At 44.2% G+C, this 121,896-nt stretch overlaps 1 protein-coding gene across 2 annotated transcripts; it reads left to right on the forward strand.

The window, feature by feature from the left end:
- The first annotated feature begins 40,736 nt into the window (after window positions 1–40,736).
- On the forward strand, window positions 40,737–118,556 carry HPGDS (hematopoietic prostaglandin D synthase). 2 transcript variants are annotated; one of them, XM_066574033.1, is made up of 6 exons: window positions 40,737–40,842; window positions 72,154–72,295; window positions 88,328–88,420; window positions 89,547–89,647; window positions 102,795–102,887; window positions 118,210–118,556. In XM_066574033.1, the coding sequence occupies exons 2-6, from the start codon at window positions 72,163–72,165 to the stop codon at window positions 118,372–118,374; spliced, it is 585 nt and encodes a 194-aa protein (XP_066430130.1). In that variant the 5' UTR covers window positions 40,737–40,842; window positions 72,154–72,162; the 3' UTR covers window positions 118,375–118,556. The 2 variants fall into 2 exon arrangements, with proteins under 2 accessions (XP_066430130.1, XP_066430131.1); XM_066574034.1 differs by lacking the exon at window positions 40,737–40,842 and adding an exon at window positions 60,872–60,991.
- The last annotated feature ends 3,340 nt before the right edge of the window (window positions 118,557–121,896 follow it).

Here is a 121,896-nt window from a genome sequence, read left to right on the forward strand (position 1 = left end):
ATTTAAACACTCCATCATATCCCCTCTGCTTAATAAAAATAAAAAAATAACCCTGGACCCGACTGCTGCTGCCAACTACCGACTCGTCTCAAACCTCCCCTTAATCTCCAAATTACTAAAACGCCTGGTCTACTCCCGCCTCACACGCTTTCTGTCAACTCGCTTCTCGATCCCCTCCAGTCTGGTTTCCGCTCTCTACACTCGACCAAAACTGCCCTCACAAAAGTATTAAAATGACCTGATGACGGCAAAGTCGAGAGGTGACTACTCCCTACTAATCCTCCTTGACCTGTCTGCTGCATTTGACACTGTCGACCATGACCTCCTTCTCACTATGCTCTACTGGTCTAAGGCACACTGCTCTCTCCTGGTTCTCCTCCTACCTCTGACAGCTCTTTCAGTGTCTCCTTTGCTGGTTCTATCTCCTCTCCCTCTCGCTGTTGGGGTACCCCAGGGCTAGGTCCTTGGTCCCCTTCTCTTCTCTATCTATACTGCCCCAATTGGGTAAACCATCCACAAATTCATCCTCCAATACCATTTCTACACTTAGGACATCCAACTTATACACCTCCTCTCATGAGATCTCTTAACCATTCATCCAAAATATCACTGACTGTCTGTCCGCTATCTAACACTGTCCTCCCTTTTTCTCAAACTTAACTTCTCTAAAACTGACCTCGTCTTTCCGCCTTCCAACCGACCTCCCCTCAACATCTCCATTCCAGTGTCTAGCACCATCATAACCCCGAAACAGCATGCCCGCTGCCTTGGGGGACACACTGGACTCTGACCTCTCCTTTACCCCCCCATATCCAATCTCTGACCCAAACATGCCACATGCACCTCAGAAATATTGCTAAAATACAGCCGTTCCTCACCACGGACACGCCAAAGACACTCGTGGTCATCCTTATCCACTCCCGCCTTCAGTACTGCAACTCGCTACTCATCGGCCTCCCCTGCACCAGACTTGCTCCACTCTAATCCATACTAAATTCGGCAGCTTGGTTCATTTTTCTATCCAGCCACTACTCAGACGCCTTTGCAATATGCCAGTCACTGCATTTGCTGCCCATCCACTGCAGAACTAAATTTAAACTCCTCACCCTCACCCACAAAACTCTGCATGGCACCGTGCCACCATACATCGCCTCCCTCCTCTCAGTACACCACCCAGCTCACTCACTCCGATCCGCTAACACGCAGACTAAACACCCCTGTAATACGAACTTCACATCCTCTCCTCCAGGACTTCACCAGAGCAGCACCCATCCTCTACAACGCTCTACCCAAAGGCATCCGGACAATTCCCGATGCACGAAATTTCAGACGTGCCTTAAAAACGCACCTCTTCAGGGAAGTATACCAAATACCCTGACCTAGTCCTCTGCCCCTCCCTATGGCTCCCCACACCTTCCACCCTGCCTATTACATATGACCTTTACCCCTGAAGCCTTACCGCCCCACCCTGTTTGCCTACTAATAACTGATCTCCACATGAAATCCCATATTGCCTGTGTTCCCATGCCTCGCTCCTCCCTACCCCCCCCCCCTTGCACCTCCTGTACCACCCCCCACCCCATTTGTTTCAAACTGAATGTACCTCACATTGTAATTGTATTGTTTTGCATTTATCCCATGCCTGAAAGTGCTGCGGAATAACTTGGTGCTATACAAAGATTATTATATCACATCCCCTAATGTAACTCTTCCCCATTTATCCCATTTCTCTGTCTAAACCTGATCACAGTATGCCCTCACCCCATACATCCTAATGCACTTATGTACATAGCTAGATACTGGCTGGTGACCGGCTCACTAAATCTTGTGAGCAGGGCCCGCACATCTATTCTTCAGTTCAGTTATTAGTTTTATACTGTACTTGCTTACCCGTTGCGCGTTGCTGCAAAGACAGACAGACATACATACATTCGTTTTTATATATCTAGATAACAACCAAGCACAGCTTTCATGTTACCTCAGTGGTATAATATATAACAACCAATCGCAGCGCACCTTACATGTTACCTCAGCTTTATAATATATAACACCCAATCACAGCGCAGCTTTCATGTTACCTCAGCAGTATAATATATAACAACCAATCACAGCGCAGCTTTCATGTTACCTGAGCAGTAAGAGAAATAACAACCAATCACAGCACAACTTTTATTCTGCCTCAGCAATCTAAAATATATAACACCCAATCACAGCGCAGCATTCATTTTACCTCAGCGTTATAATATATAGCAACCAATCACAGTACAGCTTTCACGTAACCTCAGCAGTATAATATATAGCAACCAATCACAGCACAGCTTTCATGTTGCCTCAGCAGTATAAGAAATAGCAACCAATCACAGCACAGCTTTCATTTACCTCCGCATTCTCAATATCCAGCAATTGTCTTGCAAAACGTTGGGCGGATGCATCATTTTATAGTTGAACACGCTTGCTCGTAATGCCTTTTTGCTTTTGTGCTTGAGATGGAAATCAAGCGATCTTTGTCTGGGGGGCATAACTGTCGACGATGCTCGCACGCACGCCACCTATCATAGGATAGATGTACTATGCCAGTAATCTTCCCAGGAGTGTACTCAACAACTTCCCAAAGTTTCATGGCGATTGGATGCATAAAGGACAGACAGACAGACATTCTTTATATATATATATATATATATATATATATATATATATATATATATATATATATATATATATATATATATATATATATATAATGTGTGTGTGTGTGTAGATGACATCAGGAATTGAGAGCATTAGATTCCGTACGTAAAATTTGGACGCTAATTCTTTTGCGCTTAGAATTGAATAATCGAGTTGGGACCCATTAACTTTTCCTATTATGACATAATGCTCGTGCCAAATTTCAAGTTTCTATGACATCAGGAAGTGAGAGAATTAGATTCTGTACGTAAAATTTGGACGCTAATTCTTTTGTGCTTAGAATTGAATAATCGAGCTGGGAACCTTTAACTTTTCCTATTTATGACATAATGCTCGTGCTAAATTACATCGGGAATGAAAGAATTAGATTCCGTACGTAAAAGTTGGACGCTAATTCTTTTGTGCTTAGAATTGAATAATCGAGTTGGGACCCATTAGCTTTTCGTATTTATGACATAATCAATGCTCGTGCCAAATTTCAAGTTTCTATGACACTGGAAAGTGAGATTAGATTCCGTACGTAAAATTTGGATGCCAATTCTTTTGCGCTTAGAATTAAATCGAGTTGGGACCCATTAGCTTTTCCTATTTATGACCTAATCAATGCTCGTGCCAAATTTCAAGTTTCTATGATATTGGGAAGTGAGAGAATTAGTGGCAGTGATGGAAATCGAACGATCTACGTGGGGGGGGGGGGGGCATAACTGACGACGACGCTCGCACGCGCGCCATTTATTATAGCATAAATGTACTATACCAGTAATCCTCCCAGGAGTGTACTCAATTTCCCAAAGTTTCATGGCGATCGGATGAATGGTGTAGTAGCGCATAAAGGACAGACAGACACACACACACACACACACACATACAGACACACACACACACACATACGTTCAATTTTATATCTATAGATGTATTCTACAATTTAGGGTTTCCTCGCACAGATGTATGTGTTTTCGCAACCGCCACATATTTGTGGTATAAACAAGGCTTTTTGGTGCTTGTGTCGTGTTTTACTGTACTTTTTGCGCTCACAAGGGATGTTTTTTTTTGCAAACAGATCGCAACCCCCTCCCCCCCCGGTTGGCTATTTAGCCTAATAAGTTCCAGATGTGCTCTTTTTTTCAATCGGAATTGCGCATCCTGTTGAGTTTTGCATCGCATTTGTACCCGTGTGTGTCTCCCCCCCCCCCCCGACTGCTAAGGGGATTTTTTGTGCACAAATGCCCACAAAGTAGAGTATGCTACGTTTTTTTTCTGCACATGCAAAAAAAGGAGTTTGAGCAGGCCTACTGAAATCGATGGGTTCTATTCTCTGTGTATTTCATGTGCAGATTTTGCGCACATAAATGCGCCTGTGTGAATCCACCCTTGGTTCCTACATGTACCCTCTGGTTGTAAAGCGCTGTGGGACACATCAGTGCCATATAAAGATTTGGGCTTTACGAGATGAATCGCAGTCACCTTCTCTACGGGATTATTTTGGACAGGGAGTTTCGGAGTCTTCCAGCACGTTTTACACTGAAGCTCATGCCTTCAGGATTTTGGCTGGCCGTACAGTGCACACGACTTTTTAGGGCATGATTACACGCAGCGGAAATGCTGTGGATTTTCCAAGGCAAAGTCCATAACCAGATTGACTGAAAACTCTGCTTTTGGATCCACAGCCTGTGAAGCTCTCCTTTCATATTCCCATAGCACATACTGCTGTACCTAGAACGCAGTGCACACCTGTAGCTGTGTGTCGTCAGAAGTGGTATCACACGGGGCATCGCGTGAATGCTGGCTGTGGCGCTCAGTAACCGTTGCACATTGCACTCTGGGTCCAGCAGTGCGCAGTATTAGGAGATGAAAGAGCGCTGAACAGGCTACAATCAGCTGCCCGTCCGCTGTAAAATTCAAGTCAAAATCTGTACTAGGGTTTGTGGAAAATCAACTATGTGTGAACATAATCTTAAAGGGATTTTCCAGCTCTTCAAAAGTAATGACCTATCCACAGGTCAGGTCATCAATGGCATCTGTAGCGTGGGAGCCCGGCAGATCAGCTATTCGCCAGGCCACAGTCACCCTGTATTGTAACTGTATAGAATTATGCAGTTAGAAAGAATGGTCGTTGCCAGTATATTGTTGCTGTTTTTTTTTAACTCAGTATATGCAAGATTAATGGTATGTTTACAAGGGGTGGAAATGCGACAGAATGTCCGCTGCGGAAATTAAACATTTCCGGATCCAAAACAGTCAAAATCCCTACCGTTGGTGCGAATTTTGACTGGAAATCAGCTGCGCACCCGCAATTGATTTAAGAAGCTAGAGCGCTCACCTCCCATGTCTTCAGCTCTCAGCGCCTCCTTCACCCGATATCACAGGAACGCAGGCAATCTAGAGCCAAAATATGGACCAAAGGTGGGGTTTTTGACAGTTTTAAATGCTGCAAAATTTGTACGTCAGAAATGCCACAGCATTTGCACCCAGTGTAAAAACCCTAAAACAAGCTTACACCAATTTTCAGGACATATAAGAAATTGGAAAAAAGCTAAAATCGCTGGTGAAGGTTTAACGTTCCACAAATATTACCGATTTGGAGGAGAACATCCTCCTGATCTCACTGGTACTGCTGCTGAACATGTGCGGCATTACAAAATTCAGGAGGGACATCAGTTCCAGCAGGTTATTTTGGACAGGAGTTCCAGTTAGCAGCAAACGATTCTTGGCCTGTTTAGACAATATGACAACTTATGTTGAGAACTATATGTGGCATCCCAATATAAGAAAAACATACAAAACTGTTGTTCTTATATAGTCTACAGTATATAGCAGTAGTATTCATTATTTCACACTGCTGTCTAGCATGCAGAAAGCTACATTAGACCATTTAACAGGATTTTTTATCCCGAATACCATCTCCTCTTAGAAGCGTTAACAAATCTATTCATCGAAAGCCTGAGATTGTGCATTATTACCCAAATGCAGAAACAAGTGTCAACCTGCTCTGTTCTAACTCTGACTTTTTCTAGTCCCCTCTCCCCCTCTGTCTCTCCAAGGACACTCCTACATGCCGCTAACACTCAGCAATTTATAGGGTATATGCACACAGTGGAATCCATGGTGATTCTGTATCCCATTCATTCTAAACGCATGACCGTCTATACTGCGGAGATTTGCCATTTATGTGTGGAGTAAAAAAAAACAAAACGATGCGCCACTTCATGTTGCGGATTTTGTGTAGTTTCCGTGTTGAGAATTCTTACGCAGATTTGCCCATTGAAGAGATCTAAATCCACATGCAGATCTGCGGCCACCCACACCTACATAGCCAGGGCAGGAATCCACAGCTCAGTTACAGATTTCTTTTGCAGTTTTTAGAGGTGGAATCCATATGGGAAAGATCCACCTTGCATTCTGCTGTGAACACATACCCATAGACTTCTTACAGGGATTGCCGTCTCTTGTTTCTTCCTTCCAGTCTCAATAAGGCTGCCAAACGTTACAACAAAACTCTCAAAAGTGCTGTGGACAAAGTGGCACGCACTCCGACCCTCCCGATGCAGACGACAGCAACCTCAGCACGTGCCTCAAACATGTTTCCTTCAGGATTGCCTAGGGCCGGCTTCACAAGGACAAGATTCCAGGACCAACTTATTGATGACTGATCCTCACGATCAGACTGGTGGGGATTCCCTGCTTGGGACCCGAAATGCATATATCTGTACACTCCATAATGGTCATGACTTGACTTTGGATGCACTGTGCAAATTGTCCTGTCACTAGATATGTATATTGCACAGCTGCAGCATGGAAAAGGGTAATATGTCTGGGATATGTCTGGAAATGTAACCGTTTTCATGTATCCAATGTTGTCACTGAGTGTCTAGGATTTATATGATTGCAAGGTGCAAATGTTAGTCTTGTCCTTCACTCGTCTGGTAGAGTGGCATTTGGTGTGTGAGTGAGTGTGAGTGAGTATGATGAAGAATGGAAGCTGAAGAGAGGCACCCTGGAATTCCAGGCCCAGGACCCCTACCCTAAAGAGAGTGGAGAGAAGTAGAGAGAGTCCGCCGTGCGGTGTTCAAAGTCTTCAGTTACGAGTCAGTGTTCAGTGGAGTGTCCTTGTCCTACTCCGGAGTGTGTGAGTGTGTTCTCCCCCCCCCCCCCGAGCGGAGTCATACAGATAACTTGGACTGTAGGCCCGGTTTCATCCTGTGTTTTCCTCTCTGACCTTCTCAATTGTTTTCCTGTACTGGCGTGTGAATTTATCTGTAGACCATAATCCCGTGTCAAGGTGTCTTCTATCAGTAAAGTTCCAGTTGCTGACCTTACCGGCAATGGAGTGTTTTCAAGTTATCCCGTGGATGTAGACTATTATTTCATGTCAGATGCACCCGTGACAAAGTCCTCATTAACATCCTGTATTGTGTTTTTACACTGATATATGCCTCTCTATATATGCCAGCCCTTCCACGCTATCCCGCGCTAATCACCTCGGTAGCTATATATATCCACTCCTTGGTAGGGCCTGGTTAATAACGATAATTGCATTATATGACACAGTAGTATGAATTAATATTTTTGTATACATTGACAGTTTTGTGGTTAGGCTTTGGGTTCAGTTCTTCAATTACTGAACCAGTACGAGAATGTCTAAAAATTTATAAAACTAAACTTATGGTGTTATAATTGCTCTTTCAGCAGCTCCAACAGGAATACTTAGAAAGAAGTGCCAAGAAAGATAAATAAGCAGTCGATGACACACTGAAACGGCAGCATGAGCACGCCAGGCCACTGGAGACTTCATGAGCCTCGTGTGGCACAGAGTGTAAGCTCTCGCCTACGACCTGAAGGGTTGCAAGTTCGATCCCCACATGCGTCAGGTAGCTGGCTCAAGGTTGACTCAGCCTTCCATCCTTCCGAGGTCGGTAAAATGAGAACCCAGCTTGGTGGGGGGTAATTAAGTAATAATTACCTGAAAGCGCTGCGTAATAAGTTGGCGCTATACAAATACCAAGATTTATTTATTTATTTATATATCATTGTCTGTTCTAAAAACCATTAGCAGCCAGCACTAAATTCCAGTGTAAATACAAAACTGTACAAGTGCTAATATTTACAGATTAATCTATAGAAAACAGTGTGCAAGTGGTTCAAGTTGAGGCAGGTTCTTTTTTTTGGCGTTGATGTATTGCAGAACAGAATCTGAATCGGCTAAGTGAAAACGGCGCTTGTGGAAGCGCATATCTTTTGCCACATGTGCACTCTAATAAATAAATAATAAATTTGCCATCGCAATCTAGTCTACGGTTGTTGTTTAACTTATTCTCCTCCGATTCTAATTTGATATATTCTCAATTATGTTGTATGTGTTGGCAAACATCTACATTTAATTTTATTACATATGCCTACTTTGATAAAAGGAAGGGTATTTTTATTATTGTTCTTCAGCTCAGATCTTGAGGGGGCTATAAGATTCTGTATGGTTTTATTTTTCCTAAATAGTAATCTGACCTTTTTCCATAAGTTCACGCAGTATAGACCAAGGTTTTTGTAATATTTTATGGCTATCCTGAACTTGATTATTATATTTTGTAATGAAAGCTGTCCCACTTTTATAGTTTCCTTTTTTTCTTTTTTTTTTTGCTTTTATTGATCTTTTCCTTTTTATTTTCCCCTTTGATGTCCTTAAATTCTAGTTCTTCTTCCTCTCTCTTTTAATATTTTATTGTATGCTGCATCAATTAGCTTTTCAGGGTAATTTTTATCCAGAAATCGTTATGGTTCAAACAGTTTTTATAAGGCCTGCCAGAGGTAAACATTAGTTACAGCATTGCGGAGAATGACATGGATAAACATAGTTGTAATTAACATATACTCAGCCTGTCCTGTCTTAGTTTTTCATCCATGTTCTCTGCATGTAAGGCAGTTTCTTTTTTTTTTTTTGTTTTCTAAATAGACAATCTGTTATAACAAATATAAGCCCCATCGGGCTATAAACTAATTAACAAATTATGAACAACAATAAGAGAAGAAAGAAAAAAGCAGGGGGGTCCTTAGGTGAGTAAAGAGGAAGTGGGTAGAGGGTAGGGAGGGGTAGGGGATAGGCAACCCTGGTTTTCAGGTGGATAGCAGTAGAGTTGCGGATTATGGAGTGTTGGGGCTCGTTGTGGTGGTGACTGTGGGGGTGGGCAGGCCTCCGTTGTCAAGCCTTGTGTTTAGGTCTGTGGAGAGTCTAAATTGGTTCCAGGTCAACCACGTTGAGATATATTTGTTGTGTCTCATCTCATCTTTTGCACAAAGTTCTTCCATGTATCTTATGTGGTCCATAGCTTCTAGCCACATCAGTCTTGAGGGGGGTGTCCCTGATTTCCAGTTCCTGGCGATTATATGGCGCGTAGCCATGATAAAGAATCTAAGTAGGGAGCCTTGAGAGTGGGCTATTGATCCAGGGAACATGGAGATCAAGGCCATTTCTGTCGTGAACGTAATTTCGCATCTGCTCACATGAGTACAAGGTGTTGACCTCCTGCCAGAGGGGGTGAATCTGGGGGCAAGACCACCATATGTGAACTAGTGTACCTGTTCCTGTTTGGCATCTCCAACAGGTATCTGGGTACTGGGGGAATATCCTGGCCATTCTCACCGGGGTTTAGTACCATCTTGTCATGCTTTTATAATTTAACTCTTGCAGTTTGCTAGATACGTTTATTTTATGGGTTAGAATGTACGACTTCCTCCACGTCTCCTCTGGGGGTTGTGATTCCCAGGTCCCTCTCCCATTCTTTCTCTAGATCCCTGTTGCTGTTGCAAGTATCTTCTACTAGCATCTTGTATAGTGTCGATATTTTTTGTTGAGTCATCGAGGCTGAGAGGCATGTCTTCTCAAAGGTGGTCAAGGGGCGTCTTATCTGGCGTGTGTTCCCCAGGGTCCCCGCGTAGTGGCGTAGTTGTAAGTATTGAAACCACGCTCCGGGCGGGGGCCTTTGTCCCTCCAGTAGTTCGTGTAACGTTTTGAAATCGTCTCCTAGGGTGATGTCTCTGACCCTAAGGATCGTGTCTGTGATGATATTCGTCACGGGGGTACCCTTTAAGAAGTTAGGGATATCTATATTACCGACCAGAGGGGTAAGTGGGCCTGGTCTTGAGATCATGCCCGTTTTGGACGCTGGTCTCAGCCAGGTCGAGACTAGATCTTCTGTGAACGGGGACCAGCCCAAACCTCTGTGCTTCCCTTTGCCTGGGATACAGATGAGGCCTCCGCCATCAAAGGGGACCGAGTCCTGCTCCATTTCCACCCACAATTTCTGGGCTCTACCATGGAGCAGGTGCAAGATCTGTTTGGTCAATGCCGCTCTATGGTATAAGGCCATATTTGGGATACCCATGCCTCCTCGGTCCTTAGGACCGGTGAGAGCTCTCCAGTTTACACCTAGGTCTGCCGCTTCCCCAGATGAAAGCCATGATGGATTTCCTAATCTGTAATAGGAATGGCCCAGGCAAGTGAATCGGTACTGTTTGCAACAGGTAGAGGAATCGTGGTAGCACATTCATTTTTATTGCGCTTATCCTGCCGAACCAGGATATGGGGACCTGCTGCCATCTTCTGAGGTCTGCTTCTAGCGTGGCAAGAAGGGGTTTGAAATTTTTGAGGAAGAGCTTATCTGGGTCCTTTGTGATTATCACGCCTAGATATTTGAGGTCGTCGTGTTTCCATTTGAACGGGAGGGTGGGCTTCAGGGTTTCCACCTCTTCATCTGCTAAAGTGACGTTGAGGATTATTGATTTACTAAGATTTACTTTAAAATTAGAAAGTTTCCCAAACCGTTTAAATTCTGCCAGAACGTTAGGGAGGGCGATTCTGGGATTTGTGATGTATATCAGCAGGTCGTCCGCATATAGGGCTATTTTGTTTTCTCTGCTACCTATTCTGACACCGTTAATATTAGTGTTTGCTCGGAGAGCATTCGCTAGTGTCTCCATCACCAGGATGTACAGGAAGGGAGACGGGACAGCCTTGTCTCGTGCCATTTCGTATTTGTATGGGTCAGAAATCTCTTTAAAAGGTTGGATTGTTAAATGTAATCCTGAGTTTTTGTACAATTTCGTCCCATCCTTTTGAACTGTCAGTATGGAATGTTAGCTTTCCAGTGTCGTGCATGACAACTGAAAAAATCTATATAACTATTACTATCAACTGTCTTGAAAAGTGTGGTGGTGATTTTTTTTTGTCTTCATGGCTTAGTTCTAAGTCTAAAAAACTATTTTATCTGGGTGTATACGGTCAGTGAATCTAAGATTTTGATTAAGGCTCTGAATGAATTGAACTAGATCATGTTTCTCCCCTTCCCATATAATAACATCTATGAATCTTTCAAAAAATTTTATACGTTTGTCATTAAACCTATTCTCCTCAAAATTACCTACATACAAGTTTGCATAAGTAGGTGCAAATTTAGAGCCCATTGCTGTCCCCAGTCTCTGTAGTATTTTTTATCATATATGAAGTAATTATTATCCAAAATGAAGGTGATGGACTCTATAATAAACTGAACCTGTTGATCAGGCATAAGCGGGTCTCTAGATAAATGGTCTTGAATAGCTAGAATACCTTTGTTATGTGGAATGCTCGTGTATAAAGCTTCCACATCCAGTGAACACCATAGATATGTATCTCTCTGTTCTATATCTTTAATCAATTCTAAAAGGTGGCCTGAATCTTTGAGGTAAGAGGGCAGGCTCTGCATGTATTTTTGTAATTGTCGATTGATGTACTCCGACAACCTGCTAGTGATAGAATCTATACCTGCGATGATAGGTCTACCAGGGGGTTTATTGCTGTTCTTGTGTATCTTATGCAAATGATGAAAATATGGTGTCTCCGATTCATAATGTATTTAGTGATACCTTCTGTTTTAGTGATACCATTTTTTTCTATTCTTTTTTCTATTAGTGTTAAGGATTTTTGTATGTTTTTAATGGGATCCTCTTTTAATGATATATATTGATCTTCATCATTAAGTAATCTAAGGCTTTCTGTATTATATCTATCCCTATCCATAAGCAGTATTCCCCCTCCCTTATCAGCTCTTTTAATAACTAAATTTTCATTATTTTCTAGTTCTGTGAGTTATCCATTCTTTTTTTGTTAGATTAACTGTTTTATTTCTTATCTTTATTTGAAAATGTATCTAATTTAGTTAAATCATTAAGTACATTTGTATAAAATAGTTCAACATAAGTTTCTTTAGCCTCTGTGGAATAGAATTTACTAACTGGTTTTAGATCAGTCTGTATAGGATCTTTTAAAATAAAATCTATATAACATTCCTCTGTTTTATTGTCTTTAATAGTAGCTGATATACCCGGCTTCGCCCTAGTTAATTTGGTACTGGTGTTCACATGGAAAATCTTATTATAAGATTATGGTTACTTTAGAGTACAAATAAATTTAGATAAGATAGATTTAATAGTTTAATGGGACATAAATTAAATTTTTTTTCAAGATTTTTTTTGTAAATTATCACGGTTAGACAATGAATTTCTAAAAAAAGGCTGCCTATTACCTGAAGTTAAAGGCCTAATAGAGGTAGCCAAAAAGAAATTTCCTAGGCTTTATATATTCTTGAAAAAAAACTCTCAGAAATCGTATTTCTTGCCGATTTTCAGTGCATAGGCAGATAGAAGAGATATTTTATCATTATACACAGGCCAGTTAGATTCTTTCAGTGTAGAGGCAGATAGAAGAGAGATTTTTCTCAGACTGTATGTAAAAATTTCCCTCCACAAAATGTCCACCTCTCACATGCTGCTCACTACACACGTCAGTTAGAGTTTTCTCAGTATATAAGCAGATAGAGAGATTTTGTCAGACTGTATGTAAAAATGTCCACCCCTCACACGCTGTTTATTACACACAGGTAAGTTAGATTTTTCTCAGCGTATAGGCAGATAGAAGCGAGATTTTTCTCAGACTGTGTGTAAAAATTTCCCTCCACAAAATGTCCACCTCTCACACGCTGCTCATTACACATAGATCAGATAGATTCCTCTAGTGTATAGGCAGAAAAAGAGATTTTCCTCAGACTGTATGTGAAAATGTCACCCCACAGAATGTGCCACCTCACACACACTGTTCATAACACACAGATCAAATAGATTCCTCTCAGTGTATAGGCAGATGGGAGAGGAATTTATCTCAGACTGGATGTGAAAATGCCACCCCACAGAATGTGCCACCTCATACACGCTGCTCATAACACACAGATCAGATAGATTCCTCTCAGTGTATAGGCAGATAGGAGAGAGATTTATTTTGGCCATCTAACTTTAAAATTACCACCTAACACAAGATCTAAACATCACTGATGCCAAGAGCGGGAAAAAATATTTCAGAACAGTTTCCTTTCTAATGACAACAGAAGGCTATCCAATAGTTTGGGGTCCTTATCTCAACAGAACAGTCCAAAAGGGTTTCCCTTGAATTATCTGACCATTATGGAACACACATTAAAAGACCTTTCCTCATTCACCACTAGGGACTGGTCATGGGTTAGGCGGATAAATACCATTAAAATGGATGTACTACGAGGGTGTGGTGTAACCTGGGAGGTGAGCGGTCTCACTGAGCGCTCTGCATACAAAGAAAAGTTCCCTTAGCCATCCAGCTCCCCTGAGCCTCGAAAACTGCTCTCAACCAGCATCTGTGTTTTCGCCGTTCCAGAGGAAACAAGGGCCCTGCAGCCTTTTAAACAACGCTAAGTTGTGGCCTAGCAACTGAGGACCTTCTCTCTTCCCCACTTGGCTCTAAAATAGAGGCACAGGGTGACTTGCAGGCCCAGGGGCCTACTAGCAATTTCAAGCAGGGGTGATTGAGTGGGCCCTCGGCCGCTGCTGGCCCCCTCCTTTGAGGACACAACACACCAATCCTTCTGCATCCGTCCTGCTCTCTGCCACCTGCGGTTGGGAGAGGGGGCTCACCCCCTTCAGTCCTGCAGCGCCCAACACTGGGAGTAATTTATGTACCCAGCAAGGATGATGGCCCTCAAGTTAACACAACTGAATGTTAAAAAATAAACACTCTGCAAGTGCCCCCCCCCCCCAGTTCAAAGTGTTCACACAGTTTTTGTGATGACGACTGGCGTCCCATGAGCTGCACTCTGACCCAGTCCTGTCCTAACTATTTCACTAAAATTTTCATCTATCATCCCCCAAACCAAGCTCTCTAGGTTTCAGACCTAAAATAACAAGGAAAAGAGTCAGACTAAAGTACAACAAACTACTCAAGAGCACCTTCCCAGAGCTCTAATCAGGCACTCAATCCATCGCCTCCATACAAATGGCCTCTTCACCCAAAAGTGCCAATTCTGTTGATTTGGGAAATCACCTTAACAGTGGGCAACCTTTCGAACCAACGATGCCTACTCTAACTACTAACCTTTCTTCCTTAGATGTAATACTCTTAAGTCACATAAAATAAAAAATATTTTGAGATGAGCTACAAATGGCAGTTCACGACCTCTCTAAACAAATCATTGATTTAGGCTGCCTGCAGACGGCCGGGTCGGATCGCAGCGGGACCCGACCTGAACCGAACCCCTGCAGGGACCAGCACGGCACTCACCTACTCCCGCGGCTCCGGCTCTATGATGTGCCAGCTGCCCCCCAACCGGCATATGTGCAGAGTAGAGCCAGCGGCCGGGGAGTGACATTTCGAGCCCCGCACAGAAATAGAGCATGCCGCGATTTGTTTTCTGCATGAAATTTCGCACGGACAAAACGCGGCCGTCTGCATAGGATTGCGTTTTCTAACGCAATCCTATGGCAGCTTTCACGGGCGGAAATCCCGCCGTGAAATTTCCGCCCGTGTGCAGGGCGCCTTAGACCAGCACATAAATGACCTTGAACAAAAAACTGATGAGATAATTGATGAACTGGATCAAACGCGAGCCAAATGGGAAGATTACTCTGAGTGTCAAAGCACATGAGCTTATGTGTTAGGACCTCGAGAAGAGGAGCAGGAGGGTGAGCATATGGATCTGAGGCCTACTTGAGACCATCACCAGCCTAAAAGAAGCAGCAACTAACCTATTTATGTCACTCCTACTACAAGTTGCCCAAGAGTCTCTCCGCATTGACAGAGTCTTCCGAGCTATCAATTTACCTATTATCCCTGACCTCCAGAGACACATTCTTAAACATCATTACTCTGAAATGAAAGACCAACTTCTGTTTGCAGCTCGAGTTTTATCCTCGCTTCTGGGAGTTCGACCTGCCATCCAGATTTATGCCAACATTGCTCCCTTCACTCTAGCAAAAAGAAGGAATTAGAAACCCATCACCTTAGCACTACAACAAGCAAATATCAAATACAGATGGAGCTTCCCATTTGCACTGCTAGCATCAACCAACGATCCTTTTCCATTAGATCTGTAGAGGGCGCGAAATGTATGCTAGAAAAAGAGAGGATACCTTATGACTTTGGGGGCAATTCACCTCCTAGACCCCAATGACCAGCCCAAACCTGGACACCAGCCAGAAGCTCGCGTCACCTTCTGTTAAACGCAATGTAAGCTACAGATATGTATCACTTCGCTTTTTGACTAAGATGTTTGGTTAATATGATCATTGCCCTTCTAATATTTGATACAATTCAGGCTAGATAACACCACCATAATTCTACATTTCAACATCATGAAGACACAACACGCTAGACCTGGACCTCTGTTTTACACTTCTAAAGAGAAACTACCTTCATTTAGGGGATTAGATACATCTACCCCCTACCTCCTTAGAAATGTTTTTCATCTCTTTAAAACAAGATGTGAATCTGTGCCTTGACTAGCTACTTCAGTAATTTGGGTTGTCAAGGTTACAGCCTATATCCTTCGCCCCATTTAAAAATAATTTTATTTAACCCCCCTTTTGTCCCACCCCAAACTTTTATAAGCACTCTTGTTTTTTCTTTTTCTAGTTTTATGGGTGAAAAGAGGATCTAACCATTTTTCTTTTTAAGCCATAACCTAAGATACTGACCCTACAGTTATCCAGGTGTCTTAGACACCATTAACGTGAAAACTGGAGTTGGAAACACTGCTCTAAACTTACTGACACAACCCATACACAAAATCAAGTACACAAATCAGCAAGTAGCTGCAGCTCAGAGACATGTATTCAAAGGGGTGAGAGATGGCAGAGGGAGAGAAACTAACACTGTTGCAGCCTTTAGTAAAGGCCCATTTAGACACAAAGATTATCGCTCCTGCCAGGGGAGGATGCAGAAGACAAGCAGTGTGTCTCCGCATGTCTTCTGCATCCAGCTGTTCTCTGCTCCGAGTGCCTGACTGTTATGCAGCCGAGCGCTCGGAGCAGAGGATGCAGAAGACAAGTGGGGTGTCCCCACTTGTATTCTGCATCCAGATGTTTTCTGCACGGAGCGCCCCGCTGTTATACAGCCGAGCGCTCCGGGACGGGTATGGAGAACAGAGCTGGACGGCTCTATTCTTCATACTCAGCCTTTGATCAGGGAGCATGATACAGCTGAAACAATAACATCAGCTGTATCCCACTGTGAATCCCTGATAAGGCTCATCGTCCTCTTTCAGCACGCTGAAAGACGACGATGAGCGATGGGTTAACAAAAACTGCACAATGTCAGTACAGTTAAACACGACTATTATCGCTCAAAAGATGGCATTTGAGCGATAATCGTTGTGTGTAAATGGCCTTAAGTGTTTTATCTCTCCCAAGTGCTGGATTTACAGCTACACTACTTAGTACTTAGGCCAAAAGCTGCTAAAATAATGAAAAGGGGGTGTACTTACCTGTTAGACCTGGTGATTCAGCACCACAGAGCTCCCGAACTTTTTTCTGTAAAGGACACTACATGACGGCTATAGAAACAGCTCAGAGCTCCCGGGATCAAGGCCGGACAAGGCATTTTGGTGAATTAGGCAGATATGGCAAACGGCACCCCCTTACCATGTGTGCTTGTAAAACCATTTGGCCTCTGTTGGGCTGGTATACATCTACATACTTTAACAGGTACATACATACCTGTGTAGTAGCCTAAGTCCGTCTTCAATTTCAGGAATATGCACATCTGATAAAGGCTCAGATCTGATCAGAACCTAAAACAGCCTTTTACAAGCCCGATCATCAGGCAAGAAAGCTCGCCTAAACTTTTGTTTGCATGATTATTGGGCAGTGTATAAAGGACAAACTATTCACTAACGAATGAGCAAAGGTTTGTCAGCTAAATCATGTATCTTTTATGCAAGCCAAAAAGTGCTTGGTGGTGGTCTGCACATCCTCCCATGCCAACGGTGAAATGAATGATCATGCTAATGATAGCTTACGTCCATAAACCAAGTCATCTGCCCGTGGGAAACGCGTTATCGCTTTTAGTACAAGAAACAAAATCTCAAATATGTTTGCTTTAAAGGCCGACAAGAAAAGAAATCATGGTAACAGCACAAGCTTTCGAGCTTTAGGTCTCTCATCAGGCATGACTTAACAAGATTCCTGAACATAGATGCACACAACAGCAGAGATGAGCCGCGATAAATTGGCATTGCACGCGAAAAAAGGGTTGTTTGTATTGCTAATTTATCTGCTCGTGTGTGCTATATATGTTTCTCCAGATATTTCAATAAATAATGTCCGATGAGATCTACTGTAAGGCTGGCTGCCCACAAACGTGTCAGTCTGCAGCAGAATCCGGCTATGACCCCGTCTGGTGACTCTGTGTACCTGCTTTTTCTGTACTGCAGATGTCAGCGGGCACTCGCTGTCAATTATAAGCAGTACAGATATTTTTTTTTTTTTTTTTAAATATCCGTTTTTGCCGTGCCTTTGCTCGGTAATGACATGGATACCCGCAGCCCATCTGCAATGTCGATTGCTGATGGGCTGTTGGTCGGATAGCTACCATTGAGTTCAATGAAGGACATCAGCAGCAAAATAGAGCATGCTGCGATTTTTCCTCGGCTCACAAAATATGCAATTAGTTTCTGTGAGTGTGAAAGAAAAAAAGATTTTACATACTTTACAACGGATGCTATCTGCTGCGGATCCTCCATACAATCTGGTCGGTTGAAGTTTAAAAGCGCTAACTATGCTATATAAATGACACTACAACTTTTTTCTGTAAGTCGGTATTACAATACCAAGAGAATAAGGAAAAAAAATTTATATATGTTTTTCCACTTGTTTATTTACTTCTACACAATAATTATGCAAATGTTTGTGGGGTAGGGTGAGAGCCAAAAAGAGCCCAAACACCTTCAAATTTTACCTTTATATGGAGTTAAGCGTCTCCACGCAGGTGTGCATGGATGTCCATAGACTTTTATTAACTACATTCATCCTATATTAATCGCTGGATATACTCCTCCTCCCGAGTCCCAGCTGGCCGCCTGGAGGAGAGTTTGTGTAAGCTGCAGGGCAACATACATAAGGCAAGTGCCGCCATCACACTTTATCAAGTAGTGTTGGGTCAGCGGTAATATGGGCAGGTCACCAATTACTGCACTTTTATGTTAGATGCTAGGCAATGCCGTACTCAAGCGATGCACAGACAGGGTCTGTCAGAAGCAGCCACGCAATAGTGGGAAAAGAGAAAACAGGTTAAACCATGGCCACAGCCTCCGAACAGTTGGCAGGGTGCCCAAAAACATTTGAAGGGTTGATCGGCTATTTATCTGGCAACGACTAGGGAGTTAGTGTTACACTCACACACTTCCTACCCCACTACGCCAGTCCAGTAGGACTTGCAGTATCCAACACAACATCCCACAGAGAGCAGAGTGCTCACCATCTCCTACTAGACCCGAGAAGCAGAAAGCATGCAGACACTTTGCCTCACCTACATCTAAAGGGGACATCTCACTGCAAGACATACCAGCTATTAGACGCCTACTGAAAGCAGCCATGTTGGCATTGCATATCCCCATACAGAAAGACACATCAACGGCACTAGCAAGCATTAACGCCTAAGTAGAGGCGCTGAGAGAATCGCACTGACCACTTTGAACCCAAGATAGAGGAGTTTACCATGGCTGACAATTCACTTCTGGATTCCCACAATGATCTAGAGCGAGAGGTTGTTCTGCTTCCGAACTAGCAGACCTGGAAGACAGAAATTGCAGGAACATAAATTTAGGGGCATCCCTGCAAATGTTTCTGCATCTGAACCTACTTCCTGCATCCAGAAGCTAGTGCGCATTATTTTACCACAGTGCCCCTCGACCTAATCGTTGACCGTGCGTACAGGTTGCCAAGAGCCGCCAGCATCCAAGTCTCCACTCCCAGGGACGCCATCGCCAGATTCCATTTCTTCCACATTAACAACTATGCAAGCCTCCAGGTAGGCGCATTCCCTGCTCACTGTATATAGATTTATTGCAATCTACAATACTAGCAAGTAATAAGTGTGTCCGTTCACCTTGGTGCTTCGATCACGCCATACCTTCCAAGTGGGGCTACCTAACCAAGGAATAGTATCCAGAAATGGATGTACAAACGTCTTCTCTACACTGGACAAGGGCACAGAACTGCTGGAGTCTTGGGGAATCCCCCCCCCCCCCCCCCTTACCCTGACCTCAAACAAGGAACGAGGCTGTGGTAGACCCCCGTTCCTAAATTAAATTGGGAGTGGGAAAGAGTGGGCAATACTTAAACAGCAAGATCTCAGGCTTAGTAACGAAATCTTTGCAAACTCTTTCCAAGTTTCCCAGTCTCAAACACTGCAATGTTAAAGTACATGTTTTCTCATTATTTGTCAGTTTCTCCCTTAATGTCCTTTCACGGTTACTTTCTATCCTGACTTGTTGATCTGGAACCCAATTTTTCCTGCAGGTTCCAGGGTATTTTGCAGCTTCCGAATTGCAAAACTCTGCTATACAAATGTAAGAACTCAGACTGAAACACGTGTCCAGTTTTAAGCTTACAAAGAGTTCTGGTGATGAAAACAACCCCCAAACTTCTTTTATTGAAACACATAATATCTGCTCTTTATGGGCGTATAACATATTACATACGTGGTCCATGAGCATAATTATTGGGTCTCCAGCTAACTGAGTCCCCCCCCCCCAACCTCCTCCTAGCATCCACCTCTGTAAGACCGTAAGGTCCTTTGTTCTAGGAGTTGAGGTGGGGGAGGGCTGGAGAGAAAAATAACATTACCATCAGCTCTGCTACATTCCTATGTAATTTAACCCTTCAATGGCTGCATTCGAACTTTACATTAGGCTAATGTTATAGCACACATCTTTCACCAAGTCATTGTCCAGCAATTACCATAATGAAATTATGTGGCCATTAGCCTCTACAGAGTTAAATCACTACAGCTGTGTAATACATCTAGTTTATACAAATCAATAGACATTTTATGCTAACCAATCATCATGTCTACTACATTTCCCCCTTGAAATATCTATTCTCTAATTTTCCCTGTTAATTTTCACAGTCCTCTTTGGGTGACCCTATGACTGGAGCGCCTTGACGGTTGGATTTAGGGTCTTCAAGGGAGTGTAGGACTTGTCCACTCCTTCTGGGGATGCATCCAGCAAACTCATTGTGGGAGTGGGTTTTTTTTAACAGCAGTTTAACTGGTCTTCCGGACACAGGGTATTAATACAGCAGACAAGAACTGAAAAGATAATCGGTGCACATACAACAGCGACGCCAATCTAGGCCGGATCCTTTGCCACCCGCTCATCCATGAAAAGTACTGGCCCCGGGGATCAGTTATCCCTAAATTTCTTTTTATTTCTTCCGTTTGTGCGGTCAGTTTCTTAATGGTAACTGTGTCTTTACCTGTGGGTCCCGTGTTGTCTGGGATGTAGGTAAAACAAGTTTCCCCTATCATCTTACAGACACCCCCCTTTTTAAACTAAAATCATATCTAAGGCCATTCTATTTTGAGAAGTCACAGTCGAGGTAGGTCCCAATTGGTCGGCTAGTCCCTATAAGGCATCTCTAGTATAATTTATAAACCGCTGCTGATTATAATAAATCTAATTATTTGAGTCAACATTTTTTATTTACCGTAATGATTGGAAAAAGGTGGACTCAAACACAGCTTTAACTTGGTCTCTAGTTTTAAAACTTGTCAGGTACCCCCATTGACTGTCCTATGATGTCAATTTACATGTGTAGATCAAAACTACCACCAGGAGCATCTCTTCTCGCTCTAGGGTAATGTTACAATATTAGTAGAGTGCACAGGTACGCACGGCACGGGACTCCCTGACCTTTGCCCACACCAATATCCCTTCCTGGAGATAGCCCCAAAGGTGGACAGGCCCAAGCCGCCAACACTGACCCTACGCTGCCAATTGGCAAGACAAGAAGGAACCACCGTACGTATGCAGAAGACAAGGATAGACCAACATGACAGGAAAACCAAAGAACACAGGCAGAGTTGGATCGAGATAAGGTAACTATTGAAGGTAACCTTATCATCCTCAATGCTGTCTGACAGGATGTGGAGGAGCATAAGGGCTTTGCTAAGGCACACTCCCCTGTCCAATTACCTTCCAGGCGGGTCCTCCACCTCATGTTCCCACAAAGCCAGTAAACGTCTTCTAAGAAATGGACCTGGTTCTGCGTCCATTCCCCTCCTAGTGTACTGTAGGAGGAGCAATGCCCGTTGTTGAGTTTCCCAAAAATCTCTTTTCACCCTGCCTGTTTGCATAGCATGTGTAGTTTCCAGGGTAGTCAGTAAATCTTTCTCAGGGGCAAGGCACTTAAGTGGTTATAGAGTATTCCTTTTTCCACTTCTCGCAAGCAGTGTAATTAGTGGAAGTATTAGTGAAGAGACTAAGGAAACACTCTTCAGCATGTTCAAGGAGATTTAGGGGGACCGTCCCCAAGTGTGGTCAGGCACTAACGCACACGAAACAGTTAGACTTGTCGCTCTCATCCACTCCAATCAGAGATTCTGGTCAGAGTAGCCAGTCTCTACTATCAAGGTGTCCTCAAAGGTAGGGTCGGCTATGATCATCATGTTTTACAAGGTTTTTTTATTTTAGGGCGTAGGGGGTTAATTACAGGGGCGGGCTAGGTGAAGGCTTCCATTCGGGAGCGTCTGCCATATCCCTTATAGCGGCAGTCTTCTCCCCCGACGGTATCCGTGACGCAAGCATATTGTATTCCCGGGTATATAAGTCATATAACCAGCTCAACTGAGCTGAATTTAGCCCGCATTGGGATTTTGCTCCTAGACACGGGACCACAGTACAATAGTCGAAGGAATATGCGGCTTCTTGAGTGTTGGACGAGTTATACTAGAAGGTAACTGTACCTTCATATTCCTCCGAACAAGGATTCCACTTGCCACCCTCCTCTCTCACTAGCCCCAACCAGAGTAATGTCCAAAGCATGACTAAGCCTGGTCTCCCGGATCTGAGGCTTTCTTGCAGTGTAAAGTGTGGATCCAAGTAGGTCTTTCAGCTAGTTTCACTGCTGTGGCAGTAGTCGGAAGCACCTGGTAGGGACCATCAAATCAAGGTTTGAGAGGGTGCTTCCTGAGGAACTTCTTGACATACACTCAACCCCCAGGCTGCAAGATATGTGTCTCGGTGTGTCTGGAAGAGAACACCTGTGCATAGGCTTTGGTTTGTGCTTTAACAAGAGAAATCACATAGTCAACACATCAGAATGTAATTGTAACTACTGGGGATAGTAGCAACCTAGCCTTGGGGCTGACCCAAACAATCTAGTAGGGAGATAATGCATGATCCCCCCTGGGTGTATATCTAACACTGAATAGGGCTATTGGGTGACAATCTGTCCAGGGTAGCCCTATTTCCGGCGTCATTTCTTTTAAGCATCTTGCTTTTCAGCGTGCCATTAAGTTTCTCCATGTTTCCACTACTCTATGAGCGGTAGGGTGTGTAAAAGGCCTGGAGTACACCCAGAGCAGACATGATGCGTTGCATTATTTCACCTGCGAAGTTTGTACCTCTGCCTGACTCAATCACTTCTGATACCTCATATTTGCAGATTACCTCATTCATGAGCTTCTTTGCGGTTACCTACTCGTTTGCCTTGGTAACAGGGTAGGCCTCCAACCTGAAAAGACATCAACAACAACAAGCACATATTCATACTTCCCAACAGGTGGGAGCTGAATGTAGTCAATTTGCAATCCCTGAAATGGGTAGAGTGGTCTAGGCAAGTGTCTTTGGGGCACCTTTTCCCTTTTGTCCGGACTCTCCTATGGCATAGATCATGCAAACTGGAGAAATGATGCAGCAGCTACAGAGAACCCAGGAGTCACCCGTCCTCGTTCAAGCATCGACATCATTGCTGCTTTACTAGGTGGGTCTTTCCGTGCATCAGCTGGGCCATCATGGGATACAGGAACCGTGGTAGGCAAATACTGTTGACTGTTCACCATACGCTGTCCTGTTTCTGCTGCTCCCATTTTTAGTCCATTTATGCTTTCCTTTCTTGCTGGCTTGTAACTGTAAAGTCCTTAGCATAACAATGTCCAAATTTTGTCAATGTCCAAGTTTTTGCCTCTGACTCGTGCTGTCAGTACCTTTCTTCCACGGCTTGAGGGCCACTGCCTTTGCTGTGCTGTCGGCGAGGGTGTTGCCTCTTGCTTCTCCAGTGCACAATTTGGTGTTAGCTCTCCAGTTTGTCAGGTAGAAGTAAGGCCTCCATGAGATTCTGCACCGCTGTGCCATTCTTATTTGTTTGTTCTGCTGAGGTAAAACTGTCTGGCCATCCATATTGGGCCGTAATCATGAGCTATGCCAAATGCATACCGGGAATCAGTGTAAATAGTTGCCGTCTTACCTTTCGCCACTCTAACGCCTCAGTGAGGACCATCAGTTCCGCTTCTTGTGCTGAGACATGCGGAGGCAAAGCTTCTGCTTCTAGGACATCTTGTTGTGTGACCATTGCATATCTGATGTGGAGTCGTCAATCTTCACCCTGGTACCATCTGCAAAAAGCTCAAAATATGCATTGTCAACAGGGGGTTTCAGTAACTGTTTGCATACCTGCAGTTTCTTTCTGCATCAGTACTAAATAATCATGTTGATGTTCTATTTCACATAGATCAGAATCTTGTAGCAAAATATTATTTATTTAAAAAACAAAACACATAATAGCTGATCTACAACACCCAGATCACTTATGCCTTCCCCCCTTTTGAACCGGGATACTCAATTGAAAAAGGAGTAGCTGAGTTCAAGATAGTACAACGTTGGAAAAAGATGCCAGGAGGCATAGGAACAAGCACATTGTAGGTCAAGGTGACATTGTATGCAGCAAAATCTGAGCGAAAATATCCTTTAGTTTTTTTTGGCCGCAGTTAGCATTTAAACACAAGGGGGCACAACACAAGCAACAGAGTGGGGGGAAAAAAGCCTATTAGCAGCCACCCTGTTGAAATGCCATTCAGGGAATTACATTGTTTGACTTTGACTATCCTGTCTAAATAAAATTATAGCTTCAGTGAAGATCTAAAGAATGCGGATGAATTGACATCCTACTCTGAGCAATTAAGTCCCTCTTTCTCACATAAAAACCAAGATTACTTTTGGCAAATTGCATGAAAAAGTTTGCTGGGTGACTGTAGGGAAATTATTCCATCTGTAGGAGCCTTCCTTAACATAATCTGTCTGAACATCCACTGGAGAAGCAGGCAGCAGAAAACAGAGCCCCTGGGAACACACCATGAGAGGGCGTCCCCTGGCCTCTGTCCTCCATGCATCAACTCCAATCTTCCATACACTATAAACCAGCTTAGTCATCTACTATGTCCTAAGCTGTATCTTTTTTTTTTAAATTTGTTTTTATTGATCAAATCAGGATAAACATTCGGTTTTACAGTAGTTTTGCAGGTTATCTTTTTCATGTATGAATGAGTTATCCCAATCTGCAATTTTTATGTTAATTATGTAGGACAAAACATAACAAAACATTTAAACAAACAAACAAATTATATATATTAAACCAAACTCTTGACCCATTATGACTACGGAGATATTTGGTCTACTGACCTGAATATTGGAGATCTTCGGAGGTTATGGAGGCCCCACACGGCTACGGCACGATCTGTAGGTCACCCTAAATAGGTGTATTCCCTGTTGCTATCTGTTCCAGGAACCAGCAGGTGTGGTAGAAGCAGTTTTTTAATTTGCTTTTACCCTCTGCGGTAATAAGTGAACGAAACTTCCCCAGGTTTCAAAAAAGACTTGTACCATCCTTTCCTTAAAAAGTGATGTCTCTGCCCAGTCCATTTGAAACAGAAATGCTAGCTTGTCCAAGAACAGTCTGAATGGTGGCCCTGTGGGCTGTATCCATGTCTGTAATATGGCTTTTAATCCCGCTGCGGCTATAAAGTGTAATAGCTTCCTGACACCTTGAACAGTGGTATGTTTCAGGGTCTAAATACCCAAATATTGCCCATGCTGGTTCTTGTGGGCAGAAATTTGTCAGGTGTGATTTTGTATACTCGCTTATTCGCTTCCAGAAAGCCCGTATTGAAGGGCATGTCCACAAGCAATGGTACAGGTTGGCATGTGGCGTTTGACATTTGAAGCATTTTGAGGTTGCATAGATTCCTATGTGGAATCCTTTACTTGGGGTTAGATATGACCTGTGGGCAATTTGTAACCTCATCTCTAAGAACCTAGCCGATAGCAGGTGTCTGTGAGCCGAGGTCAAGGATTTCATTATCATAGTAGGTGTGAGGTCGGGATTGTCTATAGCCCATTTTCCAACCCCCAGATCTGTGTCATCCTGCTCTCTCATATGTCTTATTGCTCTGTACAACTTGGAGATCATGCCCCATGATCCTGTTTTTCTAGTGATCCATGTGTCTCCTGTCTGCACCCAGTCGGGTTCTCGGAGTCGTGATATGATTTCTGTTATATAGTGCCTGACCTGTAGGTATGAGAATAACGGGATTTGGAGCTCGGGGTATTTTTGTTTCATTTCGTCGTGTGTTAGGATTTGTCTTCTCTTTGTATGTAGTAGTTTATCTATTGAGTCTATTCCTTGGGCCTCCCATTCCGCAAAGATACTGTGGGGGTTACCGTCTTGGAAGTTGGGGTTGTTCATTAATGATAGATATGTTGATGCATGTGGTGATGTTTGGCTGTCTTTTCGTAGTTTGTTCCATGTATTCCAGGCCGCTAATATCAGGGGGTTGCTTTTAATTTTTTTCTGGCAATTTTGTGTATGAATAATGGAGAATACTTTGGAGACGTATTGGGCCCGCCATTTTCTGTTCAAGTAGTTTGTTTGTGAAGTATGATTTGGAATGGATCCAATCATGGATAATTTGTGCATGTGCTGCTAAGTTATAGTCTCGGATGTTAGGTAGATTGATTCCTCCGTTCTCTCTGTGTTTATGTAATGTTTTAAGCACAATGCGCGGTCGTTCCCCCCCCCCCCCCCCCATATAAAATTCCTATATAAGTAGTTTATTTTCTTTATATCTTTTAGTTTTAGGAATATGGGTAGTGAATGTAAGATATATAATAGACGCGAGAATTCTATCATTTTTAGTAGGCTCGCCCTCCCCAGAAAGGAGATCGTAAAAATTTTTCCACGTGTTCAGGGTCATTTCTAGTTTTTTAATTTGAGGTTCTATGTTTGTGTTGTATAATTTGCTGGGCTTTTTGTGATTTGTACTCCTAAATATTGTATGGCGTGTTTTTCCCATTTGAATGGATATTGTGTTGCCCATTGGGGTTTGGCTGGGCCTCTAAGGAGTAGAGCTTCTGTTTTATCTAACATAGTAACATAGTAACATAGTATGTAAGGCCGAATGAAGACATTGTCCATCTAGTCCAGCCTGTCTATCCTACTGTGTTGATCCAGAGGAAGGCAAAAAACCCCAAGGCCAGAAGTCAATTAGCCCTTTTGGGGAAAAAATTCCTTCCCGACTCCCTAATGGCAATCAGACTGTTCCCTGGATCAACCCCTAATAGTTCCTACCTGCCTATATTCCAGGATTGCACTTAACCTAATATTTATATCCTGTAATATCCTTCTTCTCCAGAAAGACATCAAGTCCCCTTTTAAACTCCTCTATGGATTTTGCCATCACCACTTCCTCCGGTAGAGAGTTCCACAGTCTAACTGCTCTTACAGTAAAGAACCCCTTTCTGTGTTGGTGATGAAACCTACTTTCCTCTAATCGTAGCGGATGTCCTCTTGTTACCGTCGAGGTCCTGGGTGTAAACAGATCGCGGGAGAGATCCATGTGTTGTCCCCTCATGTACTTATACATGGTTATTTGGTCGCCTCTTAACCTTCTTTTTTCTAGAGTAAATAGTCCCAATTTGGATAGCCTCTCTGGGTATTCCAGTCCCGTCATTCCATGTATTAGTTTAGTCGCTCTTCTTTGAACCCCCTCAAGCACTGTGACATCTTTCCTGAGCACCGGTGTCCAGAATTGTACGCAGTATTCCATGTGAGGTCTGACAAGTGCCTTATATAGTGGGAGGATGATGTTCTCGTCCTTCGCCCCTATTCCTCTTTTGATGCACCCCAAGACTTTATTTGCCTTTGCAGCGGCTGACTGGCATTGGTTACTCCAGTTTAGTCTATTATCCACTAATACCCCCAGATCCTTTTCCATATCACTTTTCCCTAGTGGTACCCCATTAAGTGAATATTCGTGACATCCGTTCCTCTTGCCCATGTGCATAGTCTTACATTTTTCAACATTGAACTTCATTTGCCATTTTTCTGCCCAAGCCCCCAGCTTATCCAGGTCCGTTTGTAGCCACATATTGTCCTCCGTTGCATTAATTACATTGTATAATTTTGTGTCATCTGCAAATATTGATATTTTGCTGTGCAGCCCCTCTATCAAGTCATTAATAAATATGTTGAACAGAGTGGGGCCTAATACTGAACCCTGTGGCACCCCGCTAGCGACTGTGGTCCAATCAGAGTACGAACCATTTATTACCACCCTCTGCTTTCTATCGTTGAGCCAATTTTTTACCCACTTACACACGTTTTCGCCCAGTCCGAGCTGCCTCATTTTGTATATTAGCCTATTATGTGGCACGGTGTCAAAGGCTTTAGAGAAGTCCAGATATACAAGATCAATAGATTCTCCCTGGTCCAGCTTAGAGCTTACTTCATCGTAGAAACTGATCAGATTTGTCTGACATGAGCGACCCTTCATGAATCCATGCTGGTGAGGAGTTATTCCCTTAATCTCCTTGAGGTACTCATTGATGGCGTCTCTCAGAATCCCCTCGAAAATTTTTCCCGTTACTGAAGTGAGACTTACTGGCCTGTAGTTACCAGGCTCACTTTTACTCCCTTTTTTGTAGATTGGTACCACGTTGGCAATGCGCCAGTCCAATGGTACTACTCCAGTCTTGATAGTGTCTAGAAATATAAGGTATAGCGGCCTAGCTATCTCGTCACTTAGTTCCTTTAGTATCCTTGGGTGTAATCCATCTGGGCCCGGTGATTTATCAATTTTAGTTTTCTTTAGACGCTTCCGCACCTCCTCCTGCGTTAGGTATGTGATATTTTGTGAGGGGTTTGTTTTATTCCTCTGCTCCTCGTGTGGCATTTCCTTTTCTTTGGTGAACACACTTGAGAAGAAACTGTTTATTAGATTTGCTTTCCCTTCGTCATCATCAATGATTTCTCCTGCATTGTTTTTTAAAGGGCCAGTGCTCTCCCTGCAAATCCTTTTGCTGTTTATGTAGTTGAAAAATAGCTTCGGGTTGTTTCTGCTCTCTTTTGCGATCCGTCTTTCCGCTTCCTCTTTGGCAGTTTTAATCGTATCTTTGCATATTTTGTTTTTTTCCCTGTATGATTTTAGCGCTTCTTCGCTGCCTTGTCGCTTTAGTAGTTTGAACGCTTTCTTCTTTTCGTTTATTGCCCCTCGTACCGTCTTGTCGAGCCACATTGGTTTCCTTTTAGCTGAGTTACTTTTATTTTCTAGGTTAAGAGTATAGCCCGAGAGTTTGCCGATTCTTTCAACATCCTGCAGTAGAAGTGTTAGTGTCTCCCTGGGGTTGTCTACCACCAATAAGAGGTCATCCGCAAATGCCTCTACCTTTATTTTTGCGTCACCGTAGGTCGCCCCTGTGAAGAGTGTTGTTTGTGTTAGGTGTCTGAGTAATGGGTCTATTGATAGATTAAATAGCAGCAATGAGAGGGGGCAGCCCTGTCTGGCCCCTCTGAATAGGTCTATGTTGGGGGTATTAAGGCCATTAATTGTGAGGATCATGGTGACGTTCATGTGTGTTGTGTCTATATATTTCACAAATGTTTGTCCAAAAACCCCGTCCTTCCAGTAGTATGTTTAAGAATGGCCAGGCCATTTTGTCGAAAGCTTTTTCTGCGTCTAGACTGAACAACATGGTTGTCTGGTTCTTGAGGTTTTGTGCTGCGACCGTTGCTGCTATGGCGGCTCTGATGTTTTTCAAGGCACTTCGCCCGTGTGTAAAGCCTTTCTGTGCTGGATCTAGTATGGACGGGAGAATTAGCTGGAGCCTGTCGGCTAATATCTTGGACAGGAACTTGTAATCACAATTCAACAACGCTATTGGTCTATATGATCTTGGGCTTGTTGGGGCCTTATTCGGTTTAGGGAGCAGAATCGTTCTGGAGGTTCCGAAGTCTTCTGCTTGTGTGCCATTTATGTATATTGTGTTGTAGAGTTTGGTTAACACTGATACGATGTCCGTTGTTAGTATTTTATAGTATTCTGTCAAAAATCTGGTGGGGCCCGGTGACTTTCCCCCTGCTGCCGTCGCAATAGCCCCTCGTACCTCCTCTTCCCGTATGTCAGCGTCTAGTAAATTTCTTTGTTCTTCTGTTAGTCTTGGTAGGTTCAATGATTCTAAGAAGTTGTTTATGTCTTGTGTGTTAGTTGGTTCTGCCCTATATAGATTTTCGAAGTATTTATACAGTATTTGAGCCATTTCTTCCTGTTTTGTTGTGAGATTGTCCCCGTTTGTGCGTCTTAGGGTCAATATTGGTTTGTGTGGTTGTCTTTGTTTGGTCAGGTTGGCTAACAGGCGTGCTGTCTTGTTACCCCACCTGTAGAATTTGTTTTTTGTTAATTGGATTTGCCAGTGTGCGTGGGTGTGTACAAATGTGTTTAATAGGTGTTTTGCTGTGAGGAAAATTTGGTATGAGTTGTCGTTGTGGGCGTCCATGTGTTCTTTTTGTGCTATCAGGAGGGAGTGATGTAAAGTCTCGAATTGTGTTTGAAATTTTTTCCTTCTATGTGATAGGTAGCTTATGATATGGCCCCTCATCACTGCCTTTGAGGCTTGCCAGAATAGGTTTATGTTGTCAGTGTGTGTCCTGTTGTCGTCTGCGTAGTTGTTCCAGTGGATTTTCAGGTATGCTCTGAAATCCTCCGATTCCCATAAGAATGAGGGGAAGCGCTTTAATTTGGATAACCTCCGCAGAGCAATTAGTTGTAATTTCATTGCTATCGGCGCGTGGTCGCTAAGGGATATCGGGTGGATTACAGATTGGTGGTGGTGGTCAAAGATGTTGTTTGATATTAGGAAGAAGTCAATACGTGAAAATGTGTGATAAGTATTGGAGCAGCATGTATATTCTTTGCTGGTAGGGTTCAAGAGTCGTCACGGGTCACATACGTGCAGTTGTTCTTTTAGTGTTAATAGTGCATGTGTGGTTGAGGTTGTTTGGGTGGTTGGTCCTGTTCTGTCCAGTTGTTCTTCTTGTATGCTATTAAAGTCTCCCCCCAGAATTATTCTGTCATTTAAGTGTGGTTGTTCCATTAGCGTGGTATAGAATGTTGATTGATTTGTATTGGGGCATAGATATTCACCAGGGCGTATGTTTGTTCATCCATGCAGATTCTCACTATTAGGTATCTCCCCAGCGGGTCGGCTATGGTTTGTAGTATTGTGTGTGGTAGATTTTTTCTAATTAAAATGGCTACCCCTCGTGATGCCGATGTATGTGAGGCCATGTAGCATGTGTCTATCCATGGAGCCTTCAGTTCACCTCTCCCCTCTTTTTTCCAGTGTGTTTCTTGTAGGAACATTATGTCTGGTTTGTGTCGTTTCAGGTGTGTGAGCACTTTTTTTCGTTTGATGGGCGTGTTTAGTCCGTCTACATTCCATGATAGTATTTGTATCGTGGTGGGTGTTTGATAGTTTGTTGCTTCTGGGTCTATAGACATATTAATGTGTGTGTGTTGGTCATAATTGCTGTTGCTTTAGCCTTTTTGTTGTCGTCGCACCCTTTGGTCCCAGCGAGCTGCGGATGCAACTGGATGATGATCGTGCCGTGTCTGTGGGGCCCTCCGGCCTCCCCGTTGGTCTGTTTTCTAGGGGTCAAATGGGTCAAGTTAAAAAACATGAGAAACATGAAAAACATAGTGATAAACATATAAATATTTAGCATCAATTTCTCCTTTTCTTTGGCATGGCGAATGCCACATCCACAGTACTTGGAGGAGGGTTATAGTAAAGAGCAGCGGTACATTTCCTTCTTCTCTGCATTTTCAGCCCTGTTCTCCCAACCTTTCCATTTGTAGGTGTCTTCTTGCTTCCTCCGAAGTGTTGAACACCAAGGATCTGTTGCCTTCTTGGATGCGAAGTTTTGCTGGGTATAGTAGTTGGAAACAGGTGTTTCATTCGTGCAGGGCTTGACAAATCGGGGTGAATAGCTTACGTTTTTGTGACACTACCACCGAAAAGTCCTGAAACATAAGAAACTTTGTCCCCTGTATTGTTAGTTCCCCTTGTTGTCTATAGGCTTGCAGAATTATTTCTTTCGTTGCCCAGTGCATGTATTTTGCTATCACTGGGCGAGGTCTGTTTCTGTTGTTGCGTCCATCCCCCAGTGGGCCAATTCTGTGGGCTCTTTCTTTTGTTAGGGGATCGTTGGGTATGTCGAGTTGAAGTGCCTGCGGTAGGTCTTTGGTTAAGTAGGCTATAAGCTGGTTGTTGGTTACTGTCTCTGGTATTCTCACGAAACGTAGAATACAGAAATCTAGGCCACGGCCTTGGATGTTGCTTAGGCCACAGTGCTCTGGGGTTTCCTGGTGCGTCTCGGGCAGAGATCGGCGGTTCGGCAGCGCTTACCGAGGCTCTCCAGGAAAGGTAAGGTCCCGGCGGGTGGTGGGCAGTGCGTTTCCCCTCCTCCTGTGCCTGCGCTCCGGTTCTTCACTCCCGCGGGCCACGTCGGGAGGTTTATGGTGGGTTCCCCCGGTATTCTTTCTGTAGTGTGGGGGGCTTCCGCTGAGCAAGCAGGGGAGATGTTCATCCCTTGCAGCTGCCTTTTTCTTCAGACACTAGAGGGTCCCGGTGTCTTTGGGAGATGGTGTCTTCAGGAGCTCTGTTGGGCACGTCCTGCTCTCTCTGTGTCCTGGGCGGAAGTCTAAGCTGTATCTTTGCAAAGAACAAAGGTTTGTTTCCCTGAACATATCACATATCCAAGGTGGCCACATTTTGGAGCATAATAAAGTCTGGTCAAACAAGACCTTACTTCAGACAATCAGGATGTTAGCACTGGATACAGTGGCATTTGGGAATTAGGCCTCCCGAGTGTAGCAAGATGGCCACCAGAGGCAAAAGGGGCAGGGCTACAGATCTTCCAGGTGAGGCAAGATGGCTGTTGGAGGAAGAAGGGTCGGGGCTACAGATCTTCCAGGTGAGGCAAGATAGCTGCTGGAGGAGGAAGGGCGGGGCTTAGTCCTGTCCCGAATTGGAGGGGCCGGAAATGACGTCACACACCCTGAAAGTGAGCACATGGGAGGAAGTAATTTCAGGATGAGAGCAGGGCTCCCCACACTTGCTGCAGAGTCACACTATGTGGGGTTTTAAACATTGCAAGCGTGGCCTCCATCATAGGGATTGGCTGTAGTCAACACAAAGGCATTACATTGTTTATGATACAGGCAATGCACATTCCCCACTACCCTCTCACCTCCTCCCCCACCCAATTCTGCTGGTGAATCTCTTTTGCTACTTTATACCAACGTTTAGCAATCTAAAGCACCTTTCTGTCTGCCAGGGCCCCCTGCTTATCTTCTGAAAACTTTTCTGCGTTCACTGTCTACAACACAACCCCCTCCCTCCATTATTCTCATTTCCCAACATACTCTTTTCCTTTCTTTCAGCAACTAAGTCACATGCTCTATGCCCCTTATCTTTGCTTGCTTTGTTCCCCATTCTCTGGAATTCCTGGACAACCTGGATCTATGCCGTATTCTACTCTGCCTGCTCATTCTATCCTATCCGAAATTCCTGGACACAGTAAACTCCTTTACTAGATTCTACCATTCTCAAATTCTCCCAGTAGAATCTCTCCTTTCCTCGCTAATCACAATGCACATTAACTCTATAACACAAAACAAAAGGAACAGATGGGTTTACTGGGGAATACTCTCAGTGGCTTAAAGTATACATCTCACCTATCTGTGCCAAAGCCCGCTCTACATCAGTAATCCCCATTACTAAACCCTGCACGCCCTTTAGACAAGACATTTGGCTATACACAAAGACTGATGATTATATTCAGTGACGAAGACCTCAACAGTATTTGGAGTATCCAGCCGTCACACACCACGGGTATGGTATAACCCTTGCGTATCCTTTTCCACATATGAGAAAATGACGCGTTCGATCATACAAGTAAATACGCCTATTTTAATCCCTGCGTAGCCTTCCTTACGTATGAGAGCATATACCGTGCTCAATCATACAAGTGAATACGCTTATTTAAATTTTTCCTGGCGCTACTCTCCAAGTATCATTGACATTACATAGGAGAGTACGCCCTGGGCGCGCTTCCTCAAAGCTTATACAGTCCAAGTCCGCCCTACTACAAATTAACCCTCACAAAATCTGTCTCTTGGTCTTGTATACACAATCTTTAACCGTCTCAAACACAACATTCACAGCCTACACAATACCCCTAGACATGTTACACGGGGGAAATCTCGAGTAGACAGAACTAAAGCTATTGCCTGTCTTTCAGTGATTTGTTAGCAGTCTGGCATAGGGACAGGCAGATGAACAGTTAGAAGTCAGTTCACACAGGTAGATTAACATAAAGCAATCTTACTGTGTTCTGTAGATTTTCGGGCCCCTGAGTTCTGCATGTTATCTGCCAATCTCTGTATTTTCCAGACTGTGACTAAATCACAGTCTACTCTCCAACACAGGAACGCCACTGATCTGGAACCCAATTTTCTGGGGTATTCTGCAGCTTCCTAATTGCAAAACTCTGCTATACAGATGTAAGAACTCAGACTGAAACATGTGTCGAGTTTTAAGCTTACAAAGAGTTCTGGTGATGAAAGCAACCCCTGAACTTACTTTATTGAAATACATAATACCTGCCCTTTATGAGTGTATAACATATTACATGCGTGGTCCATGAGCATAATTATTGGGTCTCCAGCTAACTGAGTCCCCCCCCCAACCTCCTCCTAGCATCCATCTCTGTAAGACTGTAAGTTCCTTTGTTCTAGGAGTTGAGGTGGGGGAGGGCTGGAGAGAAAAATAACATTAAAATCAGCTCCGCTACATTCCTATGTAATTTAACCCTTCAATGGCTGCATTCGAACTTTACATTAGGCTAATGTTATAGCACACATCTTTCACCATGTCATCGTCCAGCAATTACCATAATGAAATTATGCGGCCATTAGCCTCTACAGAGTTAAATCACTATAGCTGTAAAATACATCTAGTTTATACAAATCAATAGACATTTTACACTAACTAATCATCATGTCTACTACACTGTGGTTCCATGAAGCATCTCACCACACTAGCTGTGTCATATAGTCGCTTGCGCTCCAGATCTTGGGAGGCACACCAAGCATAAAGTATTCTTCAAGTATGGATTTGAAGATCTTGTCCTTTAACTTTAGAGGCCTTATATAGCCCCCTACAAGCGTTGTCTTCTCTGGAAAGAAGTCAAGAAATCTGACGTTGATGTGGTGTATATTCAGTCAATCCCACTTCAGGAAGACCTATCTTCCTAGATTTTTTAGTAAGCACTACCTATATATTTACTACTCTAATTCTATGGGGGAAAAAAGCAGGAGTTCTAACAGCTATTAAACACTCCATAAATTTTTAGTTAATGGCTGACAGAGGGTGATTTGTTGCCCTGGTCTTTAGTTTCAAAGGTACTTTATTTACCCTAGTTAATATATATGCATACAACATAGCACAGATCTTTCCTTAACTACATTACAAAAAAAAAAAAAAAGCACAGTCAGATATTGACGCCATGGCTAAAAGCAAAAGGCCTCCCTCCCACGTCGCTGACTGGCTGATGCGTGAAGATCGGGATCAGCGCTGCTAGCAGTGCAGCTGAATGAATGCCGGCAGGGGAGCCGTGGCACCTGCCGGTATTCACAAGTGGTGAGCGGCCAGTGGCAGCGTGTGCCAGTAGGGAGGGCTCTGAGTGCCGCCTCTGGCACGCGTGCCATAGGTTCGTTACCACTGCCCTAGCATATTTTGCATGCCCAATGACGTCTATGGGGCCTTTTGGTGTGCAAATGTGCAGGAAAATAGGGCAGATTACATTTTTTTTTCACGACCTATATACACAGGAAAAAATCTGCGCATATGAATAAACCCATTGAAATCAATGGGTTTTAGTCACTGCATATTGCGCATGCAAATACGGCCTCGTGGATCTGGCCTTATAGTCCAAAAATACACTATTTATGTAAGGTAACGATTGTGACCCTGTTGTACGGTTTACTGCGTTGGGAGGGAGATCTGCGGCACATTTATCAGTGTAATGTAGCTGAGTACAGAGTGGGCAGTCAGCAGTCCCAGCTACCTGTCCTTACAAGCATTCAGGTCTGCACTTTGTACTTGGCTACTGTGAATAAAATCAAGATTACACAGATAATGTCCCCAGATCTCCCCACTCTCTGTAGAATGTACATGACCTTTCTCCTCAGATTAAACATCCCCTCCCTTATGCTATTAGCTGCAGAACCTGTTGGTCAGCATGACAAAGGGATTTTGCTGAACTTTCAGCCCTAGTTTACAATGAAAGGATATATGGTTGAAACATATTAATTACATCCAATTGCAAAAATGCTTAAAATGCAAAAATACGTTTATTTTAAAAATGCAGTCAAGGTGTCCATGCCATAATGTTTTTGATAATGTGCACTATTCACTCTTCCTCCATCATGTTATTCCACGTGTAGTGTCCCAAAACACCATTCTGGACCCCTCCATAATTGTCATACATGTCTGTCTTATGTGAATGCACTGTGCAAAGCTGTCATGTCTATTTTCTGTATGTGTGTTGCACAGCTGCAGCGTCTGAAGGGTTAACGCCCTTAAAATCATTGCTTGTCAGCTCTGCTGCATGCTGAAAGGCAACTTGAAGTTGCAGCATCACAGAAGAATTTGGGAATATTTATGGCCATTTTTGATACCCTCAGGAATGGAATGAACCTTGGAGCGGGGTTCTTGCATCATTGGAGAAAATGAAAAGAGGTCAAGAGGGGTGTCCATAAGGAGACCACCCAGGGGGCATGTGGAGACACCTGGAGGGTGAGTGGGTCGGGGATGGCATCATCCCTCTCCAAGGAGAGCACCTAGAAGGGGTGCTATTCCCAATCATTGTTTTATAGAATTGGTGAAAACTCATACATTGATTTAAAGGAATGCTGCTATCCAATAGGTGGTGCTGCAGAGGTATTGTGCCATCTTCCTTGTTTGCAGGTCTAAAGGAGAGAGTTCACATTCCTTATCACTGGACTAATTATTTACTGTTATAGTCCTCCCCCTCTGGTACTTATCTAAATGCTATTAATGCCAACATGTCTGTGTCCTCTTACCCTCTGTCTCTGGTATTTATCTAGTGCAAATTAAGTTGGCCGTGTTCGTGCTCTCCAATGTGATGATGTGTTATAGTAAATACTACTTTAGATTTCTTCCATTATGCCTGAGGAAGGAGCCTGAGAGGTCCGAAAGCTCGCTATAACATCATGTATTTTTGTTAGCCATTAAAAGGTATTATATCTACAAGATTACTTGGTTTCTCTTACTGAGAACAATCACATTTTGCTCTGCTGGCTAAGACGGTACCAAACCTTTTTTTCTGTTTAAAGAAAACCAAGTGACGCAGAAATAACTTGTTTGCCTGTAGAAAAAGACAGCAGTGACATACAGTTCAACTGACGAATTCAATCTCGAGACAAATAATGAAGATGATCACATGAGTGTGGCGAATGAAGTCTCAGAAAAGCAAAGTGCTGAAAATATTGATGACCATTTGGAAGGTAACAGCACTGCACTGCTGGCTGCTGAAAATTTCTGCTATGTAGGGAAAGACAGCTTTCTGTGGAGCAGAAATCCACCAGCACCATACAAAGTGGGAAGTCACAAACAAATGTGGTAAAGCTGCCATCTTTGAATGTATTGGAGAGTCCAGTGGATGCTTTTGATTTGTTCACCACGAGTGAGATTATTGAAAAAATTGTCAAGTGCACCAATTTGTAAGCAGGGGGAATTTATAAAGAGAAAAATTCATTGTACATGTGGAGAAAATGCGATTATGTAGAAATTCCAGTCTTTATTGGACTCCTGATTATTGCAATTACACAAACGTCTCTGTTCTGTGGAGAAAGAAATATGGTCCAGTAATTTTCCGTGCCACGATGAGTAAGGGAAGATTTGAAGACCTAATGAACTTTTAAGGTTTAATGACAAGTCGTCAAGAAGTGTTCAAATGGTTACTGACAAATTTGCACCTTTTCATGAAATACAGGACCACATAAATCAAAATCTACCTTCCAGGAGTAAATCTGACTACTGATGAGCAATTAATCCTATTCCAAGGACACTGATGTTTTTGCCAGTACATGACTTCAAAGCCAGTAAAATATTCTGGATATGTGACTGCAGGTACTTTCACCAACTGAAAGGCTTGCACTACTTGGGTAAAGAAGGCAACGTGAGAGGAACAAATATTGCATTCAAGGTGGTGAATGATTTGGTGATTTTTCCATAGCATGTTATGGGCAGTATTTGCTGTGGAATCTGGAGGTGGACGCCCGCTCTGGATTCTGCAATGCAAATACGCCCATATGCATTCGGTCTTAGACTGACTAAACTAACTCCTACCTAACTAACTTCTACCAACCCATGCGTAGCTTCCTTCTACCTATCACAGGCCGTCTTTTTCCTAACCGGCTGAATTATGCCCATAAGCTAGGCTGTACCTTGGGGGGAGGATAAAGTGTGGTTGGCCAACATCAAATTAGCATATTACAGTGACCTCTACAAGATGACATCACCTAGGAGTCCACAGCCTTTTATGGAGTGTACAATCCTGTACACTACAGTTAGACTAGTTTCAACATCTTGTGTAAGAAAAGAGATTAATAGAGTTTCAAGGATATCTTATAATGTGTGTTAGTGATATTCTCAAACACTTTGAGAATACGTTGGCCGCTGCATGGGCTCCTATGAGAGCCAATGACAGTGGCTGGAGAAGGGAGGTGGGAGGGAGTTTAGCAGCGTGACTGCTAAACTCCTTCCCTCTTTTCTCCTCCTCTCTGGCTGATTCCAATGGGAGGGGCGGAGCTAAGCACCGCCTGTCCTGCCTCCTCCCATTGCTGGCTGCGGACAAGGGCTGGGATGGGGGAGGAGCTAAGCTTTTGCCCCTTGTCCACAGCCAGTAACGAGGACGTGGGACAGGGCAGTGCTTAGCTCCACCCCGTCCCACCCCCTCCCATTGGAATCAGCCGGAGGGGAGGAGAGAGGAGGTGAGTCGGTGAGGGAAGGGGAAGGCTCAACGGCATGGCAGCCTCGGTGTGTATGCGCTGGGGCCCATGCCGTGTGAACGGGCGCACAAATGTTAGATTTTTACACCCGTTCACAAACTTTTATGCCCCAGATGGTAGCAAATATCGTTCGGGCGTGAAAACGGCGGCCAATATTCGCTCATGGGAAAGAGCTCTCAGTTTTTCATTATCGAAAATCAGTAACTAATCTGTTAAGCAATTACATAGATCGTTTCATGTTTAGTGCCCACTAACAATTGTGCCTCAGATTTGGTGTTAAAATTGATTACACAGTTATATCTGCCCTGTGTTGGCAAGGTATGAACCACGTCTTTGCTTTATTGTTTGCAGAGTTTGTGTGAGGTTGCAGTAAGGGTCATCTAACATTGCCATTCCTTACTGCTGGCTAGTTTGTGCCCAGATGCATTTTGCTTTTACCTTGGTGGTCACTTGTTCCATGCTGGCATTTCCCCTCTACCAGTACTATATCGTCTATCTGATGATATAAGTGTTCTTTTCTAGCTATGAACAGTTTAGTCTCAGAGGAGAAGGAAGCAAAACACAACTGTAGACTGTTATTTAGAGACAATGTAACGCTCACGGAGCTCTCAGTATTATGATAGATTTCCTAGCATTTTTATTTTACACATATTTGCTTGCTAACCCTGTCATTTCTGGCTGTATGGAGATTTACTTGAGAGAAGTGTTAATATTTTTTTTCTAAACTATAGTCTATTGCGATAATTTAGGGCTTATTCACACGGGCATATATTGGCCAGGTTTTCATGCCTGGCAGATGTACGCTGCCCCTCTGATGCATTGGCTTACAACTATAGATGAGCGAGTATACTCGCTAAAGGCAATTGCTCGAGCGAGCATTGCCTTTAGCGAGTATCTCCCCCGCTCGAGACTGCAGGTTCGGACATGGAGCTGCGGGGGAGAGTGGGGCGGAACGGAGGGGAGATCCCTCTCTCCCTCTCTACCCCCCTGCTCCCTCCTGCTGACAGCCGCTACTCACCGCTCCCCCGCGCCGGCACCCGAACCTGCAGTCTCGAGCGGGGGAGATACTCGCTAAAGGCAATGCTCGCTCGAGCAATTGCCTTTAGTGAGTATACTCGCTCATCTCTGCTTACAACATATCAGTACACTGGGGTGTAAAAGCGCTTTCACGCTGGCGGTGGCAGCTGCATAGATTCCTATGGGAACCTATACTAGCTGTCGGAGAATGGAGGTGGGAGGGGGTTTAGCAGCGTGACTACTAAACTCCCTCCACTTTTCTTCTCCTCTCTGCCCCTTGCCAATGTTTGCAATGGGAGGGGGCGTGGGGGCAGAGCTAAGCTCCACCCACTCTGCCCCTCCCATTGATGGCTGCAGACAAGGGGCGGGAGCTTAGCTCTGCCCCTGCCCCGCCCCTACCCAATGCAAATGGACGGAGGGGAGGAGAGAGGAGGTGAGCTGGCGAGGGGGAGAGAACAGGGGAATGTTTCCTCAGACCCCACAGCATTGAGGGCTCGGCATATATGGGCCGGGCCCTTTGCCATTCAGCGTTCTTACAGCGCTGGTGGGCGCACAAAAAATGCTTACGGCCATGTTAATAGGTCCTTATATTGATGGGATTTATAACAGCATGAAGCAACAAATTATCCAAATTTTCCAGTCCCTTTGTTTATTTAACCAGTGCAGATTCCCTGTTTAAAGAATCTGTTTTGTCATTTTTGGCCTTCTTTTTTACCTTGTGATCTTACAGGGCCAATAAAGAATAGGTCATTTGAAACTAAAAAAGAAACTGTTTAAACTTGGTATTAACTGAATAGGCTGATCCAGAGAATAATGTTACCAAATAATTTGTTTTGAACACTGAAAGCTGTAAAAATTAAATACAATAAACAAATGTCAGACTTTCCCCCCCCAAAAACAACTAAAAACAAAATAAAACTTAAACAAAGCATTATATGTACCCCAAAATGATGCCATTAAAATATACAACTTGTCCCGCAAAGAACAAGCCCTCATATGGCTATGTTGACAGAAACATTTAAAAGTTGTGGCTCTGGGAATGCAACAGTGAAAAAAACCTGAAAAACTACTTGGCCACTAAGGCTCAAACAGGCGTGGTCACTAAGGGGTTAACGATCCTTCATGGCCTGGCAAATACAAGGACAGGATCTGATGTAAAGCAATTCCCATTGTGTTTATAGAAAGACCTTGTTTGAACTCAAATGTTAAATAAAATGTTCTTTGTGTATTCCATCCTCTAGAGGGCAATATTGAGTAATAAAGCTGGATCCTTACTAGTGTGGGTGGATACAATTAATGCAGGGAACAGTTCAAAATTACTTCTGTCTGTGAGGCCAGGCTTAGTACAGCTCTGCTTCCTCCTGAAGACTCTGGACTGCGAGGTAAAAGAAAAATCTCCCCTGCTGTTTTCTACTGTGTGTGTGTGTGTGTGTGTGTGTGTGTGTGTGTGTGTGTGTGTGTGTGTGTGTGTGTGTGTGTGTATATATATATATATATATATATATATATATATATATATATATATGTGTGTATATACACTGATTTCACAGCAGAGGTCGGCTACAGCTGATAATCATCTTCACACATATGCTGTCTGTTCATGTAATTGGCAGTGCACACACTGTATCAGGATTTAAAGAGATAGATAGACCAATCTGGAAAGTTTGGCTTATAAAGTTTCTAATCCGTTTGTTTGGCAGCAGTCGGTAGCACTAAAACCACCTATAAAGTTATCAGCCCACTATCTATCATATTTCGGATAACCTTGTACTGATTACATTTTGGATTCCTAATGCTCATTAGTAACATTTTTGCTACATTGTTTCCTGTGTTCTACTTTTCAATGGTAGCCAAATGTTGCAGAGCAGTGATTGCTTTTTACTTAAGGTCGAACTCACACATTTTTCCATTCACAAAGTGTCATTGATAACTGTGTTGTTTTTGTGATTTCTCTATGGATGTGAGGAGTTTTCATGTCAAAACAGCCTCGCATCACTTCAGGGAAGAGGCAATCCTTCAGCGTGGCTGTCTGCCGTGACGGAGGATTGCAGAGTTTCTCCCATTGTTTTCAATGGGAGACCTCACATCGCGTGCAGCTAGTGTGATGCTGCCACCAACACAATTGAAAATAATGGGCTCGGCGATGCGAGAGTATGCAGCAAGATAGAACATGTCGCTATTTGTTTCCCACATCGCATCGCGGTGACAAGCAGGAAAACAACGCTCATGTGTATTACCCCATTCAAAAGAATGGGGTTTATATTTGTGCGTCTCGCAAAGCAGAAATCATGCGGAATTTTGACGCCCGTGTAAAGGCAGCCATAGACGTAAATGAAAAATAGCCAGAGACCCTATCACAAAGTTGTTGGAGGCACAGCATGACTGTTACGGGTGAATGTGAATACAAGTTTAGATGTTTGACATTTCACAAATTTATTTCGACAAATAGATGTTTGTCATTTCATTCCCTTTAACCTGGAGGACATTGAAGCCTGGAAGGTTCCTGTTTAGATCTGTTGTTCCTTCACCTGTAATAAAAGAATACTTATCTGTCCCCTGTGGGACTCCAGTCCTCCTCTGGTGCATGCGCTGCTAGCCGACTGATTCCAGTTATACTGCATTCCGTGGGGCTCTAGTGTTGAAGCTGGGAATGCAGAGGTGAAAGACCAAAGATGTCTGGGCGGCAAACTCTGCCGATTTTGGCGAAGTCGCGACTTTGGGCCCTGCTTTTAATTCTATCCAGGATTACAACCAGCGTAAAACCATTCCTGATACATAGCCACTACATTTATAGCTCCCAAGTGTCCTTTGTCAGGATTTGTGGCCCCACTTTTTAAATTTTGCCCAGCGTCATACTTTGCCTAAATCTAGCTGGATGCATAAAAATTAGTTTTATAGCTTCCAAGTATCCTTTGTCAGGACTTTCTCTACTTAATAGTTAATTGTCAGTGAACCACCACATGGGATCCCCGGCGACCACCTCTTCACCCAGTTGTCAATGCAGCCGGCCGGATGTGTGTCATAGTAGATAGAAACATAGGTAGCCTCATTGGCTTCACTTCAATTGAAATCAAGAAGTGCTGGAAGCATAATAGCTGCTTTAGTTACTATTAATTTTAAAGCGTGTGAAGACAGCTAGGCCATTTCCGATTCTGTCTCCTATGATGCACATCTGGCGTGCTGCACTGACCGTTCAGCTGGGTGATCGCCAAAAATCCCATGCTATAGGTCCTTGATGATTAAATATTGATGACCTATCCTGAGGATGTATCTGACAGCAGATCACTTGTGTGGAACAACCAGTTTTTGGCCCCCTGCACACGGGTGGAAATTTCATGGCAGGATTTCCCGCAGAATTTCTGCCCGTGCCTGCTGCCATAGGATTGTATTACATAATGCAATCCTATTCAGACAGTCGTGATTTGACCGCTTGAAAACAAATCGTGGCATGTCCTAATTCTGTGCGAGCCTCGCAGAGGCCTGCACAGGAACGTCACTAGTGACGAGCCAGCTTGGCTCTGTGCATGTGACGGCTGGGTGGCAGCCGACGCATAGCAAAGCGAGGAGATGCTGGGAGCAGGTGAGCTGCAGTGGTCACTGCAGGGGCACGGCTCGCATCCCGCTGCGAGGATTCTCACAGCGCGATCCGACCCGGCCGTCTGCAGGAGGGTATAGCAGACTTATACTTGCTGCAGTGAAATCATTTTATTGTATTAATTGGATCTAACAGGTTCTAATGAATTAACAGATATTCTGGATTATAGGACAATCACATAAAAACTACTTAAAACTAACTTGTGCAGGTACAAGAACCTTGATGAAGAAAGCCCAAAATAAAATGTCTCTGCTTCATCTGTTTTCTGTTTCTTTGACATTGCGGTTCCGTACTGAAAAACTTTGCCAGATTATCAGAGTTTCTGGATTATTAGATGTCTGATTAAAGCGATCCCCTTGTTTTGAGACAAGACTCTGATCTGGTATCTGAGTGGGGTCTACTACCTGCAGATCCTCTACTCTGCTGTCCTTCCAATTCACCAGTTCCTGGTCGTGCTTTCGGCTGTCAAAGATGGCTGACACAATCTTCTGGCTGCTTAATCCCCATAGTACATTGTGCTCATTTGATCACCACTGGCCAATCAGAGCAGTGCACAGTGTGCATTAGGTAGCTAGAAAATAGCTGCAGCCATCTTGGTGCACACACGGCCCAAAACTGTCAGATTAGAAGGACCACAGAAAAGAACAATTGCAGGTAATATCCCCCCTGCCCCTTCTGTGTCCGGAAACAAGAGGGTCGCTTTAGAGGAAATTCACTCTATACAGTCACTCTTTCTGAACCCCAATCCCATGTTATAGCTGTTAAAATATGGAGATTTTGGCATGAATCTTTGGCCCACAGATGGTAATGGGGTCTTCAAACATGATAAAAGTGTACGTAACTCCTGTGCCACTTGGTGAGCATGTAGGTTAAATCATCCAAAGTAAATTAATTTAGAGAGAAGGCCATAGGGACCAATGGGCACAAATAAGAAATCCCCAGAAGGTATCTGGGGGGCTTCTGAAAGATTTATTCCAAAAGCAGTTCAATAGATGCAGAAAGCATGGATTGTGTTCTGCAACGCGTTTCAGAGGATGTCGATTACATTACCAGGCTGTGTAACTATTTACCTAAACCAAGAAATGGATGTGGGAGTATTGGTGTGTGCTAATTAGCACATGATTGACTGAGTAAAGGCAGCATCAGAGTCTTCACTGGCCATCTAGATGGGTAGCCACATCAGCAGGGTGTGGGGAAGAAGTTGCCATATACCAGTAACATGGCAACAAACTAGAAAATAATGGTTGACACCAGTGATCGTCACATGTTTTGGTCAAAAAGACATGCTGTCATCAAGGGTCATGTGACATCTGTCCAGAGAAAAATGGCCACCACCATCCATTCTTGTGATCAGTGGATCAAGAGCCCGGCCAATTCCTATGACATTCTCCCTGTACTCCTGGAACTATACAGGGATGTGGTTCTTGTAGCAACAAATAGATTGTAGGCACACTTAGATCAGCGGTGTAGTGGCTTGTCATTCAGACTGGTTCTTCAGTCCAGGTGAGTCCACTTTTTATTGTGGATGAAGTATAATAGGTGAAGATACAATCCATCTTTGTAACGCGGTCATATCTATTTACGGTAATGGAGTTTTATATTTGCATGGGGCCGGGATCCAGTGTTTTAGATGCATTGCTACACAGAGAATGAACTGTGTATAGGGAAATGGCTGGAGTGTGCCGTGACGCATAACATAGGGAAATCAAGTGCTGCAATTTGCATGTACAATGCCAGTGAGCCAACAACACAGGAACCGCATAAAGGTACAAGGTGCTTCTGCTCCAAAATACACGTCAAAAGAGCATGTCCCTGTCTTGACTTGTCTTTTTCCCCAACGCACGTTTTTTTCGTTTCTCTGTTTTTTTGTCATAGAAATGAAAGGGATTTCAAAATATGCATCAAATGCAAAAAGTGTTGTGTGCAGATTTTTTCAGTCCTGTCAAGTGCACCGCGTAAATACACCCTTAGGCTAATTTCACAATGTGATATCAGGCCGTGAAACTCTGCTCTCAGGAACGCGACATTTCCCACAGATGCGAAGTTATTTATGTCAAAAACGCTTTGCATCACTTCAAGGAAGTAGCAATCCACACCGGATGATTGGCCAGTATTTCTCATTGTTTTCAAAGAGAAACCTCGCATTACATCGCTCTCGTGGTTGTTGGGTAGTAGGCTTTTCATTGCTGCTGTGTTTTTTTTTGGGGGGGGGGGGGGTTAGCCCTTAAATTCCATATGAAAAAGCTATTCTGACAGTCTGAAAAGTTATTCTTGGAAAAATGATCCTAATTATTCCAAGTGGACTGAATAGAAAACAAAACAAAAGATTGGGGAGGGGGGGGGGACTTTATTTTCATTTTTTCCTTTTCCAAAGCCAGTTGGTCCTTTGAAAAGTTAGTGTTCATCACCCAACAATTCTCTAACAACTTATGCCTAAAAGGCTGCCAGTGTGAGAACTACCAAAACTACTATTTACTTTATGTACCTAAACTGGTGTTTCGTTGCTAAAAAATCATTCTAAAACCGGTTTCACACGGCTGAGATTTTCACGCAAAATGCACAAACCTCTTTGGAATAAGGTCATGCACATGAGCATTTATTTATACATTTTTTTATTTTTTTTTTACCCGCATCAAAAAATCCCAGCATGTCCTAACTTTGGGCGTACCCTCACGTCGCATCAACCGATTTTTTTTAATGAGCCAGCAGCAGCATCGCACGAAATACTAGCTGCATGCATTACGATGCGATGCGAGGTCTCCACATTGATAACAATGGAAGACACTCCGAGGATTGCTACTTCCCCAAAGTGATGCAAGGTGGCTTTGATGAAAAAATGCCTCCCACCCATGGGAAAATTTTACGTTGGCGAGCGCCTGTGCGACTGCACGTGGTGTGACACAAGGTGTGTTGCTGATAGCCATGGCGGAGGATCACGGAGTGTCTACCACTGTTTTAAATGGGAAAGCTTTGCATCCCACTGTGTGTACCGAGCTCGCGGCGCGATGCTGCTGCCGGCCCATTGAAAACAAAAAAGGGGTTCATATTCGTGCCTCTCGCAACACACAAATCTCCTCTCGCCTGAGGCTAATTTCACATAGGTGAGTGCAATATTGGGCTATGAATCACGGCTCGATATCACGCTCACCAACGTGCGATTTCATGCGACTCTGAGGTGTTTTTATCTCAAAACCGCTTCACAACACTTCAGGGAAATGGTGATCCTCCGCCATGGCTGTCAGCCATAATAAGACGTGCTGCAATTTGGTTTCCGAATTGCGATGCAGAAAAACAAATTGCTCAGGTGTATGACCTCGTTCAAAAGAATGGGCTTCATATTTGTGGGTCATGCAACGCACAAATCCTGCGGGATTTTCTCGGCCATGTGAAAATGGCCTTCGGCTGCCTTCACCCACAGCGTGATCCCTGCGGACATCCCACAGTAGTTGTGCTGTAAATTCCAGTGGCCAAATCTGCAGCTCTGCTGTGGGATTGAACCCGTATATTTGAAGGGTCGAGTTCTGCAGCCTAAATAGGCATGCGGATTTGGAGTCCACTGCATTTTCCAGCAATGCTGCAGACTTATTGCAGGAAATTTCCACAGCATGCAAAGCAGATTGTTTTTATAAATCCCCTCCAGATGGCTTGTACTGTACTGCAGAGATTCCGCCAGTGGAAACCACAGCAGTTCTGACCCATGTGAAGGCGGCCTACAAATACTACTCCCCTTCTTCCTAGTTTTCTGCCCACTGCCTGCCTTCATTTGAATGACGGGACACATGGAGACATTAGATCCGGGGAGGTTGATGAGTCTACGTGCTCATTGGAATGTACAGTAAACTACATGCAGCAAAAACTCCGATGAACCAGTGGCCACAGATTCTGCCCATGGCACTGCTCTTTCTTTGTGCAAAATCTCCCAGTGATTGGCCGCTGTGAGTGGTCAGTATTTCGGCTGCATATGGTTACCACATTTTCTTAGGGTAGATTGGGAACACTAGTGGCACTCGTGTAATACCGCCCTAAGGTGACAGCTCTTGTCTTACATGGATAGTTATGCTTACACTAGTAATAGTTTGTGGTTTACCACTAAATGCTGGTAAAACATGAGCATTAGCCGCAGCTGAGCAATTGTACCCTAAGGGCCAAGTCGCACGGCTGTGCTTTTGGGCCATGCGCTGTCTGTGTAATCCATGGACGGCTCACAGCCTTTAAAACTGTACAGATGAGCCGTTTTTCACCGGGACTGCTGGTCCATGTAAACAAAACTGCTGCATGCTCTCTTCTGTCTTCATGGATGAGATTAGGACATGTGATGTGCGGCGGCCATGCAGACCAGACGGCACATTGACTGATATCTGTTGTACCCAAGTTTCTCCACTGCAACCTGCCATACAGCTGTGTGAATCCAGTGCTGGATAACTTTTTTTCCTTCAATAAATGGGCCAACCGTTTTGGGGTGCTTTCACACACTGGCTTTTGTGGCATTTTTTGTGAGCCAAAGCCAAAAGTAGATTCAAAGGGAATGGAAAATTTGAAGGAAGGACATTTATTTCCTGATGGATCTGGTTTTGGCTCAAAAATTGCCACCCCTGCTGTTCTCTTAAAACTCGCAATCTTGGGCATAGCTATCGCGGTGGCAGAGGTGGCACAGTCACCCGGGCCCTAATACCAGAGGGAACTCCACAGTCTGCCTGATAGATAAGACAACACCAGTATGATAAATGGTCCATGTCCAGGTAAGCGGTCCTGTCACAGACTTTATATTTAGGTCCAGGAGCTTCAAGTTGTGTCTCTCCCTGCTTTGAAATATTGACAATAAGGCCAGTTCCCACATAGGCATTTTTTTAAGCGTTTAGCGGATGTTTGAAATGTCCGCTAAAAATGCTGTAGTGAGCCTCCATCTATTTCAATTGGGCTTTTCAGATGAGCGTTTTAGCGCGGCGTCTCTAACAGGCGCTAAATCAAACGCTGTTCTATCTTAGGTGTTGCAGCGCTTTTTATCGCACCACACCACCCATTGCGATGATGGGGCGCATTAAAAACACTGTCAAACATGTTTTAAAATGCTGTTCTATTCCTTTTCTGGTAGAAACTTCAGCCCTTTCCCAGTTGCGTGATATTGTGAGGCGATTAGCCTGCCAACTATTTTCTTTTCTTTTGTAAGAAAACGCATTTTATGTTTAAAATATTTATGTCTCAGTACAGAAATTGTATTCTAATGCAACAAATATGGCAACTTTCTGTTTTTCTTGTTTATTATAAAACCCAATAAAAATTATTGAAAAGGAGAAAAAAAAAACACTGTTCTAAAACCGCCTGTGGGAGACTGGCCTAAGATAGTGGGGTTTTCAGTTTTACCAGACCTCAGTAATGTGATATTGTGGGGGGTCTGGAACGCAGACCGAAATGCGAATGTTGCCTGTATCCAAATTAAGAGGAAATATTATATAGAGTACTCATAGTTGAGAACCATAATGACCCACTATACACAGACTTAGTAAATCAGAATGAATTCTGTTTATTGTTGTACATTGCTAGTTTATATGCAAGTTGGAAAGAAGGCGTTTCCAATACCTAGTTTCATTCTACTTTTGCTGACCAAACCCTCATTCCAACAGATTACAATAGGGCTGTAAATCAAAAGCCTTTTAAACAAAAGGTATCAACAAAGCTGTTTGAACTATACATAAAACAATTACATGTGATAATAAAGGTTGTCTCCTGGCTGCCTGAGTACCTACTTAATCGGAATGTAATCTTAAAGATCCATCAACAATTTGCACATCAAAAGAGGGGACATTGTTTCTACTTTTCACATAGACAAAACTGGTTCGGCCACCTACTCGGGAGTCAGCACAGAGTTGGTATTCAGTAAGATAACTGAATAAAATCTAATTAATCATACATTTAGTATTTTAAAATCAATATTCAAATAAACGCTTGAATATACCTTTTTACATATGATTCTATATCCAAATTCTACTAGCAACTTCCGGAATGTTTTACATATAATACATAACATTATATAACCAAATAACTAATGTCACATTCATTACACTGTTTCCTTATCTTTCTTATGTTAGGTTATTGATTAATAATGATTGACCCCTATCATTCCCCCATTTGGACATCAGAGCCACCATTATCTCCTGGTTCTGTCACCCATAGGTGTCGGGTTCCCAGGTAGGAATGGTGCACTCTATGTCCATCAAGATATGAAGACATAATATCAAATATTGCAAGTCAATCAAGTTTACAATACAGTAATCTTAGATTTATCAACATCAATATCGTCATTGTCATATTAGACACTTAAAGGGGTGTATTTTTGGGTATGTCTCGAAGAGTCTCTACAGGAGTGGGGACAGATAATAGACAAGTCCGCAAAATGTCCTCTCCACTCCTGAGGTTGGGCATACACGTGTGGGAAATATTTGCCCATCCAGTCCATCGCTTGTCCATGTGGATCGTTCGTAGTGGTGTTTCCCAATAAGAAGACAGTCCAATAAGACAAATGCAGAAGTGAAAATCAAAATGTCCATTACCTCCCCCACCCAAACAACGCCGGGATCCCACCCATCACTTTTCCTCTGGCTCGGGAGCTTTCTTGCAGTGGGAGGCATGTATCCACTTTTACAGAAGTAGGTGTTGACAACAGAACTTGGTATTGTCCGTCAAACCTTGGGTCCAAGGCCTTTATTACGTGTCTTTTTGCGACCACCCAATCTCCAGGTGGCAAGAAATTAGTCCCCTCTAGGTTGTCAGGGTCTGGAATTGGGGAAAACACTAGATCGGGTGTTATTTTCAGTTTACGACATAATTCTTGTACATATTCAATAACCTTATCACACCCCTGCTGCAGGGCCTGTGGATGGTACAGGCCTAATCTTGGCATAGAGCCAAACACTTCTTTTAACTTAAGCATATCATTTTAGTTCTTTCAACTCTGTTAAACTCTGCGGGTGGTATGGAGTGTAAAACGCTTGTTCCACCCCAAGGGCTGACATCACCTTTCGCATCACTTAACCTGTAAATTGTGTACCTCTGTCACTCTCAATTGTCTCTAGTACCCCAAATCTACATACAAGTTCTGACACAAGTTTAGCCACTGTACATTGTGCGGTGGCTTTGAACAGGTCCACGCACACAAGGACGTACTCATACCTGCCTGATTTGGGAAGCTGGATGTAATCGATTTGTAATCTCTGAATAGGATACAGTGGTCACTTCACATGCCTTCACATATGCCTTCGCCAACCTGTCCAACCCTGGAGCATACCATACCTTGTCCATAACAGAAACCATGGCATTCCGAGAGGCATGCACTTTCCCGTGAGCTAGGACGGCGAGGTGGGTGTAGGCAGCCGCTGGTACATCATCTACGTCCCGTAGGACGCCAAATCCCAAATCAACAAGAGCGGTGGGACCAAGATCCAACTTACAGCACAAGGGGTCTTGCGTCCTGTCCTAGGAGAGCTGCAGCCTTGGCTGCCCTATCCCCTTGTTCTCTGGTGACTGCCCCTGCGTGTGTGCTTTAACCTTTATTATGGCCACCTGTCCTGGCAACATGATAGCTTAATGGGCTTGCCTTGTGCCGTGAGAAAGCTCCTGGACCGCCAGATGGGTCCATAATCGTGTGCAGTACCAAAGGCGTACCTGGAATCAGTGTAGATATTAGTAGTGGTATATTTTTCAATCGTACAGGCCTCAGTTCCTGCGCTGACATGTGTGGCGGCAGTGGCTTTTGTACAAGTATCTCATTCAGTGTGACTACTTCAAAACCTGTTACAAGCCTTCCTTTGTCATTCAGGTATCTAGATCCATCCACAAACATTTCAAGGTGGGGGTTTAGGAGGGGTTTGTCAGTGACATGTGCGAACCCAGCTGTCACAATCATGCTGGTGTTCTGCATCAAAAGGCCTCCTCTTCATCAGTCAGAGAATTTGCAAAAAGCTGGTCCTCTGTACTTACTCCCCCATTTGAATCAGTGTCACCTAATGGCAATAAGGTGGCCGGATTCAAAGTGGTGCAACGTTGAAATGAGACATTGGATGAAGAGTGTAAATGCAAGTTCCATTTTGATCCGTCTAGCAAGAGACAGATGTCTACGGCTTACCTGTGTCAGGATACCATGTATGTCATGTGGGGTGTAGATCACCATGGTGTGATCTAAGAAGTTTCTCTTTGCTGGCTTTGCAGCCATTCTACTCTGATGGAGGAAACACAAAAGGCTTAGTGATGCATTGAGGTAACTATTTGTGTCAGCAGTACATAAAAGAAAATAAAAACAAATCATCAACATATTACAAGAGGGCGGTGCCCTCGCGAATTGGCCAGGCGTCTAATACCAGTTTCATGAATCTGGTGAACTGGTATTGGGCTATACTGTGCCCCTTGTGGCAGCACTATCCAACAGTACTGCTTTCCTCTGGAATTAAATACAAACAAATACAGACAGTCTGTCGAGGTCCGTCTGACTGGTAGCCCAAAGGCTCAAAGTAACGACACTAAGAACTTGTTTCTCTGCGTGCGTAAGAGTGAAGACAGGGAGAGGTGTCGCTAGGTCTGCTGCCATCCGACCGAAGGTCGGGTGACTTTCAGACCTGGGGTGTATACGAGCCTCACCGGACGGGTGAAATTCGATACAAGATCCCAAGGGTCCCATCATTTCGGTTCCCAATATGCTTTCAGGACTTTCCAGCACAAGGAAGCGCATGAGGCATCGTGACCCTTTAAACATTACCTCTAGTGGTTCAGTTTCTGCCAGCTGAATCGGCACTCCTGAAACCCCTTGCACCAATTACTGCTAGACAATCAGGCTGGTATTCTATTTAAAATAGATCAGAACCTTGTAGCAAATAAAAGAATTAAAAATTAAAAATTTAGAAATTGCTGACCTGCAATACCTGGATCACCTATGTCAGATGTCCAGTTCCTTGGGCTAAGCAATGACTCAGGAATTGGAGTTTGTCTTGGAGGTGGCTTACTATTTGTCAGGACCTGCGGAAAGCTGAGTTTCTGCAGTAGCTATCAAGACAAATGCATGAGCCGGATCTACCAAGAGAGCAGTTAGTTTACAAACCTCCTCTGAACTGTCACTTGAGGTCTCAACCCGTACCGATCCATCCGGTGAAAATTTGATGGATGCAGATAAGGCTTGTAAGATATTAGTACAAATAACAGACATGAATTACAACAAGGCAGAATAATCCACAAACATGTATTCATATTGGAATATGATATTCTTTAAGCAAATTCATTATTAATCTGATCCTGCCTGCAATGTCTCATCAAATTTGAGAAGGGAAAAAAAAAACTTCCTAACTGCCCAAGCTCCTCACCCCCTCCTTTGTAGACAAAAGAAGGATGAAACATTACCTACTTTTACATTATCTAGCTCCACCCCTTCGATGCTGGTCATCTGCATGTCTCTCCTACAGAACATTCTCTCAGAGACAGTGCAGTACTAACAGCATTTAGCAGTGATATAGACGTCCAACCAATTACAGAACTGACATTTACACAAAAAGCAAAAAAAAAAAACTAAAATATATCTTAAAAATCCCTATATGTTCTCTATTTTTAAGACCGTGTAATTCACACAATTCATTACAAGTTTCTTATTTCATCAGCGTCTGTCTTCCTTTCTATGACACTGAATTTTATCTCTATGAAACAGAACAATAGCTAAGATATTAATAAGCAACTAAAACATTCAGACTTTAAAGAGCATTAATTATTAGTAATTACAAGACGTATACTTCTCAGCTAGGCTGGTCTGTGTTGAGGGTGGAGGAAGACCTCTTCCTATTGTTCTTCCCTCCCATCTCCTTACATCACCTAGCTCCACCCCCTGTGATCTGGCTCAGCATTTGGTCTTTCTTGCCTCATTTAGTTTCTAGCCACCGGACAGTATACACCATATAACACAATCTAACTCTCATACGGGCCCTTCATTAATACACACACATAAAGACAAAAACATTTGCATGTCAGTTACTACTTTTTAAGTGTCAGTACTTCCTCACTTGTCTAAAAGTGTCGGTACTTCCCAACCCTGCTTATTTCCCTCGTCTCTACTACTTCTCTTATGTTTATTTTTATCCCAATCTGTGCCACAATAGTCTTTCACATAATTTTAGATTATAGTTCCCACTGCCTTCCCTGTTTTACATCTGCTTCTATATCACCCTCCGCTCCCTGCATCTCTTTCTTGTCCTCATGCTTCCACTCACTAGCCTAGGATCTAGTGAGCATAGGCATAACCGGTTTGCACCGAGGAGCTCCGCAAGCAGGGCAGCTCTCTCTCCAATCCGGGTTCTGTTGTCCACAATGCCAGCAGGTCCATCCCTCCAGTCCAATGTTTGACCTTGGAGTGGATGACTTGGCATAGGGTGGGGGGGAGGAGACGGTTGGAATTGAGATGAAGGAGGGGGTGAAGGTTGAAGAGGGAACTGACCCCACAATGAGAGAACATTATATACCTGTGCTTTGAATTCTTTTCTCATTTCATTTTTAGCTATTGAACAGTATATATATAATACAACATACTTCCTGTGTAGCCAAATATAACCAATTCTTAATTCACATTTCTTTGCAAAGACAAGTAGGTCTTCTAAAGCCCAGTACTCCCCACCCTTTGAAATGTATCTTATCTTCTATAGAACACAGAAACTTCTCCAGACAAATAGCTGTATAACTGGTTCCACTGCCTGTATCTTCTAAACTGCAAATTCACACTCACTAAGGGGTTTTTTTTTTTTTTTTTTTTTTTTTGTTTTTTTTTCCCATTCCTATACGGACTGATAATATGTGAAGTAGAAATTGGGATTGTATTTACTGTACACCAGACTTCCAATAATGAGCGAATTATGTATAGATAAGAAAAACTCTTAGTACCGCGGTTTTTACACGATTCGCTCAGAATAGGCTACCCAATGACAAACACAATACAACTTATGCCCATTTCTACCCACATACTTATATTCACCACTCCAGATAGCAACTATTATTACCGTGCATTGTTAAACCTTCTACCTTTCCTTAACTCATTGACTTGCTTTTTTTTTCTTTTTTTCTATAACCTTCAGCTAAAATTGCTTACATCAACTTTACACTCAGGAAAAAAAAACAAAAAAAAAAACCACCCAGTATATATATACTTCATTGTTCTTTTGAACCCCCACAGATGTGAGTGGGGTATAACTTTCTTACACTTAGAAATTAGACATTACAAGAACACTAAGACGTACAACAAAGATTAGTTTACATAACAACAAGACTTACAAGACAAACAATAGTGGTTATTTGTCACATAATTGTCCACAGATTTTGCATGAACTTACTTTATGTCCCAGAGGGACACAAACTATAAGAGGATTCCCTTTCTCTGATAACCCCTTACTGCCGTATCTATACTTGCCTTAATCCATCTGTTTAGCATATTTTTATACAACCTTTTGACTATCTCTGAATCTTTTCCCCAAACTTGCTGGTCTAAGACTCCCAAAATTCTAAACACCTTACTACATCCTTCTTCCCACAGCTAACGTGCCTTCTTTGTCTTTTACTATTTCTCTAGCTGATTTCCATATAGGCATACTACTTGCCCTGTACGTTTCCCATATTGTCTGTTCCTTTATCTAAACCGGCGTTTCTGATATCTTTCATGCTTTTTCCCGTACTGTTACCAGAACTCATAGTTAAAGGTTCCCGTTTTTCTAAGTCCTATCTTTCTATATTTTATACACTTGTCTGCAATCGTCTCCCCCTTCCCTTTCTCACACAGCTTATGGCACACAGAACCTTATTTGTCACACAGGTTTCTATTTGTCACACAGGTTTCTATTTGTCACACAGGTTTCTATAGGTCACACAGGCTTCTATAGGTCACACAGGCTTCTATAGGTCACACAGGCTTCTATAGGTCACACAGGCTTCTATAGGTCACACAGGCTTCTATTTCACACAGTACACTAAGGACCCCTGGTCCTGGAATAATTTTACGGACTCCTTAAGGGGGGGGGTTTAGGGGAGACCAGACCTCTCTTCTAAGGGAACTTCTGGTGATATTATAACAGACTCAGTAAAAGCAAATTATGGCTAACACGACACAGACTATCAACGTACAGATTTCAACAATTACTACAGGCAACATGGCAATATACACACAAGGGTTCTTCCGTCTAGCACGGTCACTAAGAACACCGTAAATAACAGGCAGAAGCGTCCTATATAACATACAGCAACTCACCCCCTGTCGACACGAGGACTGAATGAAGTCAGGAGAGCCCAGAGCTTGAGTGGCAAGTCAAGAGCTTACCGTATACCGGTGTTTTGTAGATCTGGGGTCCCGTGGCCTCTCGTCCGGCTGGTCGGCAGGTAGTGTAGTCAGGTATCGGCTGCAGGTAAGGAGTTAGCTTCTGCCCCACTTGTCGGGCGCCAAATAAACTGTGGGGGGTCTGGAACGCAGACCGAAATGCGAATGTTGCCTGTATCCAAATTAAGAGGAAATATTATATAGAGTACTCATAGTTGAGAACCATAATGACCCACTATACACAGACTTAGTAAATCAGAATGAATTCTGTTTATTGTTGTACATTGCTAGTTTATATGCAAGTTGGAAAGAAGGCGTTTCCAATACCTAGTTTCATTCTACTTTTGCTGACCAAACCCTCATTCCAACAGATTACAATAGGGCTGTAAATCAAAAGCCTTTTAAACAAAAGGTATCAACAAAGCTGTTTGAACTATACATAAAACAATTACATGTGATAATAAAGGTTGTCTCCTGGCTGCCTGAGTACCTACTTAATCGGAATGTAATCTTAAAGATCCATCAACAATTTGCACATCAAAAGAGGGGACATTGTTTCTACTTTTCACATAGACAAAACTGGTTCGGCCACCTACTCGGGAGTCAGCACAGAGTTGGTATTCAGTAAGATAACTGAATAAAATCTAATTAATCATACATTTAGTATTTTAAAATCAATATTCAAATAAACGCTTGAATATACCTTTTTACATATGATTCTATATCCAAATTCTACTAGCAACTTCCGGAATGTTTTACATATAATACATAACATTATATAACCAAATAACTAATGTCACATTCATTACACTGTTTCCTTATCTTTCTTATGTTAGGTTATTGATTAATAATGATTGACCCCTATCAATATTATCATTCACTGGTAGAAACTCGCTGTAGACGCTTGCTATTGCTTAATATGGAACTGGTTTCTGGAATGTTTACTAAGTGTTACAAATTGATAGTGTTACTTTGTATTGTGATTCTTGGCATGGAGTGCAGCATGGAAGATCTGAGTTTGTCATACAGTATCTGCCCTGTCAGTGTGTTTCAGATATACAGGTCTGGTTCCTAAGTGCTTCCTAGATCTGACCTTACAATACTTTCCTTGTGAGGAGTCTCAGATTGAGCGACTACCACGCCTGTTTTTGCTGGCATAGTCTACTCCAAAAATAAGACGCAGCGATCTTTTATTGTGTTTTTTCTCTTCAGGCCATACAGATCATTTTATGGCCTGGCTGCATCACAATCGCGCTGAAAAAATACTTCCTAGCTGTAAAACAAGATCAGATATACAACAATGAGATTTTAATGGCCAAATGTTGAGCAAAGGAGCATGAGACATATTTATTAGAACTTGTACGCAATCATTTGTAACTTTTGCCCTTTTACGCTGGTCTCCATCCACATGCTGGTTGATAGACTAGACAGGATAAACCTGTAGCAGATTTAAGTTAATGCCATGTGATTGGCTATCATAATAACATAAGTTTGTAGAATAAACCGCTACCATTTAGGCTAGTATCACACAGGTGGGGGTAATATCAGGCTGTAATTCGCAGTCTGATATTGCATTTTTTTCTTTCAACATGTAAAAGCCCCTTTATTGCAAGGTGTTTTCATGTGAAAACAGCCTTAAATCACTACGGGGAATCCCTTCATCCCATTGCTTCCAGTGGGGCGGCAGCAGCGCTAGCTGCATGGAGGAACTGTGACGGTAGCAGTTGGGGATTCCTTCATCACCATGGGGAGTCCCTTTACCCCCACTGCATCTGAAGGAATCCCCTGATGCTGCTGTCACCGAGGATCACAGTTTCTGCCATTGCTTTCAATGACAACAATGGGTGATATTGCAAGAAGATCGCACCTCTGTGCCATGCGGGAAAACATCCCTTATATGTATCAACCCATTCGAATGAATAGGGTTCATATTTGTGCATCTCGCAATGCACAAATCTCATGCGACTATAATCGTCTGTGTGTAACCGGCCTATGACACAGCATTTTTTTTTTTTTTTTTTCACTGTTTGCTTTCAGAATGCAAAGATGAAAAATAAACTCTTTTTCTTAGTTTTCCATCAATTTATGCGAGTTTACCTGTGAAATTAGTTGTATGTTTAAAGGCACCATTTTAGGGCTTACTTTATATTAATAAATTTAACTTTTTAATGACAATAATTTTGAATAAGTTGTAATGTAGCTTTTGTATGTTTCACAAATTTTTGCACAGAACAAGCTTTTTTTTTTTTTTTTTAATTTAAACTCTCTGCATTGACACATTCCAACACCCATAACTTTTATATTTTTCCAGTTTTCTTGCAGGATGACTTGTAGTCTTCATTTATATAATTTTGGGATACGTATTTTGTTAAAGGGAATCTGTCAGCTCCAACATGCTGACAAACTGCAGGCATGATGTTATAGAACAGGAGGAGCTGAGCAGATTGATATATAGTTTCATGGGAAAAGATTCAGTAGAACTTGTAGTTTATCCATATAAATCTTTGCTAACTCTGAGCTGGATAGTCCAATGGGCGGAGTTATCAGTGATTGACAGCTGTGTATGACATATTGAAGGCGCTGTCAATCACTAATAGCTCCGCCCATTGGGCTGCTCAGCTCAGAATAGGCAGAGATCTAAATGAATAAAACATATAGTGTATTTGAACAGCGTGTTCCAGCTGACAGATTCACTTTAATACTGGTAGACAAATTAAGACACAACACATGAAATTGTGCTGATTTTCGGTTTGGGGTATATAGTGTATGTATAGTGTTTGGGGTATACAGCCATCTCTAGTTTATTTGAACAGGTATACGGTAATTCATAAACTGAAGGTCTTATCTGTGGTAACAGCTTGAAATAGGTAGTAATAACGAGAGCGAAAACTCAGAAGTAAAGACTTTTAAAAATGAGTGGAGCTATTTCTAAGTCCCGTATATACTCGAGTATTAGCCGACCCGAGTATAAGCCGAGTCAATAAGTTTTACCACAAAAAAATGGTAAAACCTATTGACTCGAGTATAAGCCTAGCTATTAGAGATGAGCGAGTATACTCGCTAAGGCTAACTACTCAAGTGAGTAGTGCCTTAGCCGAGTATCCTCCCGCTCGTCTCTAAAGATTCAGGGGCCGGGCGTGGCCTGCGGATGACCGGGAAAGACGCTTGAGAGTCGGACTCCCGCTACAGCCTTCCTTCCCTCAGCCATAAACCACCGGTACTCGGCGAAAATCACCCTCCCAGGTCGGGATGGGTAAGAAGACGGCCCCAGACACACAATCAGCGGCACTCACCTCCAAGAAAGGGACAATGGAGCGCTTTATCGGCGCTCCGTGCACAGCCGGGAGAAGACCCAAGATGGCGCCGGCCAGCAGCGGAGCGTATGTGCCGGCTTCCTCTCCCTCTGCAGCAGCAGCGGCTCAACACAGCCCGACCGCACGGAGAACACAGCCGGAAACCCCATTAACAGCAGCAACAACAGCGGGAGCCGGGACAAGGGACTCCCCACAGAACGATCTAGCAGACCAAAGCAGCCCAGGGACTGAAACCCAAGGTGCAGAGTCTGCATCCACCATAACTGTGAGTAAGGGGGAGACCTGCCCCCCGCAAAACACCCGGGACAAAGCCCCTCAGCACACTACACTGCAACAGCACAGCCCTGATGGGAGTAGTGATCCTCACGACTGGGACATATCCCCTGGCAAAAGTGCACTCAGCAGCCCTACACATAGTTCGCCAGAAAGGGCAACATCTATGGCGGATAACGGGGCATGGAAATCACGCATTATGTCAATCCCCACAAAGGACGAATTGAATGCACTATTTACAAGATTTGAAGAGTCTAACAGACAGGCCTTTGACCGGATCCATTCTGACATACACCATATGGGTCACAGGCTCCTCCAGGTTGAGGAGACGCAGGAGGGAATGGCGTCCATTTTGGAATTCCACAGGCAGGTCATTCAACACCAATCAGATCAAATCTCCAACATTATCTCACATTTAGATGACCTCGAGAACAGAAATAGGAGGAATAACCTGCGCATATGGGGCGTAACAGAAGAAGTAGAAGGACACCAGCTAGAGGAATGGGCCCAAACATTTTTTCTACAATTGCTGGGCCGTACACGAGAAAAACCGATCATGATAGATAGAATTCACAGGGCACTGGGCCCGAGAGGCACGGACACTAACCGCCCAAGGGACATAATATGTAGGATCCACTTTTATAAGGAAAAGGACTGCATCTTACAGAAAGCCAGAGAAAAGGGAGACCTCACGCATAATGGCAGACCGCTTATTCTGGTACAAGACCTAGCACGCAACACACTGCGCCTGAGAGGAGCCCTGAAACCACTAACCACAGCGCTAAAAGAAAACGGAATCACATACCGTTGGGGTTTTCCATTCGCCCTAACTGCCAAAAAAGAGGGGAAGACGGCCACTTTCTGTATGTTGGGAGATCTACCCAACTTTCTAGGAACATTTCAGCTCCCCCTGATCAAGATACCTGACTGGCCCACCTCCCCAGTACCGATCGCCTATACAGCCCAGGAACAATGGCAATCGGTGCCCCCTAAACAGCGACGAGAACGCCACAAAGACCCATTACCAGGATCTTAGACTCCGATGTCTCTCCAAGATTGTTACAGAAGGCATACCAAAGGGTCATCACGCCGCTGTCCGAATACGGACTTTACACCCCTTATAGTCCTTATAATTGCCGTCTAATTACGTTAAGTTTATAACTTTGTTTCTTGGTTTGTTTTTTTTTTTCTATTATAAAATTATTATAACCTATTTAGAAACAGGTTTAAAATGCCAATACCGGAACCTATGTACACAAGGATCCCGATAGGGACCTCAGCGTATATACACTCACACTGAGGGTGGGGGTTGTGTGGGACCCGATGTAGCTTTGTCGGAAACCTCACCACTCTCCACCAGGGTGAAAAGTTGCACATTAGTGCAACCTAAATGAGTTTACAACTCTTCACCACACTAGTGTGGCGGCCTAATGCCACACAAAGGTTTTCTAACAAACCTTTTTCTCTTTTCTTTCTTTTCTCTCCACCCCACTCTCTCCCTCTTCCCCCCTCCTCCCAAACCCGGTCGGGAAGATAACCCAAGAATTAAGACAACACAATGACCAATATCACATTTAGTACTTACAATGTAAGGGGGATGAATAAGCCAGCCAAGAGGGGGCAGATCTTGGAACACCTACATAAACACAGAACAATGATTGCGCTACTACAAGAAACACACTTCCAAGCAAACAAGATACCCAACTGTAGGAACCGCAACTACAACACTTGGTATCACAGCCCTCATCCTTCTAAAAAGGCAGGGGGCACTTCAATTGCCATACACAAACACTTCCCCCACAAATTTATATCGTTATCAACAGACTCTGAAGGTCGTTATATTTTTCTAAAAATCCAAGTAGGTAATGAAGTTATAACGGTAGCTAACATTTATTTCCCGAACCAAGGACAGGTCCGATTTGGGATCCGGATACTGGGGGCTCTGAGGACCTTTGCGGACGGCTCCAACATCATACTGGGAGGCGACCTCAACCTCAGCCTAGAACCCAAACTCGACTCCTCTGGGGGTAAGTCTAACATCGCATACACAGCACTCCGCAGATTCCGCAGGGAACTGGCTAATCTCCGCCTGATTGACCTTTGGCGGATATTACACCCGGGAAAAAGAGATTACAGTTTTTATTCCCCATCCCATAAATGCTATCACCTACTAGACTACCTATTCATATCACACGCTCTACTAGATCGTAACCCCTCGAGCTCGATCGGCTCCCTCATCTGGTCCGACCATGCTCCGGTCTGGGGATCATTGAGAGGGTCTCAAAACGATAGAAAAAACATTAGCTGGCGCCTGAATGATAATTTACTGAATGACGCCGCCTGCTTACAGGCGATCCAGGAAGCTATCCAAAACTTCGGCCTGGACCACGCCCTGGACTCAACCCCTGTGCCCATAAAGTGGGAAGCACTTAAGTGTGTACTCAGGGGGATATTTATATCCCACGGGGCACGCTTAAAGAAAGAGAGAACAGGTAAACTGAGCGACCTAATCTCCCAACTGGATCAACTCGAACACGCCAACAAAACATCGTCCTCTAAGTAAGGCAGCAGAAATTTCGTCAACCCAAATCAAAATATTACACATACTAGACCTAAATTCACTTTGCCAGAGGGATAAAACCAAAGGATGGTACTATGAGCATGGGAACAAAAGCGAAAAGGGACTAGCCAGAGCTCTAAATCCAAAAACATCACAAACGTACGTATTCGCCATTCAAACTCAAAAAGGACTGGTCCACGCCAACTCAAAAATAATAAATAATTTCCACCAATATTATCACGACCTATACAATCTTCCAGACAGATATAAAAAGCAGGGGATAAAAATAGCACGAGAGAGAGATTCCTATCTGGCAGACTTTACTCCAACTAGAATCTCGGACTCAGACCAGGCCTTACTAGAAGAGGACTTCACACTACAGGAGGTAAAAGAAGCAATCAAGTCCCTGAAGATAGGGAAGAGCCCAGGTCCAGATGGGTACACACCCCGGTTTTTCAAAATCTTTGAGGAACACTTAGCCCCTTTATTGCTCCACACCTTCAACTCAATCTCTGACTCGTGCCCCTTCCCCACACAAGCATTACAAGCGGTAATAACAGTCATACCGAAACCAGGCAAGGACCCATCAGTCTGTGGTAGCTACAGGCCGATATCCCTCTTGAACATTGACACCAAAATTTTCTCCAAAATTATAGCTACACGTCTACAAGCGCAAATACCATCCTTGATCCACAGAGACCAGGTGGGCTTTGTGCACGGGAGGGAGGCAGGGGACAATACTATAAGGACATTGGCCCTCGTATCCCGGGCGCGTAAATCCGGGGATCCCCTCTGTCTTCTCTCAGTAGACGCGGAAAAAGCCTTTGACAGGGTAAGCTGGGGATTTCTGGAGGCAGTCCTTGAGAGGCTGGGCTTCGGCCCCAAACTCAAGGGCCGGATAATGGCCTTGTATAGGGACCCCTCAGCACGTATCCGGGTCAATGGACAGCTGTCGGATCCAATCTGGATTCGTAACGGCACACGTCAGGGGTGTCCCCTGTCTCCCTCCCTGTACATACTAGTTATGGAAGCTTTAGCGAACGCTCTTCAAGCGAATTCGAACATACGCGGGATCAGGATAGGCAATAACGAACACAAAACGGCTCTATATGCCGACGACCTATTACTATATATCACGAATCCCAGAATAGCCCTCCCTGTTGTTCTAGAGGAATTTAAAAGGTTCGGACGGCTCTCTAACTTTAAAGTGAATCTGAGCAAGTCGGTAATCTTAAACACCACTTTAACAGATGCAGAAGTCACCGCCCTAAAACCATCCCTTCCTTTCATCTGGAGATCAGATGAGATCAAATACCTGGGGGTAACAATTACACCAGACCTAGACCAGCTTTTCCTGAAAAACTATAAATCCCTATTAACCAAACTGGAAGCGGACTTTGACAGATGGAAAACAGTCCCTCTGTCTTGGTTCGGAAGGATCAACACCATCAAAATGAATGCCCTCCCAAGATTTATGTACATGTTCCAAACAGTACCAATAAAACTACCGGGGGCATTTCTATTAAAGGTCAGGAGGTCAATGATGTACTTCATCTGGGGGAACCATAGACCAAGGCGTAATTGGAAGGCCCTGACCGCACCCAGAGCTTCTGGAGGAATGGGAATCCCAAATCTAGCTCTTTACCATAAAGCCTCATTAACCAAACGCATGTTAGATTTACTCCACAATGGAACACAGAGGCTTTGGGCGGAATCGGAACAGGACTCCGTCCCCTTTAAAGGAATGGGCCTCGTATGGATACCGGGCAAAGAGAAACATAAAGACCTAGGACTATCGCCCTTCATAGAGAACATGATAACGACATGGTCAGAATATGTGACTCTAAAGGGAATGATTAGTAAACCCGGCCCCCTTACCCCCCTCACGGGAAACCCAGAGTTCCCCATCTTTCTAAAAGGATCATACCTGACAAATAACATATCAAACAATATCTTAAGGGTCCGGGACGTGGTATCGACGGAAGGGCTTAAACCACTAAGTGATTTACTCGGAGACAGAAGGCCCCCTCCCGGAGCATGGTTCCATTATTTACAACTTAGCCACTACATTAGATCTTTAGGAACCACTCAACAATTGAGCCGCCCCACTACCTCATTTGAGGAAATCTGTATCTCATCTTCCCCGGAAAAATATACAATATCGACACTAGATCAAATACTGATCGAAGAGGACACCCGTAACTATGGGAGGAATATAGAAAGGAACTGGGAAAGGGACCTAAACAACACACCCCCAGAGGAGTCCTGGAAAAAATCATACACTCTATCACACAAAATCTCGATATCCAACAAAATGCAGGAATTAAATTACAAAATACTTATAAGATGGCATCACACTCCAGTGAAACTAGCGAGGATTTTCCCCCAGTATCCAGATACCTGTTGGAGATGCCTAAAGGAAAAAGGGTCATTTATCCATCTCTGGTGGTCCTGTTCTCTGATCCGTCCACTATGGCGAGAGGTCAACACCCTTTACTCTACGGTTAGCAGAAATCAAATTCAATTCACGCCAGAAATTGCTTTATTGTCCATGTTCCCTGGTCCAATATCACACGCCAAAGGCTCTCTACTGAGATTCTTTATCTTGGCTACACGTCAGATAATTCCTAGAGCATGGAAAACAACAACACCCCCTTCCAGATTACGGTGGCTGGAAGCTTTAGATCACATAAAACACATGGAGGAGCTTTGCGCTAGGGATGAACTAAGATACGAGAAACATGTCTCCACTTGGCTGATCTGGACCCAATACCGACATTCACCGGACCTAACGACTTGGCTAGAGACAGGCATTCCACCTTCCCTGATTACAATTATACCCACAACTATGACTACTGTGTCATTAGCGATAACAGACCAATAACTACATAAGTACATACCTCAATCTTTCTAAGGTATAGACCGGACCCCCCCCCCTCCTCCCCTTCTCTGCCCTCCCCCACACCTCTTCTAAATATCTTATCTCTCTTTTTTCTCTCTTCTTCCCCTGTTCTTTCTTTTCCTTAAACCTATTTCCAATAATCTCTCTATGTTTGCTTGATATAATTAGTTCATTAAAGGATTAGCAATCGATAGTAATGTTATATTTCGAGACTATAGAGCTGTTCGAAAATGTTCAAAAATGTTTAATATTTGGAAAATAGAAAAATCTGCCTCAGAAAGAAATCATTTTATGAAGAATGAAGACAAAGAGAATATATTTCTATACTGTTTATCTACTCATATGTTAAAAATTGTATTCTTTATAAATGCATGGCAGGCAATAAAATTCTTTTGAACCATAAAGATTCAGGGGCCGGCAGGGGGCGAGGAGCCGCAGGGGAGAGTGGGGAGGAATGGAGGGGAGATCCCTCTTCTCCCCCCCAGCCCCCCCCCCCCCCCCCCCCCGCAACTCACCTGTCACCCGCGCCGGCAGCCGAATCTTTACAGACGAGCGGGAGGAAACTTGGCTAAGGCACTACTCATTTGAGTAGTTAGCCTTAGCGAGTATACTCGCTCATCTCTACTAGCTATACTCCAGTATATACCAGGTAAAGAAAAAATGCAATACTCACCTCACCTGCCTGTAGCACTGTGTAAGTAAGCACTGTGATTGGATCGAGCGCCAGCCAATCACACCCCAGTGATTGGCTGGCGCTCGATCAAATCACAGCACTTACCTACACAGCGCTGACAGCAGGAAAATTCAAAGCTGAGCAGGGAGATAACAGCGGGGAGAGTTCTCAAACAGCTTGCCGCACCGCCAGGGAGACCATCACGCCGAGGACACAGATGCAGGCTGGGAGGTGAGTATTGTGGGTTTTTTGTTGCTGTTTTTTTTTTTTTTTTTAAACCTCACTCGAGTATAAGCCGAGGGGGGGCTTTTTCAGCATAAAAAATGTGATGAAAAACTAGGCTTATACTCCAGTATATATGGTAATAAGGGATCGTAATCAATCAAAGTCTCGACTACCTTTCTTTGTTAAATATTTCACAAAACAAGGAAACAACTGTTTCCTCCCCAAATTTTTGCGCTCATAAGCACTGTGTAGTTGGTAAAATATAAATCAACAACATAGTAGTTTTTTTTTTGTTTGTTTGTTCGTTTTGTAATGATTAGATACCAACGAGAAAAGACCCGTTGCTTCCATTTTTTTTTAAACAGAGGTTTTCAGAGAAGAAAAACTATCACCAACCTTCACATGTTGGATATATTGTCACTTAAACTCGAAGGTTCAGAGTCTAAGGGCCCTGCAATGCAGAATGATTTATCATCCAAACGGGCCAACAATTAGATTTCACACGGGCAGCCTGTTTATACAGGGACATAAATCATTCGCTCGCTAAGTTGTTCAGTTATTTAAATGCACTTTGCCAGCGAATGAGAACGACTAATTGTTCGGTTTATATTACCGATCATTCAGAGAATGAGCCAACCATGATTTTCATGTTTGCATGAAATGAACGATAAGTGAATGAATTATCATTCAGATTCTCACTATACAGAGTTTTTTGCTTTTTTTAAGTTGATCAGTGTAAACAGCCAACGATCAAGCAATGAATAATTCGTTCACTGATTGTTCATTTCATATACATAGTTATTAGGTCGCCCCTCAGCTGTCTTTTTTTTTTCTAAAGTGAATGACCCCAATGTTGATAACTTCTCTGGGTATTGTAGTCTTCCCATTCCATGTATTACTTTAAATGAAGCACAAAACAGTGACTCCTTAGAGAAGGCAACCCTTTGCCAATCTGCGGTGGTCCAATTTTGATACTGTAGTGCAAATTGAAGCCTTTTTTTCTCATGCACCTTTTAACAGTGACCATCCTTCTTCGAAGCCTTATACGCTCTCAGTCTAAGTCCTGAATTACAGCTCTCAACTTGGGAAATCGGTGACATTTCCAATATATTACACTGGTGCGCTTGAGGTTTAGATATTTTTATGTACTTTATCAAAGTAATTTGAGATGGAAGTATAAGGAAGGTGCTATTTAATAGTTTTCTGGATGTTCCAAATAACACCCGGTGACTCTATCGCCGGCTGGGAGACAAGAGTACACACAAACAGGAAGCGTGGCGTACAGCCCAACCCAAGATGGGTGGTGATCGCCCCCTCTTTATTGTTGTGTAGCGTGGGCGAGCATTTTAAAGCATGATTTGATGCCACACTTGACAAGAATTGGGCGTAACTAACCAATCAGGATGTAAAAATAACAGCTAGGAGATAAGGGAAACACATGAAGCATGCATTAAAGTGTATTAAAACAAAGGATGGGCAAATTTGGGCAAAAGACACATTTCAACTAATTTACTCTATAGTCCATGCTTGCCTAACGCAAGGCCATTTTCTGATAGGGAGTACATTGTGCTGGCTAAGCAATACTGGCAATTATTGACCTTTCAGTTACTATTTCAATGTCTCCACTGTAATGAAGATGACTCAAACATGGAGATTAGGACCTCCTTTCTTGCAGCCATCTTGTGTACCCTAAAATTACTATCTGATCATTTAGTTTCAACAGATTTTATTAAAGTTCAGAGAGTTAAAACAGTAGTCATTCATGCTTTCTTATTTCCCTGCGCAGGGGGCGGTGAGATTAATAGAAGGAATGACAAAGGTTTATTTTCAGACATTTTTGTACATTTCTTACATAACCTTTCTTTTAACGAGCTGAATTCTATTATATCGCCTGTTTCTGGCCTTTTCGGTGAATTCTAGATATTCAGGCTTCAGCAATTACAAAATTATAAAGGAAACATAAAAACATGAAAGAACATGGAAAAGTAGGTCTTCACACTTTGTTTTCCATTCGCTACCGACTTTGGGTAGTTCTTTTGCTTAGCTCTTTTAGGATTTGTGTGGATATCGGGGGGGGGGGGGGGGGATTTAGGTTGAGAGCAAGTTATGTCTAAGGCCTGGGATGTCCATCATTTCAATCCAAGGTCTCCATAATTCACTGTATTTCGTTAGAGTGTCAGTTTGTATAGCATGTATTCTCTCATACAGGGCAATCTGGGAGATCCGGTTTTGGACTTCATTATATGAGAGGGTTGGCTGTTTCCACCTCGCTGCTATATGGATTCTAGTTGCCATGCATATGTGCTGGATCAATTTATGTGCTTGGTATTTTATTCCTGGCGGACGATCTCCTAGTAGGAATAGTGTTGGAGATTTTGGGAGTGGACCAATAAATAGTCTTTGCAATAGTCTGTGTATCTGAGACCATAGTCTGGCTACCACCGGGCAACTCCACCATATGTGGGCTTGGGATCCTACTTCTGTACATCCCCTAAAGCAGAGTGGTGAAGTCAAGGGGAAAAATTTATTTATTCTTACTGGGACTAGGTGAGTGCGGTGTAAGATTTTAATGGACGTTTCCATTAAGGAGACTTGGTGGCTTCCTCTAGTGATAGTTTCACAACAATGTTGCCATCTTTCCACTGACCACTTCACAGAGGCAGTAAGGTCCCAATTACTTAATTAAGCTCACTTTTAGGACCCAAAAATATAAATTCATAAAAATTAACTTTTAATAAATATTGCTTAAAAACCTTATGGACACACAAACAACAACAAAAAAAAATAAAAAAATCCACTATCCGGTAGGGAATGTGAAATTGTATCATACAGTAACACTTCAAGATCAGTATCGATCTTGGACGTTTTCTTTATTATGTCTTTTACGTCCAAAAGATAGCTCTTTTTTGGGGGGGTTTCTTGGTTTTAATGTTCCAAAAAACCTATGCATTTTTTCCGAACCTGAACATGATGTCGTAATCAGCCGGAATCTACATGCAACTCATATAGTCCAATGTATAATAGACATGAGATGTTTTTATGTACAGAATAGACCTTGTAATTGCCCAGATGTTTTTATGTACAAAATAGACCTTGTAATTGCCCTACGCGTTTCGCCCACTGCGTGGGCTCCTCAGGGGCTCAAGTATCTCCTGGGATGATTCCCTGGAGAAAAGGTTATCAGTCATCAACTGAGTATAGAAAATTGTTTATAGATTAGGACTATAATCCATTAGAGGCAATGAGTAAGTATAGGTAAGGTACTGTATTGAATTAGCACCCCACTATGAGGAGTGATCGCTGCAATAATACCTCTTAAGCTGATATGCGGTACTTGATAGCCTAATAATATTTCCTAGAGGAACAGTGCCCAGTTATCACTTAGAGTGATGTCTTGGTCAATACCCAGATAGTCTGCGCACTAAAAAAAGGTTCCCCAGGTAATACATCGCTGTCTATTAGATCCTTTTAGTAGGTGAGTTTTGATATACTCAAAAGCTATCAATAGAATAGCTCCCACTAAATAGGGTTTTTCTGCAGTCAGGCAAATTCTCAGCCTAGTGAAGGGTTGTAAGGTTTCCCCCCCTATCAGGATCAGATAAAGCAGAATGAAATCATAAAATAAATAGAACAAGCGGCAGCATGACAGTCCAGTGAATGTAGGAAGTGGAATATTTGGTTGGCTCGGAAGTTTTCTGCTGTTGGGAGATTGTAGTTAGCTTGGAGTTGGTTTAGTGTTATTATCTGGGAACCCATTAAAAAGTGGTTAAGATTTGTCAGTTCATTTGTCTTCCACCACTGAAAATGGATTAAGTCCATACTCGGTGGAAATCTTATGTTCGGTATAATAGGCACCATCCTAGAGGGTTTATTGGAGAGTTTATATTTAAATCGGGTACTTCTCCAGATTCTCATGGTGTGGAAGGTGAGGGGACTTCTGGTATGTAGGTTTGGGTTTAGGGTATTGTTAGACCATATTAGATTAGGAAAAGTTTGTGGGGATATTCTGGATGATTCTAGCCTTACCCATAATGGAGCTTTTTCTCCCCCCAGTGTCGTTAACCCTTGGGCTGTTTGTGCCGCCACGTAGTACTTCCAAAGGTTGGGGACAGAAAGACCTCCCCTGTTTTTATGCTTATACATAAGGGTGTTTTTGATTCTTGGTTTTTTTGAGGCCCAGATGAATTGAAAGATACGTTTCTGTAGATTTGCTATCGTCGGGCGGGGGATTGGGATAGGTAGTGTCCTGAATAAATATAGTATGCGGGGTAGTAGGTTCATTTTAATTGCGCTGATTCTTCCCACCCAAGATAGTAGGGGATCATCCCATTTGGTCAGGTCTGCCATAAGTTTTTGTATTAGGGGTGGATAGTTCCATTTGTATAAGGTGGTTAAGGATGTGGTTAAGTTGATACCCAGGTAGGGGATATAGTGATGTTGGTGTTGGAAGCCAAAATTTAAATCTATTAATTTTGTTATGTCGCATTTATCTGGATTGATTTTTAGTCCCGAGAGCACCGCTCACTTGTCCAATAATCCCATTAAATTGGGGAGGGAAATTAATGGCTGGGTCATTGTAAGTAAAAGGTCGTCCGCGAATAGGCTAATTTGTACTCCACCCCCTCCACTGTCACTCCTCTTATATTGGGGTTTTGCCTAATGGCTATTGCGAGGGGTTCGACCGCCAGTGCAAATAAAGCAGGTGAGAGGGGACAGCCTTGCTGTGTACCTCTCCTGATTGGGATAGGGGTTTCTTTGCTTGTAGGTAGCTTTAATAAGGTGGAGGGAGTGGAGTACAATGCTGCCATCGAGCGCACGAAGGCTCCCTCGAAGCCCATACGCTGCAGGATAAAGAATAGATAGTCCCAGGCCAATGAATCAAAAGCCTTTTCTATGTCTAGGGCTAATAAGGTGACGGGGATTTTTGTGTCTTTTGAATGGTCAATTATATTTAGTACCTTTCTAATGTTGTCTGGGGCTTGTCTTGATGGGATGAATCCGACCTGGTCTTTATGTATAAGATTTGGGAGAAATTGGTTCAGTCGGGCAGCCAGGATAGATGTGAAGATTTTATAATCAATGTTCAGCAACGAGATAGGCCTATAGCTTTTGGGGGAGAGAGGATCTTTTTTGGCCTTGGGTATAACTGTTAGATTAGAATTTAAAAATTCTTGGGGAGGGGTATCACCCTTCTGCAGTGATTGAAAAAGGCTTTGTAGTGGTCCTATTAGGGATTCTTTGTATTTTTTATAATAGATTGCCGTGTAGCCATCGGGGCCAGGGGCCTTCCCTAACTTTCGGTTGTCTATGGCTTCTCTTATCTCTTCTATCATGATATCTCCGTTTAGGTGGTCTCGCTGATTTTGGGTTAAGGTAGGAAGTGGGAGGGATTCTATAAAGGAGGGTCCTGCGGCCTCGATGTTCCCTTTTATGTTCCTTATACAGGGATGCGTAATATGTAGCAAATGCTTTGTATATCTTGTCTGGATTGGATGTGGTCGTGTTGTGAGGGGTGTATAGTTTGAATATTGAATTCGTCCTCTGTTTCGCTCTCAATTTTGTGGCCAGTAGTCTGTCTGGTTTGTTAGCGTATTTGTAATATTTATAACCTGTCCACTGGAGTGCTCGCTCAACTTTGTCTGATAGTAGGATGTTTAGTTTAATCTTAATGTCTCTAATTTCTTTAATCGTGGACTATCTGATCATTTAACATAGTAGTTGTACATCATAATCCAATCCACATCTGTTATGTACATGGGTAACTGTATGAATATATATGAAACAATAAAACATGAGAATATATCAATATCGTGACTTCAGTAATTATCACCATAATTGTAAAGAGTAATGAACGTGAATTAAAGTAATCCGATGTGCCATACAATCAGTATCCCACTCATTTTAAGGTAGATGGTCCCACTCTAGAGCCACATTAGAGGACCTGTATATTGCTGTGCTGTCACATAGTAGCATGGAATTTTATAGCGGTAGGTGTTTCTCACTAGAATTTCCAAATATTGATTTATCTGGGTACTGTATGGTTACTTAGACCGGGCTCACATGAGCATATTGGTATTGTGAATTACGAGCACGGAAATCTGCCATAGGAATACGCACACATGATAAATTGCAGCATTTTCTATCTTGCTGCGTATTATGTGCATGCACCCCAAGATAGTACATGGCAATGGACGGAATGCAGACAGCACGCTATGTCATTGCCGCACGTGAATATCTCACTGTCTGCATACTGGCAGAATACCCTCATGTGAGCCCAAATTTGCTCTATTTGTAGCAATATATAGTACACCATAAGGGGGGGGGATCAATAGAGCGTACTGCAGGGGCACCATTCAACCTAAAGCTGGCCCTGGTTGTACCTACCAGCCTATTGTGTCTTCTCAATACAACAGGCGGTTAAATTGCTTTTAGATGGAACAATTATTCAAAAAGATCGTTTAAACAAGCAAAAATGAAAGTTGTTCAGTCTAAACGCAAGCCAATGAATAAACAACTAACGAGAGTCGTGCACTTTTCATTTGTTCATTTTATACCAGCATAAAAATCATCGTTGGCTCATTCACTTATCGTTGGGTTTAAACAGCAGTCGTTCAATCGTTCTCAGTCACTTATACAGCAAATGTGAAGAACTGAATGATTCTCGTTTGAATGAGCCAACAATGTAACTGTCTATATAAACAGGCTGCCCTTCCTATACAATGATGTAACATGTTTGTATGTAATTGATGCATCAGACGCACAAGGTCAAATGTTTTATAAGCTGTTAGTAATAATGTTCTTCTACAATCATGTATTTCTTTTGTTCCAGGATAAAATCATGCCGAACTACAAGCTGACCTATTTTAATTTCAGAGGTAGAGCGGAGATTATTCGTTTCCTGTTTGCCTATACAAACACTAAATACGAAGACGTAAGACTTGATTATACAGACTGGCCGGCACAGAAAGACAGTAAGTTCTTTTGTTACACATCATTTGTTTTTTATCTGGCCTTCACATGGAAGATGTTCTGCTGAAGTTGTCATAAATACATCCACAGATATATTCGGTGTTTGATGAATAAGTTCTTGGCTGACTACAGATGCCAGTAGTGGCTTTAGACCTTGTTCACATCTGCGTCGAAGGTTCTGTTAGACCCCATCACAGATTCTTCTAAATTTACCGGAAAGACGTAGTGCAGCATGCAGCGCTATGTTCTCCAGTTGTGACTTATATAATCACCTGTGGCTCACCATCAGAGCCACAGGCTTTACCTCTTTATTTATTTATTTATTTATTTTTGGTGCTTTTTGACTTTTTGATGCATAGGCATAACAGCTATCTTCTGTAGGAAGGAGTAGATCAGAGAAACCTGCTGCTGCTCTATATCTGGTAGCATGCAGGGAGGCTCTTTATACTATTTAAAATTAAGCCTATAGCTTCAGCCTGGGTCTGAAGTCTATTTTGGTTATAGAGGCGGCCACACTCATATGGTGACCACCTTCCTATATACCTAACATCCTCCTCTTATCTCCGTTATATCATCTAGACGAGACAGTCCTGATGACACTGGGCTATTATTTAAACTGCCAAGCTGATGCTCCATCCAGATTTTCAGCTTTATAGCTCTCTGTTACCCAGGGAGCCTATACTTTGGCTGCAGTTTTCATAATATATTGAGCCAATATCTCTCAGACCTCCTACTGATAAGCTCCCATCAACTAAGATCAAGCATAGAGACCATACTCTGCATACTAATGCTGGGAGTGCACGTGTATTTCTTTAGTTGATGCCTGAATACGCAATTTTGCTTCTATGCATCTGAGATACTGAGCAATCATACAGATTGCCTCTAAGTCACTGCACTATCTGTACCATCTGACTTCATTTTAAAAAATCGTTTGCTAATTCATTACTACAAACAGTGCTATACGAATGCCTGTCGAACTCATCTGAGCTCCTGATGAACCACAATTTTCCATTGTGGGGAAACGCGTCGAGCACAATTCATTCTAACACTCTGACTATGAGTGTCCGATTGTGAAAAATCCTTATTATAGGGAAAACTCTTTCTCTTTGCCCGTGATTGATGCCAAAGAGTTTGAGATACTGACACGTCCCTATGTTGGATACTGTCTAAGACAGCAATCACTCTGGTGGATCACTGCAGCATCTCAATATCAAGTTGGAGGAGCATCTTACCTCCAAATCTTGATGCTGCATGATCTTTACCAGTTTTGGAAGTGACTAAGTTCTTTCTATCACTTACCTGTAGCACTGATCTGCTATCTGGCCCCACACACATATCCGGTCTTTGAGTGGAGGCCAGTGATATACCAAAAAATAACTGACTTTTTTGGTTTATATATTTTTTTTGTTTGTGTGTTAGCCCATTTATGTTTTTTAATATACCCCTAATAAAGAATTTATATTTTAGTCTGTTACTGTGAAAAGGGCTTACCTGTAGTTATATAGACTTTTTCCGTCCCTGTGATTAGTGACTTATATAATCAGGCCACATTTTACTTAATGCAGTAATCCAAAGAGTTCACTTTTTTTTTTAACAATAGTTTTTACTGAAAGTTTTTCAGTATATAAGAGAATACAACAGTAAAAAGAGTTATACCGCCATATTATGGATGTGTTATCTCAAAGCAAAATTTGATCTGGTTAGTCTAATGATAACAAGGTTATTGTGTTCCAGTATAACTAGATTTCCCGCCTTTCATTGTAGTATTTCTTGTAGAAGTGATTCACTGATATCAATGGTCTAGACGGCCAGGGCCAAGAAATGGGTCAAGAGGGGAAAAGTAGAGAGGAAGGAACGTTTCAGGGGCAAAGGGGAGGAGCGGTTCTTCTCTCTCTTCGGGTAGCGACCCGGGAGGGGGGGGGGGCTGTAAGATTGTGTTTTGGGTAATGTATTTATAGAGAGGTTGATGGGCCAACCCCCTTTACAGGGAGGGCATAATTTATCCATGAGGCCCAGATACTCAGAAATCTATCATACCTGTGTTTGATTATCAATGTTTGTTAGTAGTTTTTCGTTGATTAAGTACCAGTTCATACGATGCTTAACCTTGGTATGGTTCATGGAAGCCTTTTGCCAAAAGTGAGCAATAGTTTGTTTTGCAGCTAAAAAAAAAGAGCGAGATTAGTTTCCTGGAGAATGAGGGTATATTTTCTATCCGCTTATTCAACAGGGCTTGCCATGGGTTTTTACGCAAGTTATGATAGATAGCTGAATAAACTAGGGAGTGTATCCTAATCCAGAGTCTTTTGCCTCGAGGGCAGGACCACCATATGTGGAACATATCTCCTGTGGAGGAACAATCCCAGAAGCACTCTTTAGGGTAGCCAGAAACCGCTTGTGCTGTTCTAGTGGGAACTAAGTACCAGCGTAATAGAATTTTATATGATGTTTCTAACATTAGTGTATTACGGGCAGCACAATTGGTTGATTTCCATATCTGGAACCGCTTGTCCTTTTCTAGGATAGTACCTTTATCTCGTTCCCATCTAGATAATATTATAGTTGTATGAGGTATGTACGAGTCTCGAGTAGATTTGTGAGATGAGGCCTTTTTGCTCGTGGATATTTAAGAAAAAAAGGTTTTAAAGTAGGGAAGTTTGTGTTCCGGAGAAGAGAGGATACAAAATTCTTAAGCTGTAGGTAATGAAATATTTCAGAAGGCGGAGGTCATAATTCTTCTGAAGGGTGGAGAAAGTAACCAATGCATTCAATGATAGTAAATGGTATATTTTGGTAATACCTTTATTTGTTCAGATCTTAAAGGAAGGTGGAAAGTCATGGCCTGGTGTAAATAGAGGGTTGTGCAAGAATGGCAAGAGGGGTAAATGAGGAAGGGGGGGGGGGGGGGGTGTCAGCTTTCCAGAGTATTTTATGGAATCTCAAACTTTAAGGGAGTGCTTTGTAATGGGGTTAGAAATTGTGGGCATATAGGTCAGGGGATCCATAAGATGAAATCTACTGTGAGAGGATGTATCTCCATGACTCAGGGGCATTAGTTATGGAATGGATGGAGGCTAGGGCTGCATGGTAGCATTTTTGTAGGTTTGGGACTCCTTATCCGCCCTACAAGAGTTCACTTTTTTTTTGCAACTGTACGGTATATTTATTCAATGCGTTTCAGTTCTGGCAATACTAAATATGTGGGGGTTATTTTATGGTATATGGCATTATCCATTTGTATTAGATAAACTGCATGAGAGCAGTGAGGGGTAGCATTTCTTTCCAACAATGGCTACAAGGTGTTTGATGTTAGTATAATGGGACATATTATTACAGCGGACGCATAACAGAGGCAGCGAGATAACTATAGTGAATTACCCAGTGAAGTGGATCCCAATCTCCCCATTGCACGAGCGATGCTCCGCGTCATACACTTGCTGCAGTACATATGGCTTGTGCGTCCCTAGCATAAACTGGGTAGTTTATTTAACAAATTACAAAGCTTATCATTCTATATACGCATAGAAAGGCTGAGGTGACCTCTAGGCAGGCCAGCCAGTATCCTCCATTCCCAGGCTCCCTTCTCAAAATCACCACAGGCCCATCCTGCCAGTTGCAGTGCCTTGCCGCTGCGTGCAGGTGCGTAATCCTGGCTCACAGAGCTAACAGGGCTGGGCCGCTGGCTACTACTCAGTAGTTAAAAACTGAAAAAAATTCAGATTTCTGTAATTTTGTTCCTTCTGTGGGGAACTATAAACCCCAGCATGCCATGATGGCTCAGAAGATGCTGGGACTTGTAGTATTCTCCACAGACTGCATTCTACCTGGAACTTTAAATGGTGAGTTCACACGTAGCGGCTATCGCGCAGCTGAGATGGGGTTTTAGCGCAAATACACCAGCATCTCAAATTGTGTGGTTTCAGGACTGGTACATGCGGCTGCCGGCTGTGCACAGGGTCGGATTTCACTACAGGACTCTGCATCTCCATTGATTTTCTACAGTGACTTCTGTTACACAAATGCGCAGCAAAATAGAGCATGCTGTGTTTTCTTTTGTTTTTTTTTTTGGGGGGGGGGGGGGGGTTGCATGACCGAAATACACAGGAAAAATACGCACATATAAACGAATCCATTGAAATCAATGGGTTCTATTCACTGTGTACTGCCTGCACAAATCGAGTCCTGTGAATCAGGCCCAAGAGCACAAAGCATTGTAAATGAAGTCTGCTTCTGGATTGTACATTCAGTTACCATAATATTTTCAGTTATTCACAACATTTTATGTCACTTCTTTATGCTGTGAGGCTTTTAAGCTAAAACTAGTGATGTGAAGTGGGTCTTGGTTGGAGCCGGGTGCCAGGCAGCTCAGAAGTTTGTACAATGCGCTGCTATTCTTTCAAGGTCACTTTGTGCGGGAGAAGGAGAGAAGGATTCCCTTGGCAAAATCAGTTTTAGCAGCTGTGGAAGAAGACGCGTCGTTTCAATAACTTCTTATGAGCTTGATAGTGAGAAGACGTTTAAGAGGAAGTTATATTAACTTCAGGGTAACGGCTGCAGCTGAGCCGGGCTGGAGAGTCCTGATGACGTGCGCCAGCAGACGTGTAGGATGCAACACGGACTTGACAATCATACCTTCCTGCCATGGCCATTTTACTAAATACTTGCATTCCTCATGAAATAATAATGTTGGGAATATTTTTTTTTTAAACTCTTTATAGTGCTGTTTGTCTGTAATTACTCCTGGGAAGACTGAGTTGTTTTTTACCTAGTCAGTAGTGAGTATGTACATGAGCTGATTGGATAGGGTTGTGCTTTGTAGGGATGTAAGAAGACAAAGTATCACGTATTTTGCTATTACATCATATTAGTTACAATGAAATCAGAGGTTTCATAAGCCTGACAACAGAAATTGACTCATCGTGAAATAGTTCCAACGGTTCCCTGAAGTTCACAGGCTGGTGCCTTTGAAGTTAGAAACTATATTTTGTCACTTTTAATGCAATTTCTAAGCACATGAACACTTTGAAGGGTAACTTTAGCTAATTTGTGACCCTCTGCACCTGGAGAAACAATGATGGCCGCACCAGCTTCTCTGACTACCTAATATCCACTGTGCATTAGGTCAGGGATATGATTACCATGTATTACACGGGTGCTGTATGCCTGTGTGATAGACAGTAACTCGCAGGCAGTCATTTTCATTGACTTGTGCAGTTCTGATCACCTTAGCGTGTCAGAGATGTGTAATGCACGAGCGTAAAAAAGAGCGCACTATTTTCTACTTTGCCGTGTATATACACAAAATAGAGTGCATTGTTCTCTATGGGCATGTATATACAGGCGCTCATACACAATTATAATGATAACCACCTTAAATGGGGCTGCAAGTTTTTTTTGCATTGAATGTGGATGTGATTTCTGCTGCAGCCACGTGCCTGCCTAGAATTTTCCGTGTATAGACATTTCTGGTTGCCATCCTTAAGCACCTGTGGGTGGTAATACCTTTAATGACTTATCCCAGTGACATTGTAGATTGGGGAATGTTAAATTGCAGCACAACTTCAGAAATGTCCCATTCGCCCGGCACCCACTATAACGCCTTGTTTGAACTCTGGCCAGAATTCTCATGGCGAGGCGACAGGAATTATCAGAGTTCAGCCTCACTCACAAGATAAGGCATCACATCTTGTTACAGGTCTGGGTGTTCCCAGGTGTCACCAGAGGTACCGCCACTTCATAACCAATGTACATACTGTTATCTCATGACTTTTGGCAGGTCAGTGTATATGTACACACGTGGGTCCCTTTATCTTCTTGGGGTGAAAGTCCGTCTTCGGCACAATTTTTTAAATCTAAACTTCTTAACTAAATACTTCCAATATTTTGTGTTGTCTAATTTGGTACCCCTTGAGGTCCAAGCATGGCAAATATAAGGAGCTTTGTCCTGGGCTTTAATCCTGGCCTATAGCAGGAGTACAAGGTTGGATTAAAGCCTTTGCTCCAAGCAGGAGCAGGAGCAGGTTGGGTTGTCAGCTATCAGACACAGCTGAGGACCTGGAGGAGATTAAAGGGTTTTGTTTTTTTTCAATAGCCCCCCCCGTTCGGCGCGAGACAAACCCGATGCAGGCATAAAAAAACAAACCGTCCAGTACTTACCCGAATCCCCGCGCTCCGGCGACTTCTGACTTACCTTGTGAAGATGGCCGCCGGGATCTTCACCCTCGGTGGACCGCAGGTCTTCTGTGCGGTCCATTGCCGATTCCAGCCTCCTGATTGGCTGGAATCGGCACACGTGATGGGGCGGAGCTACGAGGAGCCGCTCTCCGGCACGAGCGGCCCCATTCAGAAGGGAGAAGACCGGACTGCGCAAGCGCGTCTAATCGGGCGATTAGACGCTGAAGATTAGACGGCACCATGGAGACGGGGACACTAGCAACGGAACAGGTAAGTGAATAACTTCTGTATGGCTCATAATTAATGCACGATGTATATTACAAAGTGCATTAATATGACCATACAGAAGTGTATACCCCCACTTGCTTTCGCGGGACAACCCCTTTAATACTACTCTCCCAATTCCCAGTAAAATTATGTCAAGGGCTTTTAATTGCTAGTGGTATCTTGTCCAAAATCCTCTTTATCATATAAAGGGCCAGTGTTTCAGCTCATATAAAGCAATATTGAAATGGATATGAAAATGTCCCTGCTAAGAATGTAAAGCAGTCAGCAAAATCTAGACTAAAACTATTTCCAGAGCTGCTTTCCCTCTCGCTGGCTGCAGTATGTATGTCACGTTTCCTGTATTCCAAACTTGACAAAAGACAGAAACCTGATGCCATGTAGTAAACCGAGAACTACTGTGTTTCCCCGAAAATAAGGCACCCCCTGAAATTTGCAGAAGTCCCAAATATAAGGCACCCCCCGATAGTAAGGCATAGTAAAGTGTGCAGGCAAGTCAAGAGGCCTGTCCCCCTGCTGCCATCCCCGTTGTCTCCTACCACCAGATTTATAGGTAGATCTGTAGACAGTCTGCTTTTATCCTTTCCCTGCTGTGCTGTACAAGTGTGCTGTTGTGAGCTCCCCTTGTTGGCTGGAAAAGTCCATACTGTACGTTCTGTTCCTGCTGTACATGTCTGCTGTGATGAGCTCCCCCTGGTGGCCAGAAGCTGCAATACCATCCCTGCTTACAAGTGGTACAGGAACTTCTGTCTGCAGACAGGTACGTTACTTTACAGCCCTTATTTTTTTATGGCTCTGTGTGTGAGTCAAGCAACCTGTGTGTGATTCTTAATGCTGGGTTCTCACAGAGCGTATTTCCAGCGGAAATCTCGCAGTTTGGCCACAGCGATAAACAGCGAGATTTCCGCCGGGAAAGCACTGCTTCAAAACCCACGGCACTCAGCCACTTGTTTTGAAGTTACCTGGCTGCATGCTTTTCTGTTTCTGTGGCCGGTGAATCCGCACCACAACACAGGCTTCTCCCAGCTTTGCCGTGAGAGATTTGCTGTCCCATGTGGACGAGATTTCTGAGAAACTTCGTCCACAAAGCTGGCCAATTGAGGGATTAGCGGCCACAGACGGATTTGCCATGGCAAAATAAGACACCCCCTGAAAATAAGACGTAGCGCATATTTGGGAGCAAAAATTAATATAAGACGCGTCTTCTTTTGGGGGAAACAGGGTATCTGTTAACCCCTGCCTCACTGCAAAATACTGCATGTATCACCACAAATTAGGGTGAAATTTTAACACAGATTTTGTAGTGTTTTATGCTTTTTTTTTCAACTGGTTTCCAATGGCATGCCAGGCAAAATGCTCAGTGGGAGTTAGTGTTGCTCACTGGCTTCTCAGAATGTATTCTGTAAAAGCTCCTATGCATGCTGAACTCCAAAATTTTAAAAGTTGTATGCAAGAAAAAAATAAAGTAATATAACTAGAGATGAGCGGGCACCAAAATGCTCGTGTGCTCGTTACTTGAGTCGAGCTTTTCGTAATGCTCGAGAGATCGTTTCGAGTAATGAAAGTCAATGGGAGACTCGAGCATTTTTCAAGGTGACCCATGCTCTGCATAGGGGAGGGTGTGTGATTCACCTGAAAACATCAGAAAGTGATGGAAACGCCACAGAAATAAATAGGGAATGGCAGGGGCAGCATGCATGGGTGCATCTGAGGCTCTCAGATCGCACTATTAAGCCAAATTGTGGGCAAGAGCCTGGTGATCACCACTCCTCTAACAATTCACTTGGGCCAGACCATAATCAGCAAGGTACACGCGCTGGCACATCTTAGCTAAGCACCACACTAGGTGCAACGAAGGCCAATCACCACCTGCCGGTGACACCACTGCCTCATCTCCTGTGTTACATGCTGACATTGCTGTCCAATCGCCCCCAGGACGCAGGCAGGAGCCTGCGTCCACAGTGCACTGAAAATTTTTCCCAGCGCAGCGTCCAACTGTCCCCATCCCAGACAGGGTAAGGAGCACCTCTTTGCCTGCTCAGTAGTCCACAACGTACTGAAATTTTTCCCAGCGCAGCGTCCAGCTATCCTCATCCCAAACTGGGTAAGGCGCCCCCCTTCACCTACTCAGTAGGCCACAGCATACTAAAATTTTTCCCGGCGCAGCATCCAGCTGTCCTCATGCCACAAGGTCGTTTGATAGACACACCACCCTCATGTCTATTTATAAGTGCGTATTGGATGAGGAGGAACAGGAGACACACACTGCAGAGGGTTGGCAGGGCCTGGCAGCGACCCTCTTTGAAATTGTGGGCGATAGCCCACAATGCTGATGAGAATTGCTGAAAAATTAACATACGATCATAATTCCTATTTCCCCCAGTCGTCTCCACGACAGCACCAATTGAGATTGCCTCCTCCTGATAGGACAGGAACACACTGAGAGGTTAAAAGCTCCCCCCCCCTTCCCCACTTTCCTCAGTGTCTTCCTGTCCTGCCAGGAGGCAGGATCTCTGAGAGGGGCTGGTGGAGAAGCCAGCCGGAAGCCTACTCACGGGCGGATCGGAGGGCAGTGGGTCAGCCTGTCCTCCCTTCCCAGCCAGACGACTCCCGGGATGCCACATGGGGTGGTAACCCCCGGGCCAGGTTCCTCCTGCGGCAGCCCATGGGGGGTACAAAGCGGGAGCCTCAGTCCCCCTCCTCCTCCTCGTATAGCGGCAGCGCGGCGCTCCAGGAAGCCCTTTGACGGCGGGGGGGGGGGGGGGGCGTCGCGTCATGTGCCCAGCGTGGTGACGTCATCACGCTCGCATCAGGAGCCGCACAGAGAGGGTGGGGCTTAGCGCAGGAGCGCGAAAATTCTAAATAAGGAACCTGAGAGAAGCCAGAAGGTGGACCAGCACTACAGGTCGCAGGGTGTCTGCAGCATCGGTACAGTAATGAGTGCTCCAGCCCCAGAGATAGCTGAAACCTCAGCCTGAGCGGCCGTAAGTAGCCAGTGCGGCAAAAAATACAAAATGCAAGATCCAATGTATTGTATATGGAAAAATTGCATATTTACCCGCAAAAAATACTTTCCCCTCTTTGTTTGTCAGGGGGATAAAAAAGACATCCCCCCAGAGCAAAACCCAAAAAATGCGTGGAGTGCGGGACGAGACTGCCAGCTACGTACCAGAGGCCTCTATGCAAAGTATGCATAGCTAGGCTAGTCAAAGAGGAATCGGGGGGATTCCTGGATGACGTTAGGAGGCTGGTGAAGGAGGAGGTTCGATCAGCCCTAACGTCACAGCTGCCGCCGCCAGCGAAACGCCGGAAAAAGGCGTACGTTCCCGACGAGCCTTCCGACTCCGAGAGTTCTATCGGATCGGAGCAAGAGGAACAGGCGGCCGAGGAGTCCTCAGACGATGAGGACTACAAAAGATACCTTTTCCATCAGGACGACTTAACAGAATTAATTAAGTCAGTCAGGGCTACATTAAAAATGGAAGAGCCCAGAGAACCACGCACCCTGCAAGATGAGCTATTTGGGGGACTAGGGGAGAGGCATAAACATACCTTCCCTGTCCACAAAAACATCATTAAAATTATCCAAAAGGAGTGGAAGAAACCAGACGCAGGTTCCTTCTCCGCTAGAGGGGTAAAAAGAAGGTACCCATTTGAGGAGGAAGTTTGCGCAAGCTGGGAAGAGATACCCAAGGTAGACGTCCCAGTGGCCAAAGTAGCTAGGAGGATGAGCCTGCCCTTTGAGGACGCCGCACAATTAAAAGATCCCATGGATTGCAAAGCCGAAGGCCTTCTAAAAAAATCATGGGAGGCAGCAGCAAGCATACTTAGGCCAGGGATCGCAGCCACCTGCGTGGCGCACCCTGGGGGTATGGCTCGAACAGCTGGAGCTACACTTAAACAATAAAACGCCAAGGGAACAGATCCTAAATTCCCTACCTATCCTGCGCATGGCAACAAATTTTCTAGCGGATGCCGCGGCCGAAACGGTTAAACTCTCGGCAAAAGCTACAGCCCGATCTAACTCAGCCAGAAGAGTACTATGGCTGAAATCATGGTCAGGCGACTTGGCCTCAAAAAATAAACTATGCACCCTCCCGGTCTACGGTCAGTTTTTGTTCGGACCAGACCTAGACAAAATCCTGGAGAAGGCGGCCGACAAAAAGAAGGGATTCCCGGGAGAAAAAGCCGCAGAGAGGGAAGACCTTCTTCCGAACCCCAGGGCAACAGCCCGAGGCCTACCGAGGCAAGGGCAAGACAGGCCGCTGGAGTTACCCCAAGGGGGGCAGAGGGAGAAATATCCTCTTTAATCCCCACCAGGGGGAGCCCAAGCAGAGACCCTGACGCCAGCTCCGTAGGGGCAAGGCTGGGGAACTTTGTGGACCAATGGGCCGCAATTTGTGAAGGCCCATGGATCCCAAAGATCCTACAGCAAGGATACCGGATAGAACTGGTGTCCCTCCCCAGAAGGAAATTCATCATCACAGGAGGCTCAGGGCGACAGTTACACTTACTAAAGCAAAGCGTTCGGGACCTGCAACATCTAAACGCAATATCCCCCATACCGCAAAATGAGGAAACTCAGGGCCATTATTCCAGGCTCTTCCTAGTAAGAAAACCCTGCGGGAAACACCGCATGATAGTGAATCTGAAGCCTTTGAACACCTGTGTCAAGTACGGGAAATTCAAAATGGAGTCCATCTCTTCAACGATAAAGTTGATTCCCAAAGGGGCCTACATGGCGTCCATCGATCTGAAGGACGCTTATTTCCACGTACCGATCCACGAGGGGTCCCAAAGATACCTAAGGTTCGCAGTGGATATGGGCAAAGGAATAGAGCACCACCAATTCGGATGCCTGCCTTTCGGGATCTCCTAAGCACCCAGAATTTTTACCAAAATTATGGCAGAGGTAGCTGCTTACCTGAGAAAAAAGTCGATCCTAATAATACCCTACCTGGACGATATTTTAATAATAGCAGAGTCCAGGAAACTACTAACAAAGCACCTAGAGATAGTGCTAGAACTCCTCCAGTCTCTAGGATGGATCATAAACTGGGAAAAATCCAGCTTAGACACCGACAGGAAGAAGACGTTTCTGGGCATAACGCTCAACTCAGAATTACACTGCTCCTGCCTGCCCGAGGAAAAAATACAAAAAAACCAAAGGCTGGTCAGATCCTTCCTACAGAAACGATCATGCACAATTCGGGAAGCCATGTCTCTCCTGGGAAGCCTAACGTCATGCATTCCCGGAGTAGCATGGGCCCAGGCTCACACCAGAGCTCTACAGGCCCCTGTCCTATCCGCATGGGACAAAAAGCAGTCCTCGCTAGGGACAAAAATGTATATCCCAAACACAGTGAAAACATCCCTGCGTTGGTGGACATTCCCAGCGAACCTGCAGGAAGGGGTTCATTGGCTAGAAAACCCAGCCACGCACATCACAACGGACGCAAGCGCCTGGGGATGGGGAGCGCATGTGGGGAACCAGTTCTTTCAGGGCCCGTGGTCCCAAAGGATAAAAGAACAATCCTCCAATTACAGAGAGCTACAGGCCGTATGGCGGGTCCTACAGCAGTTAGGAAACTCGCTACGGAACCAGCATATAAAGATACTGTCGGACAATACCACCACGGTCGCCCATATTCGGCACCAGGGGGGCACAAGGTCTCCTGCCCTGCAAAACATTTCACAGAAAATCTTCCACTGGGCAGAGGGCCGGATCCTTTCGATCACGGCAACCCACTTAAAAGGGACGCTAAACCAAAAAGCGGACTTCCTCAGCAGGAGGCAGATAGACCCAGGAGAATGGTCTCTCTCCCTGGAGGCATTCAGAATCCTGACCAACTGGTGGGGGTCCCCACAATTGGACCTATTTGCAACCAGGGAGAACGCCAAAGTAGGCAATTTCTTCTCCCTCCGGCCAGGAGATGGTCCTACAGCAATAGACGCCCTAGGCCAGGACTGGGGAAAGGGGCTAGCGTACGCGTTTCCTCCAATACCGCTGATCCCCAGGGTCTTACAACATTTCAGAACCCAGGTATGCACGCTCATCCTGGTGACCCCCTTCTGGCCCAAGAGAAGTTGGTTCGGTGTTCTGACAACATTGAGTGTCCAGGACCCAGTCACCTTTCCAACCTGGACAGATCTGCTATCACAGGGGCCACTGAACCACCCGGGCTTAGACAGACTCCACTTAACAGCATGGCTCTTGAGGAATCCTCACTAAGGGGGAAGGGATTCTCACAAAGAGTGGTAGAAGCGTTAATGTCCAGCAGAAAAAAGACGACCCACCTTATCTACCAGAAGGTTTGGAGAAGGTTCTCCTCATGGAGACAGGGAAGGGATTCCAGGGATTCTATCCCGAGCATCCCTTTGATCTTAGAATTCTGGCAGGAGGGCCTACAGATGGGCCTCTCTCCAAGTACCCTGAAGGTCCAGGTCGCAGCCCTTAGCGCCATATGCGACACAAAGTTCGCGGACAATAGATGGGTCAACAGGTTCTTGACAGCAGCAGCTAGATTACGACCTAGACCCATAAAACTTGTTCCAGACTGGAACCTTAATTGGGTTCTAAGGGCCATGTCAGCGGAACCATTCGAGCCGATCGAAGCACTACCGATAAAAATGCTTACAATCAAGACCGTTTTTCTAGTAGCCATCACGTCTGCAAGGAGGGTTAGCGAGCTGCAGGCCTTGTCCATTCGCCACCCATTTCTAAAAATCTCAGATTCCAAATTAATATTTAAAACGGACCCTGCCTTCATGTCAAAGGTGGTATCACATTTTCATAGGTCCCAGGACGTAATAATTCCCCCATTTTTTAGCAAACCAAAAAACGAGGAAGAAAAAATCCTAAGCTGCCTGGACGTCAGGAGAGCAGTCCTAGGCTACATAGATGCGACAAGCCACTGGAGACGGGACGACAACCTGTTCATCCAGTTCAGTGGCCCAAATAAAGGGAACAAAGCGGCAAAAAACTCCATAGCCAGGTGGATCCGCCTGGCCATCATAGAGTCCTATAAGGCCCTCGGGAAGGAAATCCCCTTAGCTCTTAAAGCCCATTCTACAAGGGCAGTAGCATCCTCATGGGCCGAACATAGCTCAGCCTCGGTCGAGCAGATATGCAAGGCCGCAGTCTGAAAAAACCCCCACACGTTCATTAAACATTATAGGGTAAATGTGCAGCAGGACGAGGACATGGCCTTCGGCCGCAAAGTCCTCTCGGCAGCAATCCCACCCTAATGAACTTTAGTTGGTACGTCTCAATTGGTGCTGTCGTGGAGACGACTGGGGTAAAAAATGGATTATACCTACCTGATAATCAGGTTTCCAGGAGTCTCCACGACAGCACTCGTACCTTCCCCCCCCCTAAATTGATAGAAAAGAAACTATAGAATATAATATAAAAAATAAATATATAATATAATATAATTTTATAATCAACAAAAAAACCCCGGTTAAGGGAAAAAATTTAAGTTGAGCTCCTACCCCGGCAATTCGATAGAATCCACTGAGGAAAGTGGGGAAGGGGGGGGGGGGGGGAGCTTTTAACCTCTCAGTGTGTTCCTGTCCTATCAGGAGGAGGCAATCTCAATTGGTGCTGTCGTGGAGACTCCTGGAAACCTGATTATCAGGTTGGTATAATCCATTTTTTCATGCCACCTCCGTCACAAAATTTCATGAGCCATAAATGTGGGCATAAAGAGGACTCGGATGCCAGTGCTTCTACATATCTCCACAATTCAACAACCCATTCTTAAACAAAAGATTTTTTTTTACCCAGAGTGCAGGTAAACCCCTGAAACATTTGTTTACCAAGAGTATAGGTGAACCCCTGAAAGATTTGGTAACCAAGAGTGTAGGTAAACCCCTAAAAGATTTGTTAACCAACAGTATAGGTGAACCCCTAAAGGGATTTGTTTACCAAGAGTGCAAGTAAAAACCTGAAAGATTTTTTTTTCAGCAACAGCTCGTACTAGCTTAATGGGATCCAGATGGTGGTCCACCAACAGGCAAGCTACCGCTGCAATTTTTTTCATAAGCGTAAAATACGTGTGTTCAAATACGCCAATACAAATCAATGGGGTTTCAGGATTGCGTATTACGCACATTAAATAAAAATATGCAGCTTGTGTAGGTGAGCCCTTATTCTTCAAAATGAAGTTCTGCAGCAGTTGAATTGTGTATTATAAGAAATAATGTAACCACTACCATAAATTTTTAAAGATTAGAAGTCACATTGTATTTCCATAACCCATACAAAATGCACTCAACGGGTGGCCATGGGCTTTTATATAGTCTTCTAATATTTTTATAACCGTAAAGAGTACACACTCCACAGCTAGTGAGACCAAAACTACCACATTTTGATTTTATAATAGAGTTTTTGCCTTTCCATAGTTACTTTTGGGTATCATAATGTATTTAGTATCCACTAGATAAGATATGTATAAGATGTAGAGATAACAATGTAATTCTGGAATGCTATAGATGAGGGTTCTTGAGGTGATATGTAGTATATCAGAAGTACGAGGGTTCAGTGACCACATTCTAGATACATGTCAATGCAGAGATGGGCCTTCTCATTGAAGTCTATGTGAGTTACAGAAAGACTGTAGAAGTAACAAATGCCTCAGAATATTCCTTTAAGAACTACCTATTTTGCTCTGTGTCTCTCTGTGTCTCCCCCCCCCCCCCCTTTAATGACTTGGCGTCTAATATTGTCTCACTAAATCATAGCTCATGTTTTTTTTCTGCTACAGTTTTTAATCTGCATTCGATAGCTTTGCTTCACAATAAGTTTCATTCAATGAAATTGTTGCTAATATTCTGTTGATGACTACACGGACTTAATTTACATAGCAATTTTATCACCATGTAATGTTCCTGTAATTGATGAATAACTCTGCATCTGTGAATGGGAGATAAAATTCCTTTTCATGTACACTGTAGAGGAGCTGCCATTAAGAGTGTTAATTTATAAAACTTGTAACCCTTTCTAACAGCTTTAGAACTTTTGTCAGAACATTTTTGGGGATGAGATAAGTGTAATGATACTTTCGTTCCACTCACAATGCTCCCTGACCCTCAAATTGCAGTCTACCTTGTAGGCAAATGAGTATTAGGTGTGAACCATCTGATGGGTGGTGACACATTGAGACTAGTCTAGACTTTCTTCCCCTTATTTGGCCCAATCCTTGTCCCCTTTCTAATGATTTGACATCTCCAGCTCCCTCGAGCAGGAGACCTTGACATTTCAATCTCCCTTGGAATAGACTATCACTAGGAAGGTGGTGAAGTTTGGGTGAAAAAAGAGGGAGAGAGCTCAGACGAGTCTCAATGTGTGACCGGCGCCCATTGGACTCTTCACACTTCTTTAGCGTACACCAAAAAAGGCTAATTTGGAGCCTGGGGAGCACAGAAAGATAAATGTAATCATACCTTTTTTGTCATCCTATCCCATGCCTATGGTTAGCATAGGTTTATGGGAAAATATGCCCTGACAGGCTTCCTTTTAAACACAAATTTCAGTAAGATTTACTTGAAGCTTTTTTTTTTTTCCTCTACAGAATACGTTTTTGGAAAACTCCCAGTTTTAGAAATTGATGGGACTGTTTACTATCAAAGCCTTGCCATTGGAAGGTATCTAGCCAAAAAAGCAGGTAATATAACTTATTAGGCTTTAATCACACACACCTATTTTGTGGCTTTTTGTTTTTAAGGGCTTGTGTAAAAAAAAACAAACAAAAAAAAACAAAACAGGAATTTCATGTGTTTTTGTTTTACAATGACTTCAACGTGAAAAAAAGTCACCAAAATACACACTCTTTGTTGCATGTTTTAATATTACCCTATTGATTTGCAGCTAACATCTGCTTGCAGTGTTTGGTGCCTAAAACACAAAAACTACCCAAAAAAAAGCCACAAAATCTTTGTGAAACCACCCTTAGATTTGCATATGTTGGTTATCATACAGGATTGTAAGAATTGTACTCGGGGGCTCTGGGATTTCAAAGGCACCTCTGCCATAAAGTTTTAGAAATGGAAAATGGTAATTTGGGGGACCTGTTACCGCTTTTTACATTGGAGGATAGGAGGTTTAAACTGTGCCTCTAATATTATACTTGTGTCTGTGTAATTTTCCAACTACCAAAAAGTTAATAACTGTGTAACATGGAAAAAAGTTAGGTATATCCTTGAAATGACCAAAGTATAAATACAGCACTAAAGTCAGAAGTAGCACAGCTTAAGGGAATGGGAAGGTGAAAAGAGCACTGCAGAGACTTCAACACTTGAACATGCATTAAAATACACCGATGGGAAATTCTTTTGCTAATGGAGGCACAAGGGCCTGGAAGACTTGAACATTTATGAGTAAAGCAGTGATTAAAGGGAACCTGTGAGCACCATAAACCAGATTAAGCTGCTCATAGTGCAGGTTATGAGGAGTTCGGGGATGTGGGTTTTTTATACTTGCCAGGCTCCCCATTTCCACGCTATCCTCTATGGAAGTCGATGCATGGACAGTGCGATGACTCATCTCTGCAGGCTGCGCACGCACCCTCCCACAGAGTGTGGCGGATTTTCCACTGTGAAAATTGCTTCCCGTGTGGACGTACCTAAATAGAGCTGTTCCTGAGTGTCATAATGTAGACCAAGTCAATATACTGTACTGGATATTGTAGATAAACTAAGGTCTGTAGCATTAGACCAATCTCAATAGGTTTTAATATATGTAGATATAGGGTAGTTGCATTCATTAAAATTCATTGCTGATTTGTTCCATAGGTTTGACAGGCAAGACTGATTTGGATGACCTTCGCATTGATGCCATATTAGACACCATTGATGACTTAATATCACAGTTGCCATGGACTGCAGGTGAAAAGGTATAGAAATGATTTGACTCAGCATTTTAATACTCATCCCATTGACTTCCAGTACGAACATGTCACCAGTATTTCTAATTCAATCTCTTCACAGGCTACTTCACCAAAGGTGTTTTTTAGGAAATGCTAACTATTAATTAAAGGTATTCAATGTTTGCTCACTGTGGTCTGAAACTCCCAGAGCACATAAACACAACAGACACCCCAATTCCCCCAGGAAGATAGAGAAACCATGTGTGACCACTTCCCCATTATCTGCTATAGAAAGTAAGCCGAGCACATCACTCAGATCTCTCAATAGACAGTGCTCATCACTGCTTCATTCTCTTGGGGGTGCACCATTCTTGTTATCTATGAGGCTCAGTGATCAAACATCTACTAGCTATCGTGTGTGTATGCATATCAAACTACTAACAACCGCTTGTCTGTGAGTATGTGAGTGCTTCTCATGCTGCGCCCCTGGTGATGTCATCGCTCTGCCCCCTTGTCATCATAGAAGGTCCTACAACATATATAAAATGCAGAACCTGACAGACAGAAGAATAACAAAGTTAGGGCTCTTGGAAAGGGAGGACAAAAATAACAAAATGAGAATACAACTAGGACGTTATTATCTCAGAAGACACAACTCTGCAGTCCTGACAGAACACCCTGACCTACCTCCACCACAGAGATTTGGTGAGCTAAAATACCTGTGGTGATATCACTGCTGTGGGAAGAGCCATTCTGCTGTTTGGTAGAAAGTACTATATGTGGGTTCTTATGCTCCGCCCCCTGTGTGATGCCATTACAGGTCCAATATGATATATAAAACACAGAGCCTGACCCACAGAAGAACAACAGTTAGGGCTCTTGAAAAGGGGAGGACAAAAATAACACAATGAGAATACAACTAAGCCGATATTATCTAAGACATAACTCAGTGGTCCTGACAAAAGACACCAACCTACCATCACCACAGAGAATTGGTGAGCTAAAGGACCTGCGTTGATGTCACCTCTGTGAAGTAGCTAAGCTTTGTTTGTCTTGTGAGGGGATCAAGATAGATGTAGTAGAGCTGTGTATGATGTGTGGGGATCATAATGGATGTACCATGTAGGAGAGCTGTGTGTGTTATGTGCTATACATGTGATGTGTGGGGTTAGGATGGATGTACTCGAGCTATGTGTGTGATGTGTGGGGTCTGGTTAGATGTAGCAGAGCTGTGTGTGATGTGCTGTGTGTGTAATATGTGAGGTCAGGGTGGATGTAGTAGACCTGTGTGTGATGTGTAGGAATCATAATGGATGTAACATGTAGCAGAGGTGTGTGTGAATCGGGATGTAGCAGAGCTGTGTGTGTGATGTGGGGTCAGGATGGATGTAGTAGAGCTGTGTGTGTGATATGTGGGGATCATAATGGATGTACCATGTAGCAGAGCTGTGTGTGTTGTTCTGTGTGTGTAATGTGTGGGGTTAGAATGAATGGAGTAGAGCTGTGTGTGAGGATCATAATAGATGTACCATGCAGCAGAGCTGTGTTTGTGTGACTCAGGATGTAGCAGGGCTGTGTGGGGTCAGGATGGATGTAGTAGAGCTGTGTGTATGATGTGTGGTGATCATAACGCATTGCACCACCAGAAATACTGGTATTATAATTCCCTAATAATTACTAGTATGTATATATTGTACATGCAGTTGTTACCATGAGGCTTGTCAGCGACCCCGGTTGGGATTTTCAAGATGTGTTCTCTAAGAAGCCTTAGAGAAGCGCCTAAGAGCCTTAGAGCCTTGTCCCAGATAGTCCCATCCCTAAGGGGGCTGGGTTGGGAGCATGAGGCTCTTAAATCCTATATTTCAGAGGCTTTAGCCAAGGAACATATCAGACCATCAAAGTCACCAGCTGGAGCAGGCCTATTTTTTTGTTGAAAAGAAAAGAGTCTTTGCGGCCTTGTATTGACTATCGGGCTTTAAACAAGATCACCATAAAGAGTCAGTGCTCACTCCCTCTGATCCCTGATCTGTTGAATCAGGTGGTGGGGGCACGCTGGTTCTCTAAGCTTGACTTTCGGGGGGCTTATAATCTTATACGTATTAAGTCTGGTGACGAGTGGAAGACTGCGTTCAACACCCCGTTGGGGCACTTCGAGTATCTGGTTGTGCCCTTCGGGTTATGCAACGCCCCTGCGGTTTTTCAGGGGTTTATGAACGCAGGTTTCCACGATTTATCTAGGGGTTTTTATGGTTGTCTATTTGGACGGCATTTTGGTGTACTCGTCGGATTGGGACACGCATGTTAGACATCTCCATTTAGTGTTAGAGCGGCTACGGGAGAACCAATTATATATTAAATTGCTGAAGTGTTCATTTAGGGTCAAATGCGTGTCATTCCTTGGGTATATCATTACTCCAACTGATGTGTGTATGGAGTCAGACAAGGTTGCGACAATCGCACAATGGGCTAAACCAGATAATTTGAAGGCTTTTCACCGCTTTCTTGGGTTTGCCAACTTTTACAGAAAATTTATCAGAAATATATAAATATTGATACATTTATGCACAACTGCTGATTGATCTCACTTAAAAAGCAGCGGACGTATGTCGTGGTCTCCGGAAGCTTCAGAGGCGTTTGAGCAACTTAAGAGGGCTTTTTCCACTGCGCCGGTGCTTGCTCAGCCGGACCCTCAGAAACCCTTTTTCGTGGAGGTAGACGCTTTTGAGGTTGGGGTGGGTGCAGTCCTCTCTCAAGTATTAGTGGGCTGTTTAGGGTATGGTCAGTGTGCCTTCTTTTCCCGTAAATTCAGTAGCGCCGAGCGCAACTATGATGTTTGGAACAGGGATCTGTTGGCAATAAAATGGGCATTTGAGGAATGGCATCATCTTCTGGTGCGGGCCTGGCACCAGGGGATAGTCTTCACTGATCACAAGAACTTAGTGTATCTTGAGAATGCTAAGCGTCTCAATGTGCGGCAAGCCAGGTGGGTGCTTTTCTTCTCGAGATTCAATTTTACAGTCACGTACCTGCCGGGAGATAAAAATGTGAAAGCTGGACAACCTCTCCCGCAGTTTCGGGACTCAGGAGGTTAAGGACTCTTCTCCCGAAGACATCCTCCCGCCCGGTGTCGTGGTGGCAGCCCTGACACGGAATCTTCTGGCTCAGCTTGAGGGATATCAACAAGAATCCCCAGAGGGGGTTCTGGCAGGGAAGCTATTTGTACTGATGTCCCTGCGGTTGTTGGTTCTGGAAGAGTCTCATTCCTTCATTTTTGCAGGGCATCTGAGGGTCCAGGGGACTCTTGAGCTATGTTCCCGTTTCTACTGGTGGCCCGGCATTCCACGACAGGTTCGGGAATTCGTAAATCAGTGTTCAGCTTGTGCACGTGGTAAGAGTCGGCGTAGGAACCCTGAGGGACTGTTAATGCCATTGTCAGTACCTGGTAGGCCATGGTCGCACGTGTCCATGGATTTTGTCACTGACCTGCCCCTGTCACAAGGTTGGTCCACCATTTCGGTAGTTGTTGACAGGTTCTCGAAAATGGCCCATTTTGTTGCTTTGGAAAAATTACCGTCTGCCGCTGAATTAGTGAAGATTTTCATTAGAGAGATTCTACGATTGCACGGAATGCCAGTCAATATCGTTTCAAATTGGGGATTGCAATTCGTGGCCTAATTTTGGAGGGCCTTCTGTAAAAACTTGGGAACATCTCTGCCCATTCCTCTACGAATGAAACGCTGATGAGAAAGACAAATGGAACATAAAAATCAAGACCTAGTACAATACTTGCGTCTTTTTGTGGGCGAGAGGGTCAGTCTGTGGGTACAGTTTTTACCTTTAGCCGAATTTGCCATAAATAATCATATCAGTTCTGCGATGGGGGTGTCCCCTTTCTTCTGTGTGTTTGGTCAGCATCCCCAGTTCCTGACTTCCATTCCAGTACCTACAGTTTGTCCCGCTGTTGATGTTGTTACTAGTGAGTTGTGGGAGGTCTGGAATGGTGTGCACGAGAATCTGGAGGAAGCAAGTGGTCGTATGTAGAGATGAGCGAGCACCAAAATGCTCGGGTGCTCGTTGCTCAAGTCGAGCTTTCCGCGATGCTCGAGGGTTCGTTTCGAGTAACGAACCCCATTGAAGTCAATGGGCGACTCGAGCATTTTTGTATATGGCTGATGCTCGCTAAGGTTTTCATTTGTGCAAATCTGCAAAACCTACGAAAGGGATGGAAATGACACAGAAACGGATAGGGCAAGCAGGGGGCAACATGCAGGGCTGCATCTCAGGTTCCCAGGTCTCACTATTAAGCCACAATAGCGGCAAGAGTGCCCCTCCTAGCAATTTTTACTTGGGACAAACCCTCATTAGCAAGGCACACCTTAGCTAAGCACCACACTACCTCCAACCAAGCACAATCACTGCCTGTGGGACACACCGCTGCCTCTTCTCCTGGGTTACATGCTGCCCAACACCCCCCCCCCCACACACACACACACACGACCCTGCGTCCGCAGCGCACACAAAAGTGCCCCTGCGCAGCCCTCAGCTATCCTCATGCCACACTGTGGCCTCATAGCCACACCACCCTCATGTCTATTTATAAGTGCGTCTGCCATGAGGAGGAACCGGAGGCACACACTGCAGAGGGTTGGCAGGGCTAGGCAGCGGCCCTCTTTGAAAGTGTGGGTGATAGCCCACAATGCTGTTGAGAATTGATAATAGATTGACGTTCCATCTTCATTCCAATCCTTTGCCACCTTCGTCAGGAGCTGCAAACGTGGGCATAAAGGAGAGTCCGCTGCCAGCCCAGCACTTCTACACATCTCCACAATGCAGCAATACTCGGTGTGAGCGGGCCCTGGGTCAGCCTCTGTCCCAGCAAACACCCTGAGTGGCCCAAGGTGCTGCGAGTGACATAGCAATGGGGACTCCATGTGTCCACACACTACTCATTCTGTTTGGGTGTCGGATACCTCATCGACAGCACAAGGGGTAAACCATCTGCACTCGGCATCCTACCCAACTCTGTCAGTGTTTTGGGGACAGACAGGTAAATGGCATGGGTGGCTAGCAGGAACACACAGACCGTACAGAAAGAAATCCCATTGCAGTGCCCCGGATAGCTGCGGTTGTGTGAGAGGAAATACATGTTGGCTGCGGCCGACACGCCATGCCCTAGACATTCTGGGTTGTTTTTCGGGCCAGATAGGTAGAACACCGCGATGGGAAGACTGAGTGCACCCATAGTATACACAGACCCCTGTAATATTCCTGTAGTAAAGGTATAAGCTGAACCCAGTAACAGTTATGTGGCAGAAGTCTAGGGAGACCCCAGTAACATTTCTGTAGTAACAGTATAGACAGACCTCAGTAACATTTCATTAGCAGAAGTATAGGCAGACCCCTGTAACATTTATGTAGCAGCAGTATTGTTAGACTCCTGTAACATTTGTGTAGCAGCAGTATATGCAGACCCCTGTAACATTTGTGTAGCAGCAGTATATGCAGACCCCTGTAACATTTGTGTAGCAGCAGTATATGCAGACCCCTGTAACATTTTTGTAGCAGCAGTATAGGCAGACCCCAGTACCATTTCTGTAGAAGTAAAGGCAGACCCCAGTAACATGTCTGTTGCCGCTGTATAAGCAGACCCTTGTAACATTTATGTAGCAGAAGCATAGGCGGACTCCAGTACCATTTTTGTAGCAGAAGTATACGCAGACCCCAGTAACATTAACTTGGCGGAAGTATAGACAGACCCCAGTAACATTTCTGTGGTAACGGTATAGACAGAGCCGAGTAACATTTTTGTAGTAACAGTGTAGGCAGATCCAAGTAACTTTTATGTAGCAGAAGTATAGGCAGACTCTTGTAACATTAACGTGGCAGCAGTATTGGCAGACCCCAGTAACATCCTTGTGGCAGCAGTATAGGCAAACCCCTGTAAAATTAACGTGGCAGCAGTATAGGCAGACCCCAGTAACATCTTTGTGGCAGCAGTATAGGAAGACCCCTGTAACTTTCTTGTAGCAGAAGTATAGGCAGGCAGACCCCAGTAAAATTTCTGTAGTAATAGTATAGGCCAACCTCTGAAACATTGGGATACCGTAAGCGTAGGCGAAGGCTGGAAAAATTGGTTGGCTAAGAGTGTAGGCATGGGCCCCAAAAATTAGTGTACCAAGAATACAAGTGTACCTATGAAAAATTTATCAACTGAGAGGGCAGGTGAATCCCATAAACATTTTTTTAAAGATACAGCTCACTGTTGCTTAATTTGTAACTGCCTGTAGGCAGCCCTGTTGAAAAAATTGGTTTATGTTACAGTTTCAATACTTTTGAAACTTAGAAAAATTGTAAAAACATTGGTAGATGTAGATGAGCCTTTTGGGCCCAGAAAAATTGGCTGTTTAGTGCGATCACATGTTTCTGGAGGAGTAGCAGGAGGAGGACTAATGTCAGAGACAGATTCAGAAAGCTAAATGCCCCGTTTTACCGGTGATAGAGAAGAGTGCTTTTATCTGCGGTTGCAGCGAAAATAATCTTTAGGTTCTGCTGCTCTCCGCCGGTGGAGAAGAGAAGTCTGGGGAAATCCAGGCTTTGTTCATGTTTATGAGTGTAAGCATGTCGGCACTGGCAGTTGACAGGCGGGTACGCTTGTCAGTGATGATTCCCCCAGCTGCACTAAACACCCTCTCTGACAAGACGCTAGCGGCAGGGCAAGCCAGCACCTCCACGGCATACAGCGCAAGTTCGTGCCACGTGTCCAGCTTTGACACCCAATAGTTGTATGGAGCAGAGGCATCACAGAGGATGGTGGTACGATCGGCTGCGTACTCCCTCACCATATTTTTACAGTGCTCCCTCTGACTCAGCCTTGACTGGGGAGTGGTGACGGAGTCTTGCTGGGGAGCCATAAAGCTGGCAAAGGCCTTGGACAGTGTTCCCCTTCCTGCGCTGAATATGCTGCCTGATCTCCGCACCTCCCTTGCCACTTGGCCCTCGGAACTGCGCCTTCTGCCGCTAACGCTGTCAGATGGGAAGTTTAATATCACTTTGTCCACCAGGGCCCTGCGGTATTGCATCACTCTCAAACCCCTTTCCTCTTCGGGAATGAGAGTGGAAAGGTTATCCTTATACCGGGGGTCGAGAAGGGTGTACACCCAGTAATCCGTAGTGGCCAGAATGCGTCTAACGCGAGGGTCACGAGAAAGGCAGCCTAACATGAAGTCAGCCATGTGTGTCAGGGTGCCAGTATGCAAGACATGGCTGTCCTCACTAGAAAGATCACTTTTAGGATCCTCCAACTCCTCCAACAGATGGGAGGCAAGCAGCATGGGTACCCTCTGCAGTGGGCCCAGCTGTCTCTTCCCCCTCCTGCTCGTCGTCCTCCTCCTCCAAAACGCGCTGAGATATAGACATGAGGGTGCTCTGACTATCAAGCGACATACTCTCTTCCCCCATCTCCTGTTCTGACTGCAAAGCGTCAGCCTTTATGCTTTGCAGCGAACCTCTCAGCAGGCATAGAAGAGGAATGGTGACGCTAATGATTGCAGCATCGCCGCTCACCATCTGGGTAGACTCCTCAAAGTTTCCGAGGACCTGGCAGATGTCTGCCATCCAGGCCCACTGCTCGGTAAAGAATTGGGGAGGCTGACTCCCACTACGCCGCCCATGTTGGAGTTGGTATTCCACTATTGCTCTACGCTGCTTATACAGCCTGGCCAACATGTGGAGCGTAGAATTCCACCGTGTGGGCATGTCGCACAGCAGCCGGTGCTCTGGCAGATTAAACCGATGTTGCAGGGTCCGCTGGGTGGCAGCGTCCGTGGTGGACTTGCGGAAATGTGCGCAGACGCGGCGCACCTTGCCGAGCAGGTCTGACAAGTGCGGGTAGTTTTTCAGAAATCGCTGAACCACCAGATTGAAGACGTGGGCCAGGCATGGCACGTGTGTGAGGCTTCCGAGCTGCAGAGCCGCCACCAGGTTACGGCCGTTGTCACACACGAGCATGCCCGGTTGGAGGCTCAGCGGCGAAAGACAGAGGTTGGTTTGCTCAGTCAGACCCTGCAACAGCTCAGGGGCTGTGTGCCTCTTGTCACCTAGGCTGAGTAGTTTCAGCACGGCCTGCTGACGCTTGCCCACCGCTGTGCTGCCGCGCCACACCGACTGCTGGCGACATGCTGCTCACATTTCTTAATTGAGAGGTAGAGGTTGCGTAGGAGGAGGGGGAGGGTTTAGAGGAGGTGGCATAGACCACCGCAGATACCCAAACCGAGGAAGGACCCGCTATTTTGGGTGTGGGTAGGACGTGTGCAATCCCAGGCTCTGACTCAGTCCCAGCCTCCACCAAATTCACCCAGTGTGCCATCAAGGAGATATAGTCGCCTTCCCGCCAGTACTTGTCCACGTGTCCGTGGTTAAGTGGACCTTCCCAGTAACCGCGTTGGTGAGGGCACGATTTATGTTGCGGGAGACGTGCTGGTGTAGGGCTGGGACAGCACACCGGGAAAAATAGTGGCGACTGGGGACGGAGTAGCGTGGGACCGCCGCCGCCATCATGTTTTTGAAAACCTACATTTCCACAAGCCTGTACGGCAGCATCTCCAGGCTGATCAATTTTGCAATGTGCACGTTTAAAGCTTGAGCATGTGGGTGCGTGGTGGCGTATTTGCGCTTGTGCTCCAAGGCTTGCCCTAGCGACAGCTGGATGCTGCGCTGAGAGACATTGCTGGATGGGGCCGAGGACAGCGGAGGTGAGGGTGTGGGTGCAGGCCGGGAGGCGCTCGTGCCTGTGTCCTGAGAGGGGGGTTGGATCTGAGGGGCAGGTTGGGGCACAGGGGGAGAGGCAGTGGTGTGACCCGGAGGCGTTGAACGGCCTTCGTCCCACCTCGTGGGGTGCTTGGCCATCATATGCCTGCGCATGCTGGTGGTGGTGAGGCTGGTACTGGTGGCTCCCCGGTTGATCTTGGCGCGACACAGGTTGCACACCACTGTTCGTCAGTCGTCCGTCCTCTCACTGAAAAACATCCACACCTTTGAAGACCTAGGCCTCTGCAGGGTGGCTTGGCGTGAAGGGGTGCTTTGGGAAACAGTTGGGGGAGTCTTCGCTCTGGCCCTGCCTCTACCCCTGCCCAACCCACTGCCTCTTCTAACCTGTCCTGCTGCTGCACTTGCCTCCCCCTCTGAAGACCTCTCCTCAGTTGGCTTAGCAAACCAGGTGGGGTCAGTCACCTCATCGTCCAGCGGCTCTTCCTCCGAATCCTCTGTGCTCTCCTCCCTTGGACTCACTGCCCTTACTACTACCTCACAGACAACTGTGTCTCATCATCCTCATCGACCTCACCCACTGAAAGCTCTTGAGACAGTTGCTGGAAGTCCCCAGCCTCATCACCCAGACCCCGGGAACTTTCCCTAAGGTTGGGCATTGGTCACGACAAACTCCTCAGTTGGGAGAGTAATCATTTTTTCCGAATCAAGGCAGGGGCCCGAGAACAGTTCCTGGGAGTCTGCCTGCTCATCAGAATGTGTCATTTTCATGGAGTGAGGAGGCTGGGAGGAAGGAGGAGCAGCAGCGAGAGGATTCAGAGTTGCAGCAGTGGACAGCGTAGAAGACAGGTTGCTGGAGACATTGCTGGATGCACTTTCTGCCATCCACGACAGGACCTGCTCACACTGCTCATTTTGTAATAAAGGTCTACGATGTGGACCCAAAAATTGTGATATGAAGCTGGGGACCCCAGAAACTTTCCTCTCTCCTGGACCAGGAACTCGGCCTATGCCCACACCCTCACTTGGAAATCCGGGTCCTCGTCCGGGTCCACGTCCTCTAGCCCTACCCCTCAGCATGTCCACATCCTCTAGCCCTACCCCTCAGCATGGTGTATTACCAATAGAGCAGACACAGAGTGGTCTGAATAATTATGCAATTAGTGGCGTGCAGTTGGAGGCTGACAGCAGTTATGTTACACACACTGCAGTCCGCAAAAAATTATACGCTGGGCTGCAGAAAGGCCTAGTTGGCTGAAAGTGAGCCACTACAACAGTAATGAACACACTCACAGGTAGCCCTAAGGAGGAGTGTTTTTTTCATTTTTATTTTTTTTTTTTAAACCAGCCGCCTAGATAGCGTGTATATGTCTTTCCCTCTATCAGCAGCTGTGGGCGTACGCTGTGCGTGAAGTTGACGGACGCACAAGGCGGTGTAAAAAATTAGGCAATTATTGGCCTGCACTTGGAGGGTCACAGCGGTTATGTAACGCACACTGTAGGCCGAAAAAATTATACGCTGGGCTGCAGAAAGGCCTAGCTGGCTAATAGTGAGCCACTACAACAGTAATGCACACGCTCACAGGTAGCCCTATGGAGGAGCTTTTTTGGGGTACTTGTTGACATGATTCTACACTACCACTGTCCCTGCCTGACCAGTACTGACCCCATACTCTGTATAATTGGCTGCAGACTGACAACGCAATAGACTGCAGAGCCCAAGATGAAGAAAAAAAAACAAACTGCAAAACTGCTCCCAGCTGCCACAACAGTAATGCACACGGTCAAAGGTAGCCCTAAGAAGGACTGTTGGGGTTCTTGTAGACCGGATCCTACACTACCACTTTCCGTATCTCAGCAGCATTTTCCCTATACTCTGTATAATAGACTGCAGACTGAGAACGCTATAGCTGTAATGGCCTGCACAGCCCGAGATGAAAAAAAAAAAATTTGTGCAAAACTGCTCCCAGCTAGTCATAACAGTAATGCACGCGGTCAGATGTGTCCCTAAGAAGGACCAATGGGGTTCTTGAAGACGCCAACACTCTCCCTTTAGCACCAGTAGCCCTCTCCCTAATCTCTGCCAGCGTGTGTCTGAGGCGAGCAGCGGGTGGGACTGCTTTAAATACTCGGCGGTCACTTGATCTCGCCAGCCACTCACTGCAGAGGGGCTGGGATAGGACTGGAACATCACAGGAGGAAGTTGTGATGCCTTCCCTGCATGTCTATTGGCCAGAAAATGGCGCAAAACATGCAGTGAAGGAAATGGAATTGACTCGAGTACAGCATGGTGCTCGTCTCGAGTAACGAGCCTTTCGAGTACCCTAATACTCGAGCGAGCATTGAGCTCGGACGAGTACGTTCGCTCAGCTCTAGTCGTATGCAACTACGTAGTTGTAAAAGGTCCACTGTGTCTGAGCCATTTGAGGTCGGTTTGAAGGTTTATTTGTCTATGAAGAATTTAAAATTGAAGCTCCCCTCCGCAAAGCTTGCGTCGCGTTTTATCGGTCTCTTTACCATAACGCGAGTCATTAATCCTCTAGCTTAGGAGTTGGATTTACCGGGTTCTTGGAGGGTGTTTCATAAATCCCTTTTGAAGTTGTTTATCCCTCCGGTCCTGTCCACCTTTGGGGCTACCTCCAGGAAGGGAACTCGGCGTGGGTGAGGGTCAGGGAGTCCTACGCCGTGCGTACCTGTGCACACTACTAGTACTGTAACAGCAGTCATGAGAATTACTAAACACACCCTCTTGGAATACTGTAGTTTTATATTTTGGACATAATAAAAATGTGGTCCTTAGAAGGTTTTGTTATTAGGTAGATACAACACATGACAAATTTTACCATGTAATTATTTGTTTTATTAAGTTAGGCCAAAATGCGGATGCAGTTTGTGAAAAATTAAATAAACCCCATGAATCAATAGCTTGTAGAACCACTTTTAGCAGCAATGTCTTGAAGTAATTATTTTCTGTATGACTTCATTGTTCTGGAGGAATGTCTACTACATTGTTCTGGAGGAATTTTGGCCCACTCTTGTTTACAACGTTGCTTCAGTTCATTGAAGTTTGTGGGCATTCATTTATGTATAGCTCTTTTAAGGTCATGCAACCTTATTTCAATTGGGTTGAGGTCTGGACTTTGGGCTGTTGCAACACCTTGAATCATTTATTTTACAGCCAATCTGATGTACATTTGCTGCTGTGTTTGGAATCGTCCTGTTGTATGACCCAGTTTCGGCCAAGCTTAGCTTTGGATAGATGGCCTCACGTTTTAATGTGGAATACTTTAATATACAGAAGAGCTCATGACTTTCTCAAGGACGGCAAGGTGCCTATGCCCTGTGACTTCAAAAAAGCCTAAATAATCACCCCTCCACCACTGTGCTTAACAGTTGGCATGGTTTGTGCTGATATGCTGTTGTGCTGAATGTGGAATTCAGTGGGGCTAATCCTTGTGCAGTAGACTCGGCGAGGATTCTGTAATGTTTTTTTTCCCCCTTGTGATCTAGATTTGAAATACGCTCATTGAAAATCTGTTATATAGACTTGCATTGCATGACACTAATACATATATCCTAACAATGCCAACTCTGGAATATAAGTGTTTGGAGAGGAAGGGGGCTCCCTCATTTATCCCATAGACCCTACCAGGAAGTGTTTGCAAGGTGACTATGGTTACCATGGCAGCCAGAGGCCGAATAATGGCCTCGGGTTCTGCCATCTACAACAGCCAATTGGGTCTTCGCTGGGTCTAATAGGTTAAGGAAAATGAGAAATGTTAGTCCTAATACACTACACTATAAAAGTAGAGCAATATATTAGCAAAGTGATATATATTAATCTAATGATATAATAAATCACTTACTGGTTTAGGTGGAATCCTCCCTGGAACCCCCCTACTGCACCACAGCAATGAAAAAAAAAGGTGTTACTCTGCACCGGGTGGTATGCCGGAGATTCTATTTATTTAAGTGATTTCAGAAGCAGTACACAGCAACGCGTTTCGGCCTATAGCAGGCCTTCTTCAAGCTATTTTCATTGCTTTATTTTTTTTTGTAGCATTTCTCGTTTGTCAGCTAGTCGCTGCACTGCTTACAGGGACAATAATTAACAAGTGCTCGCATGAATGCTTGTTCAGGCCTTTATGCAGGTAGTAAATGGTTTAATCAGCAAATCTACCATAGTATATGTAGAATATTCTCAAGGAATGTTGGCAACACAATGCAGAATTTACCTAATTTTAAGCAGATTTTTGCCTCCAAACCCACCACTCAGGATAAAACTAGATGACCACTTCGTTATTCAACTTACAAAATACAATGCTGTTAATAATTTCCTCATATGGTTCATCGTTTATAAAATGTATGTGCCTCCATGTTCAACAATAATCAGAAATGTGCATTTCTCTAGGCCATTAAGGAGTACATTGCTAAAACTGGTGCTTCTGTCTGCTCTAACTTGGAAAAGGAATTGGGAGATAAAAAGTGGTTCGCTGGTGACTATGTAAGTACACTTTTTAATTTTAATGCTAAGAAACAACTGTAAGAAAACTGCCATACTGAAGAAATGGTATGGTTAAAATAATCTAGGTTAAAAAAAAATAATAGCCTGTTTCCCTGAAAATAAGACCTAGCGTGATTTTCCAGGATTTTTGAGGACGCAAAATGATTTTTCAGGGTTTTTGAGGATGCTTGAAATATAACCCCTACTCCAAAATTAAGCTCAGCTTACAGTTAGTTAAAAAAGTCTATTTAAATAGTGTCCAGGCAGCTATAGATGTAAAAAGTTAAATCTTTTTGAGCAAAAATTAATATAAGACACTGTCTTATTTTCAGGGAAATACGGTATCTATCTACTGCTAATATGACTACATACAATTCAAAATATACCCACGCCAACCTGAACTAAACTTCTATTTTTGGCGCGGGTAGATTTTGAATTGTATATAGTGATATTCCTGAATACCCTGGACGCCTCTCCTCTACCAAGGAGAATGTAGATGAAAAAAACTTCTTAAAGCTGTCGTGGACAACAGGTGACGGAGGGTTTTCCCAGGCTAACGGGTTAACCCTTCGAGCACCAGGTGAGTCATATTTCACCTTCCACTTTTATTGGTATATTTAAAACTGCTTTAGGGGCGCATTCTGATTTTATTTCTATATGTACTGCTAATACGAGAAACAAATTGCCCAAACTGTCCTTGTTACCCATAGGAACCAATCACCGTGCTGCTTGCTTTTTTCCAGAGTCTTACAAGAAATGGAAGCTGAGCTCTGGCTGAGTCCTATAGGCAACAAGGACTGTTTTATTGCTACCATGTTTCCCCGAAAATAAGACACTGTCTTATATTAATTTTTTGTCCCCAAAGAGGCGGTGTCTTAATACTTACCTAGCACGCACTGTTCCAGTCCCTCTCACTGCTCTCTAGGCGCTCTGGCAGTCTTCCGTGTCGTCCTTCAGCGCTGACAGAGCATTCTCTTCCTGGTAATGTGGGTTGCATACCCCGCTTGCAGCAAGAGATTGTTGGGATTGACTGAAGACCGTGGCCTCATCCAATCACAGATGGGACTTGATGAGCCAATCACAGCCAATAAATGAATGGCTAGCTATAGCCCTTATGATGCTTGACAAAAACTTATTATGGTTGAAATGTTGCACATATTCTGGTGCATAAACACACCTTACAGTTGGAGTGTAGTGGTCATCTTCATTTTTCTAACCTTTTACGAAAACCACCTGCTAGATAGGAATGTACACTTACCAATTATGGTTGATCTTTTCCTGCATTCACACTGAGAAATTATTATTACGATTGTTTGGAATCAAGGTAATCATGATGATGATTGGCCAGCGTAACTGGGCATTTACAGAATTATTTCAGCATCCCATTTTAATTAAAATTGTTGAACTATTCAATCAATGGTTTCATGTTTTTGGAGGACTTTGTCCAAATATTTATGGGCTTTGACTTCATCTAATAATTTACAATAATACAATCATAATTTAGCCTCTATAATATTACAACTAGAGACTTAAAATGAAGCATTTGAGGTGGGAATAAAGTGTAGACTTTCAGCTTTGACTCAAGGGATTTAACAAAAATATTTACTGTCCATCTAGCAAAGCTTTCTTATCGTGCAATACAATTCTGTATATTGAGAACAAATTAAGAAAGGGGACAGGGCCTCAGAACTTATAATAAAAAATGGGGTGTTCTGAAATAATGAAAAAAGACTCACCTGGCGCAAACAGGTAATCAGTAGAGATGAGCGAGCACACTCATCCAAGCTTGATACTCAATCGAGTATTAGGCTACTCGAGATGCTCGTTACTCGAGTCAAGCACCACGCGGTACTCGAGTCAATTTCACTTCCCCTCCCTGCATGTTTAGCACAATTTTTTTTTTTTTTAGCCACTAAACATGTAGGGAAGGCATTACCACTTCCTGCTGTGACGTGCCAGTGCTCTGCACGTTTACAGCAGTGAGTGGCTGGCGGGATCAGGTGACCGCCGAATACTTAAACTGGTGCCTCCCGCGGCTCACCACAGACGCATGCTGGCAGAGGTTGGGGAAAGAGCTGCTGCTGAGATAGGGAAAGTGTTATAGTAGGGAGAATCCTTTCTTCAAGAACCCAACAGTCCTTTTTAGGGCTACTCCTCATTGTGTGCATAACTTTTTTGACTGGCTGGAAGCAGTAGTGCACAAATTTTGTTTTCAAGCATCTAGGCCTGTGCAGAGCATTTCACATCTACCATTCTCTGTGTGCGGTGAATTAGCCATAGTTTTCATCGCTAAACAGTCAGTTAATTGTTGGCTGGGCCAGTGCAGAGTATCTCACATCTCCCATTCGCTGTGTGGGGTGAACTAGTCGTAATTCTCTTACAGTCTCTCATCTACAAGTCTCTGTGAGCGGTAAATTACCCCTAGATATCAGCGCAAGACAGCGGTTTAATTTTTTTCTGTCACAGCATAGAGTCTCTGGTATCTACAAGTCTCTGTGTGCGGTAAATTAGCCCCAGTTCTCAGTGCTATATAGTGGGTTAATTTATTTGGGCCCTGCTCTATCCTTTATCCGACATGATGAGGAGTAGGGGTAAGGGTCAAGGATGTGGACGTCCAAGTAAGGGAGTGGGCAGAGGCCGAGGTCCTGGGCGGGGTGAATCAGAGTCGGCTGCTGAGGGATTAGGAGAGTGCTGCGCCTCTCCGCTCCCCAGCTTCATCTCACATTTTGCGGGTCCGCGTGGTAGACCTTTATTACAAGCAAAGCAGTGCGAGCAGGTCCTGTCATGGATCACGGATAACGCGTCCAGCAATGTATCGAACGCCCAGTCTTCTACGCAGTCCACTCCTACCATGCTAGGGACTGCACCTCTGAATCCTCTGGCTGCTCCTCCTTCCTCCCAGCCTCGTCACTCCACGAAAAGGAGAGATTCTGAGCAGGCAGACTCCCAGGAACTGTTCTTGGGTCCCTTCCCTGATTCGGAAAAAACGGTTCCTCACCCACCTGAGGAGTTTGTCGTGACCGATGCCCAACATTTGGAAATTTCCCTGAGTCCGGGTTGTAAGAGGGTAAGACAGCCTCCAATATGTGTACATTGTTCTTGTTAATGTATATAGTCCTCTGCTGTGTGTTTTATTATTCGTCCACAAGAGGTCGCTGTTCTACAGCAAAGATTATGGTGACAGGGCCATGGTAGCCTGTGCGCACGGGAGGAGAGAAAATAAAAAGCGTGCATACACTGTAAGGTGACAGTTGGTCGAGGGAGTCATCTGAGTGGAGCTACGGAAGAGGGAAGGACGCCGTGTACTGAGGGGACCGGAGCTGCAGCGGATTCAGATTTTGACAAGATGCCCGCTCGATGGGAGAAGACTTGCTTCCAGGGATGTTGCTGAACAACCAGAGCGAGACTGGATATTGTGTGGGCAATACTGGATGTCGCTGAGAAAGTGAGTAACTGGTCTCTGCGGTACCGCACACTTTTCTGGAGGGGCCCCTCATCTGTCTGGACTCTTTGGCTGATCATACAGCAGACCAGACCAGTAATAAAACTACGTGCACACAAGACACCATATTTTGGTGCCAAGTTACTTGTGGCTGCGTTTGGGCCTGTAGTTAGATTAGATAGGTTTATGGACCGTGTCAGGCCACACTTCAGTACAAATACATGTTCCTTATTGTATTGGGTTTGGGGGGATAGAGTCAGTGTGGTTAAGTTTTTAAGCTGTTGTGCGGCACCGCCGGTACTCAGATCACTCTCCCTTTCCTTTGTTCCTTAGTAGCGGTATTAATAGGTAACAAGGGCCCAGTTTATTGAGGTCTACCCGTTAGGTAAAAGCATAGTCTATTTTCGTAGCACACATTTGGGGCCTCATGTGAATTTTGTTGGTTTACCTATTGTTTGTGGTCATGTGCTTTAATAAAATTTGGTTTGTGCCTGAACTGGTGTCGGAGACGTTTTCCTTGTCTCTGACTTCGCTGTATCCTGGGGAGCTCACCCTGGTACACAGCTTACAACTTGGCGTAGTCGGCAGGATTCAGCGACCGTTATGGACGGGAAAGCAGCAGGAATTAATCCAGTAGCACCTGCCCAGGGTTCAGCTCAGGGTGCCCCAGCACTGCCATTACAGCCCGCGCCTGTCACTTTAGCCCAGGTAGGATACTTGTAAGTTGGGGCATTAATACAGCAACTCCTCAAATTCAACGGAAAAAACATGACGTTGCAGGACTGGGCCGAAAGGGTGCGTAGCAAGGTTAATATGTGCAACCTGACCCCTGAGCTGCAGGCGGAGATAGCATTGGGGGGCCTTAGAGGGTGATGTAAGACGGACTGTAATGGTGCGGCCCGAGTCAGAGAGGGACACCTTAGACAAAGTATTGTCCCTGCTGGAAGGAGCTCAAGGGGGGGCGCACCAAGGTAGCACAATTGCGAAGCCAGTACTTCAATCGGTCACAGCAGGAGGAGACTTTGATGCAATATTCTAATGCCCTACAGGAGACATTGAATGAAATGCAGCGGCGGGATGCAGAGGCTGTGGGAGCCTTCCAGGAGGTTGACTGGCTATTACGCGACCAGTTCATAATGGGGTTATCCAATAAGTTCTTGCAGGACAAGATGCAAGAGATAGCCCGGGCGACACCTGAACTGACGTTCTACCAGGTTTACCTGGGTGCAGTAGAGAGGGAAGAGGAGCCCATGCCTGTGGCTGTGAAAGCTGTAAGTAGCACCGGAGTGACCAGAGGTCAATCGAGTCCGGAAGACTCGGAGTCCATAAAGGATATAGTCGAGGCTGTGTAGACAGAGTTGAGAGAACGCTGAGTAAAAGTGTCCCAGATGAAAGCGGGGTCACCTCAGGCTCTGGAAATGGTCCCACCACCCCACCTGGTTCCATCAAGGATACGCTGGGTGCGCAGGCCTACCAAGATAGGTCCTTCTAGTGTTTGGAGATCACGGGGACCCCTCTCCTGGTACTGCTGACAGTATGGCCATATCGCCAGAGAGAGTCCGATGCAGGTGGAGCCCCGAGCCGCCGTTAAACTCCTCACCACCACAGTAACAGGGCGTCTTGCGGTGGTTCATCAAGGTTTAAGTCCCGTACGCGATGATAGCATTCTGTATGCTAACAGCACTGTTATGAAAGCTGAGATGGTAGGCAACAAAGCATGCTATCTAGTTGATACTGGGTCGGAGTGCACCCTGATGCCTCTTGAGTTCTTTGAGAGACACTTCGGCCACATGATGGAGCCGGAAGATGGGAGTGTCATCAGATTGATGGCTGCAAATAATGGGGAGATGGATTTACGAAGCATAGTCTGGATGCGGGTCTGCCTGTTTGGGCAAAATATTGGCAGGAAGGGGGTCGTACTGGTGGATCACCCCTCGAGGAAAGGGTTAGATGGAACACTGGGAATGAACATGCTGAGAGACCTAAACTAACATCTTTATGCCAAGGAAGGGCCTAAATACTGGCAGCGGGCCACCTCACATCGGCCGACTATGTAGCTCCTCACCACATGCTGCAAAACCTTCTGTCTGCAAAAAGGCACTTTGTACGATGGGGCTATTGGGTGCGTGAAGGTACCACTGAGGGCCCCGATGAAGATCCCTCCACGACCGGCACAAATCTTAATGCTGGGTGGAAGCTGAATGGGCTGGAAGTTTTGATCTAGCCCGCCCCCAAGGGGAAAGGTCGGCCCGTCCCCTGGTAGCTTGGGCTCCTGCCACTGTTAAGGATGGATGTGTGCCAGTACGCTGCTTCAATGTTTTGGACAGTGAGTTGACTATTCCTGGAAATACCCTGTTGGCCGAAGTTTGTGTCTGAGGGGGATATCCTTCGGCGGAGAGGCTTCATGCTACAGCCTGGACCTTTGCAGTAAAGGTCAAGCAAAGAGAGGCCCCGATGGCGGAGTGGAACGGTCGAGTGATTATGGCCCTAATGGGGGTGGATCTCCGGGCCCTGACTCCGGGGCAACAGACGCTTCTGGAGGAGACTCTGTGGGAATTCCAGGAGGCATTCTCCAGGCATGATGAGGACTTCGGGTGTACTTCTGGTATCGAACACGAAATCCCTACCGGCGATGCCACACCAATCAGGGAGCGGTGCAGACAGATCCCACCCAAGATGTACCAAGAAGTAAAATATGGTGGCCAGCATGTTGGAAAACCGGGTGATACAGGAGGGTCAGAGCCCTTGGGCTGCCCCAGTGGTCCTGGTGCGGAAGAAAGACTGGAGTCTTCGGTTCTGTGTAGACTACCGGAAGCTAAATGCACAGACCATTTGGGATGCCTACCCTCTTCCACGGATTGAAGAGTCGCTGTCCTCCCTGGGTCATGCCAAGTTCTTTTCAACTCTCAACCTGGCCAACGGGTATTGGCAAGTGCCCGTGGCCGAAAAGGACAAGGCAAAGACAGCCTTCATCGAACTCATGGGACTCTAAGAGTTTAACATGATGCCGGTCGGCCTGACTAATGCCCCGGGGACATTTCAGTGGTTGATGCAGCATTGTCTGGGCGACCTCAACTTCGAGACGGTATTGATCTACTTGGAGATCACTCTCCCTTTCCTTTGTTCCGGAGTAGCGGTATTAATAGGTAACAAGGGGCCGGTTTATTGAGGCCTGCCCGTTAGGTAAAAACATAGTCTATTTTCATAGCACACATTTGGGGAGTACAGCGCTGTACAGCACAAGGGCCTCATGTGAATTTTGTTGATTACCTATTTGTGGTCACGTGCTTTAGTAAAATTTGGTGTGCGCCTGAACTGATGTCGGAGACGTTTTCCTTGTCTGTGACTTCGCTGTATCCTAGGGAGCCCACCCCGGTATACGGCTTACAAAGTGATGAGGCAGGCGACTTCCGGCAACTGTCCCAAGAGCTTTTTGTGGATGAGGATGATGAGACACAGTTGTCTGTAAGTGAGGTCATTGTACGGGCAGGAAGTCCGAGAGGAGCAGACAGAGGATTCAGAGGAAGAGCTGCTGGACGATGAGGTGACCTGACCCCGCCTGGCTTGCTAAGCCTACTGAAAACAGGGCTTCAGTGGGGGAGGCAAGTACAGCAGCAGGACAGGTTGGAAGAGGCAGTGGGGTGGCCAGAGGGAGAGGCAGGGCAGAGCAAATAATCCCCCCCTCCCCAACTGTTTCCCACAGCACCCCCTCGTGGCAAGCCTCCGTGCAGAGGGCTAGGTGTTCAAATGTGTGGATGTTTTTTAGTGAGAGCGCGGACGACCGACGAACAGTGGTGTGCCACCTGTGCCGCACCAAGATCAGCTGGGGAGCCACCACTACCAGTCTCGCCAGCATGCGCAGGCATATGATGGCCAAGCATCCCACGAGGTGGAACAAAGGCCATTCACCACCTCCAGGTCACACCACTGCCTCTTCCCCTATGCTACAACCTGCCACACAGATCCAATCCCCCTCCCAGGATGCAGGCACGAGCGCCTCCCGACCTGCACCCACTATACTCGCTACAGAAATGTTTCAGGGGTCCGCCTATACACTTACTACAGAAAGGTTTGAGGGGTTCGCCTATACTCTTGCTACAGAAATGTTTCATGGGTTCGCCTATACAGTGGGTGCACAAAGGCTTTCCCATTGCCGTGTTCAGCTATCTGACACATGCACAGAATGAATTGGGCAGAAGTGTGGGCGGAGGCCGAGGTCCTGGGTGGGGTGAAACTGCCATCTTTGGGCCCTCTAATTTCTTCATGTTTAATACTTTCCTTGGGTTTCATGGGGTCACCTATGCTGTGGGTGCTCAAAGGTTTCCCATAGCGGTGTTTAGCTATCTGGCACTAATACACTGAATGACTTGGGTAGGCTGCAAAAGGCTTTCTGACACATACAAAGAGTGAATTGGGCAGAGGTGGGCAGAGGCCGAGGTCCTGGGCAGGGTGAAAATCTGCCTTTTTTGTGCACTCTAATTATTTCATGTTTAATACTTTTCTTGGGTTTCATGGGCTCGCCCATGCTGTGGGTGCACAAAGGCTTCCCAGCGTGCTGTTCAGCTATCTGACACACACAGAATGAATTGTGTGGGTACACATAGGTTTCCCATAGCTATGTAACTCACGGCACATTGGGCCACACAAGGTGAAGGCTGGGACCGAGCCTGACCCTGGACCCACTCACGTGCTTCCTACACAGAGGATTGCGGGTTCTACCTCGGTCACGATTTCTCAGGCTTATTATGCCACCTCCCCCTCCTGCTTGGGGTCTGGGGATCAGCGCTGGTCGACATGTATGTGCTCTCGTGTTACCACAGTTAGCTGAGACACTGGTTTGGACTAATCAAAAGAAGCATAACTGAATTAATGAGATGCTCACAGCAGTACTAGCATCCGATTCCTCTTTATGCCCACAGTTGCTGGGGGTGTGGGCGGAGGCTGAGGTCCTGGGGAGGGGGGGGGGGGGTGAAACTGCGCCAGGTTTGGCCTGTAGAACTTCTTCATGGTTCATCCAATCTTTGGAGCAATAAAAGGAACCGTAACTGACAGCACATTGGGTCAACCAGGTGGAGGCTGGGATCAAGTCTGACCCTGGGCCCGCTCCCGTGCTTCCCACACAGAGTATTGCGGGTCCTACCCCAGTAACAGTTTCTCAGGCTTATTATGCCACCTCCTCCTCCTTGGGGTCTGGGGAACAGTGCTAGTCGGCATGTATTATCTCTCGTGTTACAAATTACCACAGTTATCCGAGATACTGGATTGGAGCAATCACAGGAAGCTTAACTGATTTTGAGACTTTCACTGGGTCACTTTATACCTGTGGTGGCTACTTTTGCGACACCTCCTGCTTCAAACCAATCTTTGGTGTTAGTATGCGCTGCTGCATTGTGGAGATGTGTAGAATTGTGGCATCTGAGTCCCCTTTATGCCCATGTTTGCGGCTCCTGACAATTTTGTGATGGAGGTGGCACGGGATTGGAATTATGATCGTACATTAATTTATCATCAAATCTCATCAGCATTGTTGGCTATCGCCCCCGCTTTCAAAAAGGGTCGCTACCAGGGCCTGCCAACCCTCTGCAGTGTGTATCTCCGGTTCCTCCTCATCCAAGACGCACTTACAAATAGACATGAGGGTGGTGTGGCATGAGGGTAGCTGAACGCTGCGCAGGGAAAATTTTGTGTGTGCTGTGGAGGCAGGCTCATGCGGGGGGTTTGACAGCAATGCCAGCATGTAACACAAGAGAAGAAGCAGTGGTGTTACCCGCAGGTGGTGATTGGCCTTGGTTGCAGCTAGTGTGATGCTTAGCTAAGATGTGCCAGCGCGTGCCTTGCTGCTTATGGTCTGTCCCAAGTAAATTGTTAGAGGGGTGACCGCCAGGCTCTTGCCCCCAATTTGGCTTAATAGTGGGACCTGGAAGCCTCAGATGCACCCATGAATGCTGCCCCTGCCATTCCCTATCTGTTTCTGTGGTGTTTCCATGACTTTCTGATGTTTTCAGGTGTTTCACACAAACTCCCCTATGCGAAGCATTGGTCAGCTTGAAAAATGCTCAAGTCTCCTATTGACTTTAATGGGGTTCGTTACTTGAAACGAGCTCTCGGGCATTACGAAAAGTTCGTCTCGAGTAACGAGCACCCGAGCATTTTGGTACTCGTTCATCTCTAGTAATCAGCCAATCAGGTAGTCCACTATGTTTAAAGTCCCCTCACATGTATTAAATTAGTAGGTTAGACACTCCATCAGGGCATCGTACAGGGAGGATCCAAGGACACTCAAGGGGTCTCGGGAATTTTTTCTAGTTTTTATTTTCCATTATCTACATATCTGTTCCATGTTCAAAGGGTCTATCGAATATAAATGGATATAGTGATGGAAAAAAAGTCGACTTACTTGAAGGGACGGTCTATTGCAAATAAAGACCTTTCCTTGATGATTCAAGGAAACATTAAATGATGTACTTTGCTCTGGAATCAAATTACTAGCTACTGCTTTCTCCACCCACTTCAATGAAAAGCCACATTGGGTTGGGTATTTTGAATTTCAACATTCCCCATCCTTTTATTCTCAGGTGAGATAAATGGCTACTAGAGTTGTCTGTTCTCATTGGGGAGAGGGGAGTAAGTTGCTGCCAAAGGCACACTTGGCTAACAGCTTTCCTCTTGACTCTCTGCCATCTAAAGTGTATGGTCAGCTTAAGTAACTTGTGTTAGGGTGTGTTCACACATAGCAGTTTTTCTTGCTGATCTGCACCAAACTCCACAGCATCATTTGCATTGCGGATTTTGGTGCTGAACTGCAGTAGACTACACTTTAAAAAAAAACAAAACTGTACCAATTCCACTATATGTGAACATATCCTTAAAATTCTTTACACCAGTAGATTCTTTCCTTTTGACGAGTGTCGATCAATGAGATCAACACTTGTTTATCTGGCTCTCACACAGGATAGTTCAGAATCTTTCAGGGACCAACAATCGTTCTTGTGATCGTTTATATCCTATAGAATTTAATCAATGGCAGCAGTAGACAGAAAGATACGCTGCATGAATGCAATCATCTGATAGACACGCGTTTGAGGCACCTACACAAAGCCCAATGATTGGGCAAGTAAACATTCTTACAAATATGTTCACCTGATCATTTGGCCATGTAAAATTCTTTTTAAAGGCTTTTTTTTTGTTTTTTATTTTGTAAAACCGTAAACGGGCTCATAATAAAACTAAAACAAAGTTCAAATCTGTCAAAAAGAAGATGCTTGAATAAACATGAAGTAGTACGATAGACTAGGTATTAAAATGTGCCTAGAAGTACCATGAATAACAGGCATATGGGGAGAGGAGGGAGTGAGAATTGAGTAAATGAATGGAAAAGTGGGTTGAGTGCACCACACATGCCACTCTAACCTCATCTAGTTATTTCAGGATATTAGGTTGGACGAGGCTAAAAGTTTAGGAAATCATAAATATTCAAAATTTGTGCCAGGAATCCCAGATCAGATAAAAGTGTTAAGGCAGCCGTCTCTTCCATGAGGTCTACCAGTTATTCACAGAAGGATATCATGTCCTACAAAGAGGAGGAATTAGACATTTGGCCCTTAGAAAAGATACCTTTGTTTGCCTGGTTGTTAGTACTTCTCAACATACCCATTGAAAGTCTTGTCTGTGACGGTATGTTAATTTCAATTCAGCATGTATAACTTGAAAACTCAATTACCTCATTCCAGAATGGCCTGAGAGATGAACATTGCCACCAAATATGTAAATTATATGTTGGGCTCCTGGTTACATCTCCAGCAGAGAGGTTGAAGGATAGTACTGATGGGTCTGTGTAGGGGTGGTATACCGGCTAAAGATTATCTATATATATAAAATTGAATGTATGCGCGTGTGTGTGTGTGTCTGTCTGTCTCTGTGTGTGTCTGTTTGTCCTTTATGCGCTACTACACCATTCATCCGATCGCCATGAAACTTTGGGAAGTTGTTGAGTACACTCCTGGGAAGATTATAGGCATAGTACAACTATCCTATGATAAATGGCGCGCGTGCGAGCGTCGACAGTTACGCCCCCCCCACGTAGATCATTCGATTTCCATCACTGCCACGAATTCTCTCACTTCCCAATGTCGTAGAAACATGAAATTTGGCACGAGCATTGATTATGTTATAAATAGGAAAAGCTAATGGGTCCCAACTCAATTATTCAATTCTAAGCACCAAAGAATTAGCGTCCAAATTTTACGTACGGAATCTAATTTTCTCGCTTCCCAATGTCCTAGAAACTTGAAATGTGGCACAAGCATTGATTATGTCAAAAATAGGAAAAGCCAATGGGTCCCAACTCGATTATTCAATTGTAAGCTCCAAAGAATTAGCGTTCAAATTTTACGTACGGAATCTAATTTTCTCGCTTCCCAATGTCATAGAAACTTGAAATTTGGCACGAGCATTGATTATGTCATAAATAGGAAAAGGTAATGGGTCCCAACTCGATTATTCAATTTTAAGCACCAAAGAATTAGTGTCCAAATTTTACGTACGGAATCTAATTTTCTCGCTTCCCAATGTCATAGAAACATGAAATTGGGCACGGGCATTGAATATGTCATAAATAGGAAACGCTAATTGGTCCCAACTCAATTATTCAATTCTATGCGCCAAAGAATTAGCATCCAAATTTTACATACGGAATCGAATTCTCTCGCTTCCCAATGTAATAGAAACGTGAAATTTGGCAGGAGCATTGATTATGTCATAAATAGGAAAAGCTAATGGGTCCCAACTCCATTATTCAATTCTATGCGCCAAAGAATTAGCGTCCAAATTTTACGTACAGAATGTAATTTTCTCACTTTCCGGTGTCATAGAAACGTGAAATTTGGCACGAGCATTGATTATGTTATAAATAGGAAAAGCTAATGGGTCCCAACTCCATTATTCAATTCTATGCGCCAAAGATTTAGCGTCCAAATTTTACGTACAGAATGTAATTTTCTCACTTTCTGGTGTCATAGAAACGTGAAATTTGGCACGAGCATTGATTATGTTATAAATAGGAAAAGTTAATGGGTCCCAACTCGATTATTCAATTCTATGCGCAAAAGAATTAGCGTCCAAATTTTACGTACGGAATCTAATTTTCTCGCTTCCCAATGTCATAGAAACTTGAAATTTGGCACGAGCATTGATTATGTCATAAATAGGAAAAGCTAATGGGTCCCAACTCGATTATTCAATTCTATGCGCAAAAGAATTAGCATCCAAATTTTACGTACGGAATGTAATTTTCTCACTTTCCGGTGTCATAGAAACGTGAAATTTGGCACGAGCATTGATTATGTCATAAATAGGAAAAGCTAATGGATCCCAACTCGATTATTCAATTCTATGCGCAAAAGAATTAGCGTCCAAATTTTATGTACGGAATCTAATTCTCTCACTTCCTGATGTCATCTATATATATATATAAATGAATGTATGTCTGTCTGTCTGTCCTTTATGCATTACTACACCATTCATTCAATCGCCATAAAACTTTGGGAAGTTGTTGAGTACACTTCTGGGAAGATTACTGGCATAGCACAACTATCTATGATAGGTGGCGTGCGTGCGAGCATCGTCAACAGTTATGCCCCCCAGACAAAGATCGTTTGATTTCCATCTCAAGCACGAAAGCAAAAGGCATTACGAGCAACGGGAGGCGTGTTCAACTACAAAATGATGCATCCGCCGAACGTTTCGCTTGACAATTGCTGCATATTGAGAATGCTGAGGTAAAATGAAAGCTGTGCTGTGATTGGTTGCTATTTCTTATACTACTGAGGTTACATGAAAGCTGCGCTGCGATTGGTTGTTATATATTATACCACTAAAGTAACATGAAAGCTGCGCTGTGATTGGTTGTTATATATTATACCGCTGAGGTAACTTGAAAGCTGCGCTGTGATTGGTTGTTATCTAGATATTTAAAAACGAATGTATGTATGTATGTCTGTCTGTCTTCACAGCAACGCGCGACGGGTAAGCTAGTTTTATATAAATTTTCCTGCACTCTGATGCATTTAAATGGGCCATAAGATATTTTACAGATACTCAAATAAGGAAGTCCCAAGCTCCTTCACCCAGAGGAATATGAAAAAGCGTTTCAATGGCATGTCTTTACACAAAACTGATTGGTAAAGGGTTGAGAACAGCTTAGAGGGATATTTTAAGTGGAAGAGCGTCTTTTCAAATTGTGTTTAACCTCTATCAAGTGGTCCCCGACTATTTATTGAGAGAGTTGTCGTCTTTAGTGCAAGATATTGGAGGAAGTGAGTTTTAAAAAGTACCATACTAGAGTTCCATCCTTTATAATGGAATCTAAGGGTATATGAGAGCTATGAGGGAGTTTATTAGTGGAAGTTCATGAGTCTGTAAAAATCAGAAATCAGTGTCGTTGGGGAAGGGCAAGGACAAAAGGTCTGGTGATACTTAGACCAAGCATTCAGAGTAACTTTAGTTTAAGATATGTTAGGCTGCCTAGGATAACTCACAATACAAGATTGCTGATCTCGGTGTGAACAGATATTTGCTGCTCCAATGCAATTCAGAGCTTTCTATCCAGTTGTGGACCCAGTCGATAGTCCTCATAAGCAGAGAAGCCTGGTAGTATATTAGTAAATTGGGAGTCCCCAGACCCCTAGTGATGTTTATTTTTGCATTGAGAAAAAGAGCATTTGGAATAAGTAGTTACATTTGGGGAAAAATTAGGCCTTTTATGTTGTGGATCAGAAAGAAAAACCCTGTAACAGGTGCAGATCAAGGAGAAAGGGTGTCTCTGCAAGACTGCAGGAGAGGAAAATAATTTAATGATAGTAGATCTGGCCATTGTCTGCATAGATTTATGCCAGAAAATATGATATATTGTTGTGCCAATAGGGAGTTTTTGTTGTACAGTTTCAATTATTGAGATATTTATGCCCAGTTGATTTTAAATTTAAACAGCTTCGTCAAAAAGTATCACATAAAGATGTGAGTGCGGGGATCTCTGAAATAGGGTCAGACATATTAATTAGGTCATTTGCAAATGCTGCTGTTGCATAGTATTCTCCTTTAACACCAAAACCCTTAACATAAATTCCTGGTGTTGTCTTATAGTTTGGATTAAAGACAGAGCAAGGAATACAAAGGGCAACCTTGTCTAGCCCCATTTAAAATTGTGAAAGATGATGAAAGTGTGCCATTTAGCCTAATCCTAGCTGTAGCTGGTCTATACATTTGTATGACTGCATTAATGGGGGGGGGGGGGGGGGGGGGTACTCATGAGTGTGTGTGTGTATATATAATATATTATATATATATATATATATATAAGACATACAGTCATGAGTACCCGCATGAGTTTATATAACAAATACGTATAATATATTTAGTTTTTTTTTTTCTACTCTCCCACCCTCTAGAAGGCAGAGTGGGAGGTAATGTGTATTTTATAGCTTGTATGTTTTAAACACCAGCTGAACTGACGAAGGGGTTATCCCCGAAATGCGTTTTCAAAAGCTAATCACGTACTTTGTTAAATAAAAGGAGAAGTTTCCAAAACCTTTGATCACTTCCTATGTGCTTTAACCTGGAGTGTTGCGCCTTCTCCACTACCAGTTTTTTAGTTCTATTCTCTTCTCTTATTCTATGTTTGTCTGCAAGGCCATTAACATTCCATTATCAGCCTCACAGACAGTGGGAGCTGGATATGAGATCTTTTTACCATGGTGTACAGTTCTTACTAGATTAGCAGCAGTTTATCTTGGCATTTTATGGCATCTCTGCTTATTTTTTATTAGAACTATTTTTGTTATGTATGTATGTTCTCAGACTGTAACTCTCTCTTTCTCTCACCAGGTAACCTGGGCTGACTTCTTTTGGGAGGTCTGCAGTGATACCATTGAGTATTACCAATCTGACTTTTGCAAAGATTATCCAAATCTTTTCGCTCTCAAGCAAAGGGTAAGGGAGCTACCAGCGATTGCAGCATGGATAAAGAGAAGACCAGAGACACCCTATTGATATAGCATTCAGTGCAATGTAACAATGAAGATGCTGCTGCAGTTACTAAAGGCCACAGAATGTTGTGATCCCTTTTATTTAGAGGCTGTTAATTACACTTTGAGCTATAGAAAAATATCCATGTTTATTAAATGGAGGAAATGTCAGCAAATTACTAAATAAAGTTGATGTGCATGCCTGTATGACTCTTCTCTTCAGTGGAAGGCTTTCCATTCCTCTTCTACTATTGCTTATTCTGTGGTGTTATGCAAAGCAAAACCTAGTAACATTTAGGCTTTAGCAAAGACCCAATTCTACAACTGCACATTTCAAGAGTAGTTGTGTGTCTAGTGCCAGCCTTCCTCCTTTAGATTCATTTAATTAATTTTTAATGAGCACCTAAAAGGTGCCAAACACATTAAGCATCAGGTCCAGCCATTGATTTCAATGGGACAGGCGAACCATTGAATCTGCATGGAATCTCCACTGATAAAAGATGTGGTATCTGGCGGCAACTTGTCTACACTCCGCTCAGTGGGGGAAGAGAGAAACAGGTCACAGGGGCGCTACTGAAAGTTTGATGGCCTATAAATGTTCCATGTAGAAGGGTGGCTATGTAACCACCAATACCCCATCCCAGTCTAATGCTTCATAGTACTGCTTTTTTTTGAGAATCTATCCACTCATCTTAAAGGGGTTGTCCCGCGAAAGCAAGTGGGGTTATACACTTCTGTATGGCCATATTAATGCACTTTGTAATGTACATCGTGCATTAATTATGAGCCATACAGAAGTTATTCACTTACCTGTTCCGTTGCTAGCGTCCTCGTCTCCATGGTGCCGTCTAATTTCAGCGTCTAATCGCCCGATTAGACGCGCTTGCGCAGTCCGGTCTTCTCCCTGGTGAATGGGGCCGCTCGTGCCGGAGAGCTGGTCCTCGTAGCTCCGCCCCGTCACGTGTGCCGATTCCAGCCAATCAGGAGGCTGGAATCGGCAATGGACCGCACAGAGCCCACGGTGCACCATGGGAGAAGACCCGCGGTGCATCGTGGGTGAAGATCCCGGCGGCCATCTTAGTAAGGTAAGGAAGAAGTCGCCGCAGCGCGGGTATTCGGGTAAGTACTAAGCGGTTTGTTTTTTTTAACACATGCATCGGGTTTGTCTCGCGCCGAACGGGGAGCCTATTACATAAAAAAAAAACACGTTTCGGTGCGGGACAACCCCTTTAAGTAAGCTACAAGTGTCAATGTTCCTGGGGAACACGGAGAAGCGTCATGACAAACATTAATAGTACAAGGTAAACTTCAGGTAATTCATAAACTGGGATATGACAGCCTACTGGGAACAAGGGTACACACAGTGAAGTAGAGAAAATGATTCTCTATTCATAATTCATCTCTAGCAGTCTCGTGTCACCAACTACTGTAAACAATGGGGCAGATTTACCACTCCAAATGGGCCAGTTTTCTGGTATAAATTGTGCCAGAAAACCTACATGCTTTGTGGCACATTTACGGTTTAAAAAACTGTTTGAAAATATCTTGGTTCATCCAAAAAAAAGGGACATAGCCTAATCATGGCAACTAAATCAACTAATAGCTGGCTGGTTTTAGCAAATAAAGCAGATTTTTTTTTTTTCATGACCAAAGACTTGTGTATATATACATCTCCATCTCAGGATTGCGCCTTAGTTCCAGTTTTTTTTTAACTTGACCTTTACCACTACATTTATTATACGTCAACCCACGGGGTTGTATGGATACTGGCCTGGCTGCACCCAGTTTCCCATGTAACATACCTCTTTTACAACTTCATCACCAGGGTACATAATTAGGATAAGTATTTTTCCACAACCACTGCACTTTCCTGCCACTGGAGTAGCTCCACTGGGTGTTTTATTTTATTTTTTAAACACCATATTCACTAAAGCTCAAGGGCAAATGTGGGGGAGAAAAACCTCGTACACTTCCAGACCCTGTACACTAAAGATTTAGACCTAGGACCTGATGACAACAAAGAGCCTTCCCCATTATTTTGTATTCTTGTAGTTTTAGGCTCCCTTCCCATGAGTGTATATCAAGCAGCGGGGTTTTTTTTTTTTTTATGATCAGCCGAGGTATATACGGCGAGGTCACCATGCCGTTGCCCCTTTCCTCTCCCTCCTCCCTGTTCACTCTTTGCAATGGGAGGGAGCAGAGCTAAGCGCCACCCCCATCCCTCCCATTACACACAGCAGCACTGCGCGGGAGCTCAGCACACAGCCTAGTTCTGCTCCTGTCCACAGCCATCCAGCAATGGGAGAAGACGGGACGGGCTTAGCTCTGCCCCCTTCCACTGCAAAGAGCAAGTGGGGAGGAGAGCAGAGGAGCCCATGCAGCGGCTAAAGTATTCTGGGCGAAAAGATAGTTCCAGGTCTATCTTTTGGGCCCGATGTAAAAAAAACACCTGGTGCTATATTGGCCTGGCTGAAAGCTTTTACGTCTCAGGATTCCAATGCATCAGATCGCAGCGTATGGCGGCTGATATATGCTCGTGACAAAGAAGCCTTAAGGCAAAGTTGGAATCAAATAGGTTATCCAAGGTGATTCCACCCAAGACTGGCTGAAAAGTTACAATTTCTTCCCCAGATCCATTAAGGATGTTCATTCAATGATAAAACTAGGTGTCACACACACCTGAAAGTCATCTGCTAATGGAAGCATCCTCAGCTACACAGGAGGTCATCTACTCAAAATCTCTGTTCCAGGTGCAGCAACACAGGCAGCTCCTAGGGAAGGTGGTAACCGCAGGACCTTTTTTTTTATATTTCTGCCTCCATATGGCTATTTGCTATTGGGCAACTACAGATCTGTATTAGACAAATAATACTAATGACATTACAATCCTTCTGCCATCTGTTAACAATTCTGTATAACAATCAATCAAGAACCTTATAAACCGGCCACCAAATGGGGCCCTTCACTTCTATTGTGAAACGGACACCTATTTGTTTCCAGTCGGGGTTTCCGTTGGCGGTCCCTGAGGACTGGAGTTGGGGGAACACTGCTCTACAGCAGTGTTCCCCAACTCCAGTCCTCAGCGACCGCCAACCAGTCATGTTTTCAGGATTTCCTCAGTATTGCACAGGTGATGTAATTATTGTCGGTGCCTCAGACATTGCCACAGGTGTTCTTACTATAGGAGATCCTGAAAACATGACCTGTTGGTGGTCCCTGAGGACTGGAGTTGGGGACTCCTGCTCTACAGGATAGGGCCTGAAATTCACTAACCCTTCTAGCAGGTGTTATGGCTGTCAGGAAAGCCATCTTGATTGACAGATTTCTAAGAGATATACACTCAATTGGTTCAAATGGATGCTAGCATAGGCTATCCAGAACTAGATTAAGATCCCAGGCCGGAATAGACTTCCTGATGAAAGGTTTAAAGGGGTTGTCCCGCGTCGAAACGGGTTTTTTTTTTTTATTCAATAGGCCCCCCGTTCGGCGCAAGACAAACCCGATGCATGTGTTAAAAAAAAAACCAAACCGTTTAGTACTTACCCGA

This window comes from Eleutherodactylus coqui, chromosome 7 (genome assembly GCF_035609145.1).
Source record: "Eleutherodactylus coqui strain aEleCoq1 chromosome 7, aEleCoq1.hap1, whole genome shotgun sequence".
In the NCBI taxonomy this organism is placed as follows: Eukaryota; Metazoa; Chordata; class Amphibia; order Anura; family Eleutherodactylidae; genus Eleutherodactylus; species Eleutherodactylus coqui.

What these genes read in the sequence shown, in the direction of transcription:
- HPGDS (XM_066574033.1), top strand. Translation starts at nt 72,163, where the DNA reads ATGCCGAACTACAAGCTGACCTATTTTAATTTCAGAGGTAGAGCGGAG. An exon ending in CATGGACTGCAGGTGAAAAG is followed by an intron (nt 89,648 to 102,794) that starts GTATAGAAATGA and finishes GCATTTCTCTAG; the next exon opens with GCCATTAAGGAGTACATTGC. An exon ending in AGTGGTTCGCTGGTGACTAT is followed by an intron (nt 102,888 to 118,209) that starts GTAAGTACACTT and finishes TTCTCTCACCAG; the next exon opens with GTAACCTGGGCTGACTTCTT.